The sequence below is a fragment of the Xiphophorus maculatus genome, chromosome 6 (assembly GCF_002775205.1).
Source record: "Xiphophorus maculatus strain JP 163 A chromosome 6, X_maculatus-5.0-male, whole genome shotgun sequence".
Lineage (NCBI taxonomy): Eukaryota > Metazoa > Chordata > Actinopteri > Cyprinodontiformes > Poeciliidae > Xiphophorus > Xiphophorus maculatus.
Genome location: NC_036448.1, coordinates 4403364 through 4506841, shown reverse-complemented (window position 1 = coordinate 4506841; position 103478 = coordinate 4403364). Strand labels below are relative to the sequence as shown.

At 40.6% G+C, this 103478-nt stretch overlaps 10 protein-coding genes across 23 annotated transcripts; 4 read left to right on the top strand and 6 right to left on the bottom strand.

Moving 5' to 3' along the window:
• The first annotated feature begins 5718 nt into the window (after positions 1-5718).
• Positions 5719-14419, top strand: LOC102225050 (fizzy-related protein homolog). 3 transcript variants are annotated; one of them, XM_005812653.2, is made up of 14 exons: positions 5719-5916; positions 6271-6451; positions 7501-7602; positions 7733-7796; positions 7893-8020; positions 8107-8189; positions 8293-8476; positions 9659-9724; positions 9809-9911; positions 10021-10202; positions 11324-11557; positions 12401-12505; positions 13508-13600; positions 13824-14419. In XM_005812653.2, exons 2-14 carry the CDS (start codon positions 6374-6376, stop codon positions 13863-13865), a joined length of 1464 nt encoding a protein of 487 aa, XP_005812710.1. In that variant the 5' UTR covers positions 5719-5916; positions 6271-6373; the 3' UTR covers positions 13866-14419. The 3 variants fall into 3 exon arrangements, with proteins under 3 accessions (XP_005812710.1, XP_023190556.1, XP_023190555.1); XM_023334788.1 differs by having other exon boundaries at positions 5719-5965; XM_023334787.1 differs by having other exon boundaries at positions 5719-6177.
• Positions 14420-14487: 68 nt separating this feature from the next.
• Positions 14488-29851, bottom strand: LOC102226599 (importin-13-like). 2 transcript variants are annotated; one of them, XM_023334780.1, is made up of 21 exons: positions 29488-29851; positions 28877-29002; positions 26652-27292; positions 25536-25676; positions 25330-25471; positions 25019-25185; positions 23497-23617; positions 21075-21222; positions 20236-20417; positions 20131-20157; positions 19902-20036; positions 18501-18650; positions 18323-18403; positions 18076-18213; positions 17880-17976; positions 16878-16930; positions 16736-16802; positions 16595-16653; positions 16404-16493; positions 16156-16337; positions 14488-14571 (listed from the first exon to the last, which is right to left on the bottom strand). In XM_023334780.1, the coding sequence occupies exons 1-21, from the start codon at positions 29554-29556 to the stop codon at positions 14538-14540; spliced, it is 2850 nt and encodes a 949-aa protein (XP_023190548.1). In that variant the 5' UTR covers positions 29557-29851; the 3' UTR covers positions 14488-14537. The 2 variants fall into 2 exon arrangements, with proteins under 2 accessions (XP_023190548.1, XP_005812715.1); XM_005812658.2 differs by having other exon boundaries at positions 14515-14631; positions 29488-29850.
• Positions 29852-29985: 134 nt separating this feature from the next.
• LOC111608779 (uncharacterized serine-rich protein C215.13-like) lies at positions 29986-40645 on the top strand. Its single transcript, XM_023334794.1, has 5 exons — positions 29986-30352; positions 32053-32334; positions 36492-36707; positions 36790-36956; positions 37889-40645. The coding sequence occupies exons 1-5, from the start codon at positions 30148-30150 to the stop codon at positions 37931-37933; spliced, it is 915 nt and encodes a 304-aa protein (XP_023190562.1). The 5' UTR covers positions 29986-30147; the 3' UTR covers positions 37934-40645.
• On the bottom strand, positions 40302-42721 carry mgst3 (microsomal glutathione S-transferase 3). Its single transcript, XM_014473948.2, has 6 exons — positions 42575-42721; positions 42159-42319; positions 41995-42068; positions 41804-41861; positions 41606-41678; positions 40302-40822 (listed from the first exon to the last, which is right to left on the bottom strand). Exons 2-6 carry the CDS (start codon positions 42273-42275, stop codon positions 40680-40682), a joined length of 465 nt encoding a protein of 154 aa, XP_014329434.1. The 5' UTR covers positions 42276-42319; positions 42575-42721; the 3' UTR covers positions 40302-40679.
• Positions 42722-42836: 115 nt separating this feature from the next.
• On the top strand, positions 42837-46146 carry LOC102225569 (tctex1 domain-containing protein 1-like). 2 transcript variants are annotated; one of them, XM_014473947.2, is made up of 5 exons: positions 42837-43593; positions 43953-44097; positions 44218-44297; positions 45300-45424; positions 45510-46146. In XM_014473947.2, exons 2-5 carry the CDS (start codon positions 43997-43999, stop codon positions 45711-45713), a joined length of 510 nt encoding a protein of 169 aa, XP_014329433.1. In that variant the 5' UTR covers positions 42837-43593; positions 43953-43996; the 3' UTR covers positions 45714-46146. The 2 variants fall into 2 exon arrangements, with proteins under 2 accessions (XP_014329433.1, XP_023190563.1); XM_023334795.1 differs by having other exon boundaries at positions 43942-44097.
• Positions 46147-47311: 1165 nt separating this feature from the next.
• Positions 47312-58827, top strand: mier1 (MIER1 transcriptional regulator). Of its 6 annotated transcripts, none has more exons than XM_023334781.1 (13): positions 47312-47346; positions 50705-50729; positions 50938-51086; positions 51787-51969; positions 52573-52702; positions 52785-52852; positions 52999-53071; positions 53202-53353; positions 54900-54981; positions 56415-56536; positions 56733-56860; positions 57173-57348; positions 57564-58827. In XM_023334781.1, exons 1-13 carry the CDS (start codon positions 47338-47340, stop codon positions 57881-57883), a joined length of 1617 nt encoding a protein of 538 aa, XP_023190549.1. In that variant the 5' UTR covers positions 47312-47337; the 3' UTR covers positions 57884-58827. The 6 variants fall into 6 exon arrangements, with proteins under 6 accessions (XP_023190549.1, XP_023190554.1, XP_023190551.1 ...); XM_023334786.1 differs by having other exon boundaries at positions 47333-48438; XM_023334783.1 differs by lacking the exon at positions 47312-47346 and having other exon boundaries at positions 56442-56536; positions 57173-57300.
• Positions 58828-59255: 428 nt separating this feature from the next.
• LOC102227375 (UDP-N-acetylglucosamine/UDP-glucose/GDP-mannose transporter-like) lies at positions 59256-64298 on the bottom strand. The gene is made up of 13 exons (XM_023334793.1): positions 64036-64298; positions 63195-63228; positions 63030-63116; positions 62894-62961; positions 62742-62813; positions 62595-62663; positions 62412-62514; positions 62245-62337; positions 60793-60860; positions 60621-60699; positions 60459-60541; positions 60231-60283; positions 59256-59621 (listed from the first exon to the last, which is right to left on the bottom strand). The coding sequence occupies exons 1-13, from the start codon at positions 64236-64238 to the stop codon at positions 59611-59613; spliced, it is 1023 nt and encodes a 340-aa protein (XP_023190561.1). The 5' UTR covers positions 64239-64298; the 3' UTR covers positions 59256-59610.
• Positions 64299-65108: 810 nt separating this feature from the next.
• LOC102222822 (plasminogen activator inhibitor 1 RNA-binding protein-like) lies at positions 65109-74365 on the bottom strand. Of its 3 annotated transcripts, none has more exons than XM_023334790.1 (9): positions 73990-74365; positions 73348-73528; positions 72207-72347; positions 70722-70790; positions 70388-70501; positions 70090-70267; positions 68895-68960; positions 68603-68788; positions 65109-66996 (listed from the first exon to the last, which is right to left on the bottom strand). In XM_023334790.1, the coding sequence occupies exons 1-9, from the start codon at positions 74243-74245 to the stop codon at positions 66937-66939; spliced, it is 1251 nt and encodes a 416-aa protein (XP_023190558.1). In that variant the 5' UTR covers positions 74246-74365; the 3' UTR covers positions 65109-66936. The 3 variants fall into 3 exon arrangements, with proteins under 3 accessions (XP_023190558.1, XP_023190557.1, XP_023190559.1); XM_023334789.1 differs by having other exon boundaries at positions 68603-68791; positions 73990-74364; XM_023334791.1 differs by having other exon boundaries at positions 68603-68791; positions 70388-70462; positions 73990-74362.
• A 1731-nt stretch (positions 74366-76096) lies between these two features.
• hsd17b7 (hydroxysteroid 17-beta dehydrogenase 7) lies at positions 76097-80467 on the bottom strand. 2 transcript variants are annotated; one of them, XM_005814929.2, is made up of 9 exons: positions 80321-80467; positions 78959-79162; positions 78792-78884; positions 78598-78712; positions 77718-77912; positions 77540-77644; positions 77401-77457; positions 77207-77305; positions 76097-76347 (listed from the first exon to the last, which is right to left on the bottom strand). In XM_005814929.2, the coding sequence occupies exons 1-9, from the start codon at positions 80353-80355 to the stop codon at positions 76213-76215; spliced, it is 1038 nt and encodes a 345-aa protein (XP_005814986.1). In that variant the 5' UTR covers positions 80356-80467; the 3' UTR covers positions 76097-76212. The 2 variants fall into 2 exon arrangements, 1 of the variants encoding a protein (XP_005814986.1); XR_002752845.1 differs by lacking the exons at positions 76097-76347; positions 77207-77305 and having other exon boundaries at positions 77443-77457; positions 77540-77616.
• A 1235-nt stretch (positions 80468-81702) lies between these two features.
• Positions 81703-96568, bottom strand: LOC102223337 (discoidin domain-containing receptor 2-like). 2 transcript variants are annotated; one of them, XM_023334969.1, is made up of 17 exons: positions 96483-96568; positions 96041-96145; positions 93268-93370; positions 92919-93156; positions 90184-90331; positions 88182-88284; positions 87923-88106; positions 87010-87250; positions 86816-86881; positions 86335-86471; positions 85611-85827; positions 85309-85520; positions 85082-85209; positions 84786-84995; positions 83108-83342; positions 82866-83015; positions 81703-81945 (listed from the first exon to the last, which is right to left on the bottom strand). In XM_023334969.1, exons 2-17 carry the CDS (start codon positions 96114-96116, stop codon positions 81814-81816), a joined length of 2580 nt encoding a protein of 859 aa, XP_023190737.1. In that variant the 5' UTR covers positions 96117-96145; positions 96483-96568; the 3' UTR covers positions 81703-81813. The 2 variants fall into 2 exon arrangements, with proteins under 2 accessions (XP_023190737.1, XP_023190736.1); XM_023334968.1 differs by having other exon boundaries at positions 85309-85827.
• Positions 96569-103478: the final 6910 nt, after the last annotated feature.

Genomic DNA, 103478 nt, shown 5'->3' with positions numbered 1-103478 from the left:
GATTCAGTTTTTTTTATTTTTTTGCTAACCTTAAATGTGCCAGATCATCAGTGTTGTTTTAATGTATGATAAAGATAACCTTAGTGAACAAAAAACCTAGTTTCCAGATAATGATTTTACTTAATGAAAGAAAAAAGTGTATCCTCGTCAATCTGAGTAATCATCCCTAAGTTAAATTATGAATTATTAACAGTTGCCCTTTAAAAACCTAACCCATACCCTCTTAATGGAAGACCTGTAGAATTAAGAAATCATGGCCTGATGTAATGATTTTGAATAACATATGTGAAACAAAGCTAACGCCATATATCAGTCTACAGTAGAAACAGTTTCAACTTAGTAAAATTACTCTTCAGTGCACATCGACAGCTCTCCCTGACCAACATCTAAAGCCCTGTAGACCTCATTCCTTTAGTTATAGTCACTCGTCACGATTCACCAATAAGAAAGAAACTTGGCAAAAATGGTCTTCATGGGACGGTTCCAATTGAAAAACCACTGCTGACCCAAACGAACACAAAAGACCCGTTTCATATTTACCAAAAACCTCTTGATAATCCCCCAAGAATTTTTGCCAAATGTTATTGGTGATCGGCGAAACTGAAATGTTTTTAAAAGGATATGGCTCATGTCAGATGGGGTGGAAATACTCAGTATTTCAGAAAAAGTCAATAAAATCTACAGTCAAACATGGTGGTGGATTGCTTTGGTGTTTCGGGTTGTTCTGCCTTGAACACCAAAGACTCCTGGAGCGTTTCCATCCTTACCATCAGTTCATGACCTCAAGCCCAAACATACTAAGAGTGACGCATCCCATAATCAGGCTTAGGGGTTGAACTTTTTAACATACAGCCAGGCTGGTCTGAATTTGGTGTTCCTGCCTACAATGAGTGAATGTTATAAGACACGGGTTTTTGAACCTTTCCCAATGGCTCCTAATAACAAATTTAATACCAAATGCTGCTTTAAGCTGTGTTTTTTTTTATGTAATACATTTTTATACTACAACAGAATCACACTAAAAATACCAGTAATATTGCCTTAGATAAATTTTTTTGTCATTAATTTGGAAACGGTCCTTTTGTTATTTTCCATTGATTTTAATGTCACACAAAATGGAACATATCCATCCATAAAATAATGATTTTATCTCAAAGTTTACAAACAGAAATAAAGCGATGCTATTTTAAATGATAAATTTCCATAAGTAGATATTTGTAAAAAAAAAAAAAAATAATAATAAATAAATAAAAATAAATAAATTAAAATAAAAAATAATTTTTTTTTTCTTTTCTTTTTTTTTTTTTTTTAAAGAAGGTCTTCTGGCATTTTTTGTAAGCATGTACATTTACATTTTGGACCATGTCTTATTTAGCTGTACTGAAGTTAAATATTTCTCTTAGGATTAAAGGTTCCAGACACGTGTTCTAAAAGAGCAACAAACCACCCTGTCTAAAGATTACCGATCGTTTTTTTTAATCATTCTAATCAGTTTTACTGGGACTGGAAATATTTGACGTTGTAAAGCAAGAAGAAGAAAAAAAATCCCATCAGAACCACGTTTATCCCACGTGCGTTTCTCTCGATGTTTGCCTCGCTCAGTATTTGTCCTCGCTTGACTCCGCGGAGCGACGCACGCGCGTCTCTGCAGCTGTCTCTGAGCGTGAGAGCGTGAGATAGCGCGTGGGAGGTGATGCTCATGTTGCGTTGCCGTGGCGATGTCTGCGGTGAGGCGAAAAGAAACTGAGAGAGGGGGGAGGGGGCCTACGCAATGTGAATACATCAAATCCACCACATCCAGAGGGGTGAGATAAACAAAACTCTCTCGGTGCTGCGCGACGTAAAGTCCTGATGGTGTCAAAGGTCACCGGTCAAAGGGGCCTCACTGTCTGGCCCCTTTGGTTGTTCTTTAAAACACACATAAGCTGCTGCGATGAATCAGAATGAGCCTATATGGTTACAAAGACGGCTTGGAGCCACTCTGTGTGGCCTGACCTTTTCACGCAACCAGCTGAAAATGTTTCAGAGATAAGCTGGCTGTTTTACAGTAAAAAGCCTCCTGCTGGATTTTCCCAGACTTGTACAAAGAAGCAGCTTTAACCTTTTCTTGTACGGCTCTGTCTGCCGTCTGTTTACCTGGAAAAAAAAAAAACATAAAAAAAAAACCGCTGAGCTTTCTCTCGACACCCACAGCGTTACCAAGAAAACTGTTGTTTCTCTGTCTGTTCCTTTAAAATTATTATTACCTCTCATTCTGAAAATTATTTTTTTTTCTCCCTTGTCATCATAAAAGCGATCAGATGAGTCAGCTCACTATTATTGTTCTGTTTCTGTTATGAATTCCAGTAAGGATCTGAGAGCGTCACATTCAGAAAGCACTGACCCGGCTTCCTCTGGCTGTATTACAGAGACAAGGAGGCTGCAGCATACCCCTCCCACCCTCCGTTCTGATGACCCCAGGTCCCATGGCAGCCCCTCCACCACGCCCTGCACCCCGCCAGCACCACGCACTGCCCTTCGTGTCAACATCCGGGCCACACGTTGCCCTGTGTAGGGCTGATGCAGGATGCAGACCAACCTGAACACACCTGCCCGTGCTATACGTGGTGGTGGCACCATCGTGCCGTGTAGTTGTTTTTCTTCAGCAGGAAACCTGGTCTGAATCTACAGGAAGATGAATGGAGCTGAAGACAACACCTTTCAATAGACCCTTAATGTCCAGCTTCTGTTTTTTCTTCTTTTTTTTTTTTTTAAGAAAAGGCAAAGGAAGTGCAAAAACTAGAGTTATTGCCTAAAAGACCTGCAGCTGCAGCAAAAGTTGATAAAGTACAGACACCTGCGGACTGCAAGCTACACCTCGCAGGTATTCAATGCTGCATATTTTGGTATCAATCTGATACTAAGTAAATATATCGCCAGTACCTCCGATATCGATACTGATACCGACGCTTTTTATTTCCGTTTAAATTTAGGTGGGTTTTTTGGGTTTGTCCTTTGGATTATTTTGTTCAAACCTAGAGCAGAATTTGGATGAAATGTATAGGCGTCTACTAATACTTTACATATAACATATGGACATTACAAACTAACAATAGAAAAACAAAACAACAAAAGCTCCAAAGTGTGAAAAATTGTCCTTTAAGAGCACATCAAAGCAAAACTCCTTTTGAGGTAGAGCTGAGAAACAACAGAACGAAAACAATGTCTGATACTGGTACCATTTTGATATCAATGTTATTTATGTTTGGAATCGATTCCAATATTGTATATAAAAAAAAGCTTGAGTAAATGTAAAATGAAAAATCTGTTTAAAAAATTTTCATCCAATTAATCGTCAGAATAATCGGTAATCATTAGTTGCAGCCCTGATAACGACCATTAGACACCGTTTGAAATGATGCTAGAAAATCTTCACCACATTTGGTGAAAAAGAAATTTAAATCCTGTGTTATTTTTCTCCTACTTGTGGGCAACTTTGCGTTGACAGGTCGCATTTGCATAAATCCTTACAACAGCTTTGTCATTAATTGCAGTTGTATGGTGTAAACAAAACCCCAACCTTTAATAGTTTCCAAACTAACCAGGACCCATAACAACAAGCCCTTTGAGATAAAAGTACCTGTAGCCTTTTTTAATTTATGCCTTATTTATCAGTTTCTAGGAACTTCTAGGACCCGTATTTATCTTGCCACCACACTCAGCCAGCGGGACGATGAGGGAGGTGAGATCACAGTTCACTCCTAGAGAGCTCTGTCTTTGGGTCACCAAGTCTCAGACTCTCCACCAAGTTGAAATAATTGTCAACTACTTCAGTAATCAATCAATTAATGATCGTTCTAACAACCAGTCCTACTAACAGCCATTAGACACTAGTTACACACCAACTGTTTGTTTGCAAGTGATAATTAAATGAATATGAATTTTGCTCAACTTTACCAGGATGTTAACTGGAACTGCATAATCTGGTCAGATTAGATTCAGATTTGACTAAACCGTCCAGGTGGATCTGCTATGAAACAAAGGATACACTTCATGCTTACTGTTAAGCACAGTGGAGGATCTGTAGGTCTGTGGGGCCTTTTCTCCGATAAGCACCTGGGAACGAATAAATGGACTTCTTGTATTTGTTATCTGCTTGGTAACTCGGTGTGTGGACGCGTTTTTATGTTCGGAGAGAGAAAAAAGGGAAGTACCGCGTGTCCAAAACACGGGCCTTGCATTCCAAAACAACATTGTACAGTAGGAATTCAAATGTCAGACCCTAATCAGAAGCCATCTAGGAGCAGTCTGTGGGAAGCCAGGTCGGTTGGACATGTTCCTGCTGGCTCAGTGTTTTGCTCCGTCAGAGGAGAAACGTGACCGCCGTGACCGCCATGCCTACGTGCGGCTCAGGCCGCCACCGAAGATGCCTTGAGTCTACTCAACCGTGTCTCAGTAGTGTCTTAGCAACAGTAGGTCAACTCTACTGTGTCTGTTTACGACTTCTTCCCTCTCCCCCTTCCACCAGAAAGTTCAAAGAGCGAACGTTTTTATCTGTTTCATTTGCCAAATGAGGCCTCCGGAGATTCTCGCCGGGGAATTGAAATTTTTGACATCATGAAGCGAAAACGTAAGATCTGGGTTTGCTTTGAAGTCATGTTCACACAGGGGCCATTAAGCCAGCATGTGTTATCGGTTCCTACACTATCTGCTCCACAGACCGGTTTTTGATGTTTGGCACATGGGGCCTAAATTATTGTGAGGGGGATTTTGCAGGTTTCAGGAGGTCTGTAAAAATGTTTTCTCAGTCTCAACCCAACTGGTTAGGGCTTGGCTTTGACAGAATCTGATGTTTTATATTGAATAAAGATAGAGTGCATTACAAAAGGATTTATACACTTTGAACATTTCCGCACTACGTATTTACTTTGGATTTTGTGCGACAGAAAGTTGATGCATGGCTGGAAATATTTTACAGGTAAAATTTTAAAAAGTGTGGCGTCCATTTGCATACAGTCCCCCAGTTAAAGCAAATATTTCTGCACATCTCTCTGGCAGGGCTGAAATAGTGAGAGATGGCATGATGCTTCCACCACCAAGATTCGCCTTGGGCACGGTGTGTTTGGTCAGTTCTCTGTCTTTGAATTTAAGTCAAAAACGCTTTTTTCTGACCAGAGACACTAGAAACAAACAGTACGTCTTATGGTTTTCTTTAAAAGTTGACTTTATTTTGCCACTTTTCTATAAATGTCAAATATGTACAGTACATTCTATCTGAATTGTCAATCTATATAGCTCCAGTTATTATAGGTCTACTTCTTTGAATACTTTGGCTTAGATTGAATTACACAAATATGAACACTGCATTAGGTGACTTTTTAAAAGTTATTATACAGGTGAATCCTAAATATACATTTTAACAGCTTCCAAGCCTAGAGTCAAACATAATACCACAAATTTAATTTCTTTATTAATACAATCTAGTATTAATCTAGTTTAATTCACATCCACGTCTGCTCGAAATGTAGGGCCTGCTACTTGAATTTACTTAGCACTTCCAAACACCTTTTACGTTGTTTTGCGTTGCAACGGCGGCATCTTGTGGCCAAACCGAAGACACCGACAGCCACGGCCTTAACTCACTCAACAATGCGCTGAAGTCACCAGCGGGCGTCGCTGTTGCGCCGTCTTCAAAGCGCACAGCACAGCCAGCAGAAGTCAGCTCAAAGCAAAAAAAAAAAAAAAAAAAAAAAATTCTGCCACAGCTGACTCCGGACGCCATCTTTGTCGCGAACATAAACAACATAAGAGAGTCGCGTTGGCATCTTGCTGTGCCGCTGCTGCTACACGGAACACGACTTACAGTTTTTCCTAACGCGGAGTTCATCCTTTCGGCCGAAGATGTTAGCCGCCCTGGTCACCTGAGACCCCCGGCAGGTCGGTGAGACAAACGCATGTCCATCGAGGGGCAGGACGGATAGCTGGGGTTAGTTTGAAGAGGTGGAAGCGGTTGTTGGTGTGCGCGAGCATGATACCATGACAACGGTGCAGCTTTCCTTATGAGCACGTCATGAAACGTTTCTGCTGCTCTCGCCTGAATAATAAAAAATAACGGTGGCCGGGGGTTTTAAAGCATTGCGGACCCAGCATTGAAGCCCACGCCGCCTCAGAGTGTCAGCAGGCTAACCGGGCCGCTCGGTTCGTGTCGCCCCGGCTCGTTAAACGTTCTCGAGCCTTTAAATCGCTCCTTGGTGCTGCGTGATTTGAATGAAGTTGTTTTGGTTCATACAGAGATGGGGATCCTCTGCGGATTTCCTCACCGGGAGGGAGCGGAGGTGTAGAGGGGGCGGGGAGAGCAGCCACCTCCTCCCACACAACCCACAGCACTGAACGGATGGACCAAGAGTACGAAAGACGGCTGCTGAGGCAGATCAACCACCAGAACCTGCACACAGAGCGCCGCATGACCAAGGTGAGCAGGACAGCAGCGTCACTAATGCACACAGTTTAGTATTAAGGTAAGAACAAAGACTTCAACTCTGAGTTATCACTGTGCTGAACCTCCTCACGGGGTTCCTAAACAGAGTGGGGGGAAAAAACGCTTAGAAAGATTATAGTTGGGTTTGTTTTTTTTCCTACAGAAAAGTATATTAGAAGATATTACAGCATAAAACTTTGTCTTTCTGGACATTATTCTCCGCCTCATTCTCATCCATCTATTTGTCAATCCGTGTTATTATCCATTCATCCATTTCCATGTCTATTTAGCATTTAGTAAAGATCGTTTCAGCATCATTTCACTTTTGTAACCCTTTGATAAACACTTAATTTTTTTATGCGTTCTAGATTTATATATTCATTTATTAGGCTCTGTTTTTTTTAAATCTGGGACCTCAGTTTGAATTTTGTAAATGTGAGCTGGTTTGACTTGAGTCCTCTAGTTCGTATGTCCATCCATCCATATATTAGTTCATTTACATGTGTATTTATTTATCATTTAGCAGAGCTAATTTCAGCCTCGGCTCTCTTTTTAACCCTGTTAATAAATACGTAATTTTCATAAGCACTCGATTTATATGTTTATTTATTTAGTTATTGGGCTTTTTAAATTGGGACTTAAGTCCCAATTTCATCACATCAACATGTACACGTGAGGTTGTTTGACATCAAAAATCTTCATCTATACATCCATGCATACATACATAAATAATAATACATGCATCCATTTACATCTGTTTTTAGCATTTAGCAAAGATAATTTCAGCATCAACTCACTTTTATAAGTTCTTAATTGTTTTTTATAAGTACTTGATTTCTCTATTTATTTGTTTCTTAGACTTCTTTTTTAACTGGGACCTCAGTCTGAATTTTGTTCCATGAATATGTAAATGTGAGCAGGTATGACAGTAAATCCATCCTTCTTTCCGTCTGTTTTTCGGTCAAACCGTGGTGTTTGGTTCTGACAGAACGGTGTGTATCCTGTCCTCAGTAACCATGCCGGGCTGTCTGTTGGTTTCCTAGAGTTTAGGAGCTGCCTGCAGCCCTCTCAGTGTGAAGTCAGGGGACCGCTTCATTCCCACCCGCGCTGGAAGCAACTGGAGCATCAACTTCCACTATGCCAACGTAAGAGCTTTATGTTACCCGTCAACTGTGCAGGCTGTTCATTTCACAAAACAAAAAAACCCCAAAAAACCACTAAGCTCTTTGACCAGTCGTGATTCAGCTGGAGATGCTTCATGGATTTTCTCTGCAGGAGAACTGCCACTCTCCCGCGCAGAACCACAAAGCGAAGGACGCCGGCTCCGACTCCAGCAAAGGTCAGAACCCCGCCCGTCCCGCTCGCTCGCCCGGCAGCCGTTGTTGATCCCTGATCCTGACCCGCTCCTGGGTTTCCCGTGTCTTTCCTCCGTTAGACGCCGTGGCCTACGCCGCCCTGCTGAGGAATGAGCTGCTCGGCGCCGGCATCGAGACGGTGGCGGAGCCTCACGCCGACGACCGGCGGCACGAAGTCCTCGCTCCAGACTCCTGCAGCCTTTTCAGGGTGCAGATCGCCGTCAAATCCTCATCAGACGGAGCCGCTTCAATACGACCTGAAGGTGTAACGCTTTGTGTGTGCGATCTCTGCAGTACGCTGTCCACACGAAGAGAGTGCCTTGCGATGGCGGTAATGAAGTCTCCCCCTTCTCACTTTCTCCGCTCAGCAACAAGAGGTAGCAAACGTCCCACCTTACATTTACGGGAGTTTCTGTTCAGCTCAGATAGTTTTTTTCTTTTTTCTCTCTCTCTCTTTTTCTCTCTCTGACGGTCCTCCAGTCACAAGCTGCTCCGTTCGCCCCGCAAACCGGCGCGAAAGATCTCCAAGATCCCGTTCAAAGTTCTGGACGCTCCGGAGCTGCAGGACGACTTCTACCTCAACCTGGTGGACTGGTCGGCAGGAAACCTGCTGAGCGTGGGGCTGGGGGCCTGCGTCTACCTGTGGAGTGCCTGCACTAGCCAGGTCAGACGGGAGCAACACTGCTCAGTAAAAACGTTGATTGATCGACTAACGATAAATTGTTATGGTTAGGCTTAACCCTAACAGAAAATTGTGGTTTTCTCGCATTACTAACCTTAGGCATACCTATGAAATATAGCAAAACAAGAACCTCTTAGGTTGCTGAATAGAAAAATAAAAGATGACAGGAATAAAATATGTGAAACAAAGAACACAGAGTTGGAAGTACTCTCTGCAGTTGCTCTTGAAGGAATGTCAAAAAGCTGGCTCCATGAAGTGCATTATTAATTCACGACAGCGCTCGCAGTCAGCCTTGCTGCCTTGCTTATCGGTATCATGGTTTGTTTTTTACATCATGCTGCAATTTGTCTGTTATTCTCTCTGTCTGTTTGTCACCTATGATGACAAAAGGTCATCTCTCTTTGTAGATGGGAAAATAAAGGAGTACATTTCTGCTCAAATTCTTAGAAAAGTCAAGATTATTCTCAGAAATTTTCTAGAAAAAAAAACCCGTGGAAATTTCTGAGCTTGAAAAGTCAAAAATGTTTAGAGAAAAAGCTCAGTGAGTACTACTAAGGTGAAACTTAAGGAGCTTGTTGTTCTGTTACATTTCAAAACAGAACCTCATGATGTTCGATTGACATCCCACACCCAACTTTGTGTGGACCATTTCTCTTTCACGTTCTGATATGGTCCCGCCATCTTTATTTCTGTACCAACTGGCACTGCTTGAGGACGACTTTTGTTGTTTGGCAGCCAAACTACAGCACTAAAATAAGGTCTAAGTGGAAGTTTATAGTTATTTGATTAGAACAGCTCTTAATCGAATAAACCATTAGTTGTAAGTCGATTAATTGTAAGTCGATTGTGAAAAGATGATCAGTATTTAATTTAAGGCACGTGTTGAATATGGAGGCAGCTGTTTGCTATCGGTTTAATTGCCAGTTTTATCCATTTATTCTGCCACAACTGACCCTTTCAGGACATCCAGGATTTTTATCATGAATGATAGAAAATGAAAATGAGTTTGATGTAAATCCAACTGTGACATACAAAACAGGTTTCGATATTTCCCACAAGACTTTGTACAGTATTGGGATGGATAGGAATAGATGTGATATGCTTTATATTTGTTTGTAAAAAAAAATATAATAATAATAATCAAAAGGTTTCTGTTACCAACAGGTGACCAGGTTATGTGACCTTTCCGTTGACGGGGACTCTGTCACGTCGGTGTGTTGGAATGAGCGGGTGAGGATCCTGAGCGTATCAATCTGCTGCTTAGATACGTCTGAGGAGAAAAGGTGACTCTTTGTTTCCCTCTGGATGGCTCAGGGGAGCCTGGTGGCCGTAGGAACCCACAAGGGTTACGTTCAGATCTGGGACGCAGCCGGAGGCCGGAAGCTGACGTGTCTGGAGGGCCACTCGGCCCGAGTAGGTCAGTCCGGTCCCAGCCGAGCACCGCAGGGCCGAATGGCGCTCACTCAATCAGAACGATGAGGTTTTTTTTTGTTTGTTTGTTTCTGTCGGAATCTTCGGCGCTGCAGGTGCGCTGGCGTGGAACGGGGAGCAGCTGTCGTCGGGGAGTCGGGACAGGGTGATCCTTCAACGGGACGTCCGAACGCCGCCTGCCACGGAGAGAAGGCTGCAAGGTCACCGGCAAGAGGTGTGCGGCCTCAAGTGGTCTCCGGACCACCAGCACCTTGCTTCTGGAGGCAACGACAACAAAGTAAGGCACCTCAAGCAGACGCGAGTAGAGATGCGATCCGATCTGATAGGAATTTCTCTATCGGTCCCGATATTGAAAAAATTCGATGTTGGTGACCATGTGTCCATAAGAACAGATCTATTCTGTTTAATTCTATGCGTTGTGCTCTGAGCGACATCATGCCTTATTATTTATTTTACATTATATTTAGAGTTCCTAATTTCACTTCCTGAACCATTTGAAAGAAGTTGCAGTTTATTTTTTACATGTTTGACCAAGCTTGTGAAGCTTTTGGTGTATTTAAGTGTGCTGTTCTGGTGCAGAGTTACCAGAAACATTTTCAATTCATTACATTTATATTTGTGGTTGAAAACAGAAACGTTTTAAGTTAAATCATCAATGTTTTTCTGTATCAGATCGGTATCAGCCGATACTAAACCTTACACAAGTGAAGTGAAAAAAGTGGACCATTGCGTCTTTAAACTGTATTAGTCAGCCTTAGCTTTAATTAACTCCAGGATGCTGCCACCAGGGGGCCATAAACCTGCATAAATACACATAATAGTAACACCAAAATATCAAGTTTGTATTTAAAAAATAAAAATAAACTACCTTTAGATGATATAAGATCTTTATTAAACACTTATGCAATAAAATAACTAACAAACGTAATAGTAGTAATCATACAGAAATAATTGTTTTTTCTTTTAAACATTATGAAGGTGGGGGTGTTAAATACAAACCAGAGGTACAGAAAACAAATCTATTCTATAGAGAATTAAAATTCCTAGTCCTGACAATTCTGAATTGATTCAAAATGCTCCAACTGATTTTAGGCTGCTCAAATGTTTGTAAAACAATTATGTATTTTTTCAAAAATTCTTTGATGTTTTTTTTTTAATTTCAGAAAAGACCAGGCAGCTAAGTTGACCTAATGCTGGCAATTTAAAGTTACAGAATTTTATGCACAAACTTATTTTTCTTTCGATATAAACTAATGGAATTTGATACAGTATAGATTCCTGTAGAATTGTTGCAAATAAATGTGCTGGTAGGGCTGCACAGATTTTGTCCAGCAGCATCCTTACTCTCGTCTTTTTTTTCTTTTCTGTTTTCTTTTTCCCCCCCCCCCGTCCGTCCAGCTGCTGGTGTGGAACAGCTCCAGCCTCGTCCCCGTGCAGCAGTACAGCGACCACCTGGCGGCCGTGAAGGCCATCGCCTGGTCCCCTCACCAGCACGGGCTGCTGGCCTCGGGCGGCGGCACCGCCGACCGCTGCCTGCGCTTCTGGAACACCCTGACGGGTCAGGCGCTGCAGAGCACCGACACCGGCTCCCAGGTCTGCAACCTGGCCTGGTCCAAACACGCCAACGAGCTGGTGAGGAGGACCATCCGCTACCCATCGTTAGCGCAGAGAGATTCCGTGGCTGATTTATTGTGATTTCTCTTCAAAAGCCGTGAATATTTTTCTTGTTGAATTCTTTTCTTCCCCCCCCCCCCCCCCCCCCAACATTTTGGATAAATTGAAAATTTAACTGCCTTTAAAAAATTGCATAGTTAAAATAAAATAGCAATTTCTCAGAGACGTCCGAGGGTTACAGATAAGGCATAAATCTTATTAATTGCCTGATCATTTTCATGATTGTATGTTTTTTCTGTGTCTCTGTCTCTTCCTACCAAAGACTGGATAACAAATGTCTTCAGTTTGGTGCATTGGTCTCGACTACACTGCAAAAATGTTACATCTTGCCAAGCATCTTTTTCTAGTTTCTACTGCAAATATCTTAGTGCACTTAAAATACGACAAAACTAGCTCACAAGTAAGTTTTCAGCAAGATGTAGCAGCTCGTCAGTAATTCTGTTCTAGTTCCATTGGCAAATTATTTCACTTAGAAAATGGGAAAAATGTCTGGTTATAAGTGAGATTTTGAGGAAAAAAAACCCTCTTGAGAATAGCTTAGGCTTCTTCACACAGTAACAACGTCCACACAGAAGAGTGTTGTTAGCGCAACCTTAAATATGGTGCATTCAATGGTTGTATCAGACCAGTCCATCTGGTCAGGTTTGAAATCAGCCAGTTACCTTAATAAGCTAATGTCACGGTTCATTTCTGAATGTACTCCACAAATAAATACATTTGAAAAAATATTTTCAAACTTTCCCCAGGGAAGTCCTATTAAAATGTGTATGTAATTACATGTGTTTTTTTGTTTTTGTCCAGGTAAGCACTCACGGCTACTCTCAGAACCAGATTCTGGTGTGGAAGTATCCGTCTCTAACGCAGGTGGCCAAGCTGACCGGACACTCCTACAGAGTCTTATATCTGGTATGTTAAGAGCTGCTTTGACCACATAACAAAACGTCCAGAAGAAGCAAAACAGTGAGAACCTTTCGTGTTCTCGCTCTTTTGATTGCTGCTTTCTTTGCACGGATCCCATTCAAATGAAATCCACTCTCTGATCCATTCTCTTCAAATCAATCCAATTCGTCAATGTTGGGCACCGCTAGCTAAAACGTTAGCTGCGCTAACCCTGAAGAACATATGATGCACGTTAGTTTTGCTAGCTCTAAAGCACTACATATGTACAGTATTTAGCAGATGCTAATGCTGAAGCGCAAACTATATCTGCCCTTGAAAGACTCCAACGCTATCGCCGATTTCATTTTGACATAATTTACGTTATATGAGACCCATAGATACTGTATTTATGTTTCTAACTTGTTCAACTGTCTGTGTTTTATGTTGTTCCTGTACGTTTCTATGAAAAGTTATTGAAGTGAAACAAGGGAGAACACGAGGACAGGAAGCTGCATAAACAGCCTGCACACTTCAAAATAAGAGCATGAACGGAAACGCCTACCTACTTGAAGAATTCTTTAAAGTCGATAACAAAAACTTCAATACAGACATAGAACTTTATTTAACTGGCAAGTAAATTGGTGCTTTAGAATTAATCTGGAAAAATGAATTTAGGGGAAGCCGGGTGTGCTAAACGTTTTCATTGCTAGAAAAAAAAAGCCAAAGCGCTAAACAAAAAATTAGCTCCAATATTAGCGCACTAGCGAATTGGCAGAAGTATGTACACCACTGCAATTCGTTCTAATGCAACGCCGTCATATTGCTTCAATGTGCGTTTGTGAATGTATTAATAAATGTCACTACGGGAATAAATTGCAGATGTCTGAACCGTTTGGTTACCGCTCCACTGTAGTTACTGTAGTTTCCAGCAGGAAATGGTAACTACAGTTACAGTTACCAAACCTTGAGCTTCGCTCGAGGTTTCATGTTTCCACAAGATTTCATGTTCTCTCACACGGTCCTCATCAGGCCGTGTCTCCGGACGGAGAGGCCATCGTTACCGGAGCCGGAGACGAGACTCTTCGCTTCTGGAACCTCTTCAGTAAAACACGATGCACTAAGGTGAAAAAAAATAAATAAAATGTTTGAAACAATTTTTTTCAAACAACAAAAAAAAAATTCAAAAAACTTTAAAAGTGTAAAACTGAAACAAGTTTTGAAACTGAAAGACAAAATATTGAACTGGAAATAAAGATTTGAAACTAAAAGAAAAATGCGACCGCTACACTCCATCTTAAAAATCTCCAAATAAAATGATCACCATTTTCTTTCTCTCTCCAAACAGGAATCAAAGTCTGTGCTGAACCTTTTCACAAGGATACGATAGTGGGCAGCCATTGGTCGGGGAGGCTGCAGGAGGATCCTGAGTGGATCAAATTCACAGACTCATGGACCCTCTGCAGTGAGCACCCACCTCCACAGAGACTGTCCTAGTTCAAACATTTTCCACCCTCCCGACGACGACCGTCGCAGATTAAAAACAGAAAGTCGCTACGCGCGCTCTTCTTAAAAAGTCGCTCTTGTTCTCCTTACTGTCGTGGATGTGATCAAGTTGTTTTTCTTATCTATTAGCAGATATGAGAGTTCTAAGTTATACGATGTAATGATGGAAGCTTTTTTTTTTTTTAAAAAGAAAAGAAAAAAAGGCTGTAACGGAGAGGAGGAAAGAGGGGGGGAGGGGCTGGACTGGGACGTTCCCATAAAGCAGCAGCATGCGACTGGAAAGAGGAACCAATCAGTAAACACTCATTCACCTGCAACAACAGATTGCTTTAATCAGTGTTGTTGTTTTTTGTTGTTTTTTTTCTTCCAGTAAATGTACATTCATGGCACTGTGACACTTTCTGACAACTATTTTATTAAAAACATGTCCCACAGTGACTCAGATGTGCTTAACTGTCCTCCGAATGCGCGCGCGTTGTCGTGTCCAGGTGTTTTTCTGTTCATCCAGCGCCTCGTCCTGAGTGGATCGTCCCGCTCCGGGTTGTCCTGCCGACGGCTAGCATTCAGAGAAGCCGGCCCCCTGCAGCCCCCTGCAGAGCAGAGAGAACTCCTTCACCGTCTCCTTGACGCGACGCTTGTTTGTTTGTTCCCTGGAAGGAAGGACACCTTGTGTAGGAAAAGCTGTTAAAGTACCAGCTTTGATCATCAAGTGACTCCTGAGTTTGTTCACTGAGTAAAACACAATCATACATAAAAAAAATTTTTTTAGTTTTTATTAGTTTGACAGTAGAGGCTTTTATTTTAAAGATCTGAAAACACAGTGAGATGCTGGGCTCCATAAAACTGATCAAAGAATTTTCTAGGTTTTTGCAAATAAAAATATGTAATTTCTTAAATAACTTTTTTTTTTTACAGTAGCATAATCGAGTTCTGACTGTTTTGAGAGAAAAAAAATCTTTAATTTGCATAAGGTACAAAAAAGAAAAATGTACCTCTAACAATCACTTTAAAAAATACAAGCAATGGAAGCATTTGAAATCATTTTTCAGGTGTCTAAGAAGCTTTTAACTAGTAATTCATGGCTATGGTAGATAGTTCTTAGCTAATAATTCCTAAGTGTAAATTAGGAAGCTATTAACTAGTATTTGTTCCCCTGGGGTTTAAATAGGATGTGACACGGCTCCGTTTGTTTTAGACACACACATAATCAGAAATGTATAAACTAGGTGAACTAAATCATTACTATTAAGATAACTATTAACGTGATCACATTAACTATTACTATTAAGATAACGAGAGGAGTCAGTTGAGGAGGCTCGGGCATCTGGTTAGGATGCCTCCTGGACGCCTCCCTGGTGAGGTGTTCCGGGCACGTCCCACCGGGAGGAGGCCCCGGGGAAGACCCAGGACACACTGGAGGGACTATGTCTCTCGGCTGGCCTGGGAACGCCTCGGGATTCCACTGGAGGAGCTAGAAGAAGTGGCTGGGGAGAGAGAGGGAAGTCTGGGCCTCCCTTCTGAAGCTGCTACCCCCGCGACCCGACCTCGGATAAGCGGAAGAAGATGGATGGATGGATGGATGGATGGATAACTATTAGTCTGTGAAGATTTATTACTCTATAATTATAAGTACTTCTTTTTTTATTTATTGGAAATTTTATGTTTGAGATATCCTGTAATCTCCCATGGCAACCATTCAGCTGTGCAGAACGCCTGTATGGATCTAACCCTGCCTTCGAGGACTAATCTCCTGCTCAGAGCTGCAGTTCAAGCCTCTAAACTTCCTCTTCACAGAGCAGCCCTGGCCCACGGCTCCCTCACTCAGCTCCTTCAGACTAGCCAGCAACAATTAGCAAACACCCAGAGTAGATTATAACACTGGTAAAAACGTTAACCCTCTATTAAAGGGTTAATGGAGGAGCCATGTTGTGTTGACCTCCTGAAGGTGGAGTTTCAGAAAGGGCAGGGGTTTTTAAAGAGACAGAGGCCCATTTTCAAGGCATTAAATTACAAAGTCAAATTTCTTTTAAGTCATATTTGATCCATAATGCTTCTTTTAAGAACTGAATTTAACATAGTTTCTTGATTGTGCTATAAAATAACACTGTGTGGCTGGAAAACACATGATACCGTCCTGAAATATAACACCTGGATTACAGCAAATGTTAGCTTACCTCAGGATCTGCTGAGAGAAGGTGTGCTTCTGCTCCATAGTCACATGTGCCGACGGGAACCCGGGGGTCTGCAGGGTCTCTGTGAGCCACTGAGACAGCAGACCCGGACTGTGTCTGTTCAGACTGAGCAGAACCTCGGAGAAGTTCTCTGCCAGGCTGCGTGAAGAACCCCCTCCGACTGCCTGGGAGAGGAGCAACGCAGATGCATGAGGGCGGATCAGAATAATGCAGACGACGAGCCGGTCTACCTGCAGCACCGTCTCTGTCAGGATCTTTCCATCGCTCTGCAGCACGTCGTTCAGAGCCGGCATGTCTTTGCAGTGACTCAAAAACTCTGTCTGTTGGTAAAATGACAGAAAATGAAAATTGTATGATTTAAGGAACAATTGTTCCCGATCTGAAATGTCACACCTCCCTCGCCCTCCCATTTGCTGCTTACAAAGAATAGGCAGGCTGCTTTAACAGTGGGCGTCTCTGGGAACTTGATGGACAGAATCCCTGCAGACAAACAGGAGAGAATATTTTTGAAGCCCTGCATTGTGGAGTTTTGTAAAGAACGCCGTCCTGCGCTGATGCTCACCTGAGTAAAACAGAGCTTTGACGTCCAGTTGGGTCGACGGGTACAAGTCTGGACTCCTTTTAAGAATCTAAATGTTTGACAGACAAAGAGCAGCTGTGATGGTTTCAGTTACTGGCTGCGTTTCGATGCGCCGTCCACCAACCTGAGCGTGGAGGTTCATGAACGACTCTGCGATGTCAGGATGATCCCTTGGACCTGCCGAGTCACACGTAGAGCACAAAGTACTGTCACCCAGTGTTGAGTCGCTCAAAATTGCTTCAACTTGCCTCCAAAGATCCAAATTTTATTAGATTTGTTTCGAATGGAAGCTTTTCAGATTTTTCTGAACGCTGTTCTTATTTTCAACATACCCGGGGATGTTGAATCATGTAAAATGTGGAAAAGAATCACCTAAATATATTGTCTGTAAAAAAATGCATTTGATTGGATTAGTATGATAAACACAATTGAAATATGGTTGTCTTTAAGTAGGGTCAAATAGTTGTGTCATTGTTCTTTTTTTAATCCTCCTAAAGTTTTTACATCACCTGAGTGAAGTTGGCCCCAGCCCACATTTTTTAAATCTAATAAAATTAGTGTCACATGCATAAAAGATTTTGTTTGTGCCCCTATCATTTTTTTTAAGATATTAATAAATGTTTCCAGAGGTCACAAAGGGTCAACCGGCCCCCGAACATTTACAAATTCAAACAAATTTTGCGTCAAACTTTTAGTTGCACAAAAATAGCTAAATGAATATGTATGAATTTTTTTTGATTCCCGGTGATGTGGGATGGAGGAGGGCAGATTGATCTCTGAATACCTCTGGAGACTTTTTTTTATTATTATTTTAAAAATGAGAATGGCACAAACTAAAATTTTTGCTGCACAACTCTAACGGTTGATTGACACCACATTTAGTTTGACTTGGTAAATGTGGACTGGCTGGTTGGCCTTTGATGACCTCTGAAAACGGTTATATCTGTAAGAGGAGAGCGGCGCAAACAAAACCATTTTTGCTGCACAAACGTTTGACACCAATTGAGGGTTCAACTTGACTCAGGTCTATTAATCCCTATTCAGATGTGTTTGAAAAATTTCAATTTTGGAAGCAAAATAAATCATGACTCAAATATATGCAACAGTGTAATACAGCCCTTGTTACCTTGCTGGAATATAGAAAGCGTGGTTGAGGTCAGCACTTCCACAAGACTTCTGACGTCTGACATGTGTTGCTCCTCTCCAGCAAAGATAAGCATCATCTAAAGAGAATGTGAAATTAATCCTGGCTTTTCCACACCGAGCAACGTTTTTTATGAAATTTTATTATTTTATCCCAGCTCAGATCTGTGGATCCATGCCTGACGAGTCAGATCCAGGGCAGGGGCTTGTGGGTAAGTGCTGTAGATTTGTCCCAGCATCTCACTCAGCCGAGCCACCATGGGGCCAAAGTCGTGCAGCAGGGTCCGGACTGATTTATCAAAGACCCCGCACACGGCCTAGGATGAGAGGGTCATTAAGCATGCAAAGGCTGATGAAATATGTATGTAGCAGTCAGATGAAGCGATGAGTGAGCTAAAAAAAAAACAACAACCCAAAAACGAATACCTCAACTACTTCCGAGTCATGAAGCCATTTGCTAATGATGGTCTGAATTAAAGGGAACACTTGCTGCAGCACAACCACAACCTAAACGTGTAGAAGAAGAAGGTAAAACATACAAAAATTATAACCTTTCACTTTATTATTGCGTCATTTTTATTGATTTATTTTTTGGTAAACTAACTGGGTTTTGAATGCTCTGTGCAGCTGTGAGTCTGGGGCTGGCGTCTTCTTCGTCTAAGCCATCCGCATGCCTGTTGACATCCAGGGTGGTAAACAGGCTGGACAGCAAACCCAGGATGGACATGATGCCTTGCTTAGTGGCAGGGTCAGGCTATTGAGATGGAGAGAAATGTGATCTTGACATTTACAGACGTTTCTTGGTCTCGCAGTCAATGTTTAGATGATTTAGTGCGACATTTTAAGTCTCCAAACCTAATTCTATCTGCAGAACTGATCATCAGCTTCATTGGAAGGGTCAGCTGATTTGTTTAAAGGAAATGTCATCTCCTCTACACCGTTATATTAATGTTGAGTCCAGACAAACCTCTAAGAGAAGAAATTATGCTTCCTACTTTTGATTAGTGGAAGCTATGTGTATACACGAACACAGGTCTATTTAATGTATGCACACACAGGATCTGTTTCAGAAAAAGTTTCATCCACATAAACTCACACAAACCCGCCCCTGAGTGTTGGTTTAATCATTCCAAACCTGTAGGGGGCAGTGGAGCGCAAAGCTAACGCCTATAGCAGACGATCAAATTATTTCAAAACAATCAAGACTTCCTGTTAGAAATTAAACATGGCGCCAGGAGGTTCATTTGTGTGGACAGATACAGTATATACCATACGGTAGGTTTACTTGAGGCTCCTTGGCAAATATGTCACATTTAGTAAATGTGACATACCAGAATTTACCAGATACGGCATTTACCGTATCGCTTATAATTTATCGTAATAAATTTCTTTTAAAAAATTCTCATTCATCATTGTCATGATACATGATAAAGGATTGTCTTTTTTTAATTTAGTATTTCCTCTTCTGTTTGTTCAAGGAAAAATATAAATAAATGCCAAAATATATGATTGAATGACATTGCCGTGTGCAGTTCTGTGATACAAATCACAGTTGGGTTTTTTTTTTATCTGACTGGTAAAGAAACATGTCATAAATGAGTTTTTTTTTTTTTTTAAGAGCAGAATTTGTTTGTGGCGCTGTGCCAGCTATACAGTTAATTTAAAAAAAAAAAAACAAGTAGTAAGAAATCTTTATCATAATGGTACCACAATTCTGTGGTAAAACTTTGAGTCCATATCGCTCACCGTTAGTACACATGCAGACACAAGTATTGAGTTTTTCTCAAATTTCTACTTTGGTTGGACTTTTTTTTTATAAGTAGTCGTTTTTAGTTTTACAAAACTGAGTTTTTGTGGGTATGAAAGGCCAAAATTCATAAAAATGTATTTGTTTTCCCACATATCCAGATAGGTGTGGACTTGGTCTAGGCTTTTATGTTTGCACAGGCCAGACTCCAGCAGTTATTTACTCCTTTTTGTAAACTCCTTTGTGCTTCAGGCTTACCTCCTGCCGAACCAGTGAGTCCAGCTGCTGAATGTGAGGGCTGATGAGTGAGTGCAGTCTGCCTAAAATCTCCTCTGCTGGCAGGGCTGACAGCAGGAAACCCAGGGCCTGCATCAGCCACATGCACTGGCTGCTCTGCACACACACACACACATACACACACACCAATGCAGCTGGTTGTCTTAAAACTAAAAACAGAGCTAATAAGATGTGCATGGTACTTACTCACCTCATGGATTTCTTTCACCAGCACGTCCTTAAGGACAAGAGCAGAAAAGAAACAAAATAATCAGAGTTGTGACGACGTGGAGGCGTGACGGGTCGTGTGTCAGACCTGAGACACGGTGAGGATGTCCTGAGCGTAGGGTGCCAGGTCCTGCCGGCACTCCCTGCAGATCCGCTTGAGTGTGGAGACGCTGGAGACGGACAGTTCCGCCTTCACAAGGCCCCGCAGCACCATGGGTAATATGCCACCCAGCATCACCGGGTGGTCCGCCAGCCACTCAGCCAGTGACCCTGCTCGACATTTTTGCCTTGTTACTACAGCAGCCTAAAGCGGACTCCGGTTTCACAAAGATGGTTCGAACCAAATTCTGATCGCGTTCCGAGATTATTTATAGAATTTAAACTAGGGGTGCAGCGATCCCCGTTTTTCTGCTTGCAATACCAATACCGATATCTGAGGTTTAGCATCGGCTGATACCGATCCGATGCAGAAAAACAGGGCTGAATTTACTTCAAATATTTCTTTTTTTCTTTCTTTTTTTTTTAAACACAGGCTTTTAGGAGTCAATTAGGAGTATGGCAGCCAATGTAAAAATAGACAATAAAGAAACTGAAACTGACAAAAACATGTTTCACTTGGTCAAATGTGATCAAAATAAACTGCAACAAACCTTCTTTCAAATGGTTCAGAAAGTGCAATTAGGAATTCTAAATATAACGTAAAAGAAATAATAAACCACGACGTCGCTCAGAGCACAAAGCGTAGCATTAGATTGAATAGATTTACCCTTATGGATTGTCACACCAATTTTTTTTTTTTTCAATATTGGAACTGATACTGGTATTAATATTGGGTCGATGCATCTCTAATTTAAAAGTTAGATTAAGAAACATTATCTGTTTTAAGTGACTGATTAGAGCCTTTTACTTCAAAGTTGGGGTTTATACCGATGGTGTACATGACGGTGTCGGCCAGCATCACGTTGCTGATGTTGATTCTAGGGATCAGACCGATAAGACCGGGAATAACGTCAGAGTAGTTCACGTCGATGGTCTCGGCGATGGACTGGAAGCCGAACAGCAGCGCTTCGATGTCCTTAGGAGAGCAAAAACAGCAGGCTTCAATCAATCGATCAGTTTATGCACTGAATTGAACAGATTTCATCATTAATTCACAGACACATACTCTTACAACACTTACTGCACACAAGTGCAAAGGGAGCAGAAAGAGGAAAACAAAAACTCGTATGAACCTGCCCCCTTTTCTCAGTAATTACAAAATAAAATTTCATGTCTGTTTTAAATAAAATAAAACCTTTACTCATTTTGAAGTAGTAAAAATATGAAATAAATGTTTACTTCAACTTAACTAAATAAGTTGCAAACAATATATAATTCCCCTCATAATTAATGCAGAATTATATAAGATATGGTTTTCTTTGTCTTATAAAGTGTTTTTAATTGACTTGAGAGCAATTAAACTCTTTCATGCACCAGAAGGCAGATTTCTTTTAAAGTAATTTTACTTTTGAAATCATATGTCTGTCTGTTATTTCTGCCACTAGATCTCTAGGCAAAGAACTTTTGCAATTTAATTGGCAGCGATCTCTTTCTAGCTTTAAACATAACTGATAGCGGTTATAAATTAGCCAAATCCCATAGTTTCAAGATAATTCATTGAACAACCAATTTATTGGCATATCCTCTAGCATTCACTTTGTATAAAATTCTCATAACTTTCTTTTGATTTTATATGTGTGGCCCCATACCTCTGTAGAATAAGTCAGATATGGAACAACAAATTAATAATATAATGTCTTCAGTGTTGATAGTTATAAAAAAATTTTTTTAAAACTTCATTTACAAGTCTAAGACTTTTACAGTTTTTGTTTTATGTATTTTGTGAGATTTCCGGTTAAGATTATGACAAAAAAAAAGTAACTTCATGTCATTTACAGGAGATTGTGGACAAGAACAAAGATCTGCAGGTCCAAAATGAAGAAATGACGCCGATCCACATTCTTCCAGAAGCTCCAGAGAACAGAGGATGTGTTGGAATGAACAAGGTTGTTTGGGTATGTTAACTTTTAACTCCGTCCATCCGCTTTTCTTTTCTCTCTGTCTGCTCAGAAAATGTTATTTGCATCGCAAACTGTAACCAAAATAATATCGAACCCAATTGAAAACTTACAGCGTGCGATGCAGGTGCAGCTCAGTAAATTATGATATCACTAAAAAGTTCATTATTCCAGTGAAAGTCATATGATTATAACTTGCAGCTAAACAAAACACAAACTTTGATTTCTCAGAGAAATCTGCAAACAAACAACAAAAAAAGAAGCACCAAATCAAAGTTGAAATTAGACCAACTGAATTGAAAAGGATCAATAATGAGCCGAGAGCAGAAGAGGAAGTTCAAACCATATCTTCCATCCATTATCAGGCAAATATCATATCCCCTACTCCAGCATGTCTCTGTCCAGTTTTCTAACCATATGGTCAGACCAACTATTGAGTGCACATGTTATACAGTACATGAACACACTTTTCGGTAGCAAAAATGTCTTAATTAGTCTTATGTACTATTCAGATTTTCTGAGTAATCCAAATAAATGTATTCTAATTTACTGAGATGCACCTGTTCATTTCACTTCAATTTGCCTGCAGTTCACAAGCAGTGGATGAAATGGCATTTTACTATTAGAGGGGCAGTATTATGTATTTTTCAGGCACATGTTGTCATTTTATAGATTTTCCAATGCAACATATATCAGATACAGCTTAAAAGAAGTTTTACTTGGTAATTTAACGCCTTCAACTTGGGCCTCGGTCTTTTCAAAAACTCGTCCTCTTTCTGAAACTCCACCTTCAGGAAGTCATCACAACATGGCTTCTCTATTAACCCTTTAACAACATTTTTACCAACGTTGCACTGAAAAGTAGCTCACATAATGAGCTCAGCAGATACGCAGTTTCACCAGGTGTTTGCTCATTTCTTCTGGCTGGTCTGAAGGAGCTGAGTGGGGAAAATCACCGGAGAGGGCTGCTCTCAAATCAATCAATCAACTTAATTTATAACATTTGGTAGATTTGAGCATCTGTGAGGCTGAAGCATAGAAACTTGGAAACTGCAGCTCAGAGGAGGAGCGTCGTCCTCGAAGGCAGAGCTAGGTCCACCCAGGTGTTTCCCATGGTTGCCATGGGAGATTAAAGTATTTCTCAAACATGCATGAAGGAATCAAAGCAACACTCCAGGTATGTTTTTGATGAGGAAATAACAATATAACATGATGTAAAGCTCAAAAAAGTCGATTTTGCATGACACTGCCCCTTTAAATTCTTAAATACTTCAGTTTGTTGATGTCATTACCTGCCACACCGCTGACTGTTGGGGGTCCATGAGCAGCCTGCCCAGCCTGTCATAGAGGTTACTAAGCAGCTCCGCTCCCAGCATTTCATACACATACATTAGAGTATCTGAGATGTCCACCCTTGGGGATAAAACAGCCGACAGGTTGAGGGTAAATAGCAGGTATGAAGCAGCTAAATATGCAGCAACTTGTTACTGGAGGAATTTTGTTTAGAAATCCAGATGTTATAGTATTTGTACTGCCCAAGTCGTTCCACATTTTGCAGCATTACGACAAAGTATTTTACTGCAATTTTTTATAGATAAAGTAAAGTAGTGCACACGTGAAGTTGGGGGGAGGGGGGGCATGAGTTTTCAGGACATGAGTTTTCAGGTCTTGTCATAGAGTCCAAAATGTATTTTTTGTCTGAACTTTGACTGGGCCATTGTAGTTCTGTTTGCATGTTGAGGGTTGTTCTCCTGCCAGAACAGGAACTTCCACAGTGGCTCTTGATATTTGAAAAAAAAAAAGTAGAACCAACAAATTAAAAAAAAAAGATATTAATCCACATTTGAGCTTTTTTTTTTTTTGTTGTTTTTGTTTTGTTATTTTTCCATTGAATTAACTCTGCATTGAATTTCCACAACAGAATTACCCAGTTATCAGTAATGTTTATTGTTTCTTTGTCACCATTCCATTGAAAACCAAGTGCCTTTTTGTTTACACAATTTTCCAAAAACATCAACATCCCGTAGAAGAAAATGTATAAATTCCCTCTTCATATGTTTCAAGTTTTTCTTTGTTTTAAAACCAAAATGATCGTTCTTTTACAAAATGATTTCCTGCAGTAGATATTCATTAAAACTTTTAAAGTTGTCTTCACAAAAAAGGTTTTGTAGATCTAACGAGTTTTGTGTAGCTTGACTGAGAGCAGAGACGACTCTTTGGTTTGTGAAGGTTGCAGACTCATGTTCTCGAAGGTAAATCTCCAACCCCAGTGTCAAGTCTTGCAGGACCTAACGGGAGTTTTATTCCAGATTGCCCCGGTTGTAGTTGCTCTATGACAGTTTCAAGACTGTCATGAGATGCTAAAAGCTAAATTTTCAGACATCTGAAACGATATTCCACAGTAACACTGATGACACCATCAGTTGTTGGCAATCACTGCTAATCCTCCTTATTTGCTTTTGCCGCTCCTTGTTGAATCTCTGCCTGGCCGCATGGTTAAAAAAAACGAGCAGAGAGATGTTGGTGTATGGGATGTGATTCTTGCTCCTTATGATTCATGTAAGAGAACTTCCTGCGTCTCTCTACTTCTGCTCTGCTTCCACAAAGCCTCCCTTTCAACTCCCCAGGGATTTGGGGGTCATCGTTCAGGTACTTTTTGAGATGCTAATTAGCTGCTCTCAGTTGTAAAAGCAACAACTTGTTGCCGCCGTTATGAAGTTTGTTTGTTTTGACACTGCTTTGATTGAGAAAATTATTCTGCACCTGACCTAGACTAAGAGATGCTGGAAAACTTCCATCCCTTAAGCGACGTACCTGTAAATTCGAAACTGCTCTTTGTCATCAGAAGACCAGGAGGCATATTCCTCCTGGGAGGGATAGTGGGATTTGAGCAGCAACACGTCCACCAGCTGGAAGTAAACTGGCTTGTAGACCTGCAGGTACACTGCCTGCTTCTCTTCCTCAAAAGATAAAATGTCATCCTGAATGTTCAGCACAAAGTAACAAAGAGAGGAAAAAAAACAACTATAAATAACCAATATAATTTGAACTTGGCCAACTTTTTGCTTGCTAGGCTAAAAATCTGAGCAACCTTTAGTGTTTTAATGCCTGCTCCGTTTCCATACCTGCAGTGTGTACCAGAAGGTGAGTGTCAGGGAACTCGTGGTCTCATTAACCGGGTAGTGTCCAGGAATACCCGTACAGAATAGAATCATGTTCACCAAAGCCAGATACTCCTGCCAGTGGTCCGGCTGTCCCAGCAAAACCCTACCAGAGACAAGCACGTGAAAACACCTGTGGCAAACGTGGAAGTTTTAGTGTGTGTGCATACCTGGAGTGTGTTTCCCCCAAAGCGACGGCAATGCGACAGATACCGTGGGTGGTCTCCATGTCCCCGTTCTGAGCTGCTGTCTTCAGCTGGTCGTAAAGGCCCAGCACCATAGGCATCAGGCTCAGCAGAACGTTAATGAACCTCCACACAAGAAATGAAATGACACTTAAAGACGCTTCACAACAAAATCAGCCATTCCCTTTCACATGCTGATGATAGTAGGCTACTGGATAGTCATCACAGCTGCCCTGGGGCTCACTGACAGAAGAGAAGATGCTATGCTGCGCCATTGGCCCTTCTGACCAACACCAGAGGAAAGTCGGGTGAAGTGTCTTGCCCAAGGACAACAATAGAGAAGGACGGGGTTAGGGCTTGAACCAGGGACCCACCGACAACAGGACAAACTCCTACTACTGTCGCCATCATCGTCCGCAAAAGTTAGGGGTCACACCACTAGCTGTGTTTCCATTACAGATGTGCGCAAATCTTTGTTGATATTCTGCTGATGTTGGAAAAACACAATTTCGCAATTGCAGTGTTTTCATTAAATAAGAAATTAAATTAAAATCACATGTGAATAAGCTTGTTCACGCGAGAAGTCATTAAAAATCATGGTGTGACTGATGTAAACAGCTATATAAGACATATTCATAATTCGCCATGGCGATCTATCGACCACTAGAGGAGACGTTGGCGTCTTATTCAGGCGTTGGAGCAACAAGCTCCTTATACTTTGAAGCAGCTACTTATGCTGTCTTTTATGGAAATTGTAGTCAATTTTACAGAAGAGCTATGGATTTCAAACGTTCAAATGACACGCAGCTTTTTGTGAACCGTGAATATACTGCAAGAGCATATTCACGGTTCATAAAAATATGCTGTGAGAGCTCTGGTGGAGCCAGCTGCACATTGTCCGAAAACCCCACCCAAAAGCAAACCATCATCATCCTCCTCCTTCCTGTCGTCTTCTTCATCATCCAAAATCCGGCTTTTGATCACGTGACTCGTGTGATGTGAAAAAGTGTTTCCATTGCAGTTTTGCTATTTCGATATGGCCGAAAAATCACCTCAGCTACTGAGATCCGATGGCCACAAAAGATCCAGCTTGGTGCTCACCTCTGACAATCCGGCTGTGTGATGGCAGTAACTATCGTCTCCACTGCGGTGTCGAACAACCCTGGGTCGGATAACGCCGCAAAACAGTCCTGGACCAATTCCTGGCTTTCCCCCAGTGGCACATCCAGCCCCACCCAGCTGGAGAGGCAGCGGAGAACTTTCTCCTTCACCTGAACAGACGAATCCTGACTTTGTAGGAGCTGTCGGAGCATTCCACACACCACAGCCCACTCCCCGACCAGAGCTTCCCTCAGCTGGGTGCGACGGGCTCGGGCCAGACGGCCGCTTTGAAACTCCTCCGGAAGTACGGTGAGGAGCTCCAGGAGAGCAAGGCAATGTGCATGGGGTTCCTGAGAAGCCTTGGCACCAGGGTTGTCTTGAGAGTCCGGTTCCTGAGGTTGGAATGCTCTCACCATGTCTGCCACTGGCTCAGACCACGCCTGGGGGATTAGGTTAAGAGCCATCGAGGCCAGTGCCACACACAGTCGAGTGAGCACCATTTTAGGGCCAGAGGAGAAGCATAAGATGTGGGAAAGAAGTTGCATCCTGAGGTCCTCGTGCTGCTCTGCGGGAAGGTCGCCCCAGTGACGGCAGATCTTGATGTGGAGTGTGCTGGCACCGAAAAACTGAACCTCCGGGATCTACAAAGAGACACATTTGAAAATAATTTACCGTAATCAAAACTCAACATTTGACCAATTTTCTGCAGGATGATGAACACTCCCCAGCATTCTTCCTTCTAGCATGTCCGTCTTAACTTCTTTTCCTAATCAGTTGTCAAAGCCTTACAGAATCCCAAAGATAGAGATCAGAATGTTGTTACTGATTTCAATTTAAAACACAAAACAGAACAACTCTGATGTACTTTGTGTTTACTGAACGTCTCAGTCTTTCTCTCACTCTCACAACCTGAACAAACCAGAGATGTCCACGGAAGTCTTTTTTGTTGTTGTAGTTTTCTGTCAATAAATACAACAAAAATGCAAACTGAAATCAGAATCGCATCTGTAAAAAACAAAGGTTTCCAAGTAACCCTGAGTTCAGTTGGGTTCCCAAGCATTTGAATCACAGAAGGTTTTCGGGTTAAGCCAGGGGTGGGCAATCCTGGTCCTCGAGGGCCGGTGTCCTGCAACTCTTAGATGTCTCCCTGGTCCAACACACTTGAATCCAACAGCTGAATCACCTCCTAAGTGCAGTCAGGTTCTCCAGAGTCCTGCTAATGACCTCATTATTTGACTCAGGTGTGTTGAAGTAGAGACACATCTAAAAGTTGCAGGAGACCGGCCCTCCAGGCCTGGAGTTGCCCACCCCTGGGTTAAGCTATTTCTTAGCATTTCTGACTTTGTGTATCTCTTGTGTGTCCGTTTCATTGCTGAGACTTTAATGCTGTAATTTTGATTAATGACAAAGATTTTAACGTTTATTTTTGTATGCAATTAATCCTCTTTTTTTCTGATCAGAACATTTGTATTTGCGTGTTTCCAGTATGCCCGTAAATGTGACACACAAGCTTAATCCGCAAACAACAGCTATGGGTGACGAAGCTGCTTCTCTCGACCCACTAGGAGTTAATTTTTGCTTCAATAAATGACCTGATGGGACGCTGGAAAAGACTTTTGATGTGTTCAAGCTAAAAGCAGTTACCCTATATTCAAACCTAAATGCTCAATGCTATCTCAATGCTAAACATCCCCAATGCTAATGTTAGCATCCACAGTCCACAAGAAGTTCTATGAATGATCAAAGGTTCTTGAAACACCTGAAAGATGAACAGATAGAATAACACTTTGCACCAATCTGGATGGTTGTAGTGACAGATTAAAAATAAATATCTTTGCTGTTGAACTCATTTGTCTATTAATAATTTAGCAGCAAAATGGCCTTTTGAATTGAAAATGTTTCGTAACTCATTTAATTGAGTTATGAATATGGTGATAGTGCAAATGGATTGACCTCAGATCGCATTGCTAATAGTAGGTACAATATAGGTACGTCGTCCTTCGGTAAAAACTTCCTCACTGAAGAGTGTTGTTTAGTGTGCCCTTGGGGCTTACATATGGTGCATTCACTGGACGGAAAAAGAGCTAAAGAATTTTGATACTAACTGACCAGTCACCGGTCAGAGCTGATGAAGGTGAAAATCGGCCGATTCCGTTAAATCGGTGCCTCTATAATAATAATTAATAAGAACAATAGGAGTAGTGGTAGAATTTGGAAAGCAGAACCTTGTCAGGGCTGAGCAGGGCCCAGCAGAACTGCCATGCCTGTGCTGAGGCCTGGGCTTGGGTCAACCACTTCTGAGCTACGTTCTTACGCTCCATGTCCGGGTCGAAGTACAGCTGGTAGAGAGCCTGGAGAGGGACGAGCCGGCAGACACAAAGAGAAACTCTGGATCAAAATAAGTCAAGCAGGACATCAACAAAAACAACTGCAGGAGGTAGTTAACTGGCACGAAGTAAATACATTTAAAAAAAAATCATATTGGCGTTTATCAACAATCATGCATGCTGGGATGACCAATTTCTTAGATAGTCAATATGCGTTGTCATAGGAACTAATCCGAAACACATGCTGTTGGTTATTATTAGGACAGCATATGCTTAAAGCTGGAATCAAGTTACAACTGGAGGAGCTTCCAAAACTATAAACTACAAAAACTGAACCCGTCTCCCCCCTAACAGATGTTTTATTTTTATTTTATTCTGATGCAAAACTGACTAATTAAAACGACAAGAACACACAGTCATATATTTGTTCAAATATGTCAAGTTTAGGTCACATTGTGCCTCTATGACTCTCTAACACGCTGTCCGCAGACTTATTTCAAGTAACTCACCGTCTCAATGTTCTCCTGTGTGAACTCCAACTCCACCGGGTTCTGTCCCGGGACGGGCGCGGACTCCATCGGGCACAGATTTAATAATAAAAAAAAATGTATTTTTCTTACTAATGATCCTCACCTAATTGAAACTAGAAAGTCTCCTAAAGTCAGATAAACGCTTCAGCCTTCCGCACAGTCCACGCGCGTGGCCAATTTTCTCAGGTGTGACGACATGCTGGCCTCGTGAGAAAACAAGATAAAAATAAAAATAAAAACACAGAGAAGAAGAAAAGAAATAGGCTCGCTGCAAAAATATTCTAAAAACTAAAATGCTGCCGGTCGACCTGCGCAAAGCTTGCAGTCGTTCACCCTTTAGGAGGCGCTCCTGACGCAGACAGCTGCGCCTCTGACGCACCGACGCCTGATTGGAGCAGCGCGGCACGAGCCACCGCAGTCGGATGCGGTGCAAGAATCTTCAAACGTAAAGTGATCGTGGACGGACGAGAGCGGAGTTTTCAGGAAGGGGCCACGATATGTATGGATGTTCTTTTTAAAACAAGAAAAGAAAAAAAAAAGTATTTTCTTATTTTCTTTTCCAACGCACCCACGCAGCCCCACCCACGCAGCGTGCTCCTCTTCTGCCCGACTCCCTCAGGATATTTTTAGCGCTTGGTGATGTGCCCCGTCAAATCACGTAACGGAAACAAACATCAGAGAGAGAGAGAGAGAGAGGGAAGGAGAGGACCGAGCTGCTGTGGAGAGGCGGTTGAACTGAGATCTGCAGAGAAAAGAAGGCAGAGGAAGCCCGATGAGATGAGATTTGAGATTCATTTGGTGTGCTTCTGGTTGCTGTTGGTTACCGGATCGCTGCAGACTGGAGGTAAGATGATGTTCTCATCCGTCAGTATAAAATTCAGACTATATGCTTGCGTGTCCGTTTTGTCTTAACTGACAAATAATCTTTCTTTGGTTTTTACCTTTTTCATACATTTTTCCCCACATAGAACCACAAATTCGGTGTGTTTTGTTGCGGTTTTATTCTGCGGAGCATCATAACGAAGTAGATTTTGGTGTAGAAAATTAAGAAGGAAGCGTACGCTCCAAACGTAAGCTGTGCGTTGGTATTCAGACTCCATCGGTTAGTTGCATTTAAAGCTGGGTTGATTTTTTGTCTTCTTCTTCTTTTGCCTGTTGCATCTTGAAAAGTTGCTCCATCTCATTCAGGTTGGACAGAAAGCATCTGAGAACATCAACTTTCAGGTACGGTCATAGGTTCTCAATTGGGTATAGGTCTGGGCTTTGATTAGACCAGGGCTGTCCAAACTTTTTCTTATGGACCAAAACCATAAACTCAAGGGTACTGCTGGCCCAATTTATTTATTTATTTATTTTTATCTAAAACACCAAAAGTTTCATCGAGAATTTTGTTCTTGCTCAACAATGAACTAAGCATGAAATACTTTAATTAAACAAAGCAGATAGTCCAATTTTTTTTTGTAGGAAAGGAATGTGTTAATCATTAAGATCAAAATCCTCCAAAAAGTTTTGGTGTGTTTTCTTTATTGAAAGCGAGGCAAAACACTTTACTAATTTATTTTGGGCTCGACCGAAGGAAACTCGAAACGATTTGATCTTTTCTCAGCAATAAAAACATTCTTTAGGTGACTCTTTATTTGAAAAGAACCACACATTCGGTGGTTCTTTTAATAGTTTTGTACTAACTGAATAAAAAAATATCCGCGTCAACCACTTGCGCTGGTGAGACAAACTTGTATCATTCAGAACATTTTCCACTTGTGAACGGTCCTTTTTTCCATTAATGAACTGCAAGCAGTCAAAAAGACTTCCCCTACATCCCTTCCTATCTTGATGAGCATCGCTTCTCTTATTTCACTGCCGAAACCTGAACCTAAAGATCAGCAAAGACGATTTTTGTGCAACAACGGAGGCATTTGCACACATGTATTCTTTGTTTTTCATAAGAAATAAAATAAAATAGCCATCCTCGTCAGTGTAATTTGTCAGGTTTTTTGTGTGTGTGTGTGACGTCACGCGAGATCACGCTCCCACAGCTCCGCGCTCATCAGCTACAATCAACTACAATTAGTTTTAGCTGTCATGTTGTCAACATATCGCGTCAAATCCTAAGTGCTTTCCCACTAATTGTCAACAGGATCACATATTGGACATGCCCGACTTGGACAACAAGGTCCAAGGGAAAAAGTTTTTATTAAAAAAAATATTAGCAAGGGATAGGGCTGTTATGCTAGCTTGACTTTGACAACCTCAACATGTAAGTATGCTGCAGATTTTGGTGTGTTTTGGTTAAGTTTAACAGAAAAGAAGAAGAAGGTGACCCACACACCAACCTTCTGATATATCATCAGTATAGCAGATGACGTGTCATCATCCGCTAATTAGCTCATTTAAATTAATGTAAAAAGAATTAATTAGCAAATCAACAACCGCGTTGTTCAGACGATCACTTATTAATAATTGCAAAACAAATAAACAGCCTGAAAACATAGTATTTTTGTGGACTGAATGAATAATTCCAATAATTGCGTTGCTATTTTACAGGTCAGAGCCATGCTTTGCCTACTTCCTTTACCTCAACCCCATTTCCTGCTCCTGCTGAGACCCCCGTGAACGAGTTTCCTCGGCAGACACAATACCCTGCAGGCAGGAATGAAACTTCAGGTGATCTCCCAGCCTCTGCCGCCGCCGCCGCCGCCGCCCCGACGGAAAGCACAGTCCAATCAGAGACATCAGCAGATGCAGGACACCCGCACGTCTCAAGTTCCACTAAAGCCACATCTCAGTTCACAAATGCGCCCACTGTCACAACTCCATCTCTCTCAGGTAGCCATCTTTACTTGCTTCTCTCGCTGTAGTGCCTCACAAAATATCCACGCCCCTTAAGTGGCAAACGTTAGAGCATGTAATTGTGTATTTATGCAATTGACCAACACAAAACCGGGGCAGAATTTGGAAATGTTAGGAAAATAAATACTGGTTCCTATATATTTCCTATATGTATATATTTCACAATATATTATTACTTGTATATTTATTCAAGATTTTTTTTAAATGTATTTTCAAAAAAAAATTCGGTGTGCAGTGACAATAAAGTAAGTTCAACTCGTAACTTTACAGAAATCCTCCACTCAGTTGGGGGAAATGTGTTGCCAAGGCAACTGTTGGTCATTCGCTCCCTAAATGTGTCAGTGAGTGAAAAGATTAGGCAAGAAGAAAACCTTATTGAGAAAAAATAAGTCAAAGGAAATTCTGACAACCAATGAGAGCCAGGAGGCGGGCCTTAACACTGTCAATCATCCTTATGTACGGTACTTGCTGCTAAATGTACTATTGGTGGAGAAATTACTCACCGTTCCAGGAAAACTTTTTTATCCGCCATCATTGTGGCCATGCTAACCAGCCTTAGCATTGATGTCAGATGGGGGGAAGAACAGCACATTCACAAGAGTGATTGACAGTGTTAAGACCCTCCTCCTGGCTCTCATTGGTTGTTTTTAATAAGCATTGGAAGAAGGCAGAGAAGCGTGATTTCTTTTTCTTTTTTCCACAAATTATCTGTCTCATACCAAACTGTCACAACTTAGAGGCAGTTTTAACAAAAGTGTAAAAAAATTTTTTTTCTAAAGTCCATTTATTAGGTTGTCCTATTAAACAAATGTAAATAAAGTAAGCTAATTTGATTACATTCGACAAATTAACCCATTTTTTGTCTTAAGTAGGAGCTCCATTCTCTTTTTTTAGTGTAACTATGGTGTTAAACTAAAACTACACATTTCACTGAACTCCCCATTCCTACGGAGAACAGGATGGTCTTCATGCTAATGGGAGCTTTGGGAACATGAGGGAATACAAGCAATACTAAACATTTATCACCTACTAACCCCTACATATCCAAAGCTGCCAGAGACACACCCTAAAACACTAATTGCTGGAAGCAAAGCAAAATGTGACTTGACAGTATTCTGAACAGCACCTGGCTACAAATGCAAATCTGAAAATCCAGTTTTCTTCCACTTTACCATTGTAAAGTGTTCCCTGCTCGGTGTCGGTTTATCGTCTAAAATCCGAACAAACTGCAGTCTGTGGTTGGGATGCGACAAAATGCTCACTACCACCCCAATGCCTTTTTATTTTCTTTGCAAGGTTTTATAAACTGTGGCTCATTATTTTCATCTGCACTAATGTGACAGCTTTGTTTATTTCTGGCCTTCTGGGTCTGCAACTTCTCCATTTCAGTGTGTTTTCTTTGTCCAAACGAAAGCCTTAAAATATAGCAGCCCTCACAATAAAACGCTGCCTGTTTGCAAACGCAGGCCAATTTCCCAGACTCGGTTTCCCTGCCAGCAGCGATACGGGAAAACAGTCCTGCCCTGACCTCCACTAGTGTTGTAGAGTTATTGAAGAGGTTCCCTTTTTCCAAATCGGGTAAATATAAATATAAGCCACTCAGCCGATGCTGGGTGACTATTTTAGGAGAAATAACCAAAAGCGAGAGTAAATCCAACCTCACTCATTTTTTAGTATGTTTTTTTTTTCTTCCTTTTTCTTTACTGGTTATGCAACATCAAGCCAAACCTGAACAACAACCTCTTTAAAAAATCTGTTAATAGATAAATAAGTCTTTCTAATTAACTTCAATTACTGTTAGAAGAAAAAAGAAAGTACACCCTTTTTGAATTCTAGCATCTTACGTAGATGAGACCTGGCCTTAACCAGATCCGAAATGATTTAGTACTTGTCACATTGTGTAGAGATTTGGGGAAACCGCAATGAAACCAACCTCTGACCTTTTTATACTCTGCAAGAAAAAACAACCCAAAAAACAATAAATCGTGATGAGTCGATTAATTGAACAGTCGTCAACTAACTGAATAATCGATTAATCGTTAACTGGAGTATACAGGCTCAAAAAAGGAATATTTGCTGAAAGACCAGCACACTCCGAGCAGTAAAGAAAAAAAGAAAACAAGTAGTTTTAGCATTTAAGAAAAAAAAACAAACTTTGGTCTGTAAATATGTTCAATCCAAATTTCGTCATGTGGCATAATTTTAGCTTTGCTAAAAAACATTCTAGTAGGCACCTTTTTCTGTTCATTTATTAATCAGTTAATCCAATAAACACCAGCAGGTTCACGTCTCAAATAAGTAAAATAAGCTTTGTCGTATAGGTGGGAATTTATTGCATCGTTTATCATTTATCGTGATAAATTTCTCATGACAAGAATCTTGATTTATCGTTGTCACAATAAATTCCAATCAATGATGTTTAACCCCCCCCCTCCAAAACTGTACATGTTGTTAATTTGACTATTTTCTCCACTTTTTTGTTAATGAGTGCATCAATAAATATCAGTGAATTTGAAAACATGATTAAATGCAGTTAGTGTGTGATACAAACCACGCTTCTTTATATGACTGGTAAGGAAACTATGATCCACACAGGGAACCATTGGCTTCTATTTTCCATAGGAAATGAAATCATTTTTGAAAACGGCTTATTGTATTTGCTCAGGTTAACTTTGTTTGGTAATAAAATGTGTTTGATGCTCTGAAGCAGTGAAGTGTGACCAGAAACAGCAAACACAGAGGATATTGGCAAAGGAGTACATTTCCACAGCACTGTACATCCTGTTTCGTCAATCATATGCGGTACAAACCATCACTACTTTCCCCAAATCCTCACCTGTTGTTAAAAACCGAGACTCCGACGTTGAAAGCCTGAAATATGTGTAACACGTACCTCAAAATAATCTGCCTTCTGTGTTAGTTTCTGTTTTGCTCTCAGTGCATTGACATTCCAGTGGCTAATCTGTAAACACCATTTGTTGATTAAATGTGTAACGTTTAATAGAAAGATTACAGAGTTCAAGGAATTTGGAACAACTGTTTTGGGTTTTTTTCTCAATCAGTTTAACAAGAGAGGGAGATGGGAGAATCTACTAATAATAAATCGTGTTATTTAGTTATCCTTAATTTATAGTGATTATTTGTTGTAGCATGTTGGTTTTTTTCTCCTTTTCTTTCCTACTTCTACCCACAATAACTGTGTGACCCTAGATTATTTATTTTTTACTCCCTTTTTTCTTCTGTGTTCTTGTTATTTGTTCACATGTCTAATTGGTTATTCTGTAGATCTACACCTCTACATATTTCTGCAAACTCACAAACAATTTTACAAAATATGTAAAGAAACATCAACATTTACAATGTTTTTTCTTCACTCTTCAATAATTATTGCGTTCATTTAGCATAAAAGCTGCATCATGCGGTCTGCCATGAGATCTACATTTTATTTCCAGATAATACAATTTTTCAGCACAATCCCCTCTTTTAATTATAATAAAATGTGTAACACTTCTTATAATATTAATCAACAAGTTTAATTTATTCCTACAGTTCCCATGGTATTTTTCTTGTTAGAAACGTTTCCATTTCTTGCTTGATGAATTTGACTGGCAGACGATCAAAAAGATTTGCATCAAAAAGAACAGTTAAATCAATTATTTTAACTTATATTTTATTTTTTTAAAAACATAACTGAATAACAGATCAAAGTACAAAATGTATGGGGTTCCATTTTATTTTTAGTTTTGCTTTTATGTTTTTTCCCCCTCATCTTCCTACAGCGCCCCCTGTCGGCCACCACTTTCAAAAGCACCGTGTTAGTCTGTAGTGTTTGTTTTGCACACTCTAATTGGTGAATTAAAACAAATAAAATATTTAAAAGAATGTAAAAACTAGAAAGTTATTTGCACAGAATGAGCTGCACCCCCATCACCATTATTGTTAATATGTTGGTGTGATGACTGCAAAGCCAAACAGGTTCTATGTTTTTTAAAGATAATTCTTGGTATTATTATGCATAGATAGTTTTTGCTATGCATTATGGACAGCAGCTTCGTTGTGGGGGGGGAGCGATCGGGTTTCAGGAGCAGGGTGACCTCTGCTCTCCGTCCTGTTTTGAACCGAAACACTTTCAGCCGCCGCAGACGGCCTTTCATCGGCACCGACCGCTGCGAGCTCCACCCCTCAGCAGGCCACCTCCCCTAGGTACTCCCCGACCGGCGAGGCCCACTCCACCTTTTCATCTGGAGCCACGACCCCCGCCTCTACCGCACACACACCAGCTCCTGGTTGGGTCCCTGTGGGGCCCACACACCGGGAGTTTCCGTCGGAGCTGAACATCGGCGATGACGGTCAGGAGACGTAGCGAGCGTGACTTCCTTTTAAAGTTTGAATTTATGATGTCGTTTTAATGATTTGTTCTCCATCGTGTAGACTCGAAGGGGTCCCACCGCCACTCCAGCTCTCCTCTGGACCCCCTGCTGGCCGGTCTGCTGGCAGTGTTCATCGTTACCACAGCTGTGGTCTTCACTGTCCTCTTCGTCAAGTTCCGCCAGCGGGTGAACCACCCTGAGTTCCACCGGCTGCAGGACCTTCCCATGGTAAGAGGCCACTCCATCAACACACTCTACTCTAGTCTTTGTTGTTCTCCATCAGTTTTTACAGTATTGTTATTCGTTGCCTAGCATGTTTCAATTCACAGGAAGTGATCTATCTGCCAGTTATCTTCCTGTTGTGACCGGACTGGTGGCATTAGGTTCAGAGAAAATGGCTCCTAGTGCTCTATTGTCATAAAGTCACACTGACAGAATTACTGGGCAGGAAATGTGGTAATAACTCTCAAAATCTCCTGGCTAAAGAGGCAGTATTATGTGTGTTTCCATGCACATTGTGCCATTTTATTGCATAATCAAGTCAGGTGTTATATAAAAAAATGCTGCATGCATTAAATATGACTAAAAAGAAATTTGTCTTTGTAATTTAACGCCTTGAAACTGGGCCTCTGTTTCTTTAAGAAACTCCTGCTCAGGAAGTGATCACAACATGGCTCCTCTACTAAGCCTTTACCAATGTTTTTACCAGCGTTTCACTGAGCAGTAGGTCCTGTAATGAGCTCAGCGCATGCGCAGTTCCACCAGGTGTTTGCTAATTGATGCTGGCTAGTTTGAAGGAGCTGAGTGGGTTAAAGATCGGAAGCCTGCAAACAAGGAAGCTTCTGGGCATCAAAGGCGTCGCTAGAGCCACCCAGGCGTTTTGCACAAGTGAATGGTTGCTATGGAGATTAAAGGATTTCTCAGACATGCATGAAATAATCAACATAGCACTCCAGGTGTGTTTTTTGATGAGAGAATTAAATTGCATGACGCGAAGCTCAAAAACATTGATTTTAGGTAATACTGCCCCTTTATGAAAGGAAACAAAAATGATCTGCTTCCATTTTTGCTAAACAAACAAGCAAGTCTCCTTCTCTACGGGCGTCGCTGTTGCTTCTCCTCTAAGGTCATCATGTTACAGTTTGTAATTCTCTCTGTAGGACGATTTGATGGAGGACACGCCCCTCTCACCGTACGCCCACTGACGGATTCTCCTCTCGACTCCGTCACTCGCGCCATGGAGAGAACATGTGCCGAAAAAGAAGCAGCTTTTTGGATACGTGGAGAAGCATACGTCTTCAAGATTAGTCCAAATTACTGACTTCTCTGTTTAAGGCTCGCTGTTGAAACGATTATTTAGTTATTTTGTCGTTGTTTGAATCATCAAAGGTTGTAGAGTCACCTAATCTTTCTTCCACATTCCCGTCCAAGTCCCGGAGACTTTTCACTCTCACACAAAAAGTGCAAATTCAAGGCACTTTTGCACAAATAGCAGCACTTTCAACGTGACACGTATTACACTGCCCTCTAGTGGACATATGAGATAACGTAGGTCGAAAAATCCATCCAGGACAAATAAAAAACCTCAGTCTGATTGTCAGTCTGAATGAGGATTTGGGGTTCGGACTGAGAAACATCACTGGAGATGATTTAGGTGACCAAATATGAGTGAAGTGCACTTTCAATCCAAACTGCTGCCTTAGAGCTGCGTGAGGTAATACAGAAAGTTCACATGTAAATTATATTTTTACTCTACAGTATTTGAAAAACCAGATGCACCAGTAACTTTTTTTTTTTTTAAACCAAGAAAAACCTTCCAGTGGTTGAAATCAGGAATACGTGGCGGTGTTTGGTAAACGTTGTGAAACTTCAGTATCGTTTCATGTTGGAATAAGAATCCCGAAGTTGGTGATTGCTCCTTAAATTGAATGTTAAATGTGCCATTACTTCCCAACCTGGGAAGTAAAAGTGCTACAGTGAACACACATAAGAAGTTCAAGTGAAACTGAAAGCTGTTGTGTGCGTCTGAGCGCCGGGTGTCTTGCAAAAGCATTCCTAGCCGTTGAGCTTTTCCACGTTTCGTCGTGCTGCAACCACAAACGTCAGCATATTTCAATGGGCTGTTATATCAAAGAGAAACACAGATCAGTGCAGAATAGAAAAAAAAATTAAGTAAAGAAAGTCCAATCCAGTTGCCTCCAGTCAACTCATGAGTAATGTATTATCAAACAATATCTAAAGCTTTGGAAACCTCACAAAATACTGTTTGATAGTTCATCTGAAAATTAAAATAGCAGAAGCAGTCAGTGTTACAACAAATCCAAAGAGGCCTCTGACTGAAGACTGTTGGTATATGACCAACAGCTCAAGTTCCAGGTGGTAGGGACAATTTCCATAATAACGTACTGGATGACAATAGTTGTTTTTAGCACTGCTAATGCCAATCCGCCTCATTTGCTTTTGCCTCTCCTCTTTAAATCTTTTGAAATTTGCTGGTCAGATGCTGTTTAAGTAAGATTGCACCCCTTGGTTTTTTTTTACCCCTCCAGGGGGTCTTTTGTGGGCTCTAGTGTCCCTTATATGACAGTGGGCTGACAGGAAACGGGGAAGGAGAGGGGGGAAGACATGCGGCAAATGTCGTCGGGTCCGGGAGTCGAACCCGCGACGGCCTCGTCAAGGACTCGAGGCCTCCAAATACGGATCGCGCTAACCACTACGTCACCACGGCACGCCCTGCACCCCTTGTTTTACGAACAACTTCCATTTCTATGCAAGAAAAGCAGGTATAGAATCCAAGACTGGTAGCCTGGAGTAGGACGCGATATTAGAATATTTTTGCAATGGTAGTTAATATTGCGACATCAGTTGCGATATATCCCTTCTCCTCCTAATCTGTGCTTCATGCGCTTTTAAAACGTGTTAGGCAACAATTATTGTATGCCAAACCATCTTTTGCGATATGAATACTGTGCACACTATAATATTTTTGCGATATATTGTGCATCCCTAGCTTGAAGTACAGGAAAAGGTAATCCTGCAAAATATCGACTTATGTAGGCTGAATAAAGGCACGCCACACCTTTCAGATTTTTATCTCGCTTGTAGTTGCAAGCTGACAGAACGTGGAGAAAGTTCAAGAGCTTTGAATTGTGCAAGATTCTCCGCTCTGCCAGAGTTTTGCTTTATTCTCTCTAAGGATTTTACGTGTTTAAAATGTAACAATTTAAATGACATGAAAGATCACTTGTTTAGTAATAAAAAAATAAAAAAAAACATAAAACCAACAGTAAGTCTTCCTTTGATATTGCGGATGGGGGAACATTACACTGCTTTGTTTTTAACCTGCTTGTCAGGTATTAACCGTGATTTATGATAATTAAGTAAATAAGTTATTGCTCCTGTCTGAACCGGCACGGCGGACTTTAAACAATAACTGTTAAAAAAACAAAAAACACACTCCCTTTACACACACACACCTAAGTAAACACACCCTCACATTCTTTCATTCAGCCCCACACCTTCTATAATAAACATAATAAGGCTGCGTTATCTGTAGATAAAGAGTGTAAAAAGTAGAAGTGTAGAGATTTTTAATATACAAAAGTCAAAATTAACTTCTGGCTTCAGGCAATCATGACAGTAAGAACATGTATATCATGCAGGCTTAATGCAGACAGATGGAAGTCGTGTTGAGACCGACTGATCATCTTCAGTGCAAAAATTACACAACAAACGCCACAATTCTCCACGAGTGTCCGGCTATTACCTTACGCAGGTGAACTCAATTCAAATGGGAGTGGCTGGATCTAGAAAAGACCAGTCCGGTTACTTTCCAGCTTCAAAACAACCAGTTAAGCAGGTCAGAGTTGAGCGGATAAGCTACGAGATATACTACGCGCAGTCGCCATAAAAAAAAATATTCGGGCGGCCGACATCAGCAAATCTAAATCGTTAGTGGTAGGGTGCACCGCCTAACAGCCGCGGGTGCGCCGGTCCCTTCCAGCCCAGCAGGTGGCCCCCGTAGCTCAGAGTGGTCAGCAGCAGCCCCAACAAGGCAACGTTTCCAAACGCACCCCTCATCCTCTTCTTGGGATCTGGCATGAAAGGACAGCAACGACAATTTTTAGCACACAGGATATTATGTAAATAAAAATGTAAAAATAGAGTGGCAGGACGGCTGCCCAGCTTCTATCAGGTTACGCGGTAAAATTAACAGTATTAGTTTGATTTATTTTTCTTGTCATAAAGGGGGGAAAAAAAAAAATGTGGGTGTTCATTTTAACATTCTCACCTTGTTATTCCTACATTTAGAAATGTCAGAGTTCCACATTAAATATTTCATTCAACAGCTGACCTAAATATCTAGTTAGGAAGCTAAATATTTAGTTCCCAAATACATTTATTTTAGCTAAATATTTATTGTTCAAGCTAAATGTTTAGCTCAGGCCTACATTTATGGCATATTTAGGTTGCTAAGTTGGCAACTAAAATGTTTTGCTAACTAGCTAAATAACTAGCTTAATATTTAGCTAGTGAGCTAAATATTTAAACTAAATACTTAGTTAGCAAAAATAAATATTTAACTTTGAGCTAAATATTTAGTCTTCTAACTAAGCATTTCATTTGTAATACATTTTCTAATATTTTATGAACTATATGTTTGGCTTGTGAATGAAATATTTACTTTAGAACATTTATAAATGTAGAAAAAACGGGGTGAAAACATAACTTTGAAAAATGTACACCCGTGGTTCTTTCTTTCTTCTCTCTCTGTGACAGGCTAAATAAACCAAATTATTTCTGTTAATAGTTTTTTGGGTTTTTTTTTTTTTTTACTGTGTAACTTTCCAAACAGAGGCACATTAGCCTCGTCTCACCTCCAGTGGAGTATCCATGTGCGTACACCTCTCTGCTAACGATCCACACGGCCCCCAGCCCACTCACTAGACGCTGTGAAACACACACAAAGGAAACAAATCAGCGTTGGCTTTAGCTGCTGGGATGCGATCGCATCACCCATATTTGGATGGGACTACAGCGGCATGCGAGTGCAAAAACAAAACAAAAAAGCTCACGGGGCAATGCAAACCACCAACTGCCAGGCAGAAGAGAAAGGGGGGGTAAATCTCCAGCCTGTTGAAAGGTGATAAGAGATTGTTAACCTTCATCTGCTCTTCCTCCCCCCCCCCCTTATCAGTAGGTAAAACCAGAAGGTGTGTGCAGGCTTCTCTGGTTTCTACCTCTACGTTTTGCAGCTGATACCTACGTGTTCTGGTGTGCACGCTGGATGCAGTTGAAGATGTGTCCATGTTCCGGATCATCACTGTACATTTTTGGGTACTGTAAGGGGGGGGGAGAAAAAAAAGCAAATTACTCTCCCCCCTCGTTCCCCCTACACAGCTCAAAAAGTGACCTCACCCTCCGGCTCACCCGCACGTTGTACTTCTTCCTGGCTTTTCCCACGTTAACGGCCAGGTGTCCAATCATGATCATGCTGGCAACACCAGTCAGCACAACGTAGCCGTACTCCTTAGAAAACGCACCCATTCTTTCAGAGCTGGCGGAGGTAACACTTAGAGAAGTGTTAAAAACTAAAGTAAACACAAAGAACAACCAGAGATTTAGGCTCGTTGTTTCACATCGAAGATATGCAAACGGATTTGTGATGAAACAAACTCGTCCGGCCGCGTGAAAATAAAAAGGGAAAGTGAGCCGAAGGAATGGAAGCAAACAGCACAGGCTGAGCAAGGACGAATGAACGAGCGGAAGGTCGAACAAGAAACGCAGCGCAAACATGGCCAGCAAAACGGACAGGAAACACAAGTTCTATTTTAGGAGCTTCTTACCCGAAAACTGGGAGAGAGGTTGAGTCCGACCCTGACGGTAGAGACGCTGCAGTGTCAGAGCGAGCGAGCGCTGCGAAGCTTTCTCCTACAGCTGCTTCGGTTTCCGCGTACCTGCGTGATTACGTAAGGAGAGCGCACGCTTGGGGGGGGCGCGGTGTTGGAGAAAGAAAATATTTAAGAGAAATAATAACGGCTATCAAACGGCTGACGTTTGATACACGTCAGCCTGGGAGGCGGGCGAAATAGGTGGAGTTCTTTTGACGGCCTCATGTTATGACACCAGAGGGCGCTGTGAATGCACTGGATTGAAACGACGCTCTCACATGTTGGGATAGTTCTTCAAAAGTGGCTGGGCATTTTAGACTTTTTTTCTCCCTTTTCTTTTTTTTTTTTTTTTTTTAAGTACTCAGCTAAATGTAACAAGTAAACCACCCACTTCTAACTGTCATTTACCCGAAGCAACATGTGGAATTAACTGGTGTTGCAGAATTATACATTTGTTATTTTGTTTTAAATGCTGTCTCCGTGTTTCAAGTTAAAATATCCCTGTAATAACGCAAAAGTTTAATGTGCTCTGAAAAGAGTAAATATCTGTTACGCTTTTATTTATTTATTTTTACTGTGCATTACTGAGGGAATCCATGAATATGAATGGTCTGAATCCCAGACCTCTGCATACATAAAGTGTCGGTGTTACAGGAACATCTGACAAAAATTAACCTTGACTTTAATTGAATTTAATTTGACCTATATTGAGTCACACTCAGGATATGCAGTTTTTTACTCAGACTACTTAAATCGGAAATAATGCCCATATATATGGCAACAGAATTTATGTTAAAACGGCTTGCCATACCCATAAAATCCAGGCAAAAGGGCACTGTGACGTTTTCACCTCACAGCCGTTGGTTGCACCCAACGAGTCACGAGCCCGCCCACCGAGGAGTCACGGTTGCTATGGTTACCGCGGACTCTGTTGCTTCATCTGGTTAAACCTGGAACAAGACGTCGAGAAATCGGTATAAACATTTTTTAAATTAGCTAGTATAGTAACATGTATTATAATTATAAAATTTCAAAAGTATTTAAATAACCTTCAACATTTCACTAAACTTTGAATAAGCAAACAGTTTTTTTTAAAAAAAAACGAACAACCCGAGCTTACGCTGTTAGTGGAGCTCAAAATTGTTTTTCACTTTTTTTTTTTTTTTGTTTCAAGTAAAGTTTAGTTTTGTCGAGACTTTATAAGAACGTCTCGTTTTTTAAAACACTTTAAGAGTTCATTATATACCTGTTATTTTCAAAATGTATACATGGAGCCATATTTAATGCAATGCAGAAACTGGCTTACGCTAGCTTACTCATAGCAACATTTCAGGTTATCTTGAATTGCAAGGGAAGCTAAGGGAAGGAAACGCAGCGATGTCTGAACAACCTAAGGAAAAACCACCAAAAGCAGAGAAGAAAGTAAAACTTCCCGCGGAGGGACCCAGAGCCAAAGAAAAAGCTGGCCGAATTAAGGAGTAAGTATCCTCCATGTCTGTTCTGCCTGATGAAATTGAAGTCTTATCCGGTCAGTAACTTATAATGTGTCTATTCTCCGTTTTTACTCGCAACTTCTTTGACTGACCCATCATGTTCAGCCCTGCCAGTACGCATGTGGACGAGCATGTGACCCATGAAGATCCCACAGCTTCCCTGATTCCGAATACTTACCAACTGAGTAAGCAAACATTCAGACTTAACGAGAACAGCAACACCATCACCAGCAGCTAATCTGAATCCAGTGCACCAAGTCTGATAATCATAGATGCTCAGCTTTTGACATGACAGCTGGACTACCGATGGCTATAATGGGAAGAATTTGTAAACATTTGAGTCCATTGAGAGACTTAACCACAATCATTGGAAGTTAAACCAGAGACAGTGTGTAGGCAAACAGTTAGAATTCAACCAATAACATTTGTGAAGCCATTTGTATATTTCTTGTCCACATTTGAACGTATATTTTTTAAGAGAAATAATATAAGTTCACAAGAACCATTGATTTCCTCTATTAGCAAAAAAAAAAAAAAAGAAGAAGAAATCTGGTTCGTAATGAAGGCATAAAAGGTTAATGAAATAGTAATATACCTTTTAAATCGATCCTAACAGGGTGGCAAGTAAATATTTTGTCCGCAAGTTGAAATGTTCTTCCATGGCTTAGTTCGGCATTAGCGGTATGTCAAAACTAAAACGGCATACAAACTAAAACTCTTACCAAAACAGGTTCTTTGACAAATGTATGTCTTAGTAAAAGTCATATTGTATATTTAATAACACAACCTTAGTAAACATGTCACCCTTATTATTCTCTACTGGATGAAGCAGAATAATATTTGAATTAACGTCTTCCATCCAATTCTAATCTGTGGGTTTAGGCAGCATTTTACGGAAGCGTTAACCTAGCAACCTGCGTATGTTGAGAAATATTTCCATTCTAATGAGTTTTACATTGTTAGAAAAATGTATCTTAGGGAGATACTGCTGCTTTCCTAGCTTAAATACTTTTGTAGCATTTGTCACCAAAAACACGTTAAAATTTTTAGAATGTAATAGTTTTGAACATTATGTTTTGTATATGTGTTATTTTCTCACCTATAAATTCCCTGGTATCCATAGCATGTTTAGAACATTTAATGAATGCTTAAACAACTGGTCTATTTTTTTGTTTTTTGGTCTACAGGCCCTAATAAACCATTCCCTATCACTACTATCTCACACATACTGAAGGAAGAAATCACCCATCGCCTCCGAGATGTGCGATATGATCCAGTTCGCTCTCGAGAAATGACCCTAACTCTCTGTGAAGTAGGTGAAAACGCAGCTGACTTTTTTTTTGATCCCATCAGAACATCTGCCGAAATCAGAGCGCTTCTTTCTGACCTTGTTGAAGGTGATAAGGACCCGCATGAAGGAGTTTATGATCTCCAGGTATAAAACCGTCATCCTGGTCCACATCGGCCAGCTCAACGGCCAGGGGCTGCAGATCAGCAGCCGCTGTCTGTGGGATCCAAACTTCGACACCTTTGTGTCCCACTCCTTCAAGAACACCTCTCTGTTCTGCAGCGCCACCGTGTATGGGATCTACTTTGAGTAAAACCGTCAGGTCAAGTTTTAGTTCGTCTCTCTTTGTCAAATGCTTTATTATTAAGCAAACACTTTGAAGTGGAAATTCTTGAGTAAGTGACTGTCTGTATGCAGTAGTTTGTGTTATCAGAAGTCACTTACCATGTTTTTCTCCTTTTTACAATGCTCAAGCCGTTGCAGAATCTCAAAGTATTCCGCCAAGGACGTTTTCCTTGTAGGATAAAAGCTACAAAATGTAAGGACTGGTTAGAGCCGGACCAAACGGGCTGATGTTGCAACTTCTGTACAGAACGGTGTTCTTACATGGAATGTTCTCCCAGATAGCAGAAGTTTATATAAAACAGATGCCTATCTGTGAGGTGTTGCTCTGACTTTTCTGATTTTGTTGCGTTCAGAGCCTTTGAACGCTTGACCGCCTTCAAATAAAAGACTTGAAAGACAAAGTTGCAACTTTCTCAATTCTTGAGTAGTTTCTCTACCTGCTTGGTTATAAATTTCCATCACACCGTAAAGATGACCGATACAAGCACATTTTCGTAGAGAGAAGAAAGCTGAGCTTTTGCTGCCGAAGAGTTAGCTGATGGTCACCAAATGGACGGCTCGAGATATCTGCTTGGCAAGGTGGCTGCTTCCTGTACAACTATTAAAGCAAACAATATAAATCTTTTATATACACGACATACCTGACGAGAACTACAAACAGAATGCAACCATGTTATGGGCTGCTTGCTACAAGTCCTACACAAAACTAAAGTATATAGCAAAAATGAAGTTCATTCCTGCTACTTTACAATCGTTAGTTCACTTAAGCATGCACATTAAAGAATGGATTTATATATTACAATGTTTTTGTGTTTGCTAAATTCCAGAAAATTTGGCAAGACATTTTTTTCAAAAATTTTAAGAAACATCTAAAACAATATGTATTTGTATGCGTGTCTCCCCTAAACACTGATACCCTGAAAGCAAATCTATACTACTTAGGAAAGTTAGGCACTACTGCATTTGCCTTTATTCTTTTTTATGAAAACCTCTCTTATATTCAAATGTTATATTGTAAAATACTAAGGGTAAAACTTTGACAGCAACTTTAAGAAAAAGCAAATTTCAGAGTGCAAAAACACAAAACGTCGGTTCTTTCAAAGTAATCATTAAAAAACCCTTTTAGATTTCCTAATGCTAGATTTTCAGTTTTTTCAGTAATTATCGTTTTATCATGCCCGGCAGTAGTGGCCACTTATCTCAGATTACCTGATCTACGTGCATGTGAGCACGTCCTCTACCAGACACATTTACCTGTCAGATGAGCGCGTGCTGGTGTTCATGCTGGCTTTTACATACTGTATCTCTCTGCACTGGTTTACCTGCATATGAAAAGCTATATTTGAACAACTTTATAATGAAGCCAGTATCCTGAAATTCGTATTATTAACTAGTGCATTATAAAAAACGGATATAGTTGTGGGTAGGTTCGGCTGCAAAAACAATCAAAACAAAGACCGTTCTCCTTTTTTTTTAATTTTTTTTTTTACCTTTTTTATTTTGGTTCTCGATATTGGGGGGAGGGAAGTGGGCGGAGCTCCGCATCCGGGTACAGACGGTGACCTCTGACGTCACCCAGCAGGATCGCAAATATGGCGGAGGTAAGAAAGTGAAATAAATAGTCAGAAAAAAAAAATGTCTTTCATATTACGTGATAGTTTGTTCTACTGAATGTGCATATAGTCTTTGTGTTTTGACCGTTTTAAACACAATGAAGCAGCAGCTCACCGGCTTGCTCGACAGCAGTTATTTATTTGACTCCAGAATGTTGTATAAACTTCGGATTTAGCTAGCATTAGCTGCGCTAGCCCCGACGAACTGTAAGGTAGCGGCGCTGTTTGTTACTTCGCGGTTTGGTCAGGATATTCATCCTCGCGTGAACAGCTGCTAACTGGACATTTGCCGATGTTTCACAGTTATCTGTGCGCTCGAGCTCATTCTTATTCGCTGGCTGTGAATAGCGAGCTAAATTTGGGCGCCTTAGCGGATTTCTATGAAGGAGAAATGACTAGCTTACAACTTGTATTGAAGTTAGCGAGTTGAGAAATATGAACCCAGTAAAGCGGCGTCCTGTCAGAACAAACCGTGGTTTAACCCGGAATATAAACGCCATTGCAGTTGTGATCTTCAGTCTATAGTGACATGTGTTGGGTTGGCTACATTTTCCTCGCAGGAAGCGGTCACAGTAGCCTTTGTTTAGTGTCTCATTGAGTCGCAGGGAGCTTTTAGGGTTTAGCGTCAGGCGCGCTTTTTTCGGAGTCCGCGGACCTCCCACTGCCAGAGTAGCCTCTCTATGCTTGCTACTAGAGTTTTCCAGAGGGGTTATTTGGATAATTTAAAACACATTGCTGTAATTTGAGTTCTCTTTTTGGCTTTGTTTATCGGCTGACTGAAGACTGAAGCGTAGACTCGTTCCGCAGACTCAGCTCTCAAAAACAATGATATTCGACTAATAGTTTAAAGACTTCTGAGCTTTGCATTAGATTCTGCTTAAAACCAGAGATTCGCAGAATTACGTGCCTCATATAAAGTGATACATGACCAAACTGGCTGTAACTGTTAAGTTGTTATTTGAAAACAACCGAACAAACAGTATTACTCTTAAAAATGACTCAGTAAATCATAAACCTTTGCTGAACTTCAAATACTAATAGAAGGACAAGGAACAACATTAGAGCTTCATATTACAGAAGGTAAGGTTAAATTTTGGACTAATACTATACAATGATATAATAGTCATATTTAATAAATCAGAATATGCAGAAGTCCACCTTTTTTTTTTCTGGTGAAATAGATTAAAATGAACTACAGCATATTTCCTTTACTCTTTTTAAAAGATAGCTTTTTTCAATCCACAAAGTACAGAAGTGCACCCTATCACAAGATATGGATTTTATGTAGCAACTTCACATAAAATAAATATTTAATATTTTCTAAAGTGCAATTTTATGGTACTTTTCTAATGTTGTTCTGTGGCATTTTAAACAGCAAGTACGTTTTATTTTTAGGACATCAATTTTTATGGGCTTATTGCCAAAACGTTTTATGATGAATTTCACAATGCTTCTTTTTGCATTATTTTTATGGCCGACACAATAAATACCACAAGTTAAAGCGATTAGAAGTTTCAGTTATATCCCCCTAAACTGAAATACATAGCACCTTTTCTATTAAGCTATTATTTGATAAAAGAACACTGATTTGCTGTTATATTTTTAAGTCATTTATGTATTTATCGTGGCTACACATGCTCTCACAGAAACCTTGCTCCTTTTCCAGGTAGCAGCCTAAATGAACATATGACAGGTAGAAAATACATTTTCCCTCCCTGAGTTCATTAAAACTTCATTGAAGAACTGGAAAGCAGAATTTTGATGCATGGTAACTGAAATGGTATGTGTTCACATATTGAAAATGGAGCTGAAAAGATTCTCTGTATTGGTCGTGATTATTGAAATAATCGTCAACTAATTGAGTAATTGATTAATTGTTAACTGGAGGGTACAGTTTAAAAAAAAGGTGATTTACTGAAAGAACAACAGCCTGAAAGCAGAACTTTATTAGGCCAAAACTGTACAAAAATACCGACATAAACTTTTAATTTCTTATTTAAAAAGGGAAATGAATTATTTAATTGTATTAAGGAGGCTTAAGTGGTTAAATAAAAAATCTGCAGAATGTGCAAGTGTTTTTGTTTTTTTTAATCCGAATCATCGTCAGGATAATAATCTATTACGAATGATTAAATAAAAAAATATTATTTAATCATGCGTTGCATCCCTAAATGGAATTGTCATGATGACTGTGGTTGGATATATTGCTTAACTCTGTTACTGCGTGCTTTTGAAAATTGAGAGTAGGGCTGTTGTAAACGAATATTTTTGTAATCGAGTAATCTGTCGATTATTCATACGATGTTTTTTTGATTAAAAAAAAAAGGATAAAATAAAACATTGGTAAATCTAAAATATCAGCAGAGACTATCGCATATCAACATCAGTCCAATTTTTCACATTTGAGCTTCCCTAACAATAACTTTTCTGTAGTTTAGAAAATTAACCTAACAATAATAGCCGACTTTCTAAGTTAACCTGAAGAAAAGTTATACAAAAATCTGAAATTATATTTAATAATAAAGAGACAGGCTCACAAATATAAATATAAAAACTTATAAAAATGCTTGTCATTTCTGTATTCATCTCCAGTCAATTTAATAACTCTCACGTTGCCCAGACATTTATAGCCGTTGTGTTCATGTTAGCGACGGGATTTGACACCTTTGTTTGTCACACACAGATACATCTATCAGCTATGTACCGTCACGATGTGCTACGCCACACATTTGACCGGGATGATATGAAATAAATATTCCGGTTCATCCGTGAAGCTACACTTAGATTAATCATCTAAGCACAGCCGCCCGCAGTGTTCAGTCTACCCACTCACCTGTATAAATACACCTGCAGCTCTCTTCCCCGTTGTTCGCTCTGGCAGCAGCTCCGGGAGGAGAAAAGCTGCCGTACTCCAGGCATCGCGCCAGTCATTTTAAGGATGCTTATTGGTCCCCCGAAAAACGACAAAGACCCGGACATTATCATCAATCAATGAAATCCTCCCAGACCGAACTTGAAAACTGGACGTTATGCTGCTAACACTTTGCTTTCGCCAACAACTTAGGCGGAAGTGAGAAAGTTGCCCAACACAAGTAATAACCCGGCCGGAACACGGTGCATTAAATACCGTGTCACAAACTTAACGAAGCTTCCAGGCAGATAAATTTTCCTCGAGAAATTTTAATAACCGAGGTACTAGAATCACTCGAGAAATCGTTTCAGCCCTAATTGACATACAAAGTTGTTCTGCATGTGTTTTTTGTGTTTAACTCCCAATCCTGCAGATATTTGGATGTATTTCTTGTTTTTGTCCTAACTGTTTGACCCGCCTTTCCCTGTTTTTCAGCCCTCCCTCGGGAATTCGAGCCCAGGTAGCTCATCTTTTCTTTCTCTGTTTTGCCTTTAGTGAATGGCAACATTTAAATCCTTCTCCTTGAAATAACTACAATTGATATTGATACATATAAGTATATTTTCCATGTTATTATTTCCAATTTGATGTGCCGTGCCACACTTAAAGATTTGTGTGAGGAGAACTAGCTTCACTTTGACATTGTCTGCCTCCTTGAACATTTGCAGGAGGCTCAGCAGGTTCCGACGACCACGATTTCGATCCGTCAGCCGACATGCTTGTTCATGACTTTGACGACGAGCGAACCCTAGAGGAGGAGGAAATGCTGGAGGCAACAGACGAGACCAACTCCAACGAGATCGAAGACCTAGCACGGGTTGGTGTGAAGCTCACCTCTCATGTTTCTATTAGTTATCATTATTGTAAAAGAAATGCTGTATTTATTCACTTATTTAACCAAAATGTAACCAGGTGAGTTATTAAGACCAGAATCATGTTCGCAATAATGTCACATATTAATTTAGCGTATGATTAGTTTCATCTTGGACATTAATCCTAAAAAAAAAAAATATATATATATATATACACACACAAAATTATAATATTATTAGAATTATAAACACATGACTGCTTTTGTATTTTTTACATTTTGGTTTGTAGTGCCTGCACAACACTGTTATGTTTGAATAATTGTATTGAATAATTAATTGTAATATTTGATTACAATCAAGTTAAAAAGTAATTAATACTTTTTAACTATTAATTAATTTTAATTGAACTCTGGGATCAATAAAGTATGTTTGAGTTGGATTGAATTCATAATTATAATGCTAATATATAGTGCACTACACACTCCGTTACTGACATTACAAAACGTTGAATATCTGGGTGAAAATAGTTAAATTGTTGTTTAAAGTACATTTACACACTATTTCTATATAATATTTTGGTGCCTCCTTAAACTGTGAATGAACCATGAATATATCTGTGCCAACATTTGGACTTTACATTAACGTAGTTCTTTTTAAAACTCACGTGTATTATTATTATTAATATCTCATTTTATTTTTTTACAGGAGGGGGAGATGCCCATACACGAGCTACTGAATCTTTATGGCTATGCGAGCAGATCGCCTGCAGAGGAAGAGGAGGAGGAAGATGAGGAACCGGAGGAAGAGGACGAGGAGGAAGAGGATGAAGAAGAGGACCTTGATCCTGATGAAAGCAGCAGAAGCACTGGAGAGCTGAAGAAAACGGAGGTATTTGTTCAAGCCACTGACTCTTTGTTTTTAAGCTCTATCTGATAAATGACTGTTTTCAAAATGAATCGTCCGACACATTTATAGTATATAAATATATATATAGCATATATATATTTATACACATTTATAGTCTGAACTATTTTAAAGTGTTGAAATTCTTTGCTATACAAGGAAGGAGTCCAAGTTAGCTGTTTTCATTATTAGTTAGTTGTGTCTCTGTTATTCCAATTTGTTAAATGCATAAATATTAAAAACATTTGCGTTTTTAAGTTCATGCATACACCACTAAGCAGTGTGTTTGTTGGTGTAGAATTGCGATCGGGACTGTTGTTCTGTTTGCATGAAGAAATTAATCAAGAATTATTGTGTACTGCTTCACAATTATGTCTTATGTAACGTGACTGGAGTTCTGAAGCAGCCTTGTTTTAAATTAAAAAAATATAATGTCACATTTCACATATGTCACATTTGTTATCTCAATACATACCATAAAATATTGTAATAAAAGTTTAAGTCCATATTATCCATCCCTTGGGTTAAGGACATGTTATTTGCTGCAGAAAGTTTTCAGTTTAATTCCAGTGTTGCTGTGTTTTTTAGGGTGAAGATTTTAAGACTTCATCAGAACAAGGCAGCGATTCTCAGACCGCTGCTGACGGCCGCACGCGCTCAGTCCGGTCACTCGGCACGGCAGAACTCATTCGCCCTCAGAAACTCAAGTACTTTGAAAGTACGAGCTATTCCGCCTTTCTGTTTTTTTTGTGACATTATCTGGTTATGTTTGAATTTAAAAGCATCATGTCGTCTCTTAGGTAATCATGACATAGAAGAGGAGTCCGATGAAGATGAGGACTATGTTCCCTCTGAAGACTGGAAGAAGGTAGGCAAGCAATTTTATGTTGCTTTCTTGGTGTGGTGTACATCTGTGTTACACCAGAACAAGAAAAACTTGGAATTTATCAATTTAGTTCTGATAGATTCAGAGAATCAGTATTAACTTTCAAAACAATGTTTTTGTACCAACAGGAGATAATGGTGGGTTCTATGTATCAGGCGGAGACTCCTGTTGGTTTGTGTAAATATAAAGAAAACGAGAAAGGTAAGCTTAGCGGTTGAGTGAAATGAACCATAGTGAACATTACAATGCAGAGAAAGAGAGTGTTGACTGAACTTCCTGTAGCTATAAAGTCCATCATCGAATCTTTTTTTGATTTCAACCTGCCGTGCAGTTTATGAAAATGACGACCAGTTGTTGTGGAACCCTGACTGCGTTCCCGAGGGGAAAGTTGTCGAGTTCTTGTCGGAGGCATCGAGGCGAACAGGAGAGGAGAAAGGAGTGGACGCAATCCCAGAGGGTTCTCACATCAAAGACAACGAACAGGTGAAGCCAACAGAGCTACAGCTTCATAGACACCCATTAGCCATAGCATTAGCAGGTATCAGTAGCTTGGTTTCCGTTACAAATGTGCACAAAACTTTGTTGATATTTTGTTAATGTTGGGGGGGGATTTTTTCGGAATTGCGGTGTTGCCATTAAATACAAAATTCAATCAAAATCACATGTAAATACGTTTGTTCACACGATAACATCGTTTTAATGTTTTTTTCATTAAAAAACATCATCATCCAACTACTTCCTGTCGTCTTCTTTGTGGTTTGTGCCAGTGGCACAGATATGTGACTCGTGATGCGACAAAAGTGTTTCCTTTTTCAGTGAAATAAACTAATTTGATACAGCCAATAAACACCATCCTGGTGCCAAAACGTTTTACGGAAAAATTAGTTGATTTTTTTAATGGGCATGTTAATATTAAGCTAATTTATTTTTTGAAATAAATGACTAAATTATGCTGCAGCTAAACACTGCTTGCTGACTATTACTGTCGTTGGTTTTAGCTGAGAAGTTGTCAACATAACACGCTACATATTAAATGTGCACATGATGGTGCTTTGCTCCTAATTCTCAACACCACAACAACTAGATAACAAGGTCAGGAGACAACTTTAATAAAAAAAGGGAGAGAAGGAGAGAGAGTAGGTCAGCTATGCTAGCTTGACTTTGACAACCTTCACATGTAGATGTGCTGTGGAATTTGGTGTGTTTTGGTGGGTGCGTCTCGATTCCAGTCCTCAGTAACAAAAATAGAAGATGTGCTTCTATTCCAGAACAGCTGATTCAAATGATTGCATGACCATCAAGTGCTGCAGAAGCCTGTTGGTCACCCGCATATTCGATCCAGAAGGGAAACACCTAAAACATGTAGGGCAGGGGGGGCGTGAGGACCGGAATTGAGAAACACTGGTTTTGGTGAAATTAAAATAATAATAATAATAAAGGCGATTTAAACACAAACTCTGACAGATAACCCGTTTACTTGTGATCATTATCGCTGTGGTGGATTAGCTACTGTTGTAAATAATCACAAAATAGACATCAAGCCTAAAAACACAACACTGTATCACACTGAATGTTCTGTTCTTTGTGTGGGAAATGTTTGCATGTTTTTTGTGATTAAATCCTGGACACGGTTGTCAGTTGCTATGATGAGTCTTGTTGCCAACATAGGCAGCGAGAAAAAACAGAAGCATGCGCAATTTTGAGTTATTCTTCAGTATTTTTTCTGCATTATTTTTCCATTTCCTGTGGTGCACAGCACGAAATTACTAACGAATAATACCTTCATCTCCAGGTTACATTTTGCTAACAGAATTGTTCTACCGCGGCAGAATCATTTTTTTGTTTTTTTTTTGCCCTCCAGCGTTGTGCACGTGTGAAGTTACCAGATGTAGACCATGATATGCAACGTGTCTATCTGGTCAATGGAAACACAGCTACTCTTACTGCCTTTGCCTGATTGGTTTAAATCACACGGACTGATAATTATTTTTTAACGTGATTGATTTGAATTTCATTCTGTTTCCTCTAGGCTTTGTATGAACTGGTGAAATGTGACTTTGACACAGAGGAAGCTCTAAGAAGACTGAGGTTTAATGTAAAAGCAGCTCGAGGTGAGCCACTTGTTTATTTATTTATATAGACCTGTTAATCGCACGATAATTGAAAGTTATCGACCTCATTTTAATTTATCGGCTTTATCGTTTCTTCTGGCGCTTTTCTCTTTCTGTTGATGTAACAGAATGAAAAAAGGCTCAACTCCAGTGCTCACCACCTTCCTCATTTCCGTAGTGTAATGTCCAGTTCACACTACACGATTTTAGAGCTGTCGGCCCATTTCCAAAGCCTGAGAGGCCACACATTAACCGGCAGAAAATCATGCCGTGTGGTGTCCATCAACATACCACACAAGAACCGATTTCTCTCACTGACAATCCAGATTTCAGACAGAAAATCCCGTCGAAACCCACTATATCACACGTGACTTTAGAATGAACAAACACAGCTGATGACATGGACGCAATAGCGATAGTTTGTGAGCGATAAAAGATGTAACAAAAAGAAAAGTCATTGGATAAGACTGCGGTAGCAATTTCGTTCTAATTGGAGGGGGAATCCGTGCTTTCTGATTGGCTACCTGTCACTTTCAACAGGCTCCCAGTCGGGGAAAACCAACACGCTGCAGTGATAAACTGGCTGAGACAATCCAACATGTTGAATATGCCTGATTTAGATCGGAGCGATCCCAATGTTCTACCGACAGGACCCGATCAGTCGTAACACATTCGTAAGATTGTCATAAGGGGAAATTCGGGGCAAAAAAAAAAATCTCGTGTTGTTTGAACTTTGCTTAAGGGAGGAGTGAACTATTGCATCAGGTAGTCGGATGTGCTTGTCTCTATCTAAATCTAATGATTATTAAAGGGCAATGTGGCATACAGACTTCATAATCTGTACTCTTTTGGTTGAACGTAGTTTTTATTTCCACTTTGATTTTATGTTTAGTTTTAATCAAGTGCATTTTTGTTAACGGAGACTTGAGAGTGCCTTTTATTTTTGTTCTTGGTTGTTTTGTTTACCAGTTCCAGATTTCATTTGAAGACAAAGTGCATCTATTTTTGGCAGGATGTGCTTGCATTATCTCATCACCATTACATCAGTTTAAAATGGTCTTCAAACAATATTATCGTTTATTGCAATAATTTCTGAGACGATTAATCGCTCAGCAAAATTTATGGTGACAGGCCCAGATTTATATTTAGTTTTATAGGTCAGGCCTATAACCGCTGGCAGTTTGCTTCTTCAGCTGCTTGCCTACTTTGAGTCTGTATACTCCAACTGACGATTATTAAACTAGCTGGCGATTTGCTCAATAACCGATTAATCGCGATTAATCTGGAATCCGCCACGCCTCTTACATTGCTCAGCTGAATGCTGCTGGTGGAAAGCCACGCCCCTTTGGCCCCTCAATCTCAACAGCATGCTCACTTGGCTTTTTGTTGCGGTCTGATTCCAAAACACTTTGAGATAAAATGCTCCTTTTCAGATGTAACACTCAGACTCTCTTCAACAGAGGAGATATCAGTTTGGACTGAAGAGGAATGTAGAAACTTTGAGCAAGGACTACGAGCTTATGGGAAAGACTTTCATTTAATACAGGCCAATAAGGTGAGACATGTTTTCTAATTAATCATTCATTTTCTTTTTTACAACTGTAGTTTTTTTTTCTTTAAACAGTTTCGATTTTCTTCTTTGTGGATATATTGAAATTTCTCAGGCTTCTAATTCATCATGTCTTGTGTTTTATTTGTACCTCTTTGGACGATTATAACAATAATTATTTCTACTGATTGAAATCTTTCAGGTGAGAACTAGGTCTGTAGGAGAATGTGTGGCCTTTTATTACATGTGGAAGAAATCTGAGCGTTATGATTTCTTTGCACAGCAAACCAGACTAGGAAAAAGGAAATACAACCTTCACCCTGGTGTCACGTAAGTCTGCTTTCAGAGGGACCGTTCAAACTAAAAATGTTTTGATTTTCTGATTCAGAGCTTTTGCTTTTGGTATTTAAAATGAAATTTTACGGTTTTAAATGTAAATATTAAGACGCTTCCACATTTGCTGGGATATGCTACATTAACGTTTGTGGTTTTAGTGTAAGAAAATATTATGAACATTGAAATGTTTGGAAGTCTCCGTAACACAAAAATGTCTTAAAATAGGTCTTAGTGTATATAATTTCATATGGAACCTCTCTGCTGTCAGTCAGGTGTGTGTAAGGACCGTGTGCTGGTGTGTTTCAGAGACTATATGGACAGATTATTGGATGAGACAGAGAGCGTGACGTCCAGCAGGGTGGCGTCGCCTCCTCCCACCACGTCCAGCAGCAGCGCCAGCCACTCTGAGAGGGAAGACAGCAGCAGTCAGAACGGTGAGGAAAAACCACGGCTTTCAGACCCAAACCAAGCGAAGCGTTTCAGTAAGTTTCAGCTTGACCGTCAACTTTTAGAATTTCATTTATGTATCATTCACAAAGTCAGACTCTTTTATACAAGAGCAAAATCAATCTTAAGTTCTAAGTGTTTTTTTTTTTTAGTATGACCACAATTTTTAAAAAAGTATTTTAACAAGAAATTACCAAATATAGTTCAGATTGTTGGGGAAAAGAAAAACAAATTTCTTCTTCTTCTGCAGGTGTCGCGGGTCATCCGGTGGACCCATCTCAGTTGCCCGACTCGACCCAAGTGAAGGTCGAGGGTGTCCAGTCCAACGGCCCGTCTCACCCAGATACGGAGCCCCTCCTCTCAGTTCCAGACAACAACTCCAACGGCTGCGGCCAAGTCGGCGCGCCCAGCCACGACAGAAACGGCTCTCTGGAGCTTCTGCTGGACCACAAACCGGCGGCGGCGGTGGAGGCAGCCGTGGCACAGGACAGACCGGCCAAAAGATGCAGGACTGAAACAGAGCCTCTGAGCCAGAGCGAGGCCAATCCATCCAGAACACACGAAGACTAAAAGGCTTTCAGGACTGCCGTTGTTCGTTAAATAACACACCGTTTTTGGGGTGATGTTTTTCTCTCGTTTATTTTCCCCCCCTCAGTTTCTCCATAAATGACTCGCTTAGTGGAGCAGAGGACAAAGACGATGAAGCTCTGCTGAGCTGTGAGCACAGATTCTCTTAAAAGACTCACTTTAGGAAGGCCAAAGGTTGATGAAAAGCCCGTCTGCTCCACCACATCCCAAAAGACACGTTTTGCTCATCTTCTCCACTCCTATTTTGGAGACTGTCAAAATTTTGCCAAGAATTCTCTTTTCTTTTTTCTTTTCTATTTGTACTTAAATAAAACAAATCATCTGTGATATTTTTCTACACAAGAGATATTTATATTTTCTAACCAAAAATTAAAAGCTCTAATGATATGGGTTCTTGGTGTTCAAGCCATCCGTTTGTTGTTGAGGACTGGATGGAAATGCTGGCGCCGTCTCCAGCTGGCTGTTGTTGCACTTTGATTGTATGTTTCTCCTGTTTGAGGAGCGACTCACCCCAAACCCCCCCCCCCCAGCAGAAAGCCCTGTTTGTTTTGCCACAGCTGTTTGAGTCTGCTGAATAAACCCAGGGGTCTGTCCCCCTACAGGTTTGTTTGTGAAAAGCAGCTGACATCAGTGATGTCCTGTATTATCATGTAGATCTCTGCATATTTTATTTTATTTTTTCAATTTTCATAGTCTGCTTTGCTCAACACTTTGTTTCTACTAGACAGAATGTTTGTGACATCTCATGTAAAGTTTGTAAAGATTTCTTACCTTTAATAAGCAGTTGGTGCATATTTTTCTCCTTTCAACTGTTCATGTTGCTTTCCGTCGGTCTTCCTTGTACACTGCGCTTTCTTTTTTTTTTTGCTGACAAACTGCTCATTATTTTCTGATGGATGTAATAAAAAGATCTGCCATTTCCTGTCTCCTCTGTGATATGAAAGTTTGTGGTTATCACCTTTTTGAAATAAGCCCTCCCTCAGTAGAGCCACACGAGTCAGAATTTGGGATAATTTTCTAATCATGTTTTTGCAAATCATTAACCTGCTAATCTAGACTTGCGCAGAGTCCAGGGTTTTTTTTTAAGAGCTTTTATTTGTGACAATACAAAATCCTTCAGTCTTCTTCACTCAGCAATAGCATCCACACTGAAGAGTGTTGAGTGGAATATCTTGGCGCATGTATGATGACATCCGCCAATCAGAAACATCTGTTTCCAACCACTGAAAAATTGTTTCTGTCACTAATAGACTTACCAGGTATTAAAGTGTAGCTTTGAACTTTCTTTTCTTCAAATTAATAAAATGTGATGCGTAATTAAATATAGATCATTCCAAAAACCTGAATATAAAGATCTGGATTCAAGTTTTTTAATACATGCCACAGATGGAGTGAAGCAGAAGTCTGAGTATTGTAATACAAAATATTCATTTATTGGTGTCCTCTTTGAATATGTACATTTAAATGGCTCATTTAATCAAGAATAAAATGATTCTAATTATAAAAACACATTTTTTTTTTTACAATTGCATATAAAAAATTGATGGGATGTATCACTAAACACTCTTTACTGCTAACAGATCATAAACAGATCATACAGCATATCTTTAAAACATTAAGCCCACTGGTTGGATCTTTTCTCCTTAAGGTTTGCAGACAAAAGCAGGTGATCATCATTTTTCAACTTCACTCGGTTTGGACTCCAGGATTTATGCCTTTTCTGTTCAAAATGATGGAAAAACGCTTGAGGTCAGAGAGACGCTTAAAACAAAGAACTCCTTCATAATGGAGTAAGAGGCTGGAACAACTTTAAAAACGTAGAATTGGCAAGATCTCTACTAGTAGGCCATAGAGTGTAATAAGCTAGGAATGGGTTAAAGCCGAGATAAAGCCTTCACATCCCTTTGACTTTATCACATTTTGCTCCAGAGCACAAGGTGTCTTATTGAGATTTTGTCTGACAGACCAACAGTGGAAGGAACATTTCCAACCAGTTTTAATCCAGGCTGTTAGTGAAGTTGGTTTAAGCTTCCATGGTAGGGGTGTTGTTGCCACTACCAAACTTCACAGTGTGTGTATTGACCTCACTGGTAAATATACAGTATATGCAGGCCAAAAAAAAAAAATTGGAGCCGATATACATCCCTACACTATTCTAGTTTGTATAGTTTCAGTTTAATGCTAGAAGTTTGGAAGCTGTAATCATAAGCAAGACATAGTCTTGGTCTTAATACAATGTGAACCCCCAGTGGGGTTGGGAAGCACCTAAGACTAAAACAAGAGATTTTCTGTCAGGATTAGGATTAAAGGTATTTCAAACCTTACTTACTGCTTTGCTGCTGTGTGAAAGTGATATAGGAATACACCAGGCTCCCAGCAATGCTGATGGGAAGGAAGAACAAAATGTGATCCAAGTGTTAGACTCGCTGTTCACATGTGAGAATCCCGCAGCATGCTCGCTTTGTCCCTGGCAGCTCGGTTTTAATTCTCTTCCGACTGTGTCCTCAAGCTGCTTCCGCAGACCAACCCAAACAGCTAAATCCGTACGGGTGATTACCTGATGTTCAGCCCTAGGAAGTTCAGCCAGGTGAATATGTAGTCTCCACCAAACACCATCCCGATGTATGTGACCAGGATATTCTGGGGGTGAAATTGCCAGAAGTGCTTAATGGACACGCTGGCTCTTCCCAGAAAGCGTCGGCAAAGAGAAGCGACTTACCTTGATGCAGCCTATGATGGAGGTGGTGAGCGCCGAGTTGTGCTGCGTGCACAGCATGATGGAGTACATTAAAACAAAGCTGCATTAACACACAGAAGGAGGAGAAGCAAGACTTAGCAGAACGCGGGTGTCTGTTAAACAACACCATCAAGAGTTTGTGTAGCTACGTTACCCCATGACACAGGAGAGGATAAACTGCACAACAAACAGCTGATCAGCCCAGCCTTCGTAATCCAGTCCCTGTTCACAAACACACACAATCACAGGGACACAAACGCTTCGGCAAATTTTACAGTCGTCCTGAGTATTCGTTTTGTCTTTATCTTGAACTTTTGATGATTTATCTGAGCGTTCTTTTTCCCCAGAGTCGCTGCGTCACACACCTGCACGATGAACCAGAAATGGGCGCACATGTTTATCGAATTTTTTGATATCCTCCCTAACGGAAATACTCAAAATTTCATCTAAATTTGTGCTCCATAATATGGTAATAACGGGGGGTGGGGTGGTGCTACTGTGTTGTTGCTGTAAGAAGACTGAGGCTTCAGGAATTCTTTCAGTTGCTTTAAGGGTAATGTCTTCTTCCTCGCTCAGCGGCCTTTGACCGTGTGCTGGTACATGACTTGTTTGTAGATGATGACATTCCAATTACGTCTTTTGCTTCTTATCTGGTATTGATTCCCATATTTCCGACTTAAACATGAGATGTTCATCTCTAGGAAACAGAACCCTTTAGTGACATAAAAGCCGATTAAAATGCGACATGACCGTTCTGATAAAAAACGCTTTCAAAACAATCAGATACGTATCTGATGTAGTTCAACATCGGATACTGCATCCGATGTGGATGTAGTGTTCGATGTAATCATAAGCATCAGATACTTTTGATTACATAAGTACGTATTCGATGTAAAGCCACATAAAGAAGTGGCACAAATCAGATTTTCTTAGGAGTAAATAGATCGGAATTGGGCTGTTCAGACTGCCAAGAAAAAGTTGGATATGGGATAAAAGAAAATCATCAGACTTGGGTCGGACGTAACATTAGTTTGCTCATTGCTCAAGGCTTTAACATACTCTGGCATACTTCACTCCGTGCGTACTCGAGTGCAGACTCGAAGCAGACCCCTGCGCAAAGGGAGATTTTCAAGATTGATTACTTGTACTCTGTATCACACAGCAGATTGCTCGGCGGAAACAGCGTTCCATCAAACCACTTTGTATTCAACACTAAGCTGATAAGGTCGAGGACGCAACGCTAACAGGTGTACGGTGGCTGCCACGGTGGAGATCGTGCTAGCATCCATTCGGATTGTGAAATTTCTCACGAGACATGTAGGAAATTGGTCCGCTTGACTACGAAATCTTAATTGTCTGCGGACATTGTGCGCTGCGTCTGCGCAGCTCACCCAATGTGCTCAGTACGCCTGAGTGTGTGGCGGCCTTTGGTATAAGAAAATCAATAAATTCATACTTGTGCACTCTGTTCTTTCTTTTACATATAGTTAAAGTTGGTCGGTCTATAAATATTCCCCGCAGGAAAAAGGTTCGTTTGTAAAACGGTTCAAATAAATCATAAAAGCCTCTCTGGTCCGTTATGAGTGTATATTGCAAGAACACCTACCATCTGCAAGTCTCCGGAGTAATATGCATATGCCAGCGTAGGGAAGATCATGATCAAAGCATTGTAATACAGCAGCCCATATTTTCCAAGCTCCTATAAGGACAACAAAGCCACGTTTCTTTCACCAGCCTCATCAACCTGGCTCCAGATCTGCTGATGCTGCTCACCTTCGAATCCAGTTTCTGCTTTACAAACGCCCCGCTAGCTGCTGTCAGGACGTTGTTCAGCATTATGAAAATGTATCCTTCAAGATCGAAAGCTAAGTCGGCGCTACGGCAAACACAGAGTGAGATATGTGCTCGTGCACAGGGCAGGAAACGTGCACTGTGGATCGCAAGGAGTCGTCTTACCTCGCAGCAATAAAAGCACCGAATATCATGGTGAACACGGTCATCTTTATGGAAGCGGAGAAGGTCTTCCTGCAAGGGATTGGAATGCGTCTTTAACAGGAGAAGTTCTGGCAACGTGTGCAGACGGAATGCAGAGGTTGGACTTACTTCAGCAGGAATCCCTCAAACACCATGGTGAGAAAAATACTGAACCTCCTCAGAACCGTGAACATGGGCAAGCTGAGATGGCGGGAACAAGCAACCGCGTCACATTTAAAGACAAGACCGGGCTTCATATGATGGGAGTGTTGGGGACTCACTTGAGTCGTTGCGTCCCAAAGAGGCCTGAGATCTGATTCCCAACGTACAGCAGAGGCAAAGGGAACATCTGGGACGACACACATCACGTCTAATTATTGATCCTGGGAATGTTCTTGGGGGAAACGACCTTCTCACCTTGCCCGGTATGGTCACGTCCAGATCTGGGAATGCGATGACACCCAGCATCTTCCCGGTCCTCAGGACCACGATTGTGGCCAGCATCTGCAGAGATCAGAGCAGGAAGTTACAGCAGAGGCGATGACATCACATGGGCAGGAAAGCATTAGCTTAAGAGCTTACCTGACCGATCCCAACACATGTTGACGATGGAAACCTGGAAAACATCAAAGGGACTCAGTGAAACCAACACGCCAGCCAACATTTACTAGAGTGGCTTCAGAGTTGTGGATAAACCTTTTCATGAAGAGCCAAGATTCACAGTATCTTCCAAAAACATTCATACTATTCATTTTTCTTTTCACATCTGGCCATGTTGCAACCAAAAGCTTTCAACTAGTTTATTGGAATTTTGTTTGAAAGACCAACACAAAGCAGGGCAACGCCGACGATGTGAAAAGAAAGACACCATTTAGAATTTTCCTCCCACTTTATAATTATGTGCTACTTATGATGGTTTTATGACATCAAATTATGATCATATTTATAGTTTTCCATGATCATTATGTCATTTTATGCTAACAATGCAAAAATAACCATTTTATGACGTTTACCTTCTTTAAGACAACAAAAAACAAAAGTATTCTCAGGTGGCCCATAATTTTGATAAGCTAACTGGTGATATTTAAAAAAAAAATAAAATAAATAAAAGCAGGAAAACGTGAAATAAAACATATTACAAATATTTGCACTGAAACAATATGCATGTGGTTATCAGCTAGATGATTTAAAGTTACTGGGTTAAACATAAGATGACAACTCTTTAAAACTAGTTAAAATACGCTACTTTGTAAAGCTAGTGGACATTTGAGTAAAAAACAAAAACTTTGATAGAGTAACTACTGCTTATATTGATTAGGAAGTCCATTTTCTTGTTTCCGCTTTACTTGCTCCGTCCAGTATTAGTAATTAATCCGCCGCGCTCGCGCCCACATTCCGCTTCTCTGAACTTTGACCTTTTTACCTGTAGTTGGTGAGGACGCTTTTGTTGACGACGACGATTAGAAACGAGCTGACCCCATAAAATGCCGCGGCGAGCAGTTTCGCGAACACGGTGGGGGGGTCTCCACATGTTTCCCCCTGGACTCCGGAGGAGGGCGAGGACGCGCCCGCGGCTGGCAGGCTGCCGCGGCCGCGCTCGTTTCGGCGTCTGTGGAGTTCAGCCATCGTCTACGTAACGACCGTAGAGGTAAGTCGAGGCGGAAGCCTTCCCACAGTTTCTTCCTGCGCATGCGCGTAGCAGCCGAGGGGGGCAGGAATAAAATGAGTTGACTGAGCGGCAACACTGTGGTGCAAGTACGTTCAATTAGCAATAATTATGATAAATATAATTTAGATAAACACAAACTTTGATGTAGAAAATATATAACGCATTATATAAATAAACTACTTTCTTTGGATTTTGAGATTCGATGGTGAGAAACTGTGAATTTTTACAATGTCAAACATTTTGTAGTAAAAAAAAAATATCTGAAAATTGTTAACATGATATATAAACCTTTTTTTTTATGTCATTCGAGTTAACCACATCCAAGTCATTGGGGAACCAGTTTAAAATCTGCATCCAGACGGTGTTCCTTGGTACAATTTGCCAGGACATTACGCAGAAGACGCTCATATTTGTAGATCCAAGGAAGTTCTTTACTTTTTGACCAACACAGTTAAATGCCAGACCTACACGATAAAATGTTACTCAATGAGCAAAAAAAGCTATTTAAGGTGGAGTCCAGTCAAACTGAAAGGTTCATTTCAGATATGAGTCCTTCCTTTTAATGACTGACTTACACTCCATTTTTTTAAAGTCAATGGAATCAGTTGACCATTTTGAAATGTGATAAATTAGGACTCCCAGCCAAACCAAAATAACAGCAAGCAACCTTGTAATCTTAGAGTAGGGAAAATGAGCTTAAAAAACAAGTTACTAAAACAGCTGCAAAATGCCCTCAAAGAGGCATGGTTGGTCCAAACACCTGAAGAAGAAGTAGTCAGGAACACAGCACTGATTCAAACCAACCCAAAAACCATGAAGCGGACCAGTCACACCTCTAGAGCACTTTATTGGAACAGGGATGTTTATAGAGAAAGTTTCATAGTCATGTGGCTCAAACAGTCAAATGAGAAATCTGCTCCAGCCGTCTGTATCGGCGCAACGCCAGTGAGCCTTTATAGAGCACAAAATGTAAAGCTTTAACTTCCCCCCGTGTTTCCGACGCCTTCCATCTCTCCCGCGCTTACCTCGAACCGAATTCTAAGTATGCTGATTTTCGTTAGCCCTCCTGCGGTCTTAGCACAACGCTCTGGAAGTGCGCGGCAGATGTCACGGTTGGGGAGGCAGGGGGAAAAAAAAAAAAAGCGCACACGGAATCACTGCGACCTGGCCAGACTGCGCTCATGGTACAAAGTTTGCAGGCTCGAATAGCCCCTGTGTCTTTAAGACCATGGGGGTGTAATTAAAAAAAAAAAAAAGCTCGCTCTCAACACCGACACAGGCGGCTGAAGGCACCATTAGCTTACATTACATTCTGTGGCCCGATGATTGTTCCACAATGACGGCTGACGTTTCTTGAACACAACGCAACGATGAGTCCGCACTTGTTGATAAAGAAAAAACAAACAAAAAAAACAAGAGGACTTTCAACTGCAAAAAAATACAACTTCAAAGGACAGTTGGTGATTTAAAAAAAAACCCAAAAAACAAGTGCTTCGAGCTCTGAAGATATGTCCGTGGTCCATCTACGTCTTAATCACTTCTCACTATTTCAGGCGAGAACTTCCCGTCTTTCTGTAAAAGAATGGCAAAGTTCAGAGCAGAGGAATACTTCAAATTCTACGTAAATAGCTGTCAAAACTCTCACATTCTGTCTCACACACACACACACACACACACACACACACACACACACACACACACACACACACACACACACACCACAAAATAAACAAAAACATTTGCTTAGTGGTCCTGAAGGTACAAATTTGTACAGTCCGTATGACCTAGGAGGACCAGCCTTAAAATACATTGGGCCCTGAAAACACAGGTAGCACATCTGGATCAGGGGATACAAACATTACTAACCACTGGTCCACTATTAAAAAGAAGAAGAAGAAAAGAGGCGTTGACCTTCACTGCACAAGAAGCAGAAAAATACCAAGCTGTCGTATGAAGTCACTTTGCTGGTTCCCCCATCTTGGATTCGTGCCTGGCGAGGCGATGGGTAGTCAGGAGGCCACTATTTACACTTTAAAACCTAAGTTAAGCTGTACTTCAGACATCTAGCACACGTTTCTTATGTAGTGTAGCACTACCACATCAGTGTGTATTACTGGGGGGGTCAGAGGGGAACGCCAGTAGAAAGTCTTTTCTACAGATGACCTAATACTGTGCTGAAGTCATTAGGTGGGGAGGCAAAAAGAAAAGAAACAAAGAAAAACAAAAAGTTTTTGAAAGGAAAGCAATTTTCACACTTCAACCAAACTGCAGAATTGAAATGCAGGAATTCAAGCAGCACAAAAATATTAATGAAGTATGCATGATCTCTGAGAGGGGGGGGGGGGGGGGAATAAAAACATCCCTGCTTTCATGTTCCTAAATACAAAACTTCAGTGTAACAAGAGGTCCTTTTTCCATCTGGTTGTTGTTTTTTTGTCTTTTCTTTAAAACCGATAAAACTCAAGTCCTCTGGTGTGGGATGACAGTCTGCCTTTTTTTTTTTGGTTTTGTTTTATTTTATTTTTTTTACTGTTGTTTTTTTTTTTTTTTCTTTTATCCTTATATACTTGAAGATGTGGTAAGCATGCAAGCCTCGTAGAGGAGGGGCCCCCGGAAGGGCAGATGGGTGGGCTGGTGGAGGAAAAGACGCCGTCTTCAGGCCAGGGCCGGGAAGGCCTCGGGATCGTCCACGTTGGGGACTGACACTCCGCTGGCCTGGCGGGACAAACACACAACACAACATTTACGCTTCAAAAAAAAAAAAAAAAAAAAACTTTCCGTTGCCGAATAATCTCAAGCTTTGGCTGCAGGACGAAGCTCGAACCGCTTCCCTGAAGTTTGGAGTGACTTTCTAACACAAGTTCTAAAGCGTAATCGCTGCATTTAATTTTGATTTTTATTTTCCAGTTTATTTAACAACTGGAAGTTAAGGTACAAATTATTGAACATCTGCTGCACATCTCAAATTATAAAGTTACGATCTAGTGTCAGAGCCAGATCAAGAAGAATAAAGTCTAAATTACTTTATTCATTTAGAGAATAAAGTCACAATATTATCAGAGAAAAACACCTCAAAAATGTGACGATAAAAAAGTAGTTGTGTAATAAGAATAAAGTTGGAGGACAATAAAGTAAAAAAAAAGAGAAAAAAGTAAAGTAAAACACTAGAATAAGCCATACCAACAGAGTACAGCCGTAATAATGTGAGAACAAAAAAGGAGGCAAAGATTAAAGTCTTAATTTTACCAACATGGAGTTGCTCATGATGTCATCTCATTACAAAGACAAGTCGTAATAATTCCATGGATGCACCGACGACGGTTCCCTGGCCGATCACTGATATTTAAAAAGCCTGACTCCAATTTTGGCCGACAACAATTTGCTTTTGCCTGAAAAGTCCCTAAATATAGCAATAAAGTTGGTTAAAGGGGGGTGAATATTTTTAAACACCCAAAGTTAAAGAAGTGAAGGTCAAATTCTCAGTGCAACCCAACTGAAAACTTTAGTGAACATTTATATTCATCTTGATTTGAGGCAAAATGTCATAGAATCACCTCGTGACAATTATGACAAAATTTTTTTTAAATAATCGCTTTGGGATGCAAATATTGGCCGATTGCCAATCTCCCAAAATTAAGAAAATTGGTGCACCTTTAATACACCACAGGAAGGTTTAAAGGGAAATCAAAATTCAGCTAGAAAAACTGAATGCCAGAACCTGGCCGCAAAATTCTGATCAGCTGATCAGTCCTGGTTCGGGATGAGCATTTATCATATCGTTTATCATGAGACGAATTTTGATTCATCGCTGCAACTATAAATTCCAGTCAATGATGTTTAACCCCGTCCAAAACTGTCTGTGTTGTTGGGATTGTCAGTTTTACGATTTTTCTTCACTGTTTCTTTATTTAAAGAATCAATAAACATCAATAAATAAAAAAGTCAATTAATAAGTGAAGATTAAATGCAGTTACTGTGCGCAGCTTAGTGATGCAAATCACATTTCTTTGTGCGACTGATGTCCCATATATTTGTATTTGTATTCAGTCGCAGTCAAACCCACAGTTACCTAAAAAATAAAATAAAAATAAATCTCACTTTGCAAAACCTAAACACAACATGTGTGAACTGATTGCGTTCCAAAGCCTGCTTCTGCTGACCTTCCACTGACCCGGCCGGCCTGAGGTCAGCCAGCCACTTCTGAATGGCTGAACTGCTTTGTTGTTTCCACGGTGACTTTTCCACCTCACCGCTCTTATTTCCTGCTCATGCCTTTTTTTTTTGTCTTCGTCTTTTTTTTAGCGGTGGCTTTTGTCGTTACCTTTTCGGAACGTCCTCCCCCGCGTGCCGTCCGGCTGCCTCCCCCGCCGCGGCCCCCTCTGCCCCCGCGGGCGCCGCCACGCCCGCGCCCGGGGCGCCCCAGGTCTCCGAAGTTGATCTCCAGCTGGGATGTGATGTCGTTGGCTGGTTTGCGGAAATGGTGGTCGGAGGACTCGTCGGCGGCGCCCTGCTGGTAGAATAGTGGCGTACGATGATCAAACAAGTTTTTTGATAACCGGTTTTTCCCTAATAAGTCACTGATAAATGTTTTCAGTGTACATGTGGCTGATTACCTTGTTGAATAGAGCATGAGGTTCTGCTTCTGGTTCCGACGCGTCGATCAAAGCACCAACAGGCCTCTGGAAAAGACAGTAAAAATAAACTTTGGCCTAGTTCTTTTCTACCTAAAAAACAAAACACATGAAAAAAAAAAGTCTCAGAAGAAGGAAAACTTGACAGTATGTTGGACTTTTGGAGTTGCTCATGATGTCATCTTATTACAAAGACAAGAGGGAAAACGAACTGTTGGTCTGAGTAGCAACAACAGGAGAAACTAGTGGTGCACCGATCTATAGAAAGCCTGACCCGCCGATTCCGATTTTCTTTTTTGCTTTCCTGTGTTATCGAAAGGTCAGAAACATCACAGAAGTAAGGTAACTCAATTTATCGCCCGATTTATCATCACTCAATAACTTGGAACAAAGAGTTACAGGATTCTCCCCCCCAAGTCTTCTAATGTTGAAAAATATAAATTTTGCAATTGTGGTGTTTACACTAAATAAGAGGTGCAATTAAAATTACAGTTGCATAAGTTTGTTCATATAATTGATCAAAAATCAGGGCAGTGACAGATGTAAAGAGTTACATGAAATATATTCATATATGGCGCCGACGCTTAACATCCATCAGCCAATCGGAGGAGACGTCGGCGTCTTATCAGTTGGAGCAGCTAATTACGCATCTGCGATTTTACAGAAGAGCTACGGATTCAACACTTTTGAATGACAGAACATTTTACGATCTGTGTGATGCTGTGACAACTGCTGGTGCAGTCAGAAATCAATAAACAATCCGTCATCCTCCTAGTGCTTCCTGTCGGCTTCTTTGTCATGTTCGCCAGTAGTAACATCCGGCTGTTGATCATGTGACTCGTGACACGAAAAGAAAAAGTGGTTCCGTTGCCGTTTTGCAGAAATACATCTGCGTCAATATGGCTGAAAAACCACCTCCATCTAGCACAGAAGCCTTTTATCAAAAAACATGTTTTTTTTTTCTCGAAACTGGCGTTTCCATTAAGCAAATTTATTTTCGTAATTTCAATTAGCACAACTTTACAGTCAACGGAAACGCAGCTTGTGTTTTGCTTTTCAGACCTTTGCAGAGGTAGATAAGATCTTTTTCTCACGCACGTATCAACCGATCGCTTAAAATAGAGGGAATCAATCTGTCCTTTGGGAACAAACTATCTTGGGCAGAACGCTCGCTTACGTCTTCGCTCTTGGACTTGTGCAGCACGTATCCCTTCTTCCACTGGCTGTCGGCTCCCTCGTTGGGCTTGCGGATGTTGAACTCCACCTTGGTGCGCTCCTTGTCCTGCATGGCCTTCCACTCGTCCAGCGTCATCTCTTTGGGGCCTTCCTGTTTCACCTCTTCCACCTCGTTCTCTCTGGAAGAAAAAAAATGAAACCAGCTGTGTGGGAACTCGGTCCTCACTCTGCTTCATCTACGTCCTAAGAGAACATGGTGTTGACCGTTAGAGGGTTCTGCGCTGCTCTGCGACTCTTACTTGTTCTCGGAGCCGGCGGGCGCGTTTTCCTCTCCCTCCGGAGTCGGCTCTGGGGCGGCGGTCTGTTCGGCCTCACTGAAAGCGAAGCACTTTGTCAACTCTCCCAGCGTACTTCTGCTCTAAACAGAATCCCAAAATGTTAAAAAGCTAAAACTGTTCCATGTTCGACCTCCTCCATCCCGCCACCTATGCGACATCAAAACCGCCGCTTGTGTGTTTGTTCCAAAAATAGAAGCGCTTCGTAGGCGACGGCACCAAGCGAAGCAGCGAGCAAAGCGATTCAGTGTCCCTGTTTGTTTTGAAAATAAATAAATAAATAAAAAAAATCACTCACCTCACTTCATCCTTCACCGTGCCCCAGTTGTGCGAGCCGGAGCCGCCGTGCTTCTCCTCGGTTTTTGAACTGGGTAAGAAAAAGGAGGAAAGGAGCATTTATTTAAAGGAGGAAGTCAAATAAGCCAGAAAAGTGTGGAAAGAGATAAAAATTCAAAGCTTCTATGTTTATTTTCGGAAAAGGTCATAAATGAGAGGGGAAAAAAAGCACTAGAAAAAGGACCTTTCATTTTAAGTAAGTGTGGGTTCTGCTACACCCACAAATCTGATTGCTTAAATGTTCCGTTTAAGCAAAATCCAGTAAAATAGACGAGTTGATTTTCAGAAATTGAAACAAAAGTTGTAGAAAGGAATAATAATGATAAAATAATCTTTGGAAGCAAACATTTCTCCATACTTCATTTTCCTTTCCTGTGCTTATCCAGACTTGAAAATCAGGAAAATATACACAATTCGGTGTCGGTATGGACACTGTGGTGCACCGTAAAACTGAGCCCTACATGCAGTCTGTATTCTATAAGATCACACACACTATGAAAAATTGCTTCAAGTAACCTCGAAGAGACTCTTTTTGAAAGCATCATCTTTCCACTCACACAGAATGCACACATATAAAAGCTCTTCGGTGTGGAAGTGGTTACTGAAGGAGTTAAAAGGTTTTTTTTTGTAACAAAAACACTGCTGTTTACAGATCCCTATGTTAACCGCGTTAACCACAAATAAAACAGTTTAAAATGTCCACTCAGTCATCATGTTGTTGTTTTTTTTTATAACAACTAACACCAACACATGACATCACCTGTTTCTAATAGGGGTGGGTGTTTATTGTATTATTTATTGTGATAAATTTCTTACAAGAGTTTTGATACAACCAGCTGTAAGCATTGATGATGCTTGACTCTCCCCAAAACTGTCTTTATTGTAGGGATTGTTAGTTTATTATTTTTCTCCCCTGTTTTTAATTGATATTATTCAATAAACATCAATAACTTAAAAAAAAAATATCTAATGCAGTTGCTGTGTGCATTTTACAAGTCACAAGTCACATTTCTTTATACCATCTGGAAAATATTATGTTAATTAAAACTTTCAGTGTATATTGCCCACCCCTGGTTCCTAATGTAAATATTACATTTACATTAGGAGCCACTGTTCATGACTGGAAAACTAGTTAAAAGTTTATTTAAATGCTGATTTTATACACAGCTCCTTCAGCTCATTCTGAAAGAGGTAAAATTGTTGACACTCAGAAATCTGCAGATGCATCTCCGTGTAAATATTTTACCCAAAGCAGAATAAATTCATTTTGTCTGACATGGTAAGATTATTTACCACTTGATGAAGAAAAACAGGCAGAAATTTCTGACTTAATGTGAAAGCATCGCTCTCTCACACAAACGTTGAACAACAAGCATCTGTTGACTTAGATTAACACATTCCATCTTACTTGCTAAGTCGCTTTTTAACAGTGCAGCGCTTCACTCACGATTTGTCGTTGGTGCTGTGTCTGTCGAATTCCCGTTTCCCACGCGAGTCGAAGCCCTCGCCGCGGCCCATGCCGCGTCCTCGTCCGCCTCGCGCCCCCCGGCCGCCGCCGCGCCCCCTGGGAGGCCTGTCTCCAGAAGGCCTGATGGGACAATCACAAAAAAAGAAAAACACAATACAGTTTCTATTTTTATTTTGCTGTCTCTTAAAGCAAGAGGATTTCACATTTGAAGAATTAAGCACAGTTTATTCTCCTTTTAGCGTCTGGCTAAAAGGAGAATAATAAACCAGTTTTGTCTTTTTAACTTCTAATTGGCTAAAGGTTTATTAATAGTTAATATTTAACTCGAGGTCACACCCCTCTGGTTAAATATTGACTGTTGGTTTGTTGTCGTTTCTACTGCGAGTTGCTGTAAAATTCATTTCCCCTTTGGACATGAATAAAGATCTGAACTAGAGATTCAACGATCTGATATTAATATCTGCATCGGTCCCAATATAGGAAAAAATTCTAGATTGGGTATCGGTGACAATGTCCCCAATCTGTAAGGGTAGATCTATTCAGTCTAAGTCTTTGCTTCCTGCAAAAACTTTCATAGAAAGTTTGTTGCAGTTTATTTTTTACTTGTTTGACCAAGGTAGATAACCTAGTATTTTGTCTTTACACTTAAATTAAAGTTGTTTTACATGTTTGACCAAACATGTAAAAGTGTCCTGTTGCAGAGTTACGAAACAAATTTGTAATTCAGTACAGTTACGACTGTGTTTAAAAACCAGCGCTGTTTTTCTGTATCGCATCGGTCTGGGCCGATACTAAACCTCACATATCGGTATCGGAAGTGAAAGTACTGGATTGGCGCTGCCATTATCTGGACCTGATCAATGTGGCTTTACTTAAATCAAGAGTTTTATGCGACTCCCCCAAACCTGGACATGCAGAGGAAATGTTATGTCACCTTAGTTTTAATTTACATCACATGACGTTAATAAGCCCTGATATCTTCATAAAAACCTCTCTGTAGCTTATTTTTATGTTTCTCTCCTCACTGGAAAAACAGGCTGAACCAAACTTGAGGCTGGTTCCCAGTAACACCTCCATGCACAGCACAGCACTCCCCCCCCCATGCAGATCAGCGTCTCACTTGTCTACGGGGAAGTCTGCGCCTCCCTCCGGCTTGTCCTCTGCGGGCTTCTCGAAGCGCCGCTCCCGGGGAGGTCTCCGGTCCGGCCTCTTATCCGCGGGTCGACCTTCGCCCTGCCCGCCCTGATGCTGGGATCCGGACTGACCCTGCTGGTCCGGTCTTCTGCCCACCCGCCTGATTCCTGTAAGAGATCAAACGCTGTGAGCACTGACGTAATTATTGTAGATTTTCAAAGATATTTTGGGTCGACAATAAAAAGTTTGAAGAGCTCCGTTTGCAGCAGCAGGTGTGCATCTTTCACATTTGCTTTGCAAAGCCTGCAGCAGCGGCGCGTGCGGAAGCATCGCCGTAACCCAACACTGCGCCTTCCACTCGGATGCTGGAGGGAAGCTTCATCTGCGACACGCACAGTCAGGCTGCTCCGGACTTCACAGCTGTCTTTACCGCTACCTTTCAACCCACCATTCCTCCGACAGGCGCGTGAGGCTCCCCTCGTAGCCGCCTGTCCTCTAATAGCAACAGCCCAGGGTCCATGTTGACCTCCCAGCTGCAGCTAATGTGGCTAAGCGGAGCCGCACATGACAGTTGGAAATGAGACTAAAAATAAACCTTAAAGCGGCAACCACTGCAGCCACATTTTACCTTCTTTCTTCAGAGGAACCGGCGCCTGAGACTCTTCCTTTTTGTCCAGCAGAGGGTTTTTCCTGTCCTTCTGGGACTCCTTCTTCGGCTGCTTGGCGGCTTGAGCCGCGGTTTTCGTGGACCCAGCAGCGGCCCCCTCCTTCTTCTTGTTTTCCGCCGCTTTCAGGACCTCGAACGGGTCGGATTCGTCGTCCAATAGCTGGTCGAACCTGTTGGTTACGACGCAGCCGAAGCCTTCTTGCAAGTGTCCGGGCATGATGGCGCCCCTTCTACGGGATTCACCTCCGATTCTACGAGGCTTGATGCGACCGACTCGCTGGATGCTGCCACAAGATGGCTGAGAGCTGCCCCCTTCTCTTCCGGTGCGAGCATCATCCGGGACACCGAGCAGCGCGCGCCACTCTTGAGCACGCGGTGGCGGCCGTGTGTTTGTTTACAATCGTGACGGAGTGAATTCCCTCTCCAAAAAAGTCCCAGTTTTAGTTCAATTTAGCAGGTTATCGGTAAGATAAGCGGTGCTAGAAGTAGGTATAATTTTTTTTTATCTAAATGGAAGTACAGTTTTACCAAACAATCATGTTGCGCAGTTTTAATTTTAAAAAAAGGGGAGTTTATAGATTTAATTTTTGTTGAATAATTATATCCAGGTTTGAGCTGTCTAGTTGAGGTAGTATTTAAGCAGGGCCTCATGTCAAGTTGTCTGGTTTAATACAATTGGTCTTTTTGGATTCTTACAAATGAAATGTCACGAACTACATTTAATACAATCTGTACGTGTAAAACAATTCGAGGTTCCATTTTGAACTAGAGCGGACCAAATGCCTATAGTTAGTAAATATTGGAGAATACTCCTTTAATAGGGATCATCAAGTTTTATCACCATATTTTTGGGTAGTGCTGTGATAATAATAAAAGTGATAAGAACAATGTATCACTTATTTTTTAGATCTGTTTTTTTTAGGACATCAGTCAAATGAAATGTGATTTTATCACTACAGTGCAAACAGTAACTGAATTTAATCATGTTTTCAAATGTATTTACTTTCATTGATACTTGCATTGAACAAACGGTGAAGAAAATAGTAAAATTGACAATCCCAACAATTTGTACAGTTTTGTTTGTTTATTTTATTTTTTGTGATAAGTCAAAATTCTTAAGAAATTTATCATAAAATATAAACAATACAATAAATTCCCAACCTTACTGCAGTACTTTATTTAGCCCTGCAAACCAAAACGTTGAACCAATCTTGGAACAGTGGCGTCAAAAAATGTCATAAATCTGAATTTGCATACAAAGTTTGACTGAATTGTTGTAAAGTAGACCTCAGAAGCCAAAAATATACTAGGTTTAACTTTGGCTATGAAAAATTATTATAATTGCTTATAGTAGCTATTACTAAAACTAGTAATTTAGATTGAAAATGCCTAAATAGGTGCACCATTTCTTGACAGGAAAGAACGTGTTACAGCTAAAGAGTTCAGTCTCGGTTATGTATGACGCCTGCCTGATAAGGTCAAGGTCTTAAAATAATAATTACTCATAGGTTCAGCACTAGTGTTATCTTGAACCGTTAATGCTAGTATCTGTCATAAAATAAACAGACCACTTCTGTTTAAAGAGTTTGATAAAATGAGATTGACTTTACAGTTAAGATACTTTAATTCAACTAACTCATTAGTTGAATTACAATAGTTTCTGTTAAATGATTGTATTTAAGTCAGAAACACTGTAAATAATCATGTTAACTGTTTACTAGCGTTAACTCTAAGCTGGGAAAGCTATCGACCCTTTGCTCGTGACGGGCGGATGGGGCTCACTGCACGATCTGTACTTTTGGCTCATTTGTGCATGCGCTGAAGTAACGCTTCCGGATTATTCTTAAAATGTGCGTCAACAAAGTAACATATTTATTTATATTAATAAAAACACTACTTGCTATGAGATTAGTTTTTTTCCCAGACAATGTTATAATAATCTAAATGGAATCTGTAAATCTGTATGTTTATGATGGTGGAACAGAAGAGACTTTCTGGTACGCCCCTGAAGTAATCATCTCCTACTTGCGTTTTCCAAAATATTTCAAATAAAAATTGTATTAGATTCAGCAAAAACATTTAATGAAGTTCAATTTGCAGAAGTTATAAAATATTGCATATTTGATGTGGTAAAAAAAAAAAAAAAATCAAGACAAAACTTTCTTTTTTTAAAAATAAAAACTGCTACTGTATCTCAGTGAGATACTGCTGATAATGTTCACTGTCAGCGGTTTTCTTGCTCAGGTTTCTTCTCACTTCTCTCTCAAGCTCAAGGAGCTTAGAGAAGAAAACCTCAGTCATGTCATCATCAAGGTCCATCTGGAACACAAAAGCAAGCAGAACATTCTGACTAGACTCTTGAATGGGGGAAATGACATCATCTGTGCGGTTTCAAATTTTCCAACATCTATCCTCTAAGACCCAACTATTCCATAGATGATGATGGAAAAATGTCACTAAAGAGGAGGCTGTGCATCCACACTTAACCCCTTTTACAGACAAAGAGTTTTGTATAGGGACAAATGTTATTAAATACAGTCAGAATTATGCAGACAACTGGCATAATTGGCTATGTAAAGTATGTGGTTTTCTCTGCAACTCTCTAAAGATCATTTAACCAAAGCCATCTGTCATTAAAAAAAATATACAGTAAAAGCCAAACAGGAAGGCATGATTACAAGTTTTAAAGTCATAATAATGAGAGTAAAAGTCTATTTTGAACAAATAATTATGAGATTCAATGTCAAAATTATGAGATCCGAAATCATCATTTTGACTTTCAAAGTGATAATCATAAAATTAAGTCAGTTTATGACATTCAAACTCATAAGACTGAAAGTTGAAATTATGACTTCTCTATCTCTCAACACTCTCTCATAACTATGACTTTTTATTCATGTAATTATGACTTTAAAACTTGTAATTATGACTTCCTGTTGGGTTTGAATTTTTTTGTTTGATGGCCAAAGTGGCTTTCCGTAGTGTGTGTACATATTTTGACTTAATTAGATTAGAGAAAATCTACATTAAATTCAAAGTTGTGCAACCAAATCTTGTTTTTTTTTCTATTAATTGAAATGTTTGTTGTATAATTACATAATAACTGTAGTTTGTGCACACAAACAATGAACTTGATGACCATCTAAAGCAGAATCTGCCTAGGACAGACGTTACTGACCCTGCGTGGCTCGGTGTAGTTGGTCCCCAGTCCGGACGTTAAGCTCTGGTACTTCGCTCTGGGATCCAGAGACTCTGGCTTCTGAAGAAACAACCAGTGCTGTGACAGACCAGAGCAAGAGTTTGTGTTTACGCCGCGCCTTAAACCCGGTCGGAGGGATGTGTGAACGCGGAAAACCCCAGCTGGATACAAACCAGTGCCTCGGCTCCGTTGTACGGCGTAAGCGTGAAAGTGTTGGTGAAAATCCGGATCTGTGTGGCGAGACGGGGAGGTCGTCAGACGCGGTTTGAGATTGAAGTTTGACGTGAATAAATAAAGAGCAGAGCAACCCACCAACCACATGATGGGCATGATGAGAGTCCAGAAGAAGGAGGGCAGGATCCCATAGGTCAAGTTAGTCATCACCAGGCCTGGACAGATCACAGAGGAGAACAGCCCCTGTCACAGAGAGACAACGTGTGCCGTTTTCTGAATCTTAAATCGAAGCTCCGTCGCAGAGCGCCCGGCGCACCTGCTGGTTCTTGTGCTTGTTGAGCGCCATGCTGAGCATGTCCGAGGCGTACTTGGAGGAGCTGTAGGGCTCCTTCCCTCGCCTGTGCTGGATGTCCTGGATGCTGAAGGCCGAGCGCCGGGCATTGCTGGACGACGTCCACACCAGCCTGGAGGTGTGACCCGGCTGACACAGCAGAGGCTCCAGCTCCCTGATCTGGAACCAGGACGCAGAGGAAACCACGGCCGGGTGGAACCATTACACAGCAATTTTTCAATTTTATTTTCTTCCGTATTATTTTTTCCCCCCAATTTATTTAAATTTATTATTATTCAAAATACCTTTAAATAATTTTTTTTTACTGAATTATAGTATATATATATATATATAAATAATAAAAAAGGCAAATTTCTGATGTTTCTCTCCCAAATTTATAATATTATTAATGGATAATAAATGTTATAGTCTTTGTTATCAGCAGCAAGTTAACTACCAATGACTCACTCCACTTATAGACAAACACTTTTTTCTAGATTTCTTAATAAAAAGGCAGAAACTGTATTTTAATTGTTCATAAAGTTCCTCTGCTTTCCTGAACTGAAAAGTTCCCTCTGATTAGCAATTTGAAAAACCTTGTAAAAAAAAGTTTAAATATTCCAAAATATGATCAGAGATTTTGGTACGTGCTCCATCAGTTCCCAGGTTTTATGTACCAGGACATAAAAGAAAAAACGATCTGGTCTCTAACAGATTCTAAAAACTACAAATACCACAAGGTACGCTTCTACGAAACAAGTTTGCAAAATGACAAAAACCGTCTGCTCGTTCTCGCTAAATACGACATCTTGTCATGTAACAAAAGTGCAGCGTGCTGGATGAGGGGGGGCTTTCTGCTGCGTACCAGGAGGAAATGACCAAACAGGTTCGTGGCAAAAACCTCCTGAAGGCCGTCTGAGTTGAGCTGGTCCTGCTGAGTCAGCAGACCCTCAGCCGTCGCAAACATGTTGACGACATTCCTGGGACAAAGACAAGATTCAAGGTGCTGTAAAGGTTTCCAAAGCAACCCCAACATCAGAGCTCATTTCAGATTCCTACCTGGAAAATAGTCCTTTGAAAAACGCTCTTATGTCCACCGTTGGATTGGGCATAATTCCTGCGTTCAGATATAAAAAATCCATGCGGCGGTACCTGTAGCAGCACGTGACTGGGCGTCAAAACCTCCACCCATCTCAGTAGCTCATTGATGAAACTGTCTCATTTACCTGGCCTTGAGTTCCTCTGCAGCACTGAGCACCGACCGCGCAGAGCCCACGTCCAGGTGCAGCAGGTCCACCCGAGCGTCGCCGTGACACGCCAGCAGGGCGGTGCGGGCGGCCTCGGCTCGCTTCATGTTCCTGCATGCCAGGCAGAGCCGCAGCCGGCCGTCCTCGGACAGCAGCCGGTCACACAGGGCCAGGCCGATGCCGCTGCAGGAATGAAGACCGGTTCATAGAGAATCTCACAGTAAGCATTGTAAATACTAGAATCTGAAGGTCATCTTCTTTCACCTAATCCTTCACATCCTCCTCTGGTACATTGAATTTTGTCATGTCACAACCATTTACTTCAAATATCCAAATCACATGGGTAGTAGCATTTGTTTTTAGCCCCATTTTGGCCTAGTCCATGGATGTCTGGGAAAACTACTACATTTTTATGGCTTTTTTTGTCTTTTTATCCAAAAACTCTGTTTAATTGCACCAAAAATTATTATTTATAAAACTAAAAAAAAAAAACAAAAAAAACCTCTGACCACAGTGGAAAGTTGAGAAAACTGTATTTGTGTTTGTACATCTGAGAAGCAGAGATCTGGGGTCCCATATGTTACAGTCAACGATAAATGCGCCAATTTATCCACATACTTGCTTTGATACGATTCCCATTTCACACTGTCTTGTGTTTTAATAACTTTATATTCTAATACGCTCTTTAAAAGTCGCTCAACCTACATATGAGTCCACAAAGTGCACCTCCTCGCGCCATCTTTAATTCCTAACAGGAAGTAGTGGTTGTTTTTAAGCCATCTGATTGGCTGGCGGGTTTTAGCTTTGCGCTACACTGCCCCCTATGGGTTTGGAATGTTCAAAACAACGTTCAGGAATGGATTTGTGCGAGTTCGTGTGGGTGAAAACTTTTCCGAAACCTATCCCGCATGTACGATATATATATAAATTATGTGGTGAGTCTTTTTATGAAGACTTAGCTACCCCAAAATAAAATCCAGTTCAACAGCAGCTGTTAGTTGTGCACGAAAGAGCTTTTGTGGGAGAGCGACGTTGTTAAAAGAAAGCCACTAAATGCCATGTTTGCAGTTTACCACAAACATGTGAGGGACACAGCAGACATGCTATTCTACCTACCCTGCTGCCTTTTATCACTGTATTACTGTAATATTGACGAATATTTGTTGTTATGTCTGATTTAAAAGCGAGAAGCAGATCTTTCAGACAAGGAGAGTTTTCGAGGTGAGGTGTCCAGCTTTAGCATTGCAAGTCAATTACTGAATTATTAGTGTTTATGCTACAAAGAGAGGAAAAGAAAACTACGTTTAATTTGTTTAATTGACCAGTTTCCAGTTCGCTCACCTGTTTGCTCCGGTTACTACGACAATTTTCTCCATGTCTGGGTAGAGTTGGAAATTAAACCAAAAAAAAATATTCAGAAAAACTCTGAAAGTCCGTAGGTATTCACGTCCTGTGCAGCTGGACGGCCCACCGTCCGATTCTATTAAATATCTGCCAAATCATGGCGTGATTGGACGACAGCAGACAGCTAGCCAATCGCCTTGCCGCTACGGCAGGTCCAGAAGTCCAAAACGTCAGGAGAGCGCGGTTTAATTTAAAGGAACCTCATCCAAAAAACGTCTGTCTCAACGAAGAAAGCGACGGCACAAATTTACTCATAGTTTCATCTATGTATAAGAATATTTTTGTATAAAGTCACATTATTTGGACTTCTGCCTCTCACCAGTGGAACAAAGCTGAGTACTACTGGTAAACAAACAGAAATATATATCCAAATATGTAAAGAGATTTTATTGGTACACTATAAATAAGAAACAATATAAAAAGACTGTAAAAATAAATACATGTATGTGTGGATGCAGTGTGTACACACTGCTTATTCCTTATAGGAGCAGTATTGTGTTTTCTTCAAGACTACAGTAATCTTATGTATCTGTCACTTACAACATTACAGACTTATACATAGATATACAATTTTCTTTGTTTACATAGAGTCCAAAGTTGATTTCAGATGCATCCACATAATAAACAGGAGGCCTGAAACTTCAGGTCAGAGAGAAATGATTGTTTTTGACATGATTAGTAATTAAAAAGAAAACTTTAAGTGATCTCGAAACAGTTCTATGATCCACTATCCTGACTGGATAGGAAAGATTGGTATATTAATACATAAGTTCTATCACCAAATGAGGCATAAAAGTTTGAAGACAAAGATACAACTTAAAAAACCTTCAGAATATTACGAAGCCCCCTGTAAAATAGTACAAATAGCAAGTCTTGCTAATGGTATGTTTTTGAAATCCATCAAATTGAAAAGTATTAATGAAAATAAATGCTACACAAAATAAACATCCTATATCATTGTCTCATTTGATCAAGTGTCGTACCTGATAAGTCAATATTCTGTAAAAAATATTTTTTTCAGAGAATAACAAATAAAAATTCCACATATTCAACATTTTTCATGCATCCCAAATTATCTGTATGTAGTTTAAACCTGCTTATTTTCAAACCTTTCAAGCAATCAGATATTCAATTTTTGTAACTCAGTGTTTTTATGGTATGCCAGATGGCTGCCTATTACTGAAACAGTGTGTATGGAGCTAAATTGAGGCCATAAAGTTTGTTCAGAAGAAAAAAAATTGAAACTGAAAAAAAAAAAAACATGTCTTAAAACTGAAAAAAAAAAATGAAACTGAAAAAGATTTGAAACTGGAGGGATTTTTTTTCTTTTGAACAAACTTTGTGACCCCAATTTAGCTCCACAGTTTGTCCAGTTAATCTAGAACTGACACTTCCAGGCTTAATTAACCCTATAGAAGTTGCTTGGTGTCTCATCTGCTCTCCGTCAGCTGGGCGTGTATCTCCTGGAAGCTTGGCCTTTCCTTAGCGTTTCTCCTCCAGCAGCTTAGCATGAGATCGACGTAGATTCTGTCAGGACAACACTGAGGTTGTGGCAGGTATACCTGGGAGCATAAAAACAGGCCTATTAATTATATCACAAGCAAGACAGGCTATGTTTAGCTTAATAATAGTTAAGGGCATGTGTAGTATAAAATAAGGCAGTACAAATAGTGTAAGCACTACATGGAGCTTTCAACCACTAACTTTTCCACAATTTGTCACATTATTATCAGAATTTGCCATATTTGATTGGAAATATTATATTATGATTAAAGAAAAGCCATTTGTGCAATGTTGAGACAGCAGGGCTAAAGATTCCAACGAATGGCCGTTATAGACAGAAAAAAAAGGAGGCCAAGAAACTCAGAAGTTTGGAGATTAATCTCCAAATTTATGTAGAAAATCTTGAATTTTGAAACATTGTTGGAAAAAAACAGAAATTTTCTACATTTGTGAATTTTAGTTTTTGGAAAGTTTTTTTCTAGAAAATTTCTGAAAGTAATCTCAAAAGTTCAGATGTGGTTTTTGTGTGTGTGTGTGTGTTTTTTTTAAACATTTTTTTAATTTACAAAATTTTTGACTTTTGGAGCTCCAAAATCACAGAGCTACATTGGGGCCGTAAAGTTGGTTCAAAAAGGGAAAACAATTGAAATTGAGAAAAAAAGATTTGAAACAAAACTACTTTTTAGATCCAAGTTTTTTTCAGTTTGAGTTTTTTTCTTCTTTTGAACAAACTTTATGGCCTCGATTTAGCTCCATACACATTTCTCAGATTTTAGTTGAAACAAATCTAAACATCATGTATTGTTTCATTTCCAGTCAAATGTTTTTACCTGCTTTGTGTAGATTTATCAACCAAAATACCCCCCCTCCCAAAAAACCCACTAAAGTCCATGGATGTGGACATTGAATAATTTAAGTTGGACATGAATACTTTAGCACAACACTGTAAATGCACGCTGACCGCCTGTGCAGTGCTCACCTGCTTGCCCTGGTTCCTGAAGAACTCGCCCGTGTTTTCGATCACCTGCTCGTCAGAGAGATGCGAGTATGGCTGCTCCTTGCACAGGGTCAGGATTTCCCACAGAGTCACCCCGAAGGCCCACACATCGCTGGCCATGGTGAACTTACCCTGAGAGAACAGACAACAAAAACAGAACCCAAAGTGGGCTCATTCTACGCTAGTTTTTAAGGAATCCAGTCCCGTTTCCTTTGGTCACTCACTAAAAGGATGCTCTCCCAGGACATCCAGCGAATTGGCAGGACGGCTCGTCCCTGGATGCGGAAGTAGTCCCCTCTGTAGAGGTTCCGACTCATGCCGAAATCCGCTATCTTGATGGTGTCGTTCTTCCCCACCAGGCAGTTGCGGGTCGCCAGATCCCGGTGGACAAAGTTGAGAGAGGACAGGTACTTCATACCAGACGCGACCTGCACCGCCATGCCGAGCAGTTTGACGGAACTACAATACAGGACAGAAGTAGTATTGTACTGACTAAAGGTTCTTGATTTGTTTTTATGCAGAAAAATCTGAAAAGTGTGGTGCAGTAGTGGCGCAGGTGTAAAACACAATCCAAGTAAGGAGGCCTTAGTACTCGATGCAGCAACTGCAGGTTCGAGTCCCAGCCTAATGACTCTTACTACATTGTCTTCCCCTTCTCTCATTACCCACTTTCCTATCTGACCAAGCAAAGGCAACTAGAGCCAACAAAATGTTTTTGTTTTTTTTTAAATAAAAACTCTGGAAAGTGCAGCATGCTTTTGTTTTCAGCCGAATTTCCTCTAATACTGCTAAATCCAGTGGAACTAATCAGCCTCAGAAGTCATTTAAAGGGGCAGCAATGTGTACTTTCCAGAAGTCTAGTGCCATTTTATAGAATAATCAATAACATCAGTTGTCATAAAAATGCTCTATATATCAAATATGACTTAAAGGAAATTTTACTTTGTAATTTAACGCCTTGAAATTGGGCCTTTGCAGCTTCAAAAACTCCTACCCATTCTGAAACTCCACTTTCAGGAACTCATCACAACATGGCTCCCCCATTAACCTTTTAGCAATATTTTTACCTGTGATCCATATTTAAGTTCTCTAAAGAACTTAAAAATGTTTGTGTGTCCAGTTTGTTTGCTTGTTCTTTTCTTCTTCAGTCCTGAACAACATGCAGTGCTCACATATTGCTTGTGTCTTCGCTCTGTCGCCATTCATCGTTCTTACGGGAAACCCGAAATGCTGCCAAACGAATGATTTGAGAGTAACTTGGGCGTCTTCTGTTACAGCTTCCTCAAGCAAAGACATGGCTCCTGCAACTGACTAATGTTCACAAGACAGCAGTCACCTCAGTAAGAATTATTGTGGTGTTTTAATATCATGAGATATTGTATGAGAAGATCTTGTTACACCCCTAAAGTCCAGTGAAGAATGTGTGACAAAATGCCAAAATCACAAAGTCGATCAAATTGGACTGAGCTTCAGCTACTTTGCAAGAAAAAACAAACATTTCAACTGCTACATGCTCAAAGCTGGTACAAACAAACCCAATAGTTGCATTTTAAACGTGTTTTCTGGGCTACAACTCACAGATTTTTTTCATAGGTAAGCTGGTCTTACAGTCCAGAGAGACTTAAAGTCAATACTGACCGCCCTTATTTAGACCACAGACATCGGCGTGCCAGAAACTGCCTGCAGGCTTCAAAGTGAAAGACGGCAATTTCTGGATGACTTATAGTCCAGAAAATACGGTAATTGCAGTGAAAGGTAGTTCTGTATCGACTCAATGGTCTGAATACAGATGTGCACTGAACATTTCACTCGTTTCAATGTGTTTCATTGAAACGAGTGAACACGTTTTGAAGTGAGAAAGCCCAAATTGCGTATGACTCATTTACCGAGAGGGTGCACTACCTGACTTCGTCGCTCCCCTCCTGCTGGTCTGCCTCGCCACCAGTCAGGGTCTTCAGTCTGAGACTGCAAAGGAACTGGTTCAGGTCTCCATTCTCCATGTACTCCGTGATCATACACAGAGGGTCCGTGTCCACGCACACCGCCAGCAGGCGGACGATGTTGGGATCCCTCAGACGAGACATGATTCTTATCTCCTTCAGGAAGTCGTTCCTGCAGCAAATTCACCAACTAAAACTGAGAACTGGACGGGCCAAAGACGGTTCTGTCGCTCGACCGTTCAGCCAGCAGACCCTTACCTGGCGTTGTTGTTGGCGTCTTCCCGTAGCATCTTCACAGCTACGAGCAAAGGAGACTCGCTGCTACCTTCCGTCAACGTATCCTCACCCAAGAAGTCCTGCATGTCCTCAGCCTCGCACAAGTGCACCTGTGTGGAGGGAAATCAGCTCATCGTCCGCTTTGGTTCAGGTCTTTACTTGACACTGAACAGAAGTAACTTTAATGCCAAGTCAAAAAATGAGTTTACCTCCCCAAACTGGCCCTCTCCCAGTTTCTCCTTGAAGGTCAGCTTCTCTTTTGGGAACTCCCTCAAGGTCAAATCCGATCCAGCAAAGAGGTTCATGTTGACGGCTGTGATGGAGCCGCTGTCCGAGGACTCCTGCAGACTGATAATATCCGCCTCGGCGTAATGCGGCGCGCCGTCGGAACCGACGCCTGCTCTACTGGAGGTTCCCGACTCTGGAAGAGAAGCACGCGCTGCAGGATCTGTTGCTTCGGCTGCTTTTGAAGACCTTAGGGTTGACCTTCGACCCCCGGCTCCCTCCTTACTGAGGTGTTCTGCGCACTCGGCAAATTCGGGCAGCTTGCGGATGAGACGAGAAGGCTCCTGGTAGTCGGCGCAGGCGGGGTAGATTCTCTCGTACGTGGAGATGGAGCCGGAGCCGGAACCGTCCTCGCTGGACTGAGAGGAGCGGAGGAAGGAGAAGGCCTGGGTCTGCGCGGCGAGGCGAGCCGTCAGCTCGTCGTCCAACCAGCGCCGGGAGGCCTTACGATGCGTGAGAGGATACAGTCTGTGTGAGTGACTTCATACCCTTTACACTTTTTCACGCATGTTTTAAGTAAAAAATTACTTGATATTGATGGAAACGTTCTAGCTATAAGTGAAATAATCTGCCAGTGGAAAGGCACCCGAGATTTTAAGAATAGCTTGTTTTCACCCATTTCAATTTTATATTGTCGCCTTCCTAACATAATGGCCTAACTCATTTGTGCCAAAAGAAATTTCTGCCAAAAAAAAAAAAAAAAAAAAAAATCACCACTTCTTTCCAAAAAATGTTTTAGGCAAATAAATAATAATAATAGTAATAAAAAAAACTTTTGGCAAAAAATAACTTAGGCCATTATTTTAGGATATGTAACACCAGTAACTTTTAGTGTGGTTCCAATGTCAGTTTTCCTAGTCTGAACTTTTAGCTATCAGTAACAATTTCCCCCCCCCAAAAAATCAAAACAGACAAAAAAAAAATCCCAATAGTAAATACGGTTCATTCACCTTCTCAAGCATCTTCTGCCAGACCTGCCTCCACAGTATGATGACTATGACAGTCAAAAGGATGGCGATAATAGCCACCAGGCAGCCAATCAGGATCTTCGTGTTGCTGTCGTCCACTTTGTGAGTGGGATCCTCCCCTGACGAGGCACAGGAACGTGTTGGAAAAATTTAAATGTGGTCAATCATGTGTAATATGAAAAGAAATGTAGCACTCCTTCACCATTTTATTGCTGGATAATAAATAAAATGTAGAAATTCTTCTCTCTCTTTCCTTTTTTAATCTTAAAGCTGAATATTGTAGTTTGTGATTCTCTCAGCAGGGGGCAGTGTTTACCTAGAAAGCATTTATTTCCCCCACCCTATCTTCACCTTTGCTTACTTTTAAATAAAACAACACTGCTTGAAAGCCTGAAAGCCTTATTCGTGTTTATTAACAAAAACAAACAAACAAAAACAGATCAGATGAGGTTCGGCTGGTTACCTAGAAGGGATTTTTTGGGTTGTCCTTGCTTGTGAGGACCCAGCGACGTGTTGTAAACGGCAGAGCCTGTGACACAGAAAGGCAAGGAAGTCAGAGTGAATTGAGTCAGGAGGCGGTTTCGCTATGAACCCAACATGCTGGCCTTGTGCCGTGGGAATGAAAGGCTTTCTGAGGGGTGGCTCTGATAGTTTTACCTGACTGGAAGGCCACCTCGCTGAACAGCAGCCACTGGTCGCCGAAGTGAAAACGGCACTTGATGCTGCTGGCCGTTCGATCCCCAAGGGGCACGGTGACAAATCGGCCGCTTTGGCTCAGGGGCTCGGCGGACGGCCTGAAGGTCATGGGGTCAGGCTCCCATTCCGATTCGGAGCGGAAGAAGCACGTGGCCTGTCTGAACAGCCTCACTCCACGGCTGAACATGTTGCTGCAATGAACCTGTAGAGGTGGTAGGCATTATTAAAGTACTAAATCCTGCTGCGTGCCAGACTTTAAAGGGGCAGTGTTATGTCTTCAGCCACATAGTGGCATTTTATAGCACAGTCAAGTAACCATTTTAACTTAAGTTGTTATAAAAATGGCATATGTCTCAAATTTGTTGCCTTGAAATTGGGCCTCTGTCTCTTTAAGATCTCCTGTGCTTTCTGAAACTCTGCCTTCAGGAAATCGTCACAACATGGCACCTCCATTAACCCTTTAAAAACATTTTTAATGAGCTCAACAGATGTGCAGCTGCACCAGGTGTTTGCTAATTGCTTCTGACTAGTCTGAAGGAGCTGAGTGAGGGAGTTACAAGGGAGGGCTGCTCTGTGAGGCAGAAGCTTGGAAACTGCATGTCCAAGGAGGAATTTTGTCCTCGAAGGCGGAGCTAGGTCCACCCAGGTGTTTTGCACAGCTGGTTGCCATGGGAGATTAAGGGATTTCTCAAATATGAATGAAAGAATCAAGGCATCAAGGTGTGATTTTGATGATGGAAAAACATTATAACATGATGTGTAAGGCTCAAAAAAGTCAATTTTACAAAATGTTACAAAAAAATTTAAAGGTACTCTATTGCTCTAATGCTGGAAATGACTCAAATGTTTCCTCCTGCGTTGAGTCCTTCCTCACCTTCATGGAGGTGAAGTTGCGGATGTGGTCAAAGTCAAAGACCACCTCTACGTAACCTTTAGGGAAAGTCTTGTTGCTCCATCCCACATAGTCGTACCCAGGCCACGCTCCAGGGACATGGCTGTGCAGAAAGTCATCCAAACCCCAGGCGCCATCCGTCAGCTGGCCCAGGCCCTTGGTCAGTCTGGAGAAGCAAAGTTTGATTTTTCTTTCATGCTCGATTTCCCCAGAGTTCTACGTGTAGAAATAAAGTTCAGACCTTTGAGCTGTTGCTCCATCATACACAGAGTCATTGAAGAAGACATCCAGGCCTCTGTAGATCATCTGGTGTCCATCTGGAATGCTATAAGACACCAGGCCATCTGGAAAGACCAGGGAAAAAAACCTAAAATGAAGGTTTTTTCTTTAAGTTTTCACAATATTACATAGACATCATACTAAAAATATGCTGTAAAGCAAAATCCAGTCTGTACAGGCACAGGCTGGTTGGCATGGTCACTATTACTGCACACTGTCAGTCAGCTGGCTAAAGGAAACTGACTATAAAAACAAGAAAGATGAATTCAGCTATTTGGAAATTAACTTAATAAAGTAATAAAGTAATTAAAACATGAACAGTTATGTTGTGGAAACTAGAGAACCTCCGTCAAACGACAGAAAAATGTTATCCAATTAATTTTATTGCTATCAGTAAAAGCAAACTTTAAATTCACTTTAACGTCTGCTTTGTACGTTAAAGTTTGAAGCAGCGTAATTGTATTTCCTGCAATGAAGACAATGAAAACAGTCAAATAGACTAATATTTGAACATGCTTTGCCCAAAGATTGCTTATATTTTCTTTGTTTGACTTGATTAAATATAGAGGCATCCATAGGATTATGGGTCAATATTGAGCTTTATAAAATTGCATTGGAAAAAGGCTAAAAAGTTGGACAGATGCATGGATGGATGGATGGATGGATGAATGGAGGGATGGATGGATGGATGGATGGATGGAGGGATGGATGGATGGATGGATGGATGAATGGAGGGATGGATGGATGGATGGAGGGATGGATGGAGGGATGGATGGAGGGATGGATGGATGGATGGATGGATGGATGGAGGGATGGATGGATGGATGAATGGAGGGATGGATGGATGGATGGATGGATGGATGGATGGATGGATGGATGGATGGAAGGATGGATGGATGGATGGATGGATGGATGGTGGATGGATGGATGGAGGGCTGGATGGATGGATGGAGGGATGGATGGATGGATGGAGGGATGGATGGATGGATGGATGGATGGAGGGATGGATGGATGGATGGATGGATGGATGGAGGGATGGATGGATGGATGGATGGATGGATGGGATGGATGGATGGAGGGATGGATGGATGGATGGATGGATGGAGGGATGGATGGATGGATGGATGGGGATGGATGGATGGATGGATGGATGGAGGGATGGATGGATGGATGGAGGAGGATGGATGGAGGGATGGATGGATGGATGGATGATGGAAGGGGGATGGATGGATGGATGGATGGATGGATGGAGGGATGGATGGAGGGATGGATGGATGGATGGATGGAGGGATGGATGGATGGATGGAGGGATGGATGGATGGATGGATGGATGGATGGATGGATGGATGGATGGATGGATGGATGGATGGAGGGATGGATGGATGGACAGATGGGGACTGTTCTATGACAGAGAACATCACAAATGTAACTTTTTCCATACAGACCTTTAAAATTTACCTTGTTTCAATTTTAAAAATAAATTAAATCCGAAAATTGGAGAAATTGTACTGGAACACAGAGTAAAGGGACAGTATTATGTATTTTTCAGGCACGTAGAATAACTTTATAGCACAATCAAGTAACTATGTTACCTTCAGGTGTAGTGAAAATGCTGCATATATCAAATATGACAGAAGACATCTGACATCACATTTTAACGCCTCTGTCTCTTTAAGAAGCTCCTGCTCTTTCTGAAACTCCGCCCTCAGGAAGTCATCACAACACTTCTCCTTTAAGCTGTTTACAGCCATTCTTCGGCGCGTACCACCAAATGTCCCAACAGATATTTGCAACTTTTTATTTTTTATTTTTTTTAAAAGGACAAAGTTAAAAATGTTTATTATTAGATTTTCATTTTTGTGTCAGTAAAGGAAATCTGTGGTATTTTTAGTCAGATTTATTACACCGTCAGAATGCCTCGCCAGCCCATGCCTAAGCCTTCGTGGTGAAGAGCCCAGACTAACCCAGCCATTCACAGCCGTAGAGCTCCACCCTCATACACACGATGGAGGAGGGGTCGGTGACGGGCATAAAGCGGACGAAGCGGGCGACGATGGGGGGCTCGAGATCCTTCAGGACCACATCGTAGGTGTTCTTGTTGCCCTCGACGACCTACGAGAGGAGAGGCGGGGCGTTCAGATTAGACATAACTCAGTGTGTCCCTGAACAGAAGCAAACTTTAATTTGACAGATTAATATTTGCTCTTCTGCACCAACAGAAGACAAATAATACAAATCTATGTCTGCAATCTAAATTTGTAAAAATGGTACTAAAGGTTTGAAAATAGATTTAGATATCATGTTTAAATGGGACTTCATTACTATTCCACCACGCTTTTTTTTTAATCTGATAGAAAATAAAAATAATAATAATAATTTTAGAGAATATCATAAAATAATTTAACAGGACACCTTCATGAAGAAAAAGTTTCTTTTATGAACAGCATGTCAAAAGATTATGTACAACTTACTCAATAGTCAAAGGGAAAATCCTCATTGGTACGACAGCAATCAAATCAACAAGTTTCTGCCTTTTATTTTGACAATTTTACTTTAATTTCTAAACCTGAAGTTCCTTATCCCAGGCCAGATTGTGTATGCAGTGCTGATTCCTCCTGTTTTTTTCTCCCCCCAATGAACATTTTTTGGAGTGACCTAATTAAAGTCAAGATTTAAATCTGTTATAGGTACTGTGGGATGGCCTTAAACAGGCTTTTAATGCTTTTGGGGGCAAAGCTAATTACTTTTAAAAAAAATGTTTTACAAAAAATTTGCGTGGGGTGGCCAGACCAGACCAGAAAAAAATGACAGGGATTCACAGCTCAGGAAATGCATAATTTACATTTAATATAAATTTAGCTATTTATTATTTTTTATTTAACGTTTTTCAAGATGGGGCTGTAACCACCTCTAGACCCCCTCTTGGTGGCACCACTGCTTAGGGTCAGGATTTTCTTTCAGCTCATCTTTCTCTGATATTGAGATTTGTTATATGATCTGAAACAACTGTGACAAAAACAAAACAATTCTGTAAGGCGGGCAACTATATTAGCCACACATGTTAATGTTTATGTACATTAACATAGCCATAGCATGAACATAATGTAGTTTCTACGATGTCTTTTTTCTTGCACATTCCTGGTTTGGAGCAATGTTTTTTTTTTGCCTCCAGACTGGCGCAAAGCGTGTGTCTGAATTTTAACCCAAGTGGAAATAAAAAAAATTCTGCCCTGATCTGAAGGGCTGCCTGGCGTGTTGCGGTTAGAAGCGAGTGAAAAGCCGCCAGATTTCTTATCTCTGTCTCCACCTGTGACGCCCCTCCAACTTTAGCCTCAAATGCAGCAGCATTCGCTCTGCCTAGAGAAGGACAAAATTAAATGGAGTCGCTTTTTGCATCCGACTTGGAAAATCCAACTTTCTAATTGGAGCTGGAACCGATGTGGAATGAGACAAACCCAACACAGAATCCAGACGGTGAGGGGAAAAACAAAAATAAAAATGCCCAAAATCTTATTTAAAAAGAAAAGGTTCAGTAATTCTTACAGTGACATTAGCACTGAAATCATCACGGCGTCCGCACATCCTTAAAAAGTCTTAAAAATCCCGAACAGCTTAAAGTATCTTACATTTCTTTTTTTTAAGTAAGTTGGCCTTAAATACGTTAATCATAGGTGTTAAGTTTTGTTGTAAGACTATTTACCCTTGTTTAATCTATTTAATCTTGCTAGCTAGCAAGCTAGCTAAGATGTCTTAATTTTGACACCAGCAGAAAGCCCGATCATTATAAATATGGTTTTACTGCGTTTTGCCTTGCTAGAAAATAATACTTCCAGTGCAGTTATGTGATAACTGTAATAACTGTGATAACAAAAACTAGCCCTGTCCCAGTAACAAATAAATCAATTAAATTAATATCATGATCATTTAAAACAAACAAATTTTTTTGTTTGAATGATTTATCGCTTGTCTGGAAAAACTGGATGACAAAAGTCTTCAGTTTGGTGTTTTGGTTTCAACTAGACAGTTTTGTGAAGGACAGTTATGCTTACAGAGACTTCATAATTAATGTGTTTGTTGTTTCGGTTGTTTTATTTATTTCATATATTTAAAATGTCTTCCAGTTCCAGTGTTAAATGTTCATTAGCATTTATAGTTTATTAATCTTTGAGAATGTCTTCTCGCATTATTATGCCGTTAGCATTACATTGCTTGAAAATGATCTCAAAACAACAATACTATCGTTTATCGCAATAACTTCTGGAGCGATTTATTGTCCAGCAAAATTTGTTATCGTGATGGGCCAACCGTTAACAACAATAGCAACAATAGTCACATTGCTGATGCCAACTTGGCAAATCTGTTGTTATACTTAGCAACTTCTCAGACAAAAGACAAAATAAATTGGTATCGGCCAAAATTGGAATCGACAGGTTGGGCTTTTTAATGATCGGTACTTGGCCTAAAAACTGCGATCGCTGCAACAATAATGAAAATGCTTTGGCACTTTGTAAAAAGGACTAAGTTCCAGCCTGTCACCGTAAAGATCTGTTGGCTTTTTTTTTTATTATTATGAAACTGTTAAAACAGATACTCAGTCTGTTTCTATTGTTCCCCAGAGATACAATTAAAAATAATCAGCATGTTGTTGCCGTGACTGACTCAGTTTTATGAAGTAATGTTGTCCAGAAAGCACACGCACCTGATTCCCCATCCTGTCATGCCAGCCCATCCAGCTGCCGCCGTCCCGGCTGTACTTTATTCTGTACCTCTGGGCGAATTCGTTGCCCATGCCGTCGGCGTGGCGACCCTGGGTGCCCACGAGGGTGATAAAGTGCAGCGAGCGCAAATCCACCTGGAGGTACTCCTTGAAGCCGCCCGGCTCCGACATGATGTCGGGACACCAGGCCCCGTCCCCGTCGCCGGTGTCAAAGTCCAGTCTGTGGAAGAAAAAAAGAAGAAGAGGGAGTTTAAACTCACGACTGGCAGTTTTTTGTTTCTCAAATAGATCAGAAGTGAGGTGTTGGAATGAAAGTAGGAGTTAAAGTTGCCTTCCGAATCGTGCGGCAGTGGACTCGGACCACTGACTGGAAGCAGAGATGTCCTCGTCCTGGATCTGCCCGCCGGTCATGCCCAGAGGATAGCGACACGTTTCTGAAAAGACAAGCAGACACAACGGAGCTGCTGTAAAATACTCTGTTGGTTTCACTGAACACATTAAAGATCTGCTGTCGTATCAACCTTTAACTTCTGGGAGAACCTTCTGGCCTGCTCTGCATCCCCAGAACCAGAACCAGAACCAAACATGGAGAAGCAAATGAACAAACTTCTAGAAAACTACAAGACTGCCGAAACGCTGAGTTCCTTTAAATCAGGGCTAAAACCCGTCTGTTCAGAGCTGCCATTGATGAATACTAACCAGAACATTAATTGATATATTTGATCTGTATTTAATGATCACTCTTGATGATGACAATTGGCAAAATGAAATGTTTTTTGCTTGTTTCATAATTGATTATTCTGCCATGTTTTAATGATTTGAAGCACTTTGAACTGCTTTGTTGCTCAAATGTGCTTCACAAATAAGCTTGACTTGACCGAAATCCGCCTTCAGGAAGTCATCGCAACATGCCTCCTCCAGTAATCATTTAACGTTTTCACTGAGTAGCAGCTCATACTTCTCGTATTGGTGTTTGCTAACTGCTGCTGGCTAGTCTGAAGGAGCTGAGTGGAGGAGTCCCGGGGGAGGGCTGATCTGTGAGGCAGAAGCTTGGAAACTGTTGTTCTGAGGAGGAGTTTCGTCCTCAAAGGCGGGGTTAGGTCCACCCAGGTGTTTTGCACACCTGGTTGCCACGGGAGATTAAGGGATTTCTCAAATATGAATGAAAGAGTCAAGGCAACACTCCAGGTATGTTTTTGATGAGCGAATAACATTATAACACGACACTCAAAAAAGTCGATTTTAAAACAGTACCGTCCCTTTAAGTCCTGACCGAGGAAGCTCAATACAAACACCTTTTCAGGTTTTGATTTCCAGAGCAGTGAACATCTTGTCCAACTTGGTGAAGGCTTCAAAACACACTGAAGTTTGTGTTGGTGTCAAAACATGGAAAAGTTTAATGGACACGGATACTTTTGCAAGTGTCTTGCCATTTCCCCCCCACTCTCCTATTTTTATATATTTCTACAGGACCTGAGGAGTTGAGTACTAATTGGACCGGGCTGCCTTCCTCCCTCTTGCCCCTTTTCCTGCTGCCCTGCGTGGCCCCTGAAGCCAAACAGAGGCATCACTGTGTGGGTGCCAGTCTAAGCAAAACGAGAAGGGAGTGCCCGCTGAACTGGTCGCTCTTCACTTTCCTCAGTTTTCGTGACATTTTTAGCAAAAAAATAAAAAACATCTTAGAAAGCCGGCCCAGATTTTCTTAGAAAAATAAAACTCAAGGTATTAGAGAAAGCATCTGATCCCAAATATAGCAGACAAAGGGGTCCTGATTAATCTTATCCCCGGTCTAGGTTTTCTTGTTGCCCCGTTGCCCGCAAAGCTTTAAGAAGGCAGAGAAAGGAAAAGTCTTGAAATGTAAGGACGCACCTGATTGGTCACGTGTGGAGAATGAGTGCAGGAGTGTGTGTTAGCCAGAGCTAACAAACCTTCTGCCTTCCCTACCATGCGTCCTGCTCCTGAAAGGTCTGCCTGTGCTGAGGATGTTTGCCTCCTGACCACTGGGCAAACCGCACACACACACACACACACACACACACACACACACACACACACACACACACACACACACACACACACACACACACACACACACACACACACACACACACACACCCACACACACTTCGTTGTACTGCTACCGCTCAGAGAACTTCGCATCGGCTTCCGTTCATTTTAGAAGCCGTTTTTAGAAAAAGAACTTAAAGTTTCATCACCACACTTTGCATTTTGTGATAAGGATAAAAGTGATGATATCAATTCTTCTTTGAGGTAACCGTGTGGCCGTGACTGAATTTGCTTTCTTTGAGACAAAGGTCACATAAAGAATAACTGCATACTACTTTTTTTTATGCCTTCAGTGAAAAAATTAGTAAAGCAATTTTTCACTGAAAAAATTGTGGGGACATTTTAAACCTAATTAACTGGAATTTACTGTGGCAACAATGAATCAAAATTCCTATGGTGATAAGAAATTTGTCACGATAAATGATAACCGATACAATAAATGCTCACTCCTAATGTCTAAACAGTGGAGAAAAATAATAAAACTAACAATCTCAACGCTACAAAATACATTCTGGGGGTTTTAAACATTGTTAAGTGGTCGTTAACATCAATAATTTAGTGTGACAACCATGAATCAAAATTCTCATTGGGAGGAGAAATTTATTGCGATAAGTGTTAAATGATAAACGATACGATAAATGCCTAAACCAGACATTTTCTCTAACCCTAACTATTCAGTTGAGTTCAATTCAAATCCAAAAAATATTACCAGTATATTCCTAACACACACTTTAACCAAAACATAATTCGCATCATAACTCTAATTCTAACCAGCAGAACTGCAAGAAAACAAGTGATGACCTGGAAAATGTCCTCAATGGTGCCAGTAGTTCTCTATAGTTGTTGTATGTCGCAGATACAACTCCACACACACACGCGAGCGCCCACACACAAACACACACATCATGTATTCTGAGCCCACCCACCTTAAGGTCTGGACAACATGCCAATGTTTTTACTTTTCGAATAATTTTATGGACAGCAGCTGACTGGTCTGCCTTCTGGCTGGCAGATGAACAATCCGAACGAGTCTCTACCTGGATTGACTTGAGGCTTCACGGTGGCGGCCGTCAGGATGAAGAAGACGCAGCAAAGGTTCAGTTTGACCGCCATGACGCTTGTCGTCTCAAGGAGCTGCGGTCCTGAAAAGGCAGATTGTGAATAAGAAACGTTTTTTTCTTTTTCTTTTTCTAACTCTTCCATTTGGAGTCATTGATCTCATTCGCTCTGCGTTCTTACATACGTCTGCGGAAGACTTAGTCGGAGAAAATCAAAACATTAGACTTTAAATCTTAAACTGGACAGCTCTACTGAATTTATTGCTCTATTTATACAAACAAAAAAAGTGTAGCAGGAACATTTAAGACTGAATTCCAAATCCTGCATCTGGATTAAGAAAAGGCTACTTTTAACGAGTAAGTTGTGTGAATATACTACTTTTTTTTGAACAGTTTGGGGTGAGTTTGTTGTTTTACTTACATTCTGACGTTCCTCTGTCCTCTCTCAGAGAAGATTCCACATTCTCTAGAACTTGATTAACTCAAAGCCGGGAGTTGCTGCTGACCTCGTCTTTGGAAGGTATTTCTGGGTCTGGACAGGAGACTCAGAGGGAAAGAAAGAGAGAAAGAGAGAGAGAGAGAGAGAGAGAGAGAGAGAGAGAGAGAGAGAGAGAGAGAGAGAGAGAGAGAGAAGGAAAAGGGGGGAGGGGGGGGAGAGGAAGGAAAACACAGGCTGATGTAACAGTTAACCCGTCTGGGATGGAAGGAGAGAAATAGAGAAAATAGACACGTTTCGAGCTGGGATTGTTTGAAATTGTGACCCCGAAGAGGAGAGCTGCTGTACGTTTGGTAAAGATCAGAAGCAGGAGCAGGTTAGCACTTTAAATATCACGTAAATCCACAAACTGCACCAAAACGTAAACAGAAGACTGACACGTTTCACTTGAGCCCGTTCACGACTCCAAAGATCTCCAAGATGAATTTCAGTTGAAGCCTTTTCATCTTTTCCCTTCATATCATCCATATCCGAGTTTATGTACATATTATAAATATCACAATACCACCAGATGGTTTCATTTCTTTGGGTTAGGTTGTAGCGCACATGAACAAGTGAAATTGTTTCCCTTCAATCTTCACACCTGATTTTTTTTTCTAGTGAACTAAAAAAAAAAACTCAGCTAATCTTTACCCGTCTTTAAAGGGGCAGTATCATGTAACATCTACTTTTTGGAGCTTTACATCATGTTATAAAGTTAATCCCTTATCAAAAACATACCTGGAGGGTTAGTATCATTCTTTAATCCTTTAATCTCGCCTGGTCGGACCTAAGAACGTTAGAGCTTTAACAGACGAGCCTTGTTGTGATGACTTCCTGAAGGTGGAGTTTCAGAAAGAGCAGGAGCTTCTTAAAGAGACAGGCCCAATTTCAAGACGTTGAATTAGGAAGTCTAATTTTTTAAAGTCATATAGCATATATACATATACATATAGCATTTTTATAACTGAAGGTAACAAAGTTACTTGATTGTGCTATAAAATGGCACTATGTGCTTGGAAAACACGTAATACTACCTCTTTAATACAGTACAAACTTACCAGAGCATGGATTTCAGGGCATCAGAAACCAGAAAAGAAGTAAAGGAGGACTAGAAAGTTAAAATTTAAGTAGAGAAAAATCTTGAAAATCCAAGTTAACAATTTTGTACTACTTTTTGTTGGTCAAAATTCTAACAAAAAGATTCAAGTTAGTATTTATAAAATTACCTGACTACAAGGACAATTAATATTTTTCCAAGACGCCATATAAAAAAACGGCAGAATAATTATTCCTGTATTAGAGAAACTTTACCAAATGGCAAGTTTTTGTTTCAGAAGCAGCAGAGCAGAAACTGAGATGTTTATATTGTGTAGAAAATCAGAATAGTAAAATAGAAACATGCTGAATCAAAACCCGGCCAATCATTTACCCACTTTATTCTCTACGCCAGTTTTTAACCACTCCCCTCAAACCTCAAGCAAGGGGATCATACCGGAACGTTTTAACGTATGCAAACTCATCATCTTACATCTATCGATTCAATCTATTGGCAAAACACAAAAGAAGATTCGAGAGCGTGAACAGGATGACCCTTTCTGTTTTTATGATAATCAAGCAGATTAAAGAGGACGCCAACTGCAGCGGGCCGCCCACTATCTGTGTCAGCAGCAGCTGCAGGACGCCGCGGACGGATGTGGGCGGGTAATGGCTGATATTATTCATATTTTCCAGCTTATCAGCTTTACACGGAGCTGCTGCCGCCTGCAGACGCGCTGCGCTTAATGGAATCTGATCCGGTTTAATGAGCACAGCTGGTGCGGCTCCGAGCCGTCCTACACCGAGAACTTCCCGCATCTCCTTTTCACAACAGGTCAAGAGTTTGTTTTGTTTGTTTATTTAAAGGTTGTCCTTACTTTGGAAAACTGTTTCACTTTGGAGATTCTTTTCAAAAAGTAGAGCTGAACCGATCCGATATTAATATTTGAATCGGTCGTGAATTATAGATCGGGTATCGTGATGCTTGAAGCAATCCATAAGGGCGGATCTATTCAGTCTAATTCTATGCTTTGTGCTCTGAGCTACATCATGCTTTATTATTTATTTTACATATTTTGAATTCCTAATTTCACTTTCTGTACCATTCGAAAGAAGTTTGTTGCACTTATTATTTTTAAAAGGTTGACCAAGATAATCAACTTGTTGTTCTCGTCAGTTTCAGTTTCCTTATTATTTATTTTACATTGGCTCTTCTACTCCTAATTGCACTGACTGAACAAATTAAAGTTGTGTTGGTTCTACATGTCTGACCAAATTTGTGAAGCTATTGGTGTTTTTAGTTGTGCTGTACTGGTGCAAAGTTACCAAATAAATTTGTAATTCAAAACATCTATGTTTGTGTTTTTTTAAAAAAATGCTTAAGTTAATTCAGCCGACACCGATATCGATGTCAGAAGACCAAAAAAAGTGGCGCTGTGCTTCCCTAAATCAAATGTACAAGACGCATCACGGCACCAAGTGGATTTTGAGAAAGGACATTTAATTCCATGAGGAACATCAACATAAGTGCACTTTCATTTTTAGTACACTTCTTGTGAACACACACAACCCTGGAGGGAAAAAAATGTAGGTAACAGACAGAAAGAGAGAAGGAAGGAGGTTAGAAACTTTAAGAAAAAGGAAGAAAAACAACACGACATTCACGTTTTGAAACGGCTCAGAGAAACCGTCCCGGCTCGGGGACACGGATAATAAATACACTCACAGTCGTCATGGTGGAGCTGGTGCATTAGAGTCCAAAAGTGTCCGACAGAGCGTCATCGCTCCTGAAATTGTCCCGAAACATTTCAACGTGTGAAGCAACAATGATGCAGCAGTTTATGGACAGCCACCATGTAGTACTGGAGGGACGGCTTCTTTTACTGGGAGTGGGGCGGTGTGGTAGCTGCGTTTCCACAAAAAAAAAAAATGTGTTCAAATCTTTGTCAATATTCCACTGAACTTGGAAAAAACCCCCACAATTTAGCAATTTTCATTTAAGAAGAAAAGCAATGAACCTCAGACATGAATAAGTTCGTTCACTGATAAGTCATTACAAGACATGACACGACATTGTCCAACTGCTTCTTGTTGTCTTCTTCGTGGTTTGCGCCAGTGGTAACATCTTGTTGTCGATCATGTGGCTCATGTGAAGCGACAAAAGTATTTCCATTGCAATTCTGTGAAAGAAGCTCATTTTGATACAGCCAAAAAAAACAAAAACACCTCACCCTTGAGATAAAACATTTTAATCAGAAAACTAGAGACGTTTCAAAATTGACATGGTTCCATAAAGTAAATTTACTTTCGAAATGTCAAATTGCGCAATTATATGGCCAATGGAAACACAGTTAGTGTTTCAGCAACAAGGCTAATGAAAATGAGCAACACGTGTAGCTGAACAACGCTTTCTAAATTACAATTAGCCTATGAGAACAAGATTTAAACAATCTTTTTCAAAACTAAAAAAAACATTTTTCTGTTTTTATGATCGAATTAACAGGTTTAAACAGTCTGACATGCAGAAATAGTCAGCCTGGGTTTCATATGTTACTGTTTTGATTCTTGTCTCAATCCAAGATTGTCCTAAGAAATGTTAAATTTGCTCCTTTCTTAAAAATCAAATATAATACTTGTTTCATAAATCTAATGTGTTTTTTTAAAAAAAAAAAAACCTGTTCAGATATATCCAATCTAAACAATGCTGATGCAACTGAACAAAAGCTATCAGTTCTGTTAGCATAGCAGCATTAGCATTATTAAGTTGACTGTCAAAAATCTTCTGATTTGATCAAGTTAATGTTAGCTAAATAAAACTTTTACCCAATTCTTCTCACTGAAATTACACCGACTGTCCATGACAGCACAACATAACCAGACTTACAAAAACGTATCCTATTAGTAATTAGCGCTGCCACTGTGACATGGCTACATTTTTAAGGACAGAAGCCTAGTTAGCCATTTCCCTCTGAAATGTCTGATAATGTTGCACAGACATGTTAAACAAAAACCAGAATGAAGAAACTCAAGCTGATTATTTTATGCATTGTACAAGTGAATAGACCAGGTCATACTGTTTAGATGCATGCTCAGTTTTATGCCATGTATACAGTTTAACAGTGACGTGCGGTGAGGTTCATAGCTGGTGAGGCACTGACTTCATCAGAATCAGATTTGCAAATAGATGCATAGATTGACAGCAGTTTACAGGTTATGTTTCACTTCTGCATCCTTACACAGACAAACTGTAGCTCACAAAATCTATCGCTGCACTTGACTTGCTTCCCGAATCGTTTAGCCTAGCTCGCTGTCACTTACTCGGCAGTTGAGGAGTGAACAAGACGAACGTCTGGGATCTTGAGCGCCCCCTGCCATGAGGCAAGAGAACTGCCTGCCTCACCTCGAACCTGTTCTCTGCCGTTTATAATCGCTCATTACACGAAACACGTTACACAAACACAGTTGGTGACAAAAAGCACTGTACATTATATACATAAGCTAAATTATTGGAAATAAGTTCACATATTAAATTTGTTTAAACCATTTTATTGACGCCGTACAGCAACATGCTCTCTCCGCTTAGCAGCCAGCGCAGAGCCAGGGGTTGCGCAATCCAAGGTGAGGCAGAGCTCGCTGCTGCCTCACCGGCATCGCTTCCAAGCATTTGAATGGGAAAATAAGAAAATTCAGCGATTTTGAACAAATAAAAATCGAAATTGGTGAAGCTACATGAAAAATAAATATTTTTTAGTACAAACCACCGGATGAATATAACAATTTAAATTACTTTATGATTATATATTTTCTTTCTTTCCATGATGGCAGGTGAGGCACTGCCTCACCTGCCTCCCCTGACCGCACGTCACTGCAGTTTAAAGTTAAAGCCTGTGCAGCACAATTTACTCCAAAAACATTTATTGCCCCATATAAATAAATATGAATATCGCAAACACAAACATACACAAAAAAAACAAACAGTGCGGTCGTGACAACTTTTAGATCTTTTAGAAATATGTTTCACGAAGTTAGTATTAGGACTGCACAAGTGGTGCAGTTGGTAGAGCTGTTGCCTTACAGCAAGAAGGTCCTGGGTTTGATTCCCGGCCCAGGATTAAAAATAGATCTAAATCTGATTTAGAGAGAAATTGGTCTCTAAATTATCCCCTCTAAGGGATGGATGGATGAATTTAGTATTCTGAGTTTTTTCTTATCGAGAATCTTTAATACTTCTCATACAACATCATGCTGTTATGTTTAAATTTAGGATTTAAATGGAAATCCGGTTTATTTTGGTAGTTTAATCTGATGAGCTACAGGAACAATCCTAGATCCTTTAATGAAATTATATGTCATCTTTTGACTTATTTATTGTTTATATGAAATTATCTGTAAGTCTTACATAATACTGCTTAAAGAAGCTCAGTCAGCCCTACGTTTGTATTATTTAACAGATCTCTTACTATTACTAAAAACTGTTGTTCGATAAAAGACATACTGTAGATAAGAGGTGGCTAATTATTTCTCCCAATATTTTAACCAAAATATAAATTATTTTTCCTGGTAACACATACATTCAAGCTTTTTATAATAGTGGTTCTTGAAGTCACAAACTTGCTACATACCTCATAAAAAGCTGTTGATGGTCAATTTGATCAAAAATAATTATCATGTTTTTACCTGGGAACAAACTTTTAACAATTTAGACACAGTATACATCACATACAAACACAACTACAATCAAATTTGTGAAAGCAATAAATTTCGCAGCAATGACCCAATAATGACATCACTTAATCTCACGCTACGCTACGCAGACACTCGGTCAACCTGGGTTCTTGAAGCGGCTCCAACGGAAGGCAGCCCGACCTATTTTCTGATTCAGTCAGTTACCCAGTGTGGTCTCAAATCCACACCCACTGATGTTTGTTTGTCTGACATCCCTGGGATAATATTGCCTCTCTGCCTTTTGTCTCAAATAGAAAATTAAAACTTCCGCATCACTTTATTACACATTTCATACTGTAGCAAACACAATCTGAAACTGTGAAGCGTAGCTGCTACAAATCTTTTGGGCATATTGACAAAAATCTGCTGTATGAGTGACACATACACGTTATTGCTGCAACAACCAATAACTGACTTCATCTCATGCTACACTATGCTGTCTGTGGTGATGAAGACTCACTCACCTTAGCATGGCTGAAGCTTGATACTGAAAGTGTAATGGCTTTAACTACTTCCCGATTGGCTAATATTTGTCTGATAAATTGGGGGACTTCGGTGGGCATTGACAACTGACTCCCTGATGGTTAGTTGATCCTTCAGTACGACAAGTAAAAAAAACAAAAAAAAACAACGTATGGTGTCACAACAGGAACAGTGAATTCCACACTTTTGATCCCAGTGCACATGTACTATTTAGAACACGAGCGAATCAAAATCAAAAAGAGACTAAATTAATTCTCTTGAATTATGCATGTTCCACAAATTTTCCACTGTTTCCTCATGTCTGGACCTTTTGAAACAAACGTTCTTTCAATACACACATATAAACAGCCAGCTAGCTAGTTAACAGTGTGATAGCAGCTTTGAATTTAGATTTACATTTCATTCCTAAGAGTTATATTTTGTCTGTAGAGCTGAGTTGTAGTCTTCTGTGCTTTTCATATGCAGGAGGTGGATGAGGTGATGCGTTACTTGCTGAACCTGATGTTAAACATAATAAAGATTAATAGCAACAAAAAATAAAAACACATTTTGGAGCTTTTTAAAATAAGTTTCAGAAGCTTTTGTTTTGACACAAGTTTCAGAAAAACATGGCTCCGTACTGGTCAAAACCTGTGGAGGGCCAAATGGGACAAAACTAAATAAATACATCACTAAATCATTTATTGATTATGGAAT

What these genes read in the sequence shown, in the direction of transcription:
- hsd17b7 (XM_005814929.2), bottom strand. Translation starts at nt 80,355, where the DNA reads ATGGAGAAAATTGTCGTAGTAACCGGAGCAAACAG. An exon ending in ACAACGGAGCCGAGGCACTG is followed by an intron (nt 77,306 to 77,400) that starts GTTTGTATCCAG and finishes GGTCTGTCACAG; the next exon opens with CACTGGTTGTTTCTTCAGAA. An exon ending in ACTACACCGAGCCACGCAGG is followed by an intron (nt 76,348 to 77,206) that starts GTCAGTAACGTC and finishes TTTGTGTTCCAG; the next exon opens with ATGGACCTTGATGATGACAT.
- mgst3 (XM_014473948.2), bottom strand. Translation starts at nt 42,275, where the DNA reads ATGGGTGCGTTTTCTAAGGAGTACGGCTACGTTGTGCTGACTGGTGTT. An exon ending in CAGCGTGCACACCAGAACAC is followed by an intron (nt 41,862 to 41,994) that starts GTAGGTATCAGC and finishes ACCTTTCAACAG; the next exon opens with GCTGGAGATTTACCCCCCCT. An exon ending in TTGGTGGTTTGCATTGCCCC is followed by an intron (nt 41,679 to 41,803) that starts GTGAGCTTTTTT and finishes TGTGTTTCACAG; the next exon opens with CGTCTAGTGAGTGGGCTGGG.
- LOC111608779 (XM_023334794.1), top strand. Translation starts at nt 30,148, where the DNA reads ATGTGCCCCGTCAAATCACGTAACGGAAACAAACATCAGAGAGAGAGA. An exon ending in CACAACTCCATCTCTCTCAG is followed by an intron (nt 32,335 to 36,491) that starts GTAGCCATCTTT and finishes AAACACTTTCAG; the next exon opens with CCGCCGCAGACGGCCTTTCA. An exon ending in GGCTGCAGGACCTTCCCATG is followed by an intron (nt 36,957 to 37,888) that starts GTAAGAGGCCAC and finishes TTCTCTCTGTAG; the next exon opens with GACGATTTGATGGAGGACAC.
- LOC102222822 (XM_023334789.1), bottom strand. Translation starts at nt 74,245, where the DNA reads ATGCCCGGACACTTGCAAGAAGGCTTCGGCTGCGTCGTAACCAACAGG. An exon ending in GGTTCCTCTGAAGAAAGAAG is followed by an intron (nt 73,529 to 73,989) that starts GTAAAATGTGGC and finishes GATCTCTTACAG; the next exon opens with GAATCAGGCGGGTGGGCAGA. An exon ending in GCAGACTTCCCCGTAGACAA is followed by an intron (nt 72,348 to 73,347) that starts GTGAGACGCTGA and finishes TTGTCCCATCAG; the next exon opens with GCCTTCTGGAGACAGGCCTC.
- LOC102225050 (XM_005812653.2), top strand. Translation starts at nt 6,374, where the DNA reads ATGGACCAAGAGTACGAAAGACGGCTGCTGAGGCAGATCAACCACCAG. An exon ending in CAGAGCGCCGCATGACCAAG is followed by an intron (nt 6,452 to 7,500) that starts GTGAGCAGGACA and finishes TTGGTTTCCTAG; the next exon opens with AGTTTAGGAGCTGCCTGCAG. An exon ending in CGGCTCCGACTCCAGCAAAG is followed by an intron (nt 7,797 to 7,892) that starts GTCAGAACCCCG and finishes TTCCTCCGTTAG; the next exon opens with ACGCCGTGGCCTACGCCGCC.
- LOC102227375 (XM_023334793.1), bottom strand. Translation starts at nt 64,238, where the DNA reads ATGGCTGAACTCCACAGACGCCGAAACGAGCGCGGCCGCGGCAGCCTG. An exon ending in TTTGGGACGCAACGACTCAA is followed by an intron (nt 62,814 to 62,893) that starts GTGAGTCCCCAA and finishes CCGCCATCTCAG; the next exon opens with CTTGCCCATGTTCACGGTTC. An exon ending in CCATCATAGGCTGCATCAAG is followed by an intron (nt 60,542 to 60,620) that starts GTAAGTCGCTTC and finishes TTTCACCCCCAG; the next exon opens with AATATCCTGGTCACATACAT.
- LOC102226599 (XM_005812658.2), bottom strand. Translation starts at nt 29,556, where the DNA reads ATGGAGTCCGCGCCCGTCCCGGGACAGAACCCGGTGGAGTTGGAGTTC. An exon ending in CACCGTCATGTACACCATCG is followed by an intron (nt 20,418 to 21,074) that starts GTATAAACCCCA and finishes AATGTCGAGCAG; the next exon opens with GGTCACTGGCTGAGTGGCTG. An exon ending in GCTTTCTATATTCCAGCAAG is followed by an intron (nt 16,931 to 17,879) that starts GTAACAAGGGCT and finishes GTGACTCGGCAG; the next exon opens with GTCCAAGGGATCATCCTGAC.
- LOC102223337 (XM_023334968.1), bottom strand. Translation starts at nt 96,116, where the DNA reads ATGGCGGTCAAACTGAACCTTTGCTGCGTCTTCTTCATCCTGACGGCC. An exon ending in CGAGGTGGCCTTCCAGTCAG is followed by an intron (nt 86,882 to 87,009) that starts GTAAAACTATCA and finishes TCTGTGTCACAG; the next exon opens with GCTCTGCCGTTTACAACACG. An exon ending in GAGAGGGCCAGTTTGGGGAG is followed by an intron (nt 85,210 to 85,308) that starts GTAAACTCATTT and finishes CCCTCCACACAG; the next exon opens with GTGCACTTGTGCGAGGCTGA.
- LOC102225569 (XM_014473947.2), top strand. Translation starts at nt 43,997, where the DNA reads ATGTCTGAACAACCTAAGGAAAAACCACCAAAAGCAGAGAAGAAAGTA. An exon ending in AAAGCTGGCCGAATTAAGGA is followed by an intron (nt 44,098 to 44,217) that starts GTAAGTATCCTC and finishes CATCATGTTCAG; the next exon opens with CCCTGCCAGTACGCATGTGG. An exon ending in TCCGAATACTTACCAACTGA is followed by an intron (nt 44,298 to 45,299) that starts GTAAGCAAACAT and finishes TTTGGTCTACAG; the next exon opens with GCCCTAATAAACCATTCCCT.
- mier1 (XM_023334781.1), top strand. An exon ending in AGATCGAAGACCTAGCACGG is followed by an intron (nt 51,087 to 51,786) that starts GTTGGTGTGAAG and finishes ATTTTTTTACAG; the next exon opens with GAGGGGGAGATGCCCATACA. An exon ending in ATTTAATACAGGCCAATAAG is followed by an intron (nt 56,537 to 56,732) that starts GTGAGACATGTT and finishes GAAATCTTTCAG; the next exon opens with GTGAGAACTAGGTCTGTAGG.